This window comes from Pagrus major, chromosome 22 (genome assembly GCF_040436345.1).
Source record: "Pagrus major chromosome 22, Pma_NU_1.0".
NCBI lineage: Eukaryota > Metazoa > Chordata > Actinopteri > Spariformes > Sparidae > Pagrus > Pagrus major.
Genome location: NC_133236.1, coordinates 20,199,345 through 20,306,096, shown reverse-complemented (window position 1 = coordinate 20,306,096; position 106,752 = coordinate 20,199,345). Strand labels below are relative to the sequence as shown.

At 42.8% G+C, this 106,752-nt stretch overlaps 1 protein-coding gene across 4 annotated transcripts; it reads left to right on the top strand.

The window, feature by feature from the left end:
• Positions 1-769: 769 nt before the first annotated feature.
• nhsl1b (NHS-like 1b) lies at positions 770-106,059 on the top strand. Of its 4 annotated transcripts, none has more exons than XM_073492540.1 (9): positions 770-1,255; positions 84,680-84,832; positions 89,138-89,265; positions 91,298-91,496; positions 94,117-94,248; positions 96,097-99,402; positions 100,463-100,595; positions 102,613-102,651; positions 103,521-106,059. In XM_073492540.1, the coding sequence occupies exons 1-9, from the start codon at positions 937-939 to the stop codon at positions 104,194-104,196; spliced, it is 5,085 nt and encodes a 1,694-aa protein (XP_073348641.1). In that variant the 5' UTR covers positions 770-936; the 3' UTR covers positions 104,197-106,059. The 4 variants fall into 4 exon arrangements, with proteins under 4 accessions (XP_073348641.1, XP_073348642.1, XP_073348643.1 ...); XM_073492542.1 differs by lacking the exon at positions 770-1,255 and adding an exon at positions 80,745-80,921; XM_073492541.1 differs by lacking the exon at positions 102,613-102,651.
• Positions 106,060-106,752: the final 693 nt, after the last annotated feature.

Sequence of the window (106,752 nt, the reverse complement as noted above, 5' to 3'; positions counted from 1 at the left end):
GGGAAAACGGTGGAAATAAAATGTATGAATGCATGGCCCTTTAGGGCTTCCGTACAACAGGAAATATGTGAAAAGTTCTATTTCTCCTTTTTAATAAGGCTTGATCATATATTTAAATCTAGCTATTTCAGCTATCTGAAGTAAACAACAAATAAAGCAATCATTTGTATCATGTTGTTTTTGCTGTACAGTCATGGGTTGACTTAACTGAAGACAGTTTTAATGCCATCTTCCTTCGGTTTAATGAGAAGTTATATAGCTATTAAATGTGGAAAGACCCTTATCATATGAATGCATTCAGATTTAACTAACTTTCCCAGACCTATTAACGTGTACTTAATTTAGCACGGTATGCCAATTTAATTAATTAATTAATTAATTAACTTGATAAATTAAGAGGAACTGGAGTAAAAGTGAATGTAAATGACATAGTGGACCACAGTGCATGAATAAAACTGTGTTTTCAGCCTCACACTGATTTCTTCCAACTCCTCAGTTTGAGTCCCTCCGGTTCCAGTTGGAGGGACTCCGGTCCATGTTTTTCATCAGACCGCTCCACTGACTGCGAGAGGAGGCAGGTAAACCGTCCTCTGTGCGCGTGGCTCCGGGTCCAGTTGCCACAGGTGGTTGTAGTATTTCCCGGGTTTTTATGAGTACTTTCCCCTACTTTTCCTTGTGTTTTTTTCTTTTCTCTGCAGGCTGCGCTCTGTCTGGTTGAATTTGAATAGACTTTGGGAGGCAACGTCTCCAGTGTACAGCAGCACAAAGTCCCCCCATGCTTTGAAAAACACAAAATATGGCGGGATTGGAGGATCACAGTGCCTCGCAAATTAAATCAACCGCGGGAGGGAGACGCGTCTTGGATTTGTTTTAAAAGCTGTAAAGGTTTCACGAACAGTTCTCGGTCCCGCCTGGAGTTAATGCTATGAAATAAACATGCCCTTTCATCAGAGGAGCATCGAGCCGAGGCATGTGAGTAGGTTGTCGGCGAGGGATGGCAGGACACCGGTGGAGGAAAACGGGAGACGCAAACTCCGAAGACCCGTGTTGTTCTCGTGCTTGGATGAGGTCGGCTGTCACACGCTGACCAACATTATACACCAACTTTCAGACCTTTCTCGACATGCCAGCGACATCTTCCTGGGCATCGAGATGGAGGCAGGGATGGTGTTCAGGAGATCCTGCAGGATTCAGGGGAGGCTGCAGAGGCTGCAGGGGGACATCCGCAAGCTTGATCCCAAGAAGATCAAAATCCGTAAGTTGGATGTTGGACATGTTGAAGTTTGAAAGCTAAATATCTGTCCCCATATCATATATCCTCTGGTAATATTGTATTTAAACAAGAGGAGTGACTTTAAACTTTAAATTGAGACATTTAGTATGTATATTATGAATGAATGGCAGTTTTTCTGTGGTCTGACCTTGAATTAATCTCTATCTGGAGATCCCTGTTGGACTCTTTGCAGTGGAGAGATGGTGGTCATGTCCAAGGTGACTGTCACATTTTTGTCCATTGAAAACAACCAGTGACCAGAGTGACCAGTGTCTCCTCCAGCCTTATGTTAACAGGGGCGTTGGAGTCCTGTCAGAGATGATGGATCTCTCTCTCAACGCTCTCACCATCTGTGTTCAGGTCTTCAAAGGACACCGAGATCACAGGGGAGGGGATTACAACCCATTTCTTCTTGGTGTTTTATGCGTGTAAACAAAGTTGGTCAACACAAGATAAATGGAAAATCAATCTTCTCTTTACAGCAGCCTGCGCTTACTTAAGTTTTGTGATTTGTTTTGTAAACCTACCTCCTGTAGTCTCAGAGGTTATATATTAACTCAGACTTTGGCTGGCACTATGGCGACAGCTCAAAAAAAAATTGATTTATAGGTCCGCGTGCTCTGATACAGACTCTCTAGTAAAGCATTTGAGTAAGTACATATCCGCCACTATATACCACTGCTTCCTCTTTAATAGGTTGTCACTGAGTACTGTATGTAAACATAGTAGTTAAGGGATCGTGTTTCCCATTGATTCCCTGTATGGCTTCTTTGTTTGTCTAATTTCCTCAGAAATATGTCTCAAAATAAGATTTACAGGATGAGCCCGGATTCCTCTGAACACAAGCGGAGGAGGCAGTTTTAAAAAGTTCTGAGTCAGAGCTTTTGTTTCCCTTTTACTGTCCTTCTTCCTATCTATTCACCCTGTGTTGGGTCTGACCATGACTCACACACAGATTGAAAAACTGGTTGCAGCTAGGAAAAAGATAAGCCGAGCAGACAGTTCCCAGACACAAGCGAATGTGATGTATGATGAGCAATAGATTGAACGCAGACTGATGTAGGGGGTACCCCGCTACGTGACAGCTACCAGACACTTAACTAATCCCCAGTGTTATCGCATGGCATGACTCAACAGCTCCTAATATCTGTACCTGTTGAGGTGTTGATGCAGTCCTACAGTAGGTGGGGCTGGGAGTTGCTTTTTTAAAACTTTAGGCCGTCCACGCAGTCGTTCAGTGGAGGTGTGAGAGAGTAGTCTGGTATGCGGTGTGTTGCTCAGCCCCAAGGCCAGCGCTGGATGCACAGAAGCTCTGAATTCCGGTTCATGACTCTTTATCTTTCCACACAAACAAACACCTGTCTTTGAAATATGGCTCGCCAAGCGCCCTCCAGCATTTCTCCAGGAAGAGAGTCACGGATTTGAATATGTCATCATACAGAACAGCTGGTTGAGTTGGTTTTGAATGAATGAAAATGAGAATGTGTGATGCAGATACAAAGCATTCGTTGATGTGTCATGGTGTTGCGGAGCCTCCTATTATTCTGTAATAAACACACCTCGCTGCTTTTTATAGTTTTTTGATGAGACCAGGTATTTGAGCAGGCCTAAAGGAATGTGTTTCAGACTTATATCATCTTATAGCTTGCATGCAGCCATTCACTGTGACCCCTCGCTCTTTTGTCTTCAACTACTGTTGGTCCGACTCTAACCTCAGGTCGGAGATGGATCATGTTACTGGTGAGGGGCCCCTGTATGCTGGGGGACTCACCGAGGGAAGGGCGTAGCGAGCGTGTGTGGAGTCTGTTCTCGCTGTTTGTCTGCCTATGTGGTCAAATTATCAGGGCAGTTTGAACAGGGACATGATAGTCAAATGGGATCTTCTTCTCTGTGCATCTCATGCCACAGTTAATCCATTTGTGCTGAAGTGCCGGTCACCAGGTCGGAGGTCGTTCTCTCCGGACTCAGAGGGGAACACACGACACTCCAGAGTCAAGAGTTTAAACAAAGTCTTGTTTGGCTGGCTCTGGTTTCTGCTGCAGGCCGACAAGGGTCAGCTCAGCTATGGCTGGCTAATGGATGGCTACTGCCACACCCTGATCTATTAATGAAATTAAAATGACTGGGAGTATGAAAGGACACTTAAATCTGACACAAACGCTGGAACAAACAGCAAGTACTCTGTGTACACTCCCAAGGCGCACCATGGCAACGTCATGCTGTCTGTAAATATGAAAAGATGATTGGGAAGAAGGTTTATAGTTAACATTTGCAAATAAAACTACTTAAAAACAGACAGGGTTTGTGGAAAATGTTGCTATCAAGTAGTATAACACATGCTAAAGTTAAATAGCTTTCAACTCAACTCTGGATAACCCCGACATTGTGTCCATAGCAGTGAAAGGATTTAGGATCCTGAATAATTTATCTATGTCAGACTGCCCTGAATGCCCGTTGAATCATCCAGCTACAATGAAAACAGAAAAAAAACATCTATTTGCGTCATCCATTGTAGGCGCTCTCGTGTTATGAAAACAGCAAAATACTAAACATGCCTTGTCCACAATGTTGATATCTCTATTGCGATATGATTCAGGATTAGTGGAAATGATCATTTGGGCATTACAGTTTTAATTTTCACAGAGAAAACTGTTAAAGTCATGATGATGTGACATTTGCTGGGGTTTGTACCAAAGAATCATGTTTTTTTACTTTTAGAGAACAAGATTTGTACGACAGGGCATCTCCTGCACTACAGTGCTTCATTATAATGCTGCTCTGTCACACATTTTACCTTGCGATTAAGATATTGCACTTGGCCATGTTGTGATTTCGATAATATTTCGATTAACTGTCCTCCCCTACTTCTATGCATTAAGAACTCCCAAAAGAGGGGCTGGCGGAGGAGAGCAAGACGTGGTTGCAGTCAGGGATAAGAAGACAAAGTGAAGTCAGAGGAAAATGTTTTTCATATCTATTAAACCAAGAAAGATGTCTCACTGAGATTAAAAAAAAAACTTTTTTTCAAGAGAGTCCTGGCTAAGACCGGCAGCAGCACAGTTGCATAGTTGCAAAAATAAAAAAACAAACATATAACAATTAAAATGAAAACAAATAACAAATTGCTGAGAAAAAAAGTATCAAAACATTCATCCAGATTCAAAACAAGTCCTTTCGTTGTTTAGAAACGTTTTAAACGCATCCAGTGTGACCAGCTTCTGAAGACTCAGACAATTTTTCAACTGATTTCAGGCAGAGGGAGCCTCAAACTTAAATGTGTTTCTAGTTTGCCAGTGTGTTATTCATAATTTTATGTCATATTCTGATTTACAGTACGTGTGGGTTCTAGAGACAGTCACATGGATCGTATTGTTTGAAAGAATGCATCAAAACTCAAAGACCACTGCTTTTGATTGACGACCATATAGTAAATTCTTTTCCATGACAGCCTAAAATTGCACGGATTAAAGGACCTTTAACATGGGACTGACATGTCACAACTTTGATTTTTAGATGAAGTGTATTAAACTCTAAGTCTCCTTTGCCAAATATAGCACTGGGTTGAATAGGGAGTAAGCTATTTTAACGATGAAAGTAGGTCGAACTTGTGAAGGTTAATTGGAGTTAGAAGAGACTTCGGGTCTCCCTGTCAGATATCTTGATGCCCACCAGCTACCTGCTGCTTTGGGGCTCTGTCACACACACACACACACACACACACACACACTGAGCTGAAAAAAAAAAGCCAATCTGGATTGGACAAATGTTTCCAGCTGACCTGCTGATGTCCACAGTCAATCTTCCTTTGAAAGACACACATGCAGACTGTCCGTGCATTCCTCCGCATATCAGTTATTTATAGAGGTATGTCTTTGCCCACTGATCTTTCATCTGTAGCATGCTATCGTGTTTAGTGTGTGTTGCTGTGTTCAAGTGCTTCTCAAGGACCTGTGTGTGTGTGTGTGTGTGTGTGTGTGTGTGTGTGTGTGTGGTTTGTCTGTTGATGGACATTGGACCATGAGTGTTTGTGCATAAAGAGCGCTACCCAGTAGTGATGATAGTGAAACTAAACTGCTTGAATGGGATCCAAGTTGTGCCCCTTATCACACGGAAAAAGGATAACAAAGCACAGTCATGCCCAGATAAACTAATTGCTGTTTATCATTTTTTAACCGTCTTTTCCTGTTTGTCACACACACACACACACACGCACACACCTCAATTGCCCCCAGTCACTATTCACTCAGGCCTGCCATGGTTCCCTCCATTCATTGATAGAGAGCAGTCATTACGCAGCCAGAATCCACAAGTCAGTTCCCACAGGGTTTGTTCCAGCGAAAGGAGCCTGGCCTGGTTCTAGAGGTCGACCTTGTCCCATGAGGAACAAAAGAGACTAGGTTGGGAGGGATGGAGAAAGAGGGGAAAAGTGAGAGAAAAATAGGGAGAAAGAGTGGGAAAGGAGGGATATTATCATTGAACTGCATCTGACTTGGACTGTTTGAATGCGCGTATATATGCAGCCGCCCTCTCTCACGCCTCTGTGCAGACTGCCCAGGATGTAGACACAGCCCTGGCGAGGGCACAGAGGAGTGTTAGGGAGTGACGATGCAAAGGGAGTTACAGGGAGAGATGATGGATGAATGCTAGTGTTGTTCTGAAACCTCTCTTATGTTTTTGTTGTGTATATATAACACGCCCTTCCCTCACCAGTCTGTAAGTGTCACCATGAAACACTTGTTGATCATCACATGTAATGCTGCCTCCTCTTAGCGCTGTCCCACAGTTCTCCCACTTATTAAACTAAATCTGTCAGAGACGGATTTGCTCTTGATGGTATGAGACAGTAAAGTTAATAAGAAAATGGCTAAATTTAGCACTGTGTGTGTGTGCGTGGGACTCAGTGTGTCTAAGTCCTGGTTTGAGTGGTGGTGTTAAGCATGTGTGGAGCGCTAGGAAGTCAGTGAATATCAGCTCGCTCTATGACATACGCTAGTTTATTTTACCAATTTTTTCATGCCATGCCCATTTGTTTATCGCATTTCATGGTTATTTTTGCACATAGTAATTCTTTCAGCAAATCATAAGTTACGAGAGGCTTTTAATTTACTAACATAAAGTGCCGTAAATATAACTGAGTATTGATTATAACCAATGAAAGAAATCGCAGAAGCTGTAATTTCTTTGATAAATGTGAATTGTTTTTTTTTGTTTTACCATATCGTGCAGCCCTAATTGCCATACACAGCCTAAAGTCTCTGACAAGATTTAATCATGGCTGTCCACAAGCACACACACGTGCCACGTTCACACACTCAGAGGAGCCAGATGCCGGACTTGCAGGATGTCAAACCGGCAGTTGTGGATGCTCTAGTGTAATCCAGGGTTTAACCAGCCAGCGGGGAGATGAGCAAGATTTAATTCCCACTGTGGTGACCTCTGCTTGGAGGAGGATCCAGAGATGGAGCAGGAGACACCCCTCCATCTCCTGGAGTCGATGGAATTGTAGATGTAGTTGTAGATGCAAGCACATGTTCACTAACACACACTTTTTCATGTGCTTACAACTGATGACGCACTTTACTCATCACTTATTTCACTTCTTCATCACACAGTTGGTACAGCAGCTGTTAATGTGCCCTTTTCTCTCTTCTCTCTCCCGGCTTAAACAGCAGCAAAACTCCTTACGTTTTATATTGCAATTATTCTAGTGCCGTTAAGCAGTTTTCAACATATTAGTGTGGTATAACTGTCGGAATTTATGCACATTTGTTTGTATTTTACATTAGCTGCATTACAACAGATTTATTCCATTACTGTACATGTTGAAAAATGGTGTGCTTAAAGAGTGCAGTCCCAGAGTTCAAATTGAGGTTGTGGTCCAGATTTTACACAATTATTGTTTTGGTGAAACATATCACCGATATCCAGATGTTCAGGTCCAGTTGTATTTCCTCTGGAGAACCAAACAAGAGCTAAAGTGACAGCAGAGAGGAGGGGAAGTCTGTAGAGAACAGATGAGCCTGAACTCGGCTTTGACTGAAATTAAAAAATAACCACATTTGCCTTTTGAGGGATTGTATATTTCTCTACAACATCTGACAAAACACTTTCACGGCTCGTGTTGAGTGAGTGGACTGTTTCTGTGCGTCTGTGCACAGATGTGACATGAGGTTTCAGCATATTCCATTGTCAGCCACTCTCCCTTTTCGCCTCCCTCCTTCCTCTGTTTTAAAGTCTCTTCCTCTCTCGCCTCTCTCTTACTCCCCGTCCTATATTTCTCTCCCTTTCTCTCTTCCTGTTGTTTCATATGGCTTCCAGACCTTTCCTCTGTCATCCCTGTCCATCCTCTGCACTTTGATGTCAGCCCTCATACTGCTACGCTGACCACAACAAAGACGAGGCTCGTGCTTGCCCTTTATCTTTTTCTCGCTCTTTGTCTCCCTTATAAAATGTGTTTTGTCTCGTTCTATACATCTGTTTTGTTGTATCTCTTTCTTTCTTACTTTTTAAGCCTCCTCCATCTGTGCTTTTATATCACATCCTCTCTTTAAATGTGTTTTGATATTCCTGAATGTCAGGTTGGACCTTTTTGTTGCAGTTTTAATTATGTGTTCAGGTGCTCTGAGGATTGGTCGTAAACCTTTCTGATCCTTGCATTTGTACTCAATTAATATACTGTAATTACACAGCCTGGTGAGTGTGAATGAGCAGATTTACTTAATACTATAATGTATTATCATACAGATATCTCAAGTGCAGGCCACAGCAGAGAGGTTGTTGATATTTAATGTTTTTTATTGTCTGAAGCCGGGAGTGCTGAGTAGGGCAACAGAGTATTCATGAGAAATGGATGTCAGTTTCAGTCCATAAAAATCTATAATAGAGGCCTATTGCTGCACACAAAAAGAGCTTTAAATTGATGCACTTTGGCAGCTTTATTATTTTTCTAGAACTGGGTGGCAAACATTGACTGCAGCAGTTTTTTGCATTAACCTGGAGCACACTTGTTGAAACAATCGGGAATTGCTGTAGTTAATTTCAAGTTGCAAAATGATGAGATAAGTGCTGTAACGTTTGATTCACTCTGTGTTTAGAAAAAGTCGCCTAATGATCTTGCTAAAATCACTGCCTGATGTTCACACCGCTCCATTTTTACAGCCAGTTTGACATGTACTGTGTAATTTAGGTCAGGCCATCATTGAGATGCGCAATGATGCTCATTCCCAGCTGTTTTTCAAGCAGCTTTGTTCTGTGGTCTTTGTGATAGAGATTGTTTGCATCTGTTGTCCATTGCTACAGTGAGCCTCATGTCTTGTTTTTCGTTTTGTCACCATCTTAAAAATGTATTTTTATGAGCCTTTAATTTCAGATTTAGCCTATATCCTCTAGCTTAACCTCTGCTTATAGTTTGTTCAGGCTTTTCATGACAGTTATCCATTGAACCTACAACACAATGCTAGCTATTGATATACACCTTCACACAGAGCAACATCTTGGGAAAACCCCATGTTTGTGGTTGGTATAAATGGATTTAGCACATGGAGTCACAGGGATGCAACATGGGTGGTTAATGGTTATTGTAACTACAGTGTAACTGTACCATAACAAACCTGTCTGGGGCGTTTCATAAGGTGCATACATGGAATTTACATGGGGGACAAAGGGGTCCGGACCGCCCCCAAGGGAGAGTTGTCCACTTTTCAGAAGGACCAGATTTGAAAAAACGGCAACAGACTTTTACATTTCTTATGTCTGAACTGTAAAGCTTGGAATTTAAATGTCTTAAAACAACACACTTTTTTTTCCCTCCACTTTATTAGTTTTTAATTGCAAAAAGAAACATATATGGAAAAGTACAGGAAAACAGTGCACCTCAGAAGATGGTTGTCTGTTTGACACCCTGGGTTTAAAACTTTTTAGTGAAATAAGAGAATATATGTGCTTGGCAAAATACATTACTGATGAAGGGCTAATTAACCTACTAATTAAAGGATCAAAGGGCCACCAGATGAATAGGTCTGGCCTGTAGCATTGTAAACATAAACTTTGGAATAACATCATAACATGCATTGAAAACACTTGTGCTAATAATGGATACAAAACAATGGGTATTATACGTTTTTAAAGATTAAGTCATCCTTCATATACACCTCACAGTGGTTTGGTCCACTGCTTACCAACCCCACACCTTCCCACACATTAGCGCTTGGTGTGAGTGTCTACTATTTTCAACAGTGAGATGAAATAGCTGCCCCTTGTTAAGGTGTCAGAAGAAACAAAACTTACCCAACAACCACTTTTGATGGCAGCAAAATACAGGATTAAGCACATCCTGTCTAATATTACAGTCTAGCAGTGATGGGTACGGCAGGTGGACAGACAGACAGACAGGCAGGCAAACACACATCCATATAGTACATAATGACATATTGCAGCAGGTGGGAGCTCATCTTACAGGAACATAAAGGCTATTGTTATCCCGCATCTGCACTTTACTGCACTCAAGGCCTGGAAACACACTGTGCACACTCGTACACACACACACTCTCTGTGACTCCGTGACCGCCGCAGGAAAAATAAACAGGGATTTTCTGCCACATCTGTCACTTGTGCCACTTAACAAACGCTCACATGGAAACACGCAGACGCAGACGCCCATGCACACAAGCGCAGTGAGTGATAGCGCCTGCAACCATCCTCACCATTCACATTTGATATGTATCAATATAGACCTCCTGAATGTAGACCACAATGAGCCAGGGCTTCTTCTGAATCTGTTGTGAAAACTAAACGAAACAAGCAACAGTTGAATTTGAGATCAAGCTGATTATTTGCAACTCGTCATGGGAAGATGAGACATTAGGGTGGAGCTGTGGCTATATTTGTCTTGGCAGATAATTCCTTAAAAAACAGCTGGCCATTGGCTCTTTTCAGGCATATTTTTAGTCTTGCAAACAGACAGCTTGAATCTCGTCAGCTGAATAAGCAGGCTGAGTAACAAGTGTGATTGAGGTTTTGTCTTAGGCAAGCAGACAGTGTTTATTATCTGCGGGACATCATTTGTTTATTCTGTCATGTGCATTGTGCAACTTAGTTATGTCTCTGCCAATTATGTGATGGAAAAGTCCCAGATTTGAGTCAGTTGAGAGTGTCAGCAATGTTAGTGTAGATGGTGGTGGTGTGAGGAAGGGAATTATGTCCCTGTTGTGTGAGAGTTGTGCCCCAGGCACTCATTTAAGACAGAGTGGTCACCAGGACGGTCGGATAGTACCACCAGCATCATCTAAATGCTCTTTGAATTTCAATGTGTCTTGCCAGAGTCTTAATTTGACAGTTAATATCCAACAATCCAGTAATTGTGATAGTATTGACATGGATGTGATAGTATTGACATGGATGTATTGATGGACATCATAATTAACTATATTGCTAAAAATGTAAAGTTTTGGCAAGCTTGTTTCTGTTTCAAAAAGCTTATCTTCCTGTCTTGGTCACCGCCCTGCCCTCTGTGTGTTTCTGTCAGAGAATGGCAACACAATCTGTTGTCCTCAATTCCTGCCAACGGTCAAATGGTCCATTGTCAACATGTTGACCTGGGTTATTATATATACTGTGTATTCATACCCCACCCCCCTCCTACATAACTCCCACATACAATACACATGCTTGCATGAGGTATACAGTGTGGCTTTGGTTGTTTCTAGGGATGGAAAGTGTAAGCAATTAATTTGCCCTAACAATCAATAATCCGTTAATCATTAATAATGTATGAAATATGTTGCACGTTTTTCCATCAGACAACTGTTTCAACCACTGACTGAAAATCAAAGGATGATTGTTTTAGTCGAGTGTTTCCTCCTTGTCTTTCCTTCACTGTATTGCTGTTACACTTGATTCAGGTTAGGTAGGTACAGCCTTTATTACATTTTCATGAGTTGATGTGACCTCACAAAGACATTAGAGCATTTCAGCATATGTTACATTTTGTCAGGATAAATTGGGTGATTCCCAGAACGTTAAGTTTCTCTGTGTTTATTCTCATTCTGGCTCTTTGTTTGGTTTGGACATCTCAGTCTGCAGCTGGACACTTCGACACAGTCTGAAGAAACATGTTTTTGAGTTCACCAGACACACACACACACACGCACAGAAGGTTTCAGTCTATTTATTTACTGTGCTAATTCGTCCATTAATTGCTCAAAATTAATAGCCCATAATGTGATGCTTTTTTGGTCTCCCTGGAATGCTATACGCCGTGTGTGTGTGTGTCTGAGAAAGCATCTGTCCCTATGAAGTATGACATACTCCGCACAGGAATCCCCATTGACTACTGAATCTCTGTAGCAGCTCTAACTGTCTGCCTCATCCACAGAGACCTCATTGTGTGTGTTTTTGTGTGTATGTGCACGTACATGTGTGCTTGCCCCCCTTAAAGCTTCCATCCATCAGTTTTTCTCCTGATACACAGACTACCGCTGCTCAAGTACTGTTTACACGGCATGTTCCTGTCTGTGCTGCACAATCGCTGAGACGCATCCAAACCACTCGTTGTGTAATGTACTTCTCCTCTGCCCCATGATGAACTCACATGTACGGTGACATAAACACACATAATGTTGCAACGGTTATGGGAGTGCTTTAATAGTCGTGATGCATCCTAATAAACATGAAAGTTGCCTGAAGGGAAACATAGGTTGAAGGACTGGTTGCGGCTTGTGCACACACGCATCCACACTCAAGCAGAACAATAACTTGGATAAACAAGCAAACAAGTCAGTCGCCTTGAAGCGATACTGTGGGATCGTAATTATGCTTTGCAATACATCATCAGTTTATTGATCGAAACTCATACGAAAAAAAGGGCACTTGGTTTTACAGCCATGTCAACAGTTCTTAAAGTGACAACCAAAGAATTTTGGTTGACATTAAACGCAGGTAACAGGAACAAATCACAATTTGGTTAATTTCAAATAAAAGGCCAGTGAAAGTCGAAAGTTGTTCATAAGGCAGTAACAAAAAGTGCTGTAAGAAAAATGTGTTAATGTTGTATTCATTGTTTTCACAATATTTTGCAAAGTAAGGAAAGTCAGCCATTTTTGCTTTTACCTTTGCGAGACCACTTGATCTTGTGATCCCTCAAATCCGTCTTGCCAGGCTTTAAGCTTTGCACATGTGGCTGAATACACAGTGGTTGAAATTGTTTTTGCTCTTCTCTCGACGGACTTCAGTAAGAGAGTAAGAGCAAATTAACCATCAGGTTCTGCCTTTGATCTGATTGTTTGAAGTCTAGCCCGTGATCGACTATGATGGGAAGATGGTTCGTCCAATCACCTGCCCTTTTCCAAACAGTGTCTAGCGAGCCTTTCCGGGTAGCTCTGTGTAACAAGCCATCTGGTGCATCAAGAGTGGCAGATATTTACTTACTTTAAAAAACCTTGACAGTATGTTTATATAGGATATGATATACCTATTTAAGATAAAATGTCTGGGTAACTGAAGGGAAAAACAAGCCTCTAATTGTTCAAAATTAAGTGATTAAAGTGATAAAGCAAAGTTACATACAGCCTGAGGATGTGTTGGATATTTAAACACAGCAAAAATGAAAAAGGAATGTAAAAATAACACTGCAAAAAGGAAGAAAAGCTGAAGAAAAAGACACTCAGTGCCTCAGTACTGCAAACAAACATGTTGCATCATTTGCGATTAATAACAAATTGCAAGAGGGTGCGTCACAATTAACTGATATTTTTATTTATGTGGCTCAACTATTTATTAATATGCAGTAAACGTCGTCTAATAAGTTTACACACACCTAAACACTTGTGCTGTGATCCAACACATCTGCATTATAGTGTTCTCCCAAACATCCAGCTGTTTTGTGCAGATGCCCGTGTGCACAAGAAGCACGTGTGTGTGTTCGAAAGAACAAGAGAGCACATTTAGAGAGAACCCTCCCATGCCACACAGTGAGAGGGGATTTTCGGAGTCAGTGATGGGGATTATGAGGAATATGATTTCATACGGCTACAGAATGGTTAATCTCCTTAAGCCCTGCTGGAGTCTGCACACCCATTCCTGTTACTGCCCAGCAATGGAGGCAACAGGAGAATGTACGATGGGAAACAACCAGCGTTTGTGTGTTTGTACATGTGTCTTACCTGTACTCACACAGGTATCCACGTGAATATGGATATTGACATTTACTTGTTTTTATTATATCAGTGAGTCATTATAATCCAGGTTCCAGTGGAGCTGTGAGTAAGTGCTGCTCATGTATTATGGCCACAGTGCCATTTAGCTGCTGCTGTTGTTGGCCTGAGTTTTCTTCTGTTAAAGACGCTGAGGTTTGTTCAGATTATAAATATAAACCTGCCTTTATCCTGTCCAAAAACTTTCCCAAGACAAATGTGACTGTCCTGCTCTAAAAGTGCCTTGCTCAAGGTATTTTAACGGTTGTTTAGGGAGTAACAGTGTTGGGATTTGCATAGTTAAAACTTTTGGTCACAAACCTGCGTGTCTACTCTCGAGGCTGCTGCCAGCTTGTGTCCGGGTATATTGACTCAGCTGTGTTTTTGACCTTCTCGTTCTGTGTGTGTGTGTGTGTGTGTGTGTGTGTGTGTGTGTGTGGAAGGACACCGAGGGGGTGTGTTTGTGCGTGTGCTTGAGTGAGTGCAGCAAGCCATGACCATTATAGCTGTTTGATTAGGTGTGTTCCCTACCCCTAGGTGTTTTTTTCACAAAAGGTTTCAGATGCACAGAGATGGTTGGTTTAACAAAGCTTTCCGTGTGGGCGCTGCTCACTAATGTATGAATGTTTTCAGCAAGAGAGGGAAGTATAATTCCAGGTACAGTTTTATAATAGTTCAATCGATTCAATTTGATCCGTATAGATGAGTCTTTAACCACTGCACTGCACAGAGAATCTGTTAAAGGCGCTGAGACTGTTATGTGAAGTGACATTGTAGCAAAGTATGAAGTCAGATAAGGTAAAACCGAGCTGTAAAGTACAAAAACAGTTTTCAACTGAGGCTGCAACTAATGATTTCTTGATTAATCCCCTTATATAGTTTCCAAAATGATCCGATGATCAGTCCAACATTCAAAGTTTTGTGTATCATGTAAGGCAAAGTATATAATAATGATAATATAACAGAAAATCTCGACAATGGAGAAGCTGGAACGAGGGATATTTTGCCTCAAAAATGACAATCGATTATCAAAATGGACGAATGAATTTCCAGATTAGCTTTCGGTCGATGCAGTGATCAATTACTGTATAACCATTTCTACTTGCAACAAAATGTGGCGAAAGATGGAGAAAGATGTTGAGTCTCGTCCCCAGTTTGTCTAATACTAACACTTTGGGCTGCCGTCCAACCCGAGCTGCCAATGCAAAGCAGGGCTCCAGGGTGCAGCAATTTTGGTCGCTAAGAAATGTAATTAAAATGTGTTAATGGGTGCACTTAAGTTATATTGTGTTGCTTCTAAACAAAAATGTTAGGCACACTTGTGCAACCAGTGTAACAAGTTGAGTAGTGAGTAGTGCTCTCACAGCATTTGTACCAGTTGTAGGAATATCAGTCTTGTGCAGTGATGCTTGTGTATCAGGTTACTATTATTGTGCACCTGTCAGTGGTGTCATCTGGGCTGAAGTCGTTGGAGGGCAGTTTCACTCCTGTTGAATCCACTGCTGTTTGTGAAGGATCAGGTTCCCACCTCAGAGCGATGGGCTTTTTGTCTGTGTTCAGGGATTGTTTGTTTCAAGTTGCACTGTTTCCACTGTAATTGTATGGAGTGGTGGTGCTCAGGGTGTAATTTTAGTCCAGCTCCTCACTTGCTTTGCTTCACTTTATTCAAATTATGGTTGCAGAAGCTGTGGTGCTTCTTTTCAAACAGACACTGTGGGAAACTTAGCTGTTTGTGTGTACAGTATATGTACAGATAGACATGGATTTATTTAGGTGTGTATTGTGCATATTCCTGAATATTAGACCGGTCAGATGATTCAAACTATAAAAAACACTAAACATATTCTCTTATGACCTTTCACCTTTTTATAAACACTGTTTCTTCCTATTCTAAATGCACCAAACCATCATTAACTGTCTCTCTCTAACACACACATGCACACACACACACACACACTCAACATAGTTCCTTCGTTTGATCCGTCAACCTCAATGAGGCCCACAGAAGCTAACAAGGCGGCACCACATAAAAGACCCCCCCCCCCCCAAAGCGCCCTCAACCTAAAAAATGTGCCCCGACTGTCTGCTAGAGTCGAGCTGAATTCAATCCGTCAGCTGCGTCTCCTACTGTCGGGGCCTCACCTTCCACTCCACCCCCAACTCTTGGGACTGTTGGAAACACTTGGTGTAGAGGCCCAAAGGTCCTGGAAGAAGACGGGGTAGGAAAGCAGGTTAAGAAGCTCAGTGAGGGCTCTTGGCCATGGGGAGCAGAGGTCCTCTGGGCCCCTGATACCCTGGAGGTCTGGAGATGAGACTGAGGGTCTTTGTTGTGGGAAGACTGAGGCAGTGATGAGTGGTCTGGATGGAAATGTCAGATCCCCCAGGGCTGCGAGGGGAAAGAGAAATCCATCAATCTTTCTCTTTTATCAATCATTTATGAATAAGTCTGGTCTTTGTGCCGTGTCCTGCTATCTTTTCACCAGATTTACCATTTTGTCTTTTATGTTATCTCCTCTTCCAGTCTGTCTTTCCTTATTTTTCTCTTTCTCTTCAACTGCTGCTCATATACATTACATAAAAACAAGAAAACACAGCACTGTGACCTCCATCCTCCTCTCTACCTTTAACATTTTCACTCCAGCAACTGTGGAACAAATCTTGTGAGCAACGTTTAATGAAACTTGAGGGCACTCCGACAGATTCAAACTTTCACCACTGTTGAAAATATATACAGTTTGCTATTACATTTAAAGATACAGTTTACACTATTGTCAGAGAAAATTTTTAACCACATTTTTGTGCTTCTGCAAACACTGAGAGCAATTAAATATGGCAAAGAAAATCATGGATTTACCTTGGATCCTGTTCCCAGTTGGCAAAATAGTCAGATTCATTATGCTCTGGTGCTAATTAAGTAACTAATTGAATATTTACAGGCTTCCAGAGCAGTGTACTATATCAGCCATTATAACAGTGAAACAACATTTTGGCCTTCTCCATGGTTTTCATACAGAAAAGGTAGAGACTTTCCACTGAAATGTTCTCTTCTTTGCCTTTGAGTCAGTCCTACTGCGGTATTTAGCTCATTGCGTTTCCTCCCTCTCCGCCCCTTCTCTCCGTCTTTTCATGCATCTGTTCTCAAAGTGTTTTTTGGACCGATCTGTGTGCCGTTGAGGCTGACAAGTCAGACAAGGCTATACACAACAGAGTGAGGTAAAATAGAGGCTAATTCTCTTTGGCAGACCGGCGCAGTTACACACAGGCCGATATACACACACGGGTTCTTGGCCAGTGTGGAGCCCTCCCAGGAGCAAGCTGACCATTCTGCAACAGTCACAACTCAGTGGCTCAATAGAAAGAGAGGGAGCGGAAAGGAGAGGATAAGGTAGAGGAACTGAGAAGGTCAGAGGGGATTAAAAAAGTACCAAACTGAGTGTTGGTGACTGGAATAAAGAGTAGTTTTGGACTGTACTTACTCCAAATTTCTATAGACCTTTCTTCATCGAACATTATCAGCATTTCACCATCAGAGTATTGCAGTTTTTTGTCTTAAGTTGTGGTTTCCTTGATCCATTTATCTCTAACAGCGGACGCTTTGACACTGGCTGATGCTGCATCTCAACTGTTACTGTAAAAAGCAGGTATGAATAAGATGAGGGTGCTTTGAAAGTATCCCCAAATACTAGAATGTCTCTCAGTAGAGCGCATACCTCTGCCAAGGCTTAACCCAACCAACCACCTAAATTCACTTGATTTTTTTCAGCAAGATTCAGGCATTATTCCTTGAAGGAAAAAATTCCTGGATCTGTCCCTTTATCCGCACCAGTAGTTTATGGGGTCTATTCTGGGCTTAGACCCATCCTCCATCCAAGTTTCGTGGAAATCTGTTCAACAGTTCTTATGTTATCCTGCTGACAAACCAACTAACCAACAAACAAACGGACACAGTTGAAAACACAACTGTTATTCCTACACAGGAAAAAACACTAAAAGCGTCTTGATACTACATTCGTATCATTTTTAGCCGCTCTATTGTTGCACATTGCACAGCTGAAATTCAGAGAGGGGGCGAGGTCAGGAGGGGAAGGGGCAGGATGACTGTAGAGAGGGAGGACAGGAGAAGGGAGTTTATGGTAAACAGCCTCTAACAACATAACTGGGTGTCCTAATTGGGAAGGGAGGAGTGTGTGTGTGTGTGTGTGTGTGTGTGTGTGTGTGTGTGTGTGTCTGTTTGTGTGTGTGTGTGTTCGAGAGAGAGTGAAAGGTTCTCCAGGAAAACAGCTGTCTGCTTGGCTTCTAGAGGCTAGGGGGAATAGGTCAGAGGGAGCCCCCATAACCAGCTAAGCCGTCTAAACACACACACACACACCCTCTCGTCTCCTCACCATATGGGAACCCAACCCAGTGGGCCTTTCATGTGGTTGTGGGCTGGGGAAGGGATGGGAGGGGAGGCAATTTCAGGAGCGGGGATGTGACACACGAAGTCTGAGCAGTTCTCCTCTGCCACTCCTCCTGCTCGCCTCATCCCTTTGTTTCTGCTCAAGAATTGCACAAGTTGGGGTGCATTTTTCTGTTCAGGGGTTTGAAGCAACAGAGCGGTTTGTGGTTTGGGCTTCAACCCCAATAGTTCCCCGTTCTCTGCCAAAGTTTGGGCGGAGTGCTTGGGTGTAGTTGAGTAAGTTTTGCCATATGTGCGCTTAAGCAATTAAAGGTCGCACCCCAATATTTTCTGAAAGGCTTTCTTGCCCACTCATAAAAAACACTGATGTAATACAATTAGCATTGGCTAATAATGTAATCGGTCATGTAGCTTCTAAATATATATATATATGTATATAGAGTGAACGTAGCCCAAGAAAATGGCATCTACAAAGACTAAATTCTAGCTATCATACAGTACTGTGAGTCGTGTTGAAAATCAGGTTTTATAGTGATATGTGGTGCTGTCCCTCTCTCTCTCTCTCTCCTCTCGTTTAATCTCTTCCCCCCATCACCCAGCCGCACACAGAAGCCCATTGTATGAGCTCACGTCTACCAGCCACTCGTAGCATGGCGCAGACGGCTTGAAGCGTTGTCACACCATAAGTCAAACACACACACACATATACACATACCAGTTTGCTCTCTGTAGCTGGTTTTTCCTTGTAGGTCACTGGGACACTGTAAATGGAATCAGGTCACATTTTCATACACCCATGTAGAAAGATGAATGTAGAGTGTTATGTCTTTGTAGCAGAGTTCGTGTCAGGTTTCCAAACTTTGCATTACCCTTTTGTACATGAACATGTTAACCTTGATATGAATATCTTGTTTCGGCACAAAGATCATTATCTTTTCCCTCTGGTATGTGTGCGTGTTTATGGTTTTTCTCTTTTTATCTTGTGGCACCCTTGAGCAAATCTGGCAACTCTCTTCATTTCAGTTTATGAGTTTTTTACTCACTTGCTTTGTTTCCTGTTGATAGTTATGACAGAGACAACACTGATACTGATGGAGAAGAGCTCTGTATTGTGGTCAAAAAGAAGCAGCGATTAGTTCTGTTTTATGAGTAGCCTGTTTAATTATTCCATTGCACTGTTTGCATATTGTGTCAACATTGTCGAGGCCGAACATGGAGGTGATTAGTAACAATAAATCACAGAGGAGACTGGCAGAATTTTTTTATTAGTTAGGCTTGTGGCCATGATGTATTCTGTGTGATTGATTGCTTTATGGCACCAAATAGGAAGAGTAATTTCCTCTATTACATCTTTGGTAAAGCTTAGTTTCCTCGTAAAGCCAGATGGCAGAGCAAAATAAATTGCCTGATGGAATAATTACTCCCAAAATTTCTGCCGTCTTGAACAAAGTGTAAGGAAAACCCCCACCAGTCAAGATTCCAGTTTTTAACAGGAACTGACCGACACAGCTTACAAGAAACTTTGCTTTGAAAAACTCTTGCTTTGACAATCAATCATTTTCCAGAACATTTCAAACGTAAAATTGCCCTCTGGAGTTTACTTGTAAACAAACCAAAGTTATGTTTACAATCAGTGTTACTCACTCAAGAAATGTCATTACAGAAATGCCGAACTAGGTTTGAGGTTATTCAGAAACATTGTCTCCATTACAGTTTGTCCACCAGAAAGCACTGACAGTTTGATTTTTTACACTGTATAATGTTCTGCTTGAAAACAAACTAAACAAACCATCCCCCTGAAATTGATGGTCAACTAGGGAGAAGACGCTGTGATGGATATGTTGGAAACAACAGAAACTATCCAGTCTGATTGTACAGCGTTAGAGCGGTGCTTCTTCCCTCACAAAAGATCTTTGGCTGAGTACAAACTCTTGCGCTTTAACCAGACATCAGACAGATTTTATTTCTCGGCCTGCTGTCATGTTAATCATAGAATTGACATCGATTAGCGACAGGTGAGATGATCTGCAGCTGACGACCTTTGTCATTTTAACTGGTGAGTGACAGTCAGTGTGGGCTACAAACCGAAAACCCTCTTGCCTACATAAATGTTACGTAGACTGCTCTCAACAAATGATAGTGTTGGAGTTGAGTTAATCTGTGTATTTTGCCAACCTCAGTGTCAAGCCGGCTTTGATAAAGGAGAGCTGTAGTATAGTAGAGTACAGTAAGAAAAGGAGCTGACTTTTGTCACTGTGGATTCACTAAAATATGGCTGGATTGTCCCTGATACCACTCAGGACATCCTTACAATCAACAGGCATTGCTCTCAATGAAATGCATTGCAGTGTAATGTCGAATTCATTCATGGACACACTCACACACACTATCATTGCTCTTATCTTGTGTTGCCAAGACTTACATGTAGTATTTGACTAGAGCTGAACCCCCGGAGAGACAACACAGACACAGTTGCTGCTGCCTTTATGCGTGCCCTGCTACTGTGGGGTGGTGACATTTACTGATAGCACTCTGTTGCTGTCTTTTCTCTGCTGCAGCCCTTTTCTGACACTGTCCAGACACACATGCAGAAGTTCATAGGCACATACTGCTGTCTCATGGTGCAGTTACTACCAGAACTAGTGTCAGATATTAGGCCAATGGGTACTTGTTTTCATTGCATGTTTGGATTTTTCTGTCTGTGCTCATTCCTTCCTTAATCCCTTTGTTTGACTATGACGGAGGAATCATGGTATTCACGCATGATCAGATGTTTCTAAGCTCAATCGAACATCTTGATTGCTTCATTCTGTGGTCTCACTGGTGCCAGGCAGCTAAGCATGTCCTCCGTGTGTGTGTGTGTGTGTGTGTGTTTCTCTCTCTATGCAGATCTGTGTGTGCACCTCTACATCCTTAACTGTGTTTCTGTGTGTCTGATTAAAGGCCTTGTCGACTTTTCTCATGTTGCTAATGAGTGTGAATTTGGCATCGAATGTTGACGAGTGTGAGAAAAAGGTCTAGTCACACACACCCTCGGTGTGGAGACAGAGTTAGAATGCAAGGCAGCCCATGTGGCAGTGTTTTCACTCCGCCGTGTCAGTTCGGACCAAACCCATTCAACCACAGCAGCACAGCTTCACTGTGTGTGTGTGTGTGTTGGCATGTCAGCGTGTTCATATTCAAAACACATCCTTAATGATAGTTGGCCTATTCAGCATTTTTAGAGAGGGTTTGAGGTTGTTGTGTTGTTTACTCTTTGACTCTGATTCTTCTTCATTTAGCTGTTGGCTCTTTTTCCCTTCTGTGTTCATATTGATGTTTCTCATTTGGTTTGCGTGTGTCATGCAGCTATTGTGCTTTTTCTCCAAGGATTTTTTTTTGGTAGGGTTAAGTAAAGAGACATAGGAAACGAAGAGACAAAGGAGGAGAGGAAATGCATAAGGAATGTAAAAGGAGGAAATCGTCACTCTGTGGAAATGTTTCTAGGTGTTTGTGTGTGTGTTTGTGAGAGTACTGGTCCACAGTTTTGGTTAGCACTCTCAGATTTTTCACATGTACAAGATTGTTGACATGCACACTCCGGCAGACCGAAAAAAGTTTAAACGACATGTGAGAAAAGGAGGAATATGTGGTAATCAAAGATGAATGGAGGATTTGTAGGAAATGATGGATAGTGAGATCAACCAAGCCACTTTAAAGACTGCAGTTGTGCTGGGATTTTCCCAACATGCCCAGCTTTTGTAAAGCAGGGCTTTGCAGATAAGATTACAATAGTTTGCTGGTAATTTTGCTGGTATTGAAGTTATCCTCCTCTCTCTGTCCACACTTTGGACCATTAACCATGAACTAACCCTTTGTCAGAGATGCATTTCCCAGCATCCTGTGGGAGATGGCGCTGTCAACTACGTCCTCTTCCATTTCCTGCCCCTGTCCCCATCCTCCCTACAGCCCCAGACCCTTCACCACACACTCAGAACCTAAGAGGAAAAATGCTCTTAGTCAGACAGCTGTCACCTCCCTCAGATGGTTCCTTCTGATTGTTCCCTCGTCCAGGGCAGCGTCACCAGCCACAGGATGTGACACGTCTCACGCCGCTGTTTCCTGCTGAACTGGAAAAGTAGAACAGCAGTGATGAATTGGTCTGCGGAAAGGGATAGTCAAAAGGTTTCCGGAGCTTTGCAACTTATGATTAAGGCAAACAATGTAAGCAGCAGTGCTGAGAGTTGTTCACACACATAATTACCTTTTTCACTGACTTTAAACATACTGTCGGTCGGAGTTGATTTTACACAGACTAGCTTCAAATGATGTGCAGAAGACATGTGGTTACAGGAAACAGTGCAATTATTGTCCATCTCACTTATCAAGCCTGTTTCTCCTTCCCTATCTTTTTTGGTTCAGTTTGTGTTGTTTGTGAAAGCCATCCATAATCACATCAGAAGGAGAAAGCTCTTTGTCTGCTTGAGGACTGGAGAGGAGTGGATGGGGTTGATAATGACATGGAGGAAAACTAGAGAGACTTGGGAAGGATGATGCAGAGACAAAAATTCTCAGTTTTAGGGTGAAGATGAACCAATGTTGCAACCGTTAGTGAGCACTGTTGGCACTAGTCAACCCTTGTCAGCAGCTTTGTGGTCAGTGGAGCATATAGAATCGTTGGTGGAGCCCGTCGACGAGAGAAATCACTATGATCAGCTATAAATCTAAGTGAATCAGAAATGGAAAAATAAAGGGAAAGCGTCTTGAGCCTGTTGCTTTAAAATTCATGATTTCACCCATTCAGGGCAGTTTCTTAATTTTTGTTTTGCCTCTTCACCAGGGCCATTTGCAACTTTCTATCAGACATATTCTTGAGTAGAAGTGGCAATATTAACAAGAGGTTGTATAGTTTCCTTTTTTAAAGGATGAATACAGACTAGCACTATCTTGTGGTATGGAGACTTATTTCCTCTCCACAGGCACAGAACATGCAAGCTAGGTGGTCGGTGGCTGTAGTCTGGGCAATGTGTCCAAGTGCAGCTTTTTGGCCAAGACTCAGGTGAAATAAGGTAACAGTCAGCCTTGGTCACCACTGGTTCTTTGTTGGTTTGGTTTGTCTGGTCCCTTAAAGAGACTCACAGCACTTTCAGGGCCGCAAATTCTCCTAAACATACCTACCTAAAGACATTAAAATATGCATATGAAACTCAGTGATCAAAGTTGAGTGGACATTTAACTTTTACCCAAAATTGCATTTGTGTGTTTGCAACTAAAGCCTTATGCAGGCCGCGTTCTCCTTCACCACTCAAATCAAATTAAGCCTGACCATTCTTTAGGCTTGATTGCTCAGCAGCTAAGTCCTACAAAGAATCCATTTCAGAAGTGTGTATCAATGTGAGTGTGCGCTTGAATGAGTATGTGCCGATGACCCCCAACTTGAAAGGAGCCTGATGACCCGTTAGAAGAGCGTGCGGGCCATGCTGCATCGCCCCGGCAACAACTGCCACCGGCAGATAGCATCCGCATCACCGTAGCAACCTTGGGGTTGGGAGGTAAGGGGCCCCTTGAATGCACCACTCCCTCCTCACACACACCCCTCTTTTCTTTGTGACAGGTTTTCGATTGGCCAGCGTGTGTGTGGGCTCTGCACGCGTGCAGTGATGCGGTGCAGAGGTTGCCAAGTGTGATTGTGAGTGGGTGTGTGTGTGTGTGTCGGTGTGTGTAGTCTTTAAACTGATGTTAGCAGCGCCATGGTCCTTTTATGGGGCCAAACTTTGCGCTATGTTTAGAGCAGTGTCATGACCAGATAGCATCATGCCTGTTAAAGGGATCAGGATTTGGAGCCGGAAGCAGAAGAGGAACCCCTATGCAGGTAGGTGTGTTTGCGTGTTTTTTGGTGGGAACATGTGTCTAGGCAAATCATTTGCTTACTCTCACACATGTTCACAACTAACTCTCGAAGAAGGATGAAACAGCTGAGGGTGAGACAGGGAGCTAAATTAGAAAGAGAAATGTGTGAACAGTGCGAAGTGGGATAGAGAGGAGGGAGAGACAGAGATACAGAGCGTGTGAGAATCATCACATAGTGCAGTATGTAGACTGTGAGCGTGCTTTGTTCAGGCTGGTTTGGTAGGATGACCTGGTAAGGAGCAGCAGGACTCTGGAGTCTTGGACTGGGTTGAATGGAAACTGATGCAGAGACAGACGGACGGGCCACTTCAGGTGATTTTTTTCAAGCTTTCTTTATTGTTCTGTATTGGAGATAATAGGTCTTGGAATGTGTGGTAACAGGTACTACAGCGCTACTTCTTTGATCTAAACTATTGTGTCAAGACAAACTGGTCTAGTTGGCTGTCTCTAAGGTTGTGCATTGTCAGATGAGGATGAATTGTTTTAAAATCTGACGCACGGATGTTCAGATAGACTCTAATGATGATTGAGGGATCAACAGTTTCACAGTTGGTGTAGCCTTTAGTCTGATCTGGACTGGACAGTAGTAGTGCCACAGGATGACATTATTACGACAACACACCCTGACTATTTACCTTCCATCATTTAAATAATTTACCCTGTATTATTGTATTATTAATTAGGGGTTTTATATTTGGAAACACATGATACACTACACCTTCCCTCCAGCAGTAAACACACAACTCACTGTTGAGCTTGACGTACAGTTTGTTGCTCAACAGTTTAAACAACAAGAATTCATAAGATTAAACTTTTTAATTTAATTCATACATTATTTCATTAATTACATTTGAACCACATGCATTGAGGACGTATTTTCTGTTATGCTCTGATACACTTGTTTATTTGATACATCTAGCGTAAATTTGATGCAATTCAAGACAGTCCAGCATTAAATGCAACAAATATAAAACTTAAATAAAGCTGTGTCAGTGGGATGTTGATTATTGTTATTTCGGAGGGCTGTAATATGGGATGCTGTTGCTTTATATTGATAGGTTTCTAAGGATTTGTCCACCTACATCAAAAACAAGATGATGAGGCTAAAAAAACCCTTTGCAGTGCTATTGTATTGGATTAGATTTAATAATCTAACTTTGGCGTATCTTGTGGTTGAAATTCTGCTTTCACTATATAGAAACACTCTATAGGGAACAGTTTATATACATTAAAAAAAACCAAAAAACTCCCTGTTGTATTATATTTCACACTCTGACGTTATAACAGTACAGTAAGATATGTGGATAGTTTGACTGAGCAATAGTGACTGCTCATTCATCCTTTGTGCAGGTGGAGGAAAGGTTTTAATGATCATGCAGCAGTTTCTCCCTTTCTCTTCTCTACGCACACACGCACACACACACACACACACACACACACACACACACACACACACGCCCTCCACCTCCCCACTAACAACATATCCAAGGTGTGACTTTGCCTATTAGCAGTACTGCAGTAGTATTCATCAACACATTTCTCTCTCACTCGTCACACTCTTGCCAGTTTTTCTATTTTAACCCACATTATCAGTTGCTATGCATTTATTACCATCTCCCTCTCTCCAGCTGAGATTTTTATTTTTGTGTCTCAACATGCTTTTTTTTTTCTTTACCCCTTTCTTACATGAAGTTCCTTTTATCGAGCTTCCATTGTCTAATTTTCTGGTTGGTTTGGTCTTTTTTTTTTGTTGCTCTTTTTCTCCCTTGTGGAAAGATAAGTGCTATCATAGATTGTACACAGCTCATATTGAAAAACCAGATTCAAAACATGGTGTGTTTCTATGAATCTTGAATGGGATTTGAAAGGTTCACACTAAAATGAGCCTCAAATCAGATCATCCTTGAGATGCAGGCAAGCAAAGATTCAAACCAACCAAGAGACTGTGTTGTTATTACTAGTAGACTACTAGAAGAATTTGATCTGTTTTTAACTGGAGACCATATCAAGGAGTCTATGTCTGCAGTTGATCAACCTGTTTGTGCATACTGAATTAAGTTAGTGCGTGTTTATCGGCAGCATGCAGGATTCTTGTGAAAACTAGTAAAAGTACTCCTGTGTCACTCCTCCTTCACATGCTTGTTTACCTTTCCTTAACTTTCCCTTACCTCTTTCTGAACTGAGAAAAGACAACTTGTTGGTGATTAAACAGACAAATTGATTTGGGATTAGTCACACATCTTTTATGTATCTCTCTATCAGTCATCTGCATGCCCTCCTTCACCCTCTCCCTCTGTTCCTCCTCCTCACATCAGTTGTAATAACCTTGCTGAGAACTGACTCATACTGCGGTCGTGAACAGAATGTTTTGTTTGTCAGAAAGGTACAGCACCTCTTCTTCTTCTTCTTCTTCTTCTTCTCCTTATCTGTTCCTGTAGCTTGGTCGCTTTATTAAAAGGAAGATGTTGAACTTCCTTCATTTTCAAAGCTTTAGCTCTTTCTCAATTTTGCTTTTTTGAAAAGTGTCAGAAATCACTGCAGAACACATCGATGTGAGTATAACATGAACAGCAACACACAGCCTTTACTGTGACCTTGAGTCTGGCTGCCAGTAAACAAAAATGTCCACTCTCTCCACAGATATTATTCACAGGATATTTAAAGGCTTCTCGACTGTTTATTATCTAATGTTCTGACAGCTCTTGATAAGCTTCATAGATAATCATACATCTTCATTGATCTATTCAAGCTTCTTATTAAACGGTAGGATAAGCAGACATGTTGTGACATGGCACACAAACACAACTCTCCTGGGGGTTTATTTGCATATTATGATCTTGTTGTCGTGTCAGTTGATTTTATTGTTGCACAACATATGATACAGACATCAAAACTGCTTGCCTCCTGATCAGAGAGTTATTATAATTACTTACAAACTGGTTCTGTAACTGACCCTGAAGTGATGATAACGCTTAATGATTTGCATGTCAATTATGCTGCAAACAAAATATTTTAAAAAGCTTCTGAGGTACTTGAACAGACAATGTATCCTGTAAGTGAGACGACATAATATTGAGGTCATGGTGATGTCTTTAGATGACGTCTTGCCTTGGTGGATGAACCAATAATGGACACTCTGTTTCTGAATTAACTCAGACATATTAAGTAATTTCTGTACTGCAGTTTCTTGTTACAGCTGACACACTGATACTGATAAATCTGCAATAAGCTAAATGGGTCATCTAAAGTCTGCTTCTCTCTGCAAAATGTTTCTCCAGATTTCAGTTTGATTTGAGTATGTGGAGAGGTTGAAGACTTGACATTTCTGTTGTCCCTCCGGTGCAGCGATAGCACTGAGGACCTTGTGGTCGCTCTTCTGTTCTCTTACCGGCAGTGGTAAAATGAAATACCCACTGAAGTCAGAGAGGAAGACTGCCTGTCTTCCACTGAAAGCTGAAAAGCTACTTTTTCCGATGACACATTGAAACCCTAGCACTTACTTAAATCTAAAAACACGTATACTGTAAAATACTGAACCTGTTTTAGTAGTTTGATGACATCCTTGATCCTATCAAGTTCGAATCAGGACTCTTCATCGTGATATGAGACTATATTGTCTTATATTTTGTATTTTGATACTTTTGCTATGGCATAAGTGTTGTCTTCTCCTGGTTTTAAAGGTGGCAATTCATTAAAGTGATGTCATTTTCTAAACTTAACAGACTGTTCTACTTGTTCTAATACATTTCTTTACCCACCCTCCTTGCGTTAATATTTTGTGAAAGTACCAATAGTTGTCCCTACAATATGACTCATTATCTTGTGTAAAATGACAATGTATGTTTATAGTTTCATACAGTGGAATTGTTGTGGCTGTTACCTGTTGCTGTTGCTATTTGGGAATGTGACCTTGCTGGATTATCCGCTGATCAACACCTGAGCGTTTAAAGAAACACCTGTTGACAGTTCCGCACAGAGCGAATCTGATGAAGCAAGATGGAAACACGTAGTTCGCTCCTTGTTGTTATTAATGTACTTTTTAATAAAATAGTGTCAGTTGTGTCCTGGTGTGCTGGAAAACTGATTTTCTTTTGTTTTTGGGTGGTTTGCCCTGTACTGGCTGTACTCAGGAGAGAAGCTCTGCTGGGCATGGGGTATCTTCGGTTTATCGATATTGAGGTATTTAGTCAAATATATAGTGTGCTTTTGAGGAGAGTTTTTTTAAAAGTGATATCGTCCAGCCCTATTTTGAATGCATTTGTTGTAAGCCGTTTGTTTGCCAAATTAAACTATTGTACTCTAATGTTGCTCTCCTCTTCTCTCCACATGGATTTATTCTGGGACCTGACCTCTATCCTTTATGACCCTGCATCCACAACTCAACAGGTAAGTGCTTTTATTTGACACACTCAGCATTTAACACTGATATATAAAATAGTACAGTCCTCGCAAGGTCCAGATGTTTTTGATATAGTCACTTCACCTGCTCTCTTTTTTTCTTCATAACCACATCTAACTCTGTCTCTCTACTGTATGCAATTTACAGTTTAAACTCCACACAGACTGTCCTAGTCTATGATTTATAGATTTGTTTTTTAAGTGATACCCGAGGGAGGTGGAAGATGTACCTTTTAGGAGTGTGGTTAAATGAGGACAACTGTGTTGTGTGTTAAGAGTGCATTTTCCTTGTGTGAAGAAGTGTGTTTCTCATGTAGTGGAAATGGCCCAAGGGCTGACCTCTTGATATGAGAACGTGAAATAGTGCCCGGTGTACGTGTGAGATCATTAACCTCAGTGTTTTGTCAATGCTATACCATGCAGAGCCCACAGGCGCCGTTCTGTTTTCCTCTCTCTGTCTTTGTATAACTCTCACACACACATGAATCCACAGTCGTACACACTCGGAGCGCCTTTGGTAACCACCCACAGAGACTCCAGTTCCTTCAGCTCAGCCATAAAGTGTTTTCTCACTGTAGAGCGCCGACCTGCTCTCACACCCCTATGACCCATATCACTTCTCTTCACACTGGTCCTCTTTCTCTCTCACAAAACAGCCTGCAGCTTCAGCTGACTTGTCCCACCAGTCCGACCGACCACTTAGATCCCAAGATTTACAAGCCATTTTTATTATTCCAACAGGAAAAAAACTGTTTTTGTTAGGAAGGGGAACCTCCACTTCTGGGTCTTTCAAGGGTCTGGGAAGTGCACAAAGGGTCAGTGAGGTGTTGAGAGCATTCATCTCCACACAGTTTGTTGCTGTGAAAGTCAGTCTTCGTGTGCAGTCTATTTTATCCTGTACTGGGTGAATGCGAATCGATCAACATCACAGTAAATGTGCCATTGTTAGCCAAAAGGTGAATTTGGCAACATGTTGAATTGGCCATGAAAACAACAATTTTAGACACGATCATATGGATGAGGAATTATCATGATGTGCATTGAACAAAATCTTAGAAAATCTGTTTAAATGTTCATTTAATCTGAAAGTATCTGTAAAATATGGCCTTTAGAAAAGGAAGGTAGGAATTGTATTTACATGCCGGTTTTTGCTGTTGGCAATGGGTTGAGATTGAATTGACTGAAAAAAGTGTTTAAAACTTAAGATAAATCACCACAGTTCAGTTCAGTTTGGCTTGATTGAGTGTTGTGAAGATGATCATAAAGTTGATCAACAAGCCATAATTTTAAATGACCAATGAACACTTAAAAAGCAGTTTAACTGGAGCTGACAGCATGTAATTCATGTGTCAAGGAGCCACCTGGGTCAGCCACCTCGCTTCTTTATTTTCCAATTGTAAAAGCCAATATTCTATCATAGATATTTATATCTGTTGTATATCTGTGCGTGCAGATGTGCATGTGTGTATTCAGGTGTGTGTATAGACTCTCCTGGGCTTTCTTCCTTTGAAATGAGGTTAAGTGTGTATGTGTGTTCATGCGTGTGTACTGTAGTGCTGTCGGCTACATTCAGACTCATCCGTGTCTCTACATGTTATTAACTCTCCTATTCTCAACTCATTATATGAGCCTTTGGGCAAGAATTAAATGAACTGATGAGTGTTCGACTGTGGAGCGCTGAATATCTTTTTGAAGCTTTAGTTATCATCGCACCACAGAATAGAAACCAATAAATCTATAAGCCCATCAGCATTTCTCTATAGACATAAATATTTATGATTCAATGGACAAGGATCAAAGTTATTATTTAGCTAATCAGCACCATCATGGTTGTTAGTTTGATTTAATCTGATTAGGAGTTACACTCTGGCAAAAATAACCCTTTATTTATGTGCACCTCCAATGGTCCCATTTAACAACTTCTATCTAAGGCTGTCAAAAGTATTGATACTTGGATAATTTTTCGATACCACCTGTTTAAAACAATTTTATTTCCACATTTGATTGTATTGAAACTAAATACACTTTTAAAAAACAATTATTATGATTATTATTATTATTATTGTTATTATTATTATTATTTTTAATGTCTTGGTATGTTTTCAGTAAATTTTTTCAGCTCTGGCTGCTGGCTCCCCTCTGTACGGACACTTTTTCGGATCTGGGGTCAGGGTTTGGTTAAAGGCAGGCTTGCAAAGTGAAAGGGATGAATCAGAGGTGAAATTTGACCAAAAAGTTCAGAAAGTGTTTGGGAGCTACATCATATTTTTCAAAACTGTGCCCTGCCCACTTCAAAAACCTCTGAGGGGAAACTTAAATATGTTCATGTAGGATACCATGGGTCATTTTAATTAGTTGAATGAGCAAAATGGCTTTGAAAACCTGAAAACCTGACAACCTTTTATGTGACTGACTCAGATTCAGCGACAAAGTTATTAATCCATGCAATTATCTGACACTGAAGCAAAGCCAGTTGTGAGGCAACAGTCTTTCATGTGGGGAAATGTGTAGCCATGGCCTGGTGCTTTAATGATGGAGCGACTGTGTTGTCTAGACAAGTGGGAGGTGGAGGCATTGTCCCTAGAAACCCAGCGACAGAGAACATGTCACCCACAAATAACTATATTTACACTTTTGGCTGAACTGAAGCTGTACCCTTCACTTGGCTGAGCGAGTCATTGTTAGTGTACGGTTGACTGACTTTTATTAAGGTTCTGGAGACTGTTGAGGCTACTGGGCGCTGTATTATACAGGAGTTGTTTAAACATCAGTTGTCTCACTCTGCCATTGAAGGATTTTTGCTTGTACTAAATCATTTGTCAAAGTATATATATGATAGTACCTTCTTCTTGGCCATTTCTTGTCTTAACCTTTCTATCAGCAGCATTCAGGGATTTTGGTTTGTTAGCTGTTATTTTCAAGTGTTTGCATTAGATGCATTGATTCCTACATTGGACTGGTTGGGTCATCTTCTCCCCTCCAAGTTGTTTTTGGCAGTCAGCAGCATGTCACATGTAGCCAGGACTTAATGCTGAAGGGCTTTCCCCGGCTTTCAGAGAGCTTGAACCGTAACCTTAGGATGGTGGATTTTTCATGAGATTAGACTAGTGAAGTCTCAACACCGCCATCACGCTTAATCCGTGAAAATATTTACAGAGCAGTTCGTAGCTGGCTGAAAATGTTTTCATCACAAAGAGCTTGCAACTGATAACTCTAAAGGACCCTCATTTATCAGGTTTTAATTAGCTGGAATTAGCACATATTTCCTATCCGTGAACAGATTTGTGTTTGATTTTATGAAAAATGTACTTTATTATAAAATGAAATGATAATGCAGTATGAAATTAATGCACCTCAATTGCGGAAGTTAAGTTGTAACGACAGGGCCCCAGACTCATTTTTCTCACTGGTTGCACTGGTGTGCCTAACGTTTTTATTTAGGTGCACGAGCCCATAATTTAGGGGCACCCATTTATACATTTTCATTATATATGCAACAGAAATTACAATAACCTCAATTGTTAGGTTGCACTTGACAGATTTTTGGGCGCATGTGTGACCAAAATAGTCGCATCCTGGAGCCCTGTATGATGTTTTGTGTAGCGCTTGTGGGGTTTAAAAGATGTGGTATTTACCAGGCTGGGAGAGTCTAACAAAAGACGCCAGTGTGTGGCATTTTGGGAAGTGTAGTGTCCAGTGTTTGTATATTAGGCACTCAAATTTAGTAACACAGTAACTTCATCGTGACAACAGTCTCAGGAAGATAGTCTACTAGAAAAAAAAATGTGTTAAACACTGTCATTTCATTTATTTAAGAGTAACCTTTGTATTGTACAGAGAGACCAGCTTTAATGGAGGATTTCTTCCCAGGTATCTAAGAAACCTAAACCGATTTTAACACAGTTAGAGGCCCTGGAGGAAGAGAAGGTACCAGTGGAACTTGAGATACAATGAAAAATACACAATACCTGTTTTGGATGGGGCTGCATTTCATGTTTTCATTCTCCTTTGGTGGAAAAACAATATTCTGTTTTGGTTAGTAACTAAATATGTGTGTGCTCATATGATGAGTGTAAGGTGCGCAGTTTGAGCAGCGGAGAGTGAGTTCACAGATCAGCGTAAATTCATGTGGTTGTCTGCTGGCTACAGGAGGTGGTCACTTGACTAGATTTGAAGTGTGTACAGATCGACACGCACGCTAGTACAAGCACATACCTGCAAAGACAAGTATATGCAAACACATATACAGAGATCAGTGTGAAATGCACACCCAGACAGACAGACGCCTGTACACAGACATAGACACACACCTGTGAGCAGCTACACAGACACATGCATGCAGAAAGACAGGCATGAAGACTGAACACACACATACACACACACAGCGGGAAAGTCCCTGTGTTAGTGCGCTGTGGGTGGGTGGCCACGACCAGTGGCCTTTGGCTTTGAGTCCGAGGTAGGCTGAGAGTTTGTGTTTCACCCCCTCAACGCAGATACACAAAGACTGGCTGTGTCTGAGAAAAGAGAGATTAGACGAGGAGGAGTGAGGTCCACGGAAAGGGGGAGTAAGACAGAGAGAAATGTTGAAACGGTGATTTCTGGGATTCTTGAGTGAGATTTGAGATCAACAAACAAAGACAAGCGAGTTTGGGAGGGAAGATGAGCCTGAGACAAAGGGAGGTGGAGGGATGGAGAAAGACAGATGGGGAGAAGGAAAGAGGGAGAGAAATGGAGGGCGGCCAGATGGAACTCCGCTCTCAAACTTTTGACAGCTCGTGGGAGGAATTTCTTTGGGGAACTCTATTTCTGATTGGTGTGTGTGTTTGGATACGTGTGTGTTTTGACAGCCATGTCGTGTTACATGGTTAATCATAGCACGGCAAATACAAACTCCCTCTTTGTTTATATTACTCTGTGGGTGTGTTCCACTCAGACACTCTATTTTGAGTTGATCTATTGTGTGTGTGTGTGTGTTCGTCGTGCTCGTCCACCATTACACCCATGGTTTGTCTGTAATGTGCCTTGAAACCCCAGTGTGTAACGGCTGGAAGTCAGCGCTGCCAGCTGGTCTGGCCAGCAACTGCTGATCTGGATTCTGGATTCTGCTCTTAAATCCCTCCCTAACAGGTTGACTTGATTTGGGAGCTGTTCTTGGATCAGGAGTAAGGAGAGTAAGCCAGCGGCGCGGAAAGAGGTTGCAGACAAGAATCTCTGTGCGTGTGTGTGCATTGGTAAATGAAAGCTGGTCTCAGTCCAGCATTTAAAGAAGGCTTGTGCTGGGTTGATGTAGTGCTATGAGCCAGGATAAGAGGGATGAGCTCAGAATAACGAACAATTTTGCATGGTGTGTGTGTGTGTGTGTGTGTGTGTCAGACAGCTCACAGCTGTAGAGGGCAAAATGCCAGACCCAAAGTTGGCCCCTATTGTCACGGTAACGGTCGGCCTGCCGTCTGCTCAATCAGCATAATTGACTGTCTCTCACTCTCGCTGTCTTTTTGTCTTTCATTTTCTGTCTCAATCACTTTCTCTCTCTTTGTTGGTCAGTTTTCCTCTCCCTTTTCTTCTCTAACTGACTTTCTACTTTTATGTCCTCTTTTATCCCCTCCCCCTCCCTAAATCAGTGTCAATGCCAACGCTGAGTGTTTCTGGAAGAACTGCAGATACAGACTGCACACATACAGGCATGATGGGCCACACACACACACACACACACTCCAATGTACTACAAGGCTGCTGCTTCTGTTATTTCACACATCCTGGTTTTTATTAGAGTTTTCCTCTCACTTGTGTGCTCGTTAAACGGCTTTCTTCATGTAAACACATGGCGTTTAATACTCACACCTCTTAGCAGGCTGTAAATTTGCACACGCTGATTAAAAAAACACCTTTGCTTTCATCTTTTTTTTTAATATTCCACTGTTCATGCATTTTTTTTCTTTATTTGTTTGTGTATCTTTTTCTCACATTGTTTTGGACTCACACTCTGTGTCAGACACACACACGCTCTCACACAAAGAAAGAGGTTTCAGTAATAGACTGTGGCACCTGTAGTATGCAGGCCCCAGTGGGGTTTGGTGGGCGTGTTGCCAGATTGGACTCCTGGTGGGCTGCCAGATTGGCTGTCAGCACATTAGCTGAACTTTGTCTTCGCTTCTGTCTGACTGTTCACCCCTCTCCCCCGGGAGTCCAGCTTCATTTCGGCAAGAGATGAATCCTTAATGATGTAAAACCATGGCCTAGATGATTTGTATAAAAATAATGTTGGTTCCACATCTACGTTGGTATATTCTTTTATTGTCCACACGCACTTTTACCATTTTTACCAAATAGACATGTATTTTTAAATCTGGAGAACAAGATTGGTTGGCCTGGACATCTCTGCAGCTCTTCAGTACTTCATTATAATGCTGTTTTGTCACACATTTTACCTTTTATCAAAAGATTTGAGAGATTAGTAGTCACCCATATGGTTGGATATTAAACAGTGAATGGTAGGGCAGCAGGTCTTATAAATGGCAGTGACAGCCGAAGAGCAACTGACTCTGCTGGAGCATCACTGTGGGAGGTCCCTGTTGAATAGACACGCATGTGTTTTGTCAGCATGGAGCTTGCTGTTTTCACAACACTGCACATGGACATGACACAGCATCCACTTTTGAGAACACACTTAGAGAACAATACACACAAGCACACTCGCAGTCATATGTGCAGGGAAGACATATACGCACATGTTCCTTCATAAAGTATCTACAGGAAGTGGACTCTTATGTTCAAGGCAGTCATCTTAAAACTGAAGTGGAGTCAAAACATATACTTGTATTTCCGCATTGACACGTTTACAGTATTTGAGCTTGTCTTCATGTATGGGCATGTGCGTTGAAAGTGTACATTCTTCTTTCCTGACTGATGCTTCCCCACAAACAGCTGCTTGTCAGACTGCTGTCACCGCTGAGGTTTGGAAAAATAAACAAAAAACTCACGTGCACACACACACTTTCTCAGTCTTACCTGTGAGATTTAAAAACAGGTTCAGCCACATGTCAGAATAACACAAGCCCAGTTATAACACTGTTGCAATGACAAACATGCTGCCCAGCAGTTCATAATTACACTTGACTGGCAACAACTTGTGTCTGTCGATCTATACTCTCAAAGCTCATCATCAAATACTGAATACTAAAAATATTGATTATCTGCCCTTATTACATTTTGGACTTTGATGTGCATAGTGGATTTTCTTCCCTCTGTGTGTACACAGTGATTTATTGGCACGGTGATATGCAAGTTTGTCAAATGTTTGTCTTGTTTCCAGATTTCATACTGTGCCTTAGATAATCATTTCCCACTGGCCATATCTGTTCAGTATGAAGTGCTTTAGAGGCTGAGTAGCAGAAAGTAAAGGTTTCATTAATGTGGTTATGTAATCCTAAATATAAGTCTTCTCACTTCACTTCACTTGCAAATTTTCACACATCACCCACAGTCCTATTCTTCTATACGTCAAAATTCACCATCTGTACATGGTTTTATGAATACTGTAGTCTGCGTGAAAACTTCAATGCATATGCAAACCACATCTGGCATCAGGTCTGCAGGAAAAGCTCCTCCACTCAGGCATAACTGATCAGGAATGCACAGAGCCGACCGCACCCTTTCTCCCCTTCAACCACTGGACGCAGGCCTGTTGAGTGTATGTGCGTGTGTGTGAGTGTGTGAATGCCCTGCTCAGATTACCGGAGTTCATTTGTCTTGTAAGCTGTAGTGCCACTCCTTTCTCAAACTTTTTACTCTATTCATGCTACAGTATCACCTCATTCCTCTCTTCGCCTTTAGCTCTGTCTCGTTCTCTCGACACGAACTAACAAAGACAAGGTGTCTCAACTCATAAATCTACAGCATGAACACAGGGGAGTCTTATGAATGCTACACATATGATTATACTGGAAGAAGTGCTCTCTGCAGCCCTCATGCTGGACTCGGCTGTTTTAACAGATGTGGCTCAGACGCAGATACACAGCTTGTGTTTCCTCCTTGTCCTTTGTCTTGACGATGGTGCATTCGTTGGTGCAAAAATGCTGAAATACACTGTGTGTGCACCAAAACAATGTGACTGACTAATAGCCGTACTGAAGCTTGGAGTCAACTGCCACTTTAGGGTCAGGAGTGAAAGGTCAAAGGTCAATACCTGCCTCACTTTTCTCTTTGTCTCTGTGAATAAACTGCAGTCACACATGACTCTAGATACACACATGTATGTACACACACATTCTTAATTGCATATGTGTGAGAGTGGTGCTCTGAGCTAAGCTGGCAGCTTTTACAAGAGAATAATAGAATTAAGTAACACACACACACACACACACACACACACAGTGCTTTCTGCTGGAATAATAGATGTTGGGATAATGGAGCACATGGCCAGAGGAATGAGGGGATTTGTCTTCAAACCAAAGTGAATTGACAAGAGTTGACTCCAGGGGTCTGGACCAGCTTAGTTGCTCTCTAACAACTCCACACAAGAACCTCTGTATGTGTGTGTGTGTGTGTGTGTGTGTGTGTGTCCTCGCAGGGGGTGTTCCAGAGGCCAAATATAGTCCTTGAATGTTTGGAATAGCAGTGTTATCCCTGACTAAAGATTGCTATCTTTGCACACACACACACACACACCCATAAACAGGCTGTGAGATAGTGTTGTTTATTGATTGTAGTCTCATAGTTAAGTGTTAGGCATGTACATAAAACACACACACACACACACGCACACATTCACACTGACGCACAGTTTTCCAGCCCATTTAACTTCACAATGAGGACCCAAGGCTACACTGACCAGCAGGGAAGACTTTTACTCCGCAGAGGAATTTCAGTCTGATGGTGTCCCCATGTGGTCGGACATAGTAATTACACCTTTAACAAGGCAGTGTTTAAAGTCCAGCTGACATGAAATACCCTGTTTAACCCTTTCAGATCACATCCACTATCATATTGTGCACCTATTTACCAATAAAAAACAATCATGTCTTTTTCCCGTTAAACTAAATGTCAGGTGTGCTTAAAAAGCTTAAACCAGCCAGTTTTAACCAATAATATCATGCCATCCATCCATCAATCAATCTTCAACTTTAAGTGATGAGCGAGTAGCACAGAGCTTAAATAACTTTAATTAATAGTTATTTCACTGTAATGAACAATGAAATGCTCCACAAACCATTCTTTAAGCAATTCTTTATTGTGAAGTTGCAACTGATGTTTATAACACGTTGTAAATGGTTAGTAAATATTGTGTAGTTCATCTATAAAATTATCTGATATTTATAAACCATTACAATTCCTTAAAAAATGGTTGATAAAGCATTTCATCACTTCTTAACAGTTAGATATTAACTAAAGTTTAATTAACTGATTAACCATGTGTTAATGATGGTTGTTATAAAGTGTTACCGTTGATTGTGTTCTCAGTCATGTTAAGAAATAGTGAAAAATATTAATTGCATGTCAAAGGTGGCATCTTCCAGTGCCCTTACCCCAAAATATTGTTTTAACAGTCATGCATGACTGAGAAAATCAGCACATTTTAAAAAGTTCTGCATTTTTACTTGCAAAATTAATTTTAAAAAATGCAAAATATTTTTCACTTTAACAGATGAGAACAGATTAATTGTATGTTGTTATTTATCTGGAAAATTGATAAATTAAATACATGATAATTTCTTGTGATAACAATAACTCTGATTAAAGAGACTTCAAAGCTCCTGAGATGATTAGGGGCCTTCACAAACACTTTCCACCGCCACCAGAGGGCTGTTGCTGGACTACGGACGCTGCCCTGCCCTGTTCCACCCTGCCCTGCCCTCTGGAGGCCTGAAGTTGCCAGGCAGCTAACTTGATAGTGTGACATTTTATACTGTGACTCACATTTTCCCAAACTTCAGTATCTATTATCATGTGGATAAGTCAAGTTTGTTTCCTGTCATCTGCTTCCGCCTTAGGCTTAATGTTTGATCATGGTTGAGTTACATCAGAATGTGTTTTCTTCATTTGAACGGATGGAGTGTGTGTGTGCGTGTGTGTCTGAGTGTGTGTGTGTGTGTGTGTGGGTGTGGGTGTGTGCTCGTTCATCCATTGTTCTGAGAGATCAAACAATAATAATTAAGGTCAACCTCACCCCAACCTTCCCACCTCCCATCATTCTCAGTGGCAGTTTAAGTGCATCAAGCCACCATATGAGGTTAGTCTATGGACTCTAGTGACCCCACAGGCGCTCAGATGGCTAACTGAGTGAGTTAGCCACACACACATCACAACACAGTATATGCATATGGAAACCTGTGGTAAATTTCCCCCTGTCATGCCACACACCACACAACATATGCAAGCAATATACATCAATTTTATCCCCCATGCACAAATCATGTGGGTTTTTTTTGACATACCACATAAACTCACGTTGACATTAGGAGGCAGTGTCTCGTCTGTATTACTGTCAGTGTGAATGATGCATCACCTCTTTGCAAAGCCTCGTGGGAGTCTGAAGAGGTCGCTCCTTGCACTTAAGTTACCACAACACAATTTAATGTTGCTTTTTGTCTGCTGTGCAAATCTGTGACAGTGAAGGACAACTGTAGGACGACTTGAAAAAAATGTGAGGTTTCATACTTGAAATGGAAACATGTAAAGAAAATTAAAGACAACTTGACTCTTGTTTTTCAAGTTTAACAAACTTAAAAGCCTTTTTAACAACATAAAGAGGAATAAGAAGATAAATGGGGCAGTCAGACATGTTGCTAGTTGAGGTGAAGGCTAAGCTCTCAGGTTAAAAGGAGGTTAGGGTTCAGAGTTCGTACAGGTCAAACAGTAGTCAAGAGGTGACGGCAGATAAAACTGTCTTTAGTGTTGTGTGAAGATTAGAATAGGATACAGCGCACACTCAGGAAGGCAGTTTAAGAATGTGATCTTATCTCATTAATGTCTTTGCCAGTCCAGATCATTTTTGTCTTCGTGAACCTCGCCGTCCTCAGTCCTTGATCCTTTTTCCGTCTCCTGCAGCAGCCTCCTCATATGATAAACACCACTTCCCCTTATTTAAATACTGTGTGACAAAGTTACACCAGACTTTCAGGGCGCCCACGCACATCTGGATATCAAAAATAAGTACCAATAACATAGTTTCTTGTAGATATTATGCATGTTGTGATAACTGTGAGCAATAATTTCAATTCCATTCCAACACATTTCATCATCTATATAATTGTATAATCTTTTAGTCGATAAAATGTACAGAATATCATGAAAAATGCTCAAAAGTGATCAAATTGTTTCTTTTGTCCAACCCAACAGTCCAAAAACCCAAAGATTCTTCATTTACTGTCATAAATGTCAAAGAAAAGCAGTGAATCTTCACATTTAAGAGGCTGGAACCAGCAAATGTCTGACTTTTTTGTTTGAAAATGACTAAAACGATTAATTGATTATCAAAATCAGTTGTTGATTAATTTTCTTTCAATTGAACAATCAGTTAATCGATAAATTGTTGCAGCTCTGCTTCCCAGTAAGTGCTTTTGAAAACTGTTGCTTGACAGCTCACATTAACGAGCAGGTGTGCACAGTCAGAATTATTTTACTGATAAAAAAAAACACTCTTTATTCCCCAGTTTTAATGTATTAATAGAGATTTTGAGCCATCGGAAAAATACAGCTTTCAGACGAGCATTCTGAGTACCATGGAAGCACAGTTCTGCACAAATGCAGTGGAAAATGCCTTCAGTATGGACGCATTTTTGGGGTGAGAGAGAGGAGAAGATGGGCAGCAAAGGGCCACGGGTTGGAATCAAACCCAACCTCCGTTCGTGGGGCTCACGCTCTACAACGTGAGCTACCAGGGCGCCTCATAGTATGTACGCATTTGCTTGTATACACTGCACAAATGCATTTGTATGTGTGAGTAAGGGGAAGAGGCCCTCCTTACTCCTTCGGCAAGATTCCAACACCTCCTGTAGGCACCTAATATAGAACGTACAGTACACACATACACACATGGGTTGAACATACTTTCCTTGACTTACATTACTTCCCTGGAGGTGACCCTAATTTAAACCATAACTGATATCCTAAGGCTAATTTTAAAAAAGAGTACATTTTACAGTCATCTGAAACTGAGTTCTCCCAAATCAACAGGTCTGGCTTGGAATTTGTCTCTTAATGTGGCCTTTTGACAAAAACACACACAAACACCAGCTCCCATATAACTGTCACAGTAAATGTGGGGTGCCGTCTGGTAATAAATGCCTTCCTCTGTGGTGTAGCTGAACCCCTGTGTTTAACTGGCTCTGTGAATGTGTTACTGCTGAGAGACACACACGGTAAAACTGTACTTACTGGGATTTGGAACTTGGCAGATACACTCAGCCAAGACTTTTTTTTCCTCCTTTTTTTTAGTGGGGAATAAAGACAATTGTGGACTTGCAGACACACTAAATAGTACTTTTGTGTGTACTTTTGTGTGTTCTTTTGACGGCACTTTTCTGCATGTGTTTGCTTCACGTGTTGCATCCAGGTAGGCTTGTTTATCTGCTATATTTACCCTTCGTGTGACAGTGTCTGGTCAGTGTGTATCGATGTCAGGCCTCTGATGGCTGATTGGGTTACTTGGCAACCAGGTCGCTCTCATGCCACCTTCTCTTGTGTGTCACGCAAACCGGTGACGGCATGTTGAGCGTTTGTGTGTGTGTGTGTGTGCACCAAGGTGAAATTAATACTCTTCACCTTTGTGATGTTTATTTAGCAGGATATGTCATTTGGTTGGCGTAGCTAAGATCTCTTTCATTTTGAGTAAAATTACAGGATTTCGTTTTTCAGAGTTAGATGATTTATCTTAATCAGCGCTTTCAAAGGACTGTCTCATTCACTGTATCCACGTTGTCATCTGTAGTTTTTTGTTTCTTCTTACTTGTTTTCTTTCCCTCAAATTCATAATGCAGGGGTGTTTGAATCTAGTCTATCTTCTAAAGCCCTTTAATATGATCTGATTTCATGTAATTTAGCTTTAATTACGCCAGTAGCTTAAGTTTAGTCCATCTCTGTCTCGTCTTGTGTTTACTTCGCCTCCGTTCTCCTTTCTTTTCCAAATGGCTTTGCGACCTGTACAGCCTGTATAATCAGCAGCTTGTTTAGGGTCTGTATCATTTCTGCTAATCACTGCCACGTGCTTCTAATGATATAATCACATGATGACGCTCGCTGTCACATACTGATTCCTTGATGCTATGTGTTGCCTGGAACCTGCAGTGGCTGACTGGTGCTGAAATGATGCTGTTGCAGATTAAGTTGCTAAGATGACATCTACAAAAAAAAAAAATCTAGTAGAGCTCATACCTTCGTCAAGGCCCAACAGTCCCCTTTATTTCAGTCAAGCCTAATTCACCATCAAGGAAAACATTTAAATCTGCTCTGGATCTGGATTTTTATTCCATGTATTCATTCAGGTCCATTTTGTGTAATCCTGCTGACAAACCAACCAACAAACACACAAATGGACATGGGTGAAAACAAGGCCTCCAAACATTACTTGGCGGAGTTAATAAATATACATTCTCTTGTGTATTTACATCAGTAGCAGTGGTAAACATTTGAGGCATATAGACCCATAATTTGACTCGTGATCAGCTGAGAAACACACAAAGTTTCGATTTTCCATCAATAAATCAAACACTATTTATATATTTATAATAAGATTTTACCTCTACTTTATAAAGTAAAAAAAATCACGATTGCTTCTTTAAAGATGAAACATTTGATCGGGGTCTTTGTAGATGCATCATTAGACAACAGCTGAAAGCCGTCAAAGGCAATCTTGATTTTCTGACCAGAAGCAGCCAAGTCAAAGCTGTTAAGCGTCCACTTCTTCACTATCCATAATATTGATTATTGTCGCTGCTGTCTCTCCTCTGTGTGCAGCTTTAAGGGAATGAACACAAGGATCTTTATGAAATTGACGTGAGGTGGGGGTTGAACCAGGATGCTGACCTCTTATGATGACCCCTGACTTTTCAATCCCCTCAGGGAGTTAGGGTACTAAAACGGCTTTTCTTCCTGAAAAGAGGAAATCAATAAACTGGAGTGGTCCTGACTAAGTGTCTATATTTTGCCCTGTATTTATTGTAGATTGTCTTTTACACTGGCTTGTGGGTGTGAATCTGAAGCAAGGTTAATCATATCCTCATCATAGCCAGTTAGTATCTTGACCTGTGTTTCAATCACTTCCTTTCATTTCATATGTGAGGTGGTCACTTTTAACTGATGCCTTTACCGCTGCACAGTAGACAGTAATGTAGGTTAATTATTAAAATGCCTGTGGCGTTAGGTGTCATGCATCAATGAAGGCAAACCTCTTTAAATGTATATTTGTGTGCATGTGTGTTCCATAAGTTAAGCTGCGACATCAGTAGCAGGCAGTTGTCCCTTTTGTGTAAACAGCAAGTGCTGAGTTAGTAGATTTCCTCTCTAAAGGGAAAAAGAAAATGAGTTCAGGGACGTGTCAGAGCCATGGGGGTAGACGTCTAGGTTTACTACCACATCCTAACTACAAATGTAGGATCGGCTTTCAGCTGTGTAATGGATCCACAAAAGGAGATCCACAATAAGAAGTTATAGCGTCAAGTCAGTGCCTGAACAGAAGCTACTTCCTCTAACTTTCCAATCCTCAGGTCTAATCAAGGTTGTGCAAGTGGGGACAAGGTAGTGAAAGGGATTGATTAAGGAATGGGATTACTTTTATACAAACACAAAAATACACACATGCACACACTTGCACAGTGCTGCTTTAATGTCACACCTTGGTGGGCACATACTCCCTCTGTGGTTACACTTGGGTGGAAAAACTCCACCTCCCAAACACGCTTGTAGCGCCCGATAAAGGCTTTGTTTTTGTCCCTAAGGGCCCCTGTGTGCTATTTTAGCCTACCTCAACTATATGTTGGGCAGCTAAGTATGTGCTGTGTATTGTATTTTACTAAGGAATATACAACATTTGCATAAAAAACAATACCACATCAGTGCTTTCTTACATGTTTGCCGAATCAATCAGTGTTGGGTGGGTGTTTTCACCACCCTGTTATTAAACCTTGTTTGGGGTTGTCTTCAGTCACATAAAGTTTGTTGTTTAACCAGTTGCCTCCAGCACCTCGGGCAGAATATCAACCGCAGTAATGCTATGAGTGTGTCACACTCTTAACGTACAGTATATTTAAACACATAGCTTAGAACGGTTTTAAAAAGTAGTGTTTTCCTTGTGCAACTGGCATTAAAATGTCTTTTAGATGAAACACGACTTGCAATTGCTACTATCAGTAGCTGTGGTGAGGCTGGATTCAGAAGAAGCACCTGAGGGACTGAAGACGACAAGGATAACGAGGAAATTAAACAGAACTGGGGGGAAAAAAAGGTGCGAGGGCGGGAGGAAAGCTGCAAAGGAGGGAGGGAGGAGTGGTTGCCATGCCGGCAAACGGATGGAAGGGAGGGGCAAAGATCAGGGATCACAGAAAACCAAGAGAAAAAGGGAGGGAGGGAAAGAAGGGACGGGCTGACTCATATTTCAGCACCGTGGCTCCTGGGGTTGGGTGTAATCCTAACCTTACACTCACAACACACAGTCAACTCCTATAGGCAGTCATGCAATTGCACTCTTGAGGACCAACCAAGACCAAACTTCAGGGAACCCTCACCAGCACATAGGTCTTATAAGCCTGTCCATGCGTCACGCTGCTTGTGAGTGCAGCAGGTGTTGGCTTCCCTTCCTGATTCATACTCGTGCTGATCAGCTGATTGGAAATACAGATTCAGACGGCTGTCAACGCTGGGACTTTTTTCACAACATCAGCATACTTGGCATGCTTCTTCTTCATCTACCAGTGACGGTGATAGGCCGGGGAGTAGTGCGGTCAAAATAGCACGGAGCGGAAAGAGAAGTGGTTGACAAGAAGTTGGACGACATTCTCTGGAAACCCTAAGAGGCGGCGTCATCTTTGCATCTGCACACATAATAGAGGATCCCTATTTGGAGCTTGTGGCGGGAGGATTTCATATGTGTTTGTGCCAGTGTGTGAGTATGCATGTAACTTCATCAGGCTGGGAATAGACCCAGGGACGCTGAAACCTCTTTAACCTCCTGGTCTTCTCTGGCGCTGAGACGGTGCGTGTCAGCTGGTGCGTGTGCTAACAACTGGAGATAATAGCTCTCGAGGGCACGCACGGTTGTAAACAACAACCGTTGACTTGCCGTGATTGAAAAGTATCTTATGCAATTTGGAAACCTCTCTCCACCCTGTCAAGCACCAAGAAGGATTATTACAGCCTACATTTAGTGCACACAGATAAGCGTGCGTCTGCAGGAGGGGTGGTGATTTTCCAGCTTGCTGGATTGCTTAATTACCCCTTTGTGGTTGGGAATTGCGCCCAGAATCTTTAAGCACAAAGGAAGTGAAGAAAGGAAAAGAGATGATTGAAGTCTGACTTTTTGCTCCTGACAAAGAGATGAATTGAAGGAGAAAGCGGTTGGAAGTCGAAACTGTCCGGGTTACAGTCATGATGTGGAGCTGTGCAAAGACAGTGAAGGAAAACTGGGCTGAACTTCCACCTGGAACTCATTTAATTCTTAACATAGAATCTGAATAGTTTGAAGCATTTTAGCATGTGTGTCAAAAATGTTTGGAATGATCTCCATCTGAGGATTATTTATCCAGTTTAAAACTTGGTTTTTAAGACAGTCGGATCCTACACCTTCCCATCTTGGACTTGCTTTTCCCTGAATCAGGATGAGAGGGGACAGGAGGTCCTCTTCCTTTCGTAGGGAAAAACCTGCAGGCCTGTCCCGCGCTCTCAGCTGGCTCAGCGTGTCCACCCTTTCCCGCCAGAGCAGGCGCATCTTCCACAGCCAGAATGAGCTCCACGCCATCCACAACCGCCCAGCGTACTCGCACACTCACCTTCATGCCGTGGGCAGAGACAAAGAAGATGATGATAACTGGGTGTACCAGCCTCAGCACAAAATAGGTGAGAGGAGGAAGGACCGACAGCAATGAAGAGTTAATCTACGTCACTGCTTTATGATTCTGTTTGTTGTGTGTTTCTTTAGATGCACACCCACCAAACCATGCTGTATGTTTGTCTTGGCTGCATCACAGCTTGTTACAATGCTCAGAGCTCATTTGAATGGATTTGTGTTCTCGCTCTTGGCCAGGAAGTCAGTGAATGACTTGTTTACATGCACAAGCAAAGCAAGAAGTGGGTCACTGTCTTTTTATGGCCCCTTGTTCTCCGTGTCCACGTCCCTGGCACTTCCTGGTTGCTATAGGGAGCGAGCAGGAGGTTGGAGTGCGATCAGTGGGGCTGTTATGGGGTCAAAGGGTACTTTGTGTGTGTGCGATAGGTAAACAATGATGTGTCAGGCCGGAAATGAAAGGTGATGTCACACGCATGGTGATGTCACAGGCTGGTGGCGATGTGGGCGCAGGGTTTGGTGCCAGGGAGAGCATGTGTCTGTGCTGAGGCTTGCATAGCCCATCACTCAGACCAAGTGTTGATACTGTCGAGTAATTTATTTTCTTCAGTGACATTTCTAGTTTATATCTGGACATCATCTGAACTGAGGTAGGAATGTCATTTATACTTTGCTCGGTACCTCAGGGGTATTGTGTTTCCAGATTGGGCTCATTATTTATTGATCGGTAGATTAGTTGCGTGTGTGTGTACATGCATGTGTGTATATTTGGTCAGTGGTGTCAATAAGGCTTTAGGAACAATGGACGTAACTGTAGCCTAACCTTTACCTGAAAATGGAAAAAGACACCAATGCTGCACTTCAGTCTCAGAGTGCTCTTTATTAAGTCAGTCGTCATCTCCAGCAGCAGTGGCAGGTCTGTTTCAGCTGGACTCACATCAGCCTTCTTGATATTTAGGCAGACAGGACCTTCTTCAGGAACTTTCTACTTGGGTTTACTTTCTCGCTGCCATCCCTGGAACATTTATGAACAGAGGACAGATTTGAACGTGGTTGTACGCTTGAATGTTTTTCTGTTTGATAAGCAACTGAACCAAGAGGAAACACATCAAGTTTACCAACTTATTCATTGATTCTGACCAGAGAAAACAAACTAAAGTTTGGAAAAAGCCATTTGGCCAATTGCCATTTTCTTTTTACAGTTTCAGATTATCATTTTCGCTTTATTAGCCAGTATAACAATGATCTGACTCAGTCCAATTAGCTGCTACATTGCAGACTTCCATTGTCTGTAGCCTCCCAATGAGTGCAAAGCTGCTGAAGTAAGATTTTCTTCCTAACAGGGGAACCTGCAATATGTGAAATGAAGTAGTTCAGTCTCAACATATGCAACATTTTCAGGCTTAGTCTATTGTTGGTGTTGATTATTTAAAAAAATAAAAAAAATAAATGTGTTTTTAATGCATCTATTGTTGCTTTAAGCCAAAGTTAAGTGGTTCCTAAAGACACGTGGAGCTACCTAAGCACAAGTGGCCACTTTGCTGCCTCACAGGAATGTGGAGCTTGTTGCTGTTTTCGCTTATTGCATGTCTCAATCCATCCTAGTCACTCTGTCACCTCTGAACCTGCCCCGTCCTAAAACAGCTCAGGGCTGCACATGCTTAGCATGGTTTGAGGTCCTCACATTTTTCTCAAAGCCAAAGGGTAAGGGCTGCCGTCACCATTATGGAATAAGGGCACTAAAACCAAGGCTGTGCATGTTCACCACATTATGTTAGATGGTGTAAAGTTGGTGTCTAGGTAGATATTCTTATATGTTTGTTGCAGATCTCATCTCTGTTTGATCTATCATCCTTACTTATTGTGAATCTTTCTAGCTTTTTTAACCAATCTTATTTAAGTAATTCGCTTTTAATTTAATGGTCTGATTTGATTCCCATGAATTGTGTGTTAAGTATAGTCAGGAAGCAGATTCAAATTGGTGCATTTCAGTCTATGATAGTTGAGCATTTAGTTGTTAAATCATCAAGGAAGGAAGGCGGAGTGTTTATTGATTTTGTTATATTAGCTAACGCACGGCTTGGAGATGGAGAGAACACACAAGCGGATGAAGAAAGTAGGCGGAACAAGGCAAATAACACGTGTTATTTTATGTAGACTTGTTTTTCGGAGACTGATCCTCTCTCCGTCTTTGTTTTTTTCCAACACACACACACCCTCTTTTTTTCTTTCTTTGCCTCTCTCTGTCATACACACAGTCTATATCTTTTTATAGCTAATTCCAGGCCAGAGGCAGTGTCAGAGACAGGTCAAAATAAAATTATTCCATCCATAGCACACACACACACACACACGCACACGCACACGCACAAGCACACACACACACACACACACACACACACACACACAAGCATACACACATACTGTACATATGCACACTGCACACCACACAGAGGAAGCGATTCATAAGAATATCTCTCTAGTTTGAACCTGAAGTATTTATAACATCTGGATCTTGCTTCTACACGCTTGCCAGGCCCCATTACAAGACACATGGGCAGCCGCGCACCGTGCCTGTGTGTAAATATAGCCCTAAAATGAGTGCCTGTGGCTGCAAAGCCTGCAATTTTGGTGCAGCCTCCAGCTCGACTGGCTGGGTGTTTGCCTTGGTTGCCACAGTAACGGGTGTGCGAGTGAGGGCTTCCTGGTGTGGTTCAGCTTGACCTTCCTATTGGGGCAACTCTGAGCCAATCATGTGTAAGAGAGCAGTCTGTTACCCAAGCTGCTATTGGCTGTCATGGCATACTTAAATGACTTGAGGTGGATCAACATCACTGAGCTGTGACTGGGATCAGAAAATGATAAACACAAAACTAATTAAATATACCTTGTCATGTTGACAGTTTCCTAAAGCCAAATTTTTGGTGTTTGATATTCTTTATCAAGGTGTATTCCAGGAGTGAGAAAACTCAAGAAAAACTGGACTCAATGTCATTTTTCACCAGAAAGAATTACACTGGCAATTGAGGATTTAGTTTAGTTATTGTGCAGCTGGTGAACAGCGCTTGGTTTCCCAATTACATGATATATAGTAATAATATAAACTGATTTTGATAGTAGATTGTTTGTGCAGTAGGGCTGCCTCTTAATAGTTGATGATTCGAGTCATCAGTCGAGAAGATCCTGAGTCAACTCGTATTTTTTCACTTGAATCACTCCACTTTTGTTTTCAAGCTGGGTCACGAGGAGCAACTTCATGACAGGCTGCAAGCTTTGTTTGCAAACTGAGTTGCAAAATGACCACAAATGAGCAAGGCAAGGCAGCACGACTCCAGTCTGTTCCCTCTGCTCTGGTGATGACTGCCAGTTTAGTCGGCTAAACCACTTTTGAACCAGATGGTAGTAAAACCTCCTACACTGCAATCCTCTGTGACTGACTATTTGGCTGTCCGTGCTATCACCAGCACGGTCGGAGAGATGCTCTGTGGAGCGCTGGATTTTATAACCAAACTATGAGCAGGGCGTACAGTTTGACCTTTTCTGACTGTGTGGAAGTTTAATGTTTACACAGAAGACAAAGAAATGCATTAAAACATGAGTCTTACAGGTAAAACGTTAGACTCATGTACGTGATACTGATTGGAAGATAAAGACTATCTATCTAATCTTGAAGTTGAAAAGCCAGATTGATTGGATGAACAAAATTCTGAGTCTGGTACAGCCTTACTGTGCAGTGACTACAAAACATCCAGTATGCATACTGAAAGGATTAAAGTAAAATACTTGTACTGATTAATGGCATTGAAATTAACTAATACACAAATGAACAAAGAGGAAACTTGTTTACAAGCATTTAGTACTTTTTTAGCCTCTATATTTAAGTTTTCAGTAGATGGCAGCATGGATAGAGAAGAACAGAGGTCTGTGACTTGCAACAAAGGTTCTTGGCTAGAATATACTGGTTTGGTATGCATCTTAACCACCAGACCAGCAGGATGCCCCTAAGATTTAATGGCTTTTTTTGTTTTATGAGACGTTCCTGGAACTGGCCCACCACCGTACATAATTTGTGGTACTTTTTCCTGCTGTGAGCTCCTCCTCAGTTTTCTTTGTGCAAAGTCTTGTGGGACAACAGCACACACAAAAATCAAGAGGATTTAGTATGCATATTGACGTCTCACGTACTCAAAACCTGCTGAGATGTAGTATGTAATGTAGAATTAGGACACATTTATTTTCTGATGCCCAGCAGAGAAAAAGCACTGCCCATGATGCCTGAAGCCTGTAGGTGGCAACAGTGGTGAAGAAGAGGTGATGGATTTATCACTGATGCAGAGCTGTGAGGATTAGATGATTAATTGTTTCAGTCAATTTTCTGGTTCCAGTTTCTTAAATGTGATGATTTTCTGCTTTTCTTTCCCACTAAGATAGTAAATGAAGAGTCTTTGGGGTTTGAACTGTAGATTGGACAAGATAAGGAATTTGGAGACGCCACTTTGGGCTCTGGGAAATTGCTATGAGCATTTTTCACATTGTTTTGTGGCATTTTATACACTTTAAAATGATTAATCTGTCTCCTCTCCACTCTCTCTTCCCTGCTCTGTCACACACATACACAGACACACATTAACCTGATCAGTCTCCTCAGTCAAACCTATTGATCCTCCCACGTGACTGTACGTCTGAATCAATTCACGGGTGGGCATGATGGCTGTTCTGGAAAGCCCCTCAGCCCTCCTGAGCCTGAATCCCTGTCTGGCCTGTTAAGGATGTTGGCTTTACATGATTACTTTACTGCTTCTTAAAGTGTATGCTGTTTACATGCTGTGTACAGCAAGTCGCCACATGAAATGAACTTGATGACTCACTGAGATTTCCGTTGTTGGCAAGTAGGAGTGCACCATGTTAACATGCAAACTGGGAGATTGAGGGATTTAGTCGAATTTTCTGATGTGTTTTTATGTATCTACAGTATGTTACTGTGAATTTCTGCTTTTTTTTTATTGGACATTCATTTAGAAATTTAGGGCAACGACATATTGACCTAAATATTTACCATACCTTGGCATTCCAGTGTTGTGGCTGCTAGGACCAGAATTGGGTCTCACATTATAATTTTCCATTAATGAGCTGTTTATGAATGTTTGAAATCTGTGTGTGTGAGGTGTGTAGTGACATTTAAAAAGGGTTCAGAGGAGACCGAACTCTTGTGTAACACTCATTTTTTTAGGAGTTTTGGACCAAAATTTCAACACGCGCACACACACACACACACACACACACACACACACACACACACACACACACACACACACACACACACACACACACACACACACTCATCATCATTATGTAGTCCATGTGTAAATCCAGATTAGCAGATGATAATTCGCTGTAGGGGAGTGATGTGATGTATAAACCAGCAAGGCCTCATTAAATGACAGACATGGAAATCTGGTGATGTGGCCCACAGCCCAGGGCGCAAACACACTCCTACTGCGTGCAGATATATACAGTAACACACTTATTACACGCAAGAACGATATATTAAACTGTTTCTAATCACCTTATCTCTTTCTTTCTCTTCTATGTGCTGACAATGACATGGTGATTTTCAGGTAAGTCAAGTCTTTTGCTCTCTGATCCACATAACCTGCTTTTTATGTCCCTATCAGCTGATCCCAGATCAGACCTACTGTATGCCCGCCACACATCTCAGTCGAGTTTTAGCCTGCATTAAAATCGCATTACCTCGTATTTCCCCACTAAAATCCAAATCTCTGACGTGCACCACCCACCTTGTTTTGTGTCATATTGCATGTATCCTATTACCTTTGTATTATGGGATCTAATCCGCGAATGACTCGATGATGAAAAGCAGAGGTAGAGGATGATTTTAGTCTGTAAGGGGATAGAGGTCCAGAGGGCTTATGTTGATACCATGTACTGATGCTGTCCCAACACAATCCAGAGGTGAGAGATTATAATCCTCGTACACAGGAGCTGTGCTGATGTCATTTGAAAGGAGATGATCGTTTTTAGTCACTCAGTACTGATCAATCTGGTCAGATTTGTCCAGTTCCAGGTTCCTTCCTATCGCGTGTCTAACTGTTCGTGTCTGCAAGTGTCATGTTTGCTACAACAGGCTTAGTTCTTATCTGCGTGTGTTTTATCTTCTGACGCAGGGTTTCACGGCCGACAGAAACAACATGTCGTGTTTGTGCTGTACTGGACAGAAAGATGTGCAGGCACGCAGTTACCGACTGACGTTTAAGATAAGATGTTATCTGTAATGGGGCCTTTGACACGTTTCAACCTTTATGATAGTGTTTTATTCATAGACAAAGACTGTGTTTTGGAGAGGGACAACAGTGGTCAGTTGGAATGTCTCTGAATACAGTCTTTATGTGCTGTAGTTACAGTACAACTGCTATTTAACCAGAAGACCGTGTTGCCACGCAGTCCAGTGCTGAAATTCTTCCTGGAGAAAACTGTTTCTTCAGTCAATCAGACATCAGACATCACAACTTGAACAAAAGTACATAATATTTTAGACAACCTTTTATTCTGGGCCGAAAGACATCCTCCTTTCAAGTTTTATGGAAATCTGTTCAGTAGTTTTTGTGTAATCCTGCTGAAAAACCAACCAACCAACCAACCAACCAACCAACCAACCAACCAACCAACTAACTAACTGACACAGGCATGTTTCCATGTTTCATGTATGTCCTGATTTGTTTGATTAATTTGGCTGTGACCATTGCACTTTGTCATTTAGCAATACTGGGCTGAATACTTGGAGATTTTTGGGGGGATATTTCAACTTTTATTTCTAAATTTCCTGTGTTTTGTTTTGTCACTTGGCCTATATACTGTAACCTAAAAACACCTACATTTTCCTCAGTGAAGACATTAATACTTTACAGTTCAGTACCTGCCCTGGCCTCATGTGAAAGGGGGCCAACATGACGTGATTGTTTGAAAATAGAAAAGAAATTCCATCTCTCTGTTTTTATGGTTTCAGCTTTGTGAGAGAAGTGGTCAGGCAAACCTCGAGTGTTTCTTCAGAATAGAGGGTTTTATGGTGAAGGTTAAAGTGAAAGCCATTTTGAGAAAAGCAACATCCAATTAAGGTGGAGGTTTGATGAAGTCAGGATTTATTGTCTGGTTAGGTGGCTCTATTCAGGGATTTGTGTGTTTTTAACTGCTGATTATTTCCAGAGTTGTGTTTTTGTGGTATTTTCATTTCATACACTCTTGCAGAGGGGCTCACTTACACCATCGCACACTAGTGCTCACACACACGCCAATCAGGCCTTAATTGGTGACATCTGGTCGAGGCAGACGTGTCATAGCCTGCGAGCCGTTCTGCGGTGGGATTAACATGTTCGTAACACACACACATACACACTGTACATTCACTGTAGTATGTTTCAGTAACTAACTATGACTGGCTATCATATGTTATTAAAACCTAAAGGATTATAACCTAATGTGTAGAGTAGTTAGAACGTCCCCCCAAGCCTTTATGATGCTTTAGGATGACATATTTTGCAGTAATAGTTGTGAGTAAGCATTATAACTTCCAAGTTTAACTGTCACAATTGCACAATCCCTTTAAGCAGTAACCAACTGTGTTTTTGCAGTGTAAGAGAAAGCCATTACAGAACCTCATTGGAAATCAATGGCATGTTGTATTCAGCTATGGGATGAGGAATGAGCCAGACTTTGAGTTGACACATTCGCGCTCTGTTGTCGCTTCGCTCAGATTTTGTCACCTCGCAGCCCCCATTAAAGGAAGATTATGCTTCAGTGCTAATTGTGTATTGATTTGTCATTGGATATTATTTGATGAGGGTATTTACTTCTTGACTTTTCAAGGTTGGTTTATAAAATTCTCTTCCCTGTTTCTGTTTGACGTTTGTTCTCTGTCTCTTATAAATGATCTTTTTTGTTGATATAGTAATATTGTAAGGGCACTAAAGGGCACTCTTTTCTCAGTTTAGATGATCTACTGTAAGAATTGTTACTGTTTTAAGCAACGTAACCCCCAAAGCCAAATATATTTTGACGTGATATTGTTTTCACAGTTGGTGATTGAGTCAGTGTTTCTGTCTCCCATCCGTGTGATGCTGCTGGTGATTCAGAGCAACCAGGGTTGAGGGTTGGGGATGCATCGAGCTTGTAGCTGCTTCTGATAACAAACAGTTGAATTGTGGGGATTAAAGCGATTATATTTGATCAGCGCACAATGGATCGGCCTCAAGCCGGGGCCCCCTGCCTCCCTCTGAACTGCTGACTGCCCAGATTCTCTACAATCACAATCCTCGACGAGGCTCACGCTCTGTGTGCGTAATTTTGTTTTGATTTTTTTTGCCTGCCTTAATAAGAGCATTGATCTTATTTAAATTAATTTAAATACTAAATGCTTGTGTGTTAACTTTCATATATGCATTAAGGGACATTAATCATGGGCTGAGCAGCTTCAAGAGCTTTAGATTGACGCTGGGCTTCTGCCTCTTAACACTGATGGGGCGGAGAGATGAGGGGGGATTGTCAGTGCGGTGGAGAGACATTCAGAGATGCAGAGAGAGAGCGAGGGGGGAAGCAGAGTGTCGGGGGGTCGCAGAGCAGTTTCCTGCAGTGTGGAAGTTGGCTAGCTGCCACTCAGAGCGTGTGTGTGTGAGGGGAGAAAGAGAGAGAGGGAGGGAGATGGCGAGAGAGGCAACGGGAGAGAGGAGTGTGTGTGTCGGGATCCGTGCGTCTGTGTGTGAACGCTTCGACCGAGCGCTGTAGAGAAAAAGGGAGAGGGGGAGAGAGGAAAGGAGTGCAAGAAAGAGGAAGAGCGTGAAGAGGAAGAGCAGAGAAAGAGACCGGTGTTTGTTTCTCGTGGATAAATGGGGAAATAAGTGAGGAGCCATGTTCTGTCTGAAAGGTAAGTGTGTGTGTTTGCATCACGCCGGTGCGAGTGTGGGACGTCTCCTCCAGACTTTCTGAGACAAAGAAAAGTTGAACTCCATCTCTCTCCCATGTGTGTGGAAAGTAATCTCTGTCACAGCAGCTTCCACCACACAATATCCTTCCTCATGTGTTTTCCTTTAGTGAAGGGAACCCTCCTGTTTCTCTCTTTTATCATTTCTTCCTCTGTTCCTTTTTTTGTTGTCTGTGTCTGACTCGTTCAGGTTCACTGACTTTAATCCCACCTCTCCTTTTTTTTCTTTCTATCTGTTTGCTTTTTGATCACTCTGACTTCCTGGTTCTTCTCTGATTCATGTTTGACTTCAGTTGAAACAAAAGAGGCGCTATTGAAATCTCTCTGTGAAACTCGCTATTTGAGTTTATTTTAGCTGTATGATACGTGTGTGTTTGTGTTTCTGAGTGTGTGCTGTCCACAGTAACAGCTGGCAGAGCAGCAGTTGCTGGGCTGCTGTCCTGCAGAGCTGGGCCATGTGTTGGCTGTTACTGGACTGACCAGTTAAAGCGAGATGAGGGGGAAACTGGTTCCTCTTTAATAGGCAGCCTCATTTTGCATTTTGTCGTTTCTCATGCACTCTTTAGTAATTGCTTGTCTGTATAACAGTATACTTAATGCTCAGTGTATGACTGTGTACGACTCATCCAAACAATGACTTCACCGTCAGCCATGTATCAGTGATGAAGTCATGAAGTTGTCCAGGCCAGATATGATGTGTGAAACAAAGGTTTTGCTCCCATAGCTTTTAGCCTTCTTTATCAAAATGTGTAAGTTGATGCACAGTTGTTAAGAACATCATGATCATGTTGGCGTCTTTATCTATCATGGATCTGAATTTGAAGCCACGGCATTCTGTGCAAACTTACTCCCTTCTCTGATTTTTAATATCATGAACTTTGAAGAACATTAGTATGATAATTCACCAGTGTTTGTGCCAAAGTTTTGAAGAATAATAACCTCAACTTTAGCCTAGTTTAGTAAACGGTCAGCCTAGGTTGTAACAAACTCTTCAAATGCAGAAAATAACAGAAGATTTGGAAAGCATATGAGTTTCTAAGCTGAAAAATATGCAGGAACTCCCAGATGAAATAATACATGGAACGAAATGGTGCTCAGCTGCGTCTCAATAAATGATCCAAACTTCTCTTATCTCGGTAATGAGGAACCATTCCTCTCGTGAACTCACAGATTTTTTTTTTCTTTCTCTAGCCTGTAGATTTATGGCTTCCAGAAATGTGGTATTATAATCTGAACACTGCGACTTTTCGTGTTAATACCCCGGTTCATCAGCTGTACACAGTGATTTATGTTGTCAGTTAAACAGTTTCCACACTGTGTGACTCTGGTCAGATTTGATGGAGAGAAACAGATGTGGAAGTTGTGTTGGAGAGAGAAAAAAAAACAGTTTTGTTAGATGAAGTAATTGCCTGGTTTTACTTTGAATGTTTGACTCTGTGTGACCAACCAGACAATTGAATGGTAGCAGGATGGAATTTTCCTTCATGCATGCTCATAAGAATTCTTTCTTTATGTTTAAAAGTTGCCATACATTCATATACGCTGCAGTTAAAGAAAAAAACACCACTACTGGTTTAGGTTTCCAGCTTCAATTTATTTCAAACTGACCCAAATACTGTGCATTACATTAAACGCTGTGATCCGACCAGTAGATTACTCTACATTGGTTGCCAGTAACAAAATGCCTGCTTATGTTATGATTTAAACAAGCCCTCTGTTGCCAACTGTGGGGCAGATGTGACACATATTCAGCCCGTGTTCCTCCACATCCAGCTGTGGCTCACTCCCCCTCCTCTCCCGCAGTAAAGCCTTGCATTTCAGTGTAAGCCCTTTGCTAGCCGGCCAGACCACTTGGTGTGGCTTTTGGTATGTTACATAAGTCATTTCTGCACTTGAGCTCCACTCCAGTAGAATTTGTTAAGGAGACATTAGATGGGACTCAGTAGGGATTAGCTGGAATGATTTTGGAAAACTCGTTCTCACTCAAATTGGAGGTTTCCTGCAGCGCGAGGTGTATGGAAATGTAATATATTTCTGTTCATGTTAGTGAGTTTAAGCCCTGTCAAGCAAACATATTGCAGAGAACTCATCCCACCTCCTTGTCGTGAGGTCAATTAAGGTCTACTCAGGCCATGTCCAATCTGGAAGAACATGTCTTTGGCTGAGTTAAACTTGCTTCAGTGCTCCCTGGTTTGGTTTTCAACCACTTGGATGTGTGAGCATTATAGCGAATTCAGATGTTTTGGTCGTGGACAGCAGTTGAGGGGGAAGTGCAGATGTGTCGATCCTGGCAGACACAGATGCTACGTTAATGAAGTATGCACTTGGACTGTATCGAGTATTCCAGTTCGAATAAGTTCGGTCTAATCAAAGTTCACCCAAAAATGAAAATGTTGTTAATATCCACTCATCCTCATTCAGATGGAAAGTTGGGTGAATGTGACGGGTTAACTGCTTTTTTCTTATTTTATATCATTTTAAATGTAATATATTTGTGTTTTGGACTGTTGGTCAGACAGAACAAGGCATTTGAAGACGTTGGCTTCGACTTTCAGAGCTTACGGTGGGCATCTTTCACTAATTTATAAACCAAACAATTAATATCTTAAATGTGGGAAATGATCATCAGATTAATCTATAATGAAAATAAAAATCCAAATGTCTTATCTATAATATCTATAATTCCAGCCTGATGTGTTGAAATGTATCTCTGTGTTTATGTTGCTGAACGTTGAGAGAGTTACTGATTATGTAGAGATGTTTGCCAGCATCTGTGTAATTGACCTGCACATGTGTGTGAATTAAATTCCAGGAATGTGTGTGTGTGTGTGTTTGTGTGTGTCTCACACACTCTTGAGAAGACAGCAGGAGCCCTGTGTGTTTTTTTTCTCCAGGGCAGCCGTGTTAGTTTCGGCCTTCAGGGCAGTGACCCACATAGCTTTATGTCTACACCTATATTTAACCTCAACTCCGTCATGGCATTTCACTCAGGATTATCACCACCTATATGGTACCTACACTGACAGAACAGCTCGGTTATGGACAGAATTGATGAGTGGTTCTGATCTTAGGTTAATTAATCTGAAAAATGTATCTGTTATTAATGCAGAAACATTAGATTATTGCCCTATTTTGCTTTATTTTGACATCTTGACAACTTCCATGTAGTTTTTCTTTTATTGGATAGTGACAGGTGGAGAGGCAGACAGGATGTGGGGACCCTATGTGACTCAATAAGGCAATAACTTTTCCTCTTATTGGAAAAAAAAAATCCAAATCAGAGATACTTTTTGATTTTCAGGAATCCAAAAGTATAAGTAAGCATACAAGTATATAGGTAAACAAAGTTGTTGACAACCTTTATTTTAGCAACCCTCGTCAAAGTTCCTCCCTTGTTAACCCGGACAGTCCTTCAATAACCAACACACCTGTGTTGTGTGTCTATAAAGACTGTGACCCCTTGACCCAGTGCTGACCCTCTACCTTCCCTCTGGCCTTGTGGGTAGCGGTGTTGATGGATTTTCTCACACTCGTTGTGGCAGGCTGCTTATCTCCAGTGGAGGGGAAGAAAGGAGCGTGGAAGACAGGAGAGAGGTGTTGAAATGTAGACAGCAGAATACTTGTTTTCAGTCACTTCAAACGATGGTGAAGCGCTTGACAGAATCACCCACTAGATCGACAACATCAAACTTAAATCACAGTCAAAAACCACAACATGGCTGGATAATGGACCTGCTTTGCCTAAAAGGTGGAAACGATTAATTGAAATATTATCAAAATCACAATAGAGCAATATTCAAATTGTAGGAGCACCGCATAAGTAAATTATGCAAACTTGTATATTAGCATGAGACTTTAAGAGGAAACTTAGAATAACCACTGTAAACAAGTCTTCCAGAGGAGGAGGAGATTTCTGGTCTTGATAGGTAAACAATAGATGGTGATTTTCCAATTGCCTGTGAATGGACTCCAGTGAACCTTTTGTCTTCTCAAAAGAGTTTACAAAACAATGGCATTGTGTAAAGTTTAGAAATTAAGAAAGATGTTGGAGTGGGACTTTCTGTATTTTTAACATGAGACAGAGTTTCTGAGGAGGCGAGAGTTGAGCTGTGATGTTTCCAGGGACAGTGCTGGAAAAGTTTTTGTTGTGGGAGAAGTTTGAAAAGACAATGGCCGACTCCCTGTGGATGAGGGGATGACTTCCCCAGACAGAGGACTAACTCAGCGTGCAGGTGCTCCTCTCGCTCCATTCAGACCTATGTGTATCCATGGTTACCATTGTCCCGTCCCCAAAGCCTTCCGTTTTGGCTTCCCCCGCTCCCAAACACACACACACACACACACACACACACACACACACACACACACACACACACACACACAGTCTACGTGCACGTGAGAGTATTCACAGGCACACGGAAGAATTTATATGCATGTACAAACACTTGCATTGATACATACACAACATGCACTGTCCCGACTTGGACGCAGCATGGATGTTGCATTGTTTAAGAATTGTGGTGCACACACACACACACACATACACACACACACACCTCCTTACTAGTAATAATCTTCATTCATGGGCAGTGGGCTGTGAGAGTCTGACCATGCATGCTGGGTCTGGGCAAGACCTGAACATTCACCGCCAACTTAGTCACACAACATCCGTTCTGTATGTGTATATTCACACATGACTGTCCCCACCACAAACATACATGTTGCTGCTTGTAAAATGTCTATAATGTCTGTTTGTCACTGTAAACACCCACTGTTGTGATGTTGTTGTTATGTCTGCATGACTATACACCCCTGATGTTGTTCTCTGTGTCAACTCTATGACCAACCGTGTCTATGTGTTTATGGATTTAGGGCAACAACAGTGTTAAAGTGCAATTTAGGCCACAGTCAGAATCTTTTGGCTTGTCCAGTGGGGCTACGTGTCCACACACTGTTTTATATGTGTGGGTGTGTGTGCTGTGGTTTGTCCATTATGTCCTGTGTGTGTGCAGTGGTTTTGGTTTTGTAATCAGCTTGTGTGTTGGCTGACTCACAGCACTGTGGAAATGATAACCATCGGTAATGGCTGTTTTAGCCTCTGGCTATCTGCTGAGGCTTTGGCAGGATAACAACCGCACTCATACACACAGAGACATGCACACAGTCTCTCCCTGTTACCCCAAAGTTTAAATCGGTTTATGAGTGTACGAGGGCTGCAGCTAGTGATTATTGTCATTATTGATTAGTCTGCAGTCTATGAAATATTTAAAAATGTGAAATAAAATCCATCCCGTTTCCCAGAGTTAAGGTGACTTCTTAAAATGCCTTGCTTCTTCCGATTAACCAAAATCCAAATATGTTCAGAAAGAAAAAGAAGAAAAAGGAAAAAAAAAAAAACTGTGCAAGGCACATCCAAGGCATTGTATTGACGAAAAGGTTTATTTATATGGTTAATATATATGTTAATGAGCTTCTTCAGGTCGTTGGGTTGCTACTCAGGTCAATTTTTAACATGCATTCTCAATATTTTTAAGAATTTCAGTATGAAAAAAGGTAACCTTCCAAATATATTCACTTTACAGTGACATGAAAGAGAGAAAAGCAGTGTCCTCAGATTGGAGCTACTGAAACCAGAGATTTTTTGGGTATTTCTTCACAATTTTTACTTAAAAAAATGACCGAAATGATTATTTGATATCAAAATAGTTGCAGAATATTTTTCTGCTGATTAACTGAGTAACTGTTTCAGCTCTAAAGTGCGCTTGAGCTGTAAATGGAATCATCACTCTGCCACCACCAGAGGGAGACATTTGCCTCAATATTCTCATGTCGTTCTTGCCCACTTAAAATTTTTCTCTTTTCTTTTTGTTCCTGTTTTATTCATTTTAATGTCTGTATATTCATCGGTTAATGGGCCACCACCTGTAGTATCCAGTCTTCAGTTTTATCCTACCCCCTACTGGTCTTCATCCTATTAATCTATCTGGGCATATCAATAAGCTTAGCGTGCCTCACAGTCTGGCTGATTAAGGATCACACACACATACACACCCTAACCTGGCACCTGATGTTTTTTTTACCACTCGTGACTACCATCACCCTGTTTTTAATCTCTGTGTGTCTATGTTTGATGCTTATCTTTTTATCTGGTGTCCATCTGAGCCTCAGACTGTGCTCCTCTTTTCAACTGCAGTTACATTCATCAAAGCTTTGAAACTGGTGTACGTTTTGTCCGATGCAGAGACTTTCATCTGGATCTCTGTACTTGGTCACACCAGTCAGCTGAGGGTAAGCCTGAGGAAGCTGGTTGATATTTGCCCCACATTCAGCTTTCTTCACGCTAGAGTTTTGCGTCATCCGAGGAGTTAACCATCTGACACACAGCACGCCAATGTCCTCTTGAACTTCCACACATCTGAGCATTGGAGGTGATGTAGTTAATTATCTACAGCCTGGTGTCCATCTGTGTTGTGTGTGTCTGTCACATCGGAGGCTCGGGCTGGAGGATGGATAATCTGGGTTTACAGATTAGAACAGCAGCGTTGAGGAGCAGAGGAAAGACTAGAGGGAGGAGGAGCTGAGAGGAGAGGAGAGGCCGTGTGGACGCCACTGAGCAATGATGGTCTCGGATAGGTGGAGAAAGAGCGAAGAGGATGCTCCAAAACAAGACAAACTTGTCTGAACACTCTTTTTGAGGCACCGTTTTTCTGTAACCTCGTCTCTTTACCATTTGCAGTGGTCACCATCTTTCGCCATGAGCTTGTTTCTTGACTTTTCGTGGATCTTCTTTCACACAATTTGTGGTGATGCTTTGGGGTTCCTTTGGGCAAAGGAAAACATGCTTTAACCACAGGTATTTCCAACAAGGCACTGCCCTTTGTTTTTCAAGCCTTATTTTTGCATCTTTGGAGTATTTTTGAAAGTTCTTGTGGTCATTTCTTGGGGTCAGAATTTCTGTTTTTGCAAGCTTGCCAGAAATTCAACTGATAATCACAAAGGGTTTTTAATAACCTTTTGCTGCAATAGATTTGTGGAATATTTGTTTTGGAGTTAAATCTTGTAATCTGAAATTGTGCACAGCCTTTCTTTGTTAGGCAAATCAATGCAAGTCAATAGGACCCCCTGAGAGAGGGAGAGGAAGGACAAAAACAGCAGGAGGAGAGAGAGGAGGAGACAGAGGGGGGATTGGGTCCCCTGTGGGTTGCAAAAACCTCCAAACCTCCGTCCTATCTTCCCAGAAAGAGAGGGGGAGGCCTATTGAGAGTTTGGGAGCAAAGGGGGGAGGTCTCCCAAACACAGCCCTCCATCCCACCACCTCAAGTGCTTGTCCAAGGAGAGAGGGTCGCGCAAAAAGGAGGTGGAGTTGGGGGCTTTGGTCGTGCATAGAGCAGGGGAGGGTGGGTGTCGGGGGGTTTAGGTCTTAGCCTGGGATGATCACATACGTGCACTGCCTCTCCTCGGAGCCGGTGGTCAGCTGCTGGCACAGGGCCTGCTATGAGGACCCCCCTGGCGAGAAGCGAACTCTGTGCTCCTTCCAGCCCGCCAAGAAGATGGGGAACAGCCTCCAGCACCAGGCCTTCCCCAGCCCTAGACCAGAGGGCGGCCTTCGCAAACGTCTGCTTTCAGTGTCAAAGGTCCATCAGAGGCCGGACTCTCTCTGGACACCCAAACCGCTGCATGGACCAGACACCAAAGGCTCACCGGAGAAAATCTTCCTGGATGGCAAAGGTACAGACTAGAGAGCAGAGCATATTCACTGTCATGGAGTTTGTTAGCTGAAGTTTTGGAGTTGGAACAACTGTCAGAGATTTTAAGTGTTTATCTAGTTGTGTCTCTGTACTCCAAACTTTGTCTGTAGCTTTGTCCCTTCTCATTTTAACTACAGGACAGTATGATAGAGATTCTTGCCTTCAACTTTAAAGCTGGACTACCTAGGTAGCAGTCTCTGTGAGCCTCTTACTAAGGCTTAACAGACTTAATATGACACATTGCTGTTTTGCTACAGTAGTGGTGGTATTTGTGTTGGCTGGGAAACAGGCTCCTGCTTCAAAGAGAACTTAAGACACCTGAACTGTTTGCGGTAATTAATTATACGCTGTATGTCACAGTGCCAGAGAGTCACGACATACGCGATGGAAGCTTTTCCCAAGCTGGGCTTTGTCTCTTCTTATTAGGTGATTCCCATCCTCTTGTAACTGAGTCCCGTCTGTCTTTGTGCATGCAAATGTGCATCCTTGCGGAATCAATGCAAGATTGTGGCTCTTTGACCTCGGAGACCTTTGGCCTTTGGTGTGGTGGTGGGGTCCATCAGGCCGGATGACCCTCACAGAAAGGCTTTCGTGAATACTGTCACAAATGCCTGAATACGTGACCTACTGTGTAGCACGTTAGTTATTGTCTGTGACATATGTGTTACCGTATGTTTGTGGAGGGATTAATGGTGGGAATCTCTTGAGACCTCCTGAGATGATTCTATTCTGATTCAAAGGCCTACAATGTGAATATAAAGGGATTATTGCTGGGTTTTGCATCAAAATGTATGATTTGCAGACATGATTTATTTATTCTTTCAGTGTAATAACTTGCTAATTTTAAAACAAAGCATATTTGTAATGATCCGTAGATATAATAAATGTACGTCCATTATCTGTGTTCTCAAAATATTTAGTTTAGTAAGACACAACTTGCATACGGTACCCTTCAACTTCATAGAACCAGAAATGCTTCCACATGCTATCTTGCTAGCTGAGGGTTGCTAGTCAGATTTTATCCAGCTGTGTTTGCTCATGCTCAGGCATCTTGGCCAAAGCTCTGGAGGTATCCTAGCTTAGAACATAAACATAACGCACATGTATATGTCCATTACATTTCACTGTCCAGTTGGTTCAGCCACAAGGAACGTACAGCCGATCTCACAAAATCATTACCTGCGATCATTATATCAAGATTTGGGTTTTAGATTTCCAATTATTGTCTTGTCTGCATCGAGAACCTTTTTTTTCCTCGACCCCAGGATGGTATCTTTCAGTTCTGGTTTATTATATGCATATTTAATGACTTCCCTACTGTGCTCGGATGTGTGCTTGAGCAGGCATTTATTCACTTGTGCACTCATTAGGTGGATGGCTGTATAGCCCCTGTGTGTGCATATTTGTCCTAATGAGTGTAATCCAATGATGCATGCTTGCATCAAAACCATGCTTCACTCTCTTCTGGGACAGTAGGACATCATAACTCCCCTGGGTGGCCACCCCTGGGAACAAGACACAATAGCTAGCAGCTGGAGGTGATGGGCCGGGCCTGCAGGGAAGTGTAACAGAGATGACAATATCGGGGTGATGGAGCTGACGGGGTTACAGAGGTGACCCACTTTCACCTCTGCCACTACATAAAGTAGCCATCAGGGAGATGTGAGAGGGTGATGAAGAATCTGTTGGGTGATCATTGTTTAGTTGTGGGAATACTTACGGATATGATATTACAATATAAAATTGCTTACGTGTCCAGTGATTAACCAAAATTCATATGGCACACAACACAGTATAAAACACAGTATAAAAGAAGTTAACAGGAAAATCAGAGCTAAAGGAGCTACTTTTTCTTTGCTTAAAACTTTTCTAACTAGTTTTCTGTTTTAGTTGTTAGTTATTTAGTCCATCTAACCACTTTAATAAACTACTTCATAACGTCTTTCTGCCTCTACGGTTATCCAAAATGGAATCCCTCATTCCTGTGCGTTTACCGTAACAATATGCTGCCAGACGAGTGCGGCCCGTCCTCATGCCTGCTTTGGCTAACACGTCTTGACAGCTCAAGATGTCGCCACCATGGGTACAGTATTGTCTGGGCTCTGTAGGTTGAATCAACCTCCCAGTCACTCTGTATTCATGCACGGCTGAACAGACGACCCTCAAACACAAACACGCTCAAATTGGAGTTTGGCTAATTCGTCCTTTGTGTTTTTCTTTTCCTGTATGCATGCCTCACGTTTTTTTTTCCATTTTTCTCTTCCTTACTCTTTGATTCTTTACATAAATCTTTATTTTCATACAGAAGAATGGCAACGCTAACATTTTTTCTTTCAGTTGACTTCTCGCTCTACCCTCCTTGTATTTTATATCAGTGTAGTGGTGGAGCAGGTGTTCCTCCGGATCCCCCATAATCCCTCAGTGGGAAGGCAGGTTCAGCTATCGACCAATCAGCGCCAACAGCTCCCAAGGGAAACGCACCTGAGGGAGGTCAGGCTTGTAGAGTAACTAGATGAGGCCAAATGAAATGGATTGGCCGCATTTATAGGGGGAAGCACTCCTGAAAATCATTTAGGGTAATATAATTGTGGCGGTGGGACTCAGGAGGGCTTTGGTCTTGGTTTCAGCTTTTTGTCATTGTGTCCCCTTCAGTGTTTCATTCACATACACTACAATTCCCGTCTTTTCAAGGCAATAAAACACTGGGAAGTAGTTGAAGGTAAACTTTCCTGCATTAAAAATGTATGCAGTCATGATACTGTAGGCTGGATGTCAGATTAAAGGGTCCATGTGATAAAAAAGGAGAAAAAGAGCCTCCATTTATCTCTTCCTTACTCTAATCCTCAGAAGGTTTTGAAACAGGAGACAAAAGAAGAAACAAGCTTAAGGTTGCCCCAGTTTCTCCTCTCTTTATTCCTTCTTTCCCCTCTCTTAAATCAGTCAAGTTACTCTAAAGAAGTGGCAAAATCTAGTCTTGCTAATCGGCTGTCAACAAAACCTAATGAGTCATTTTTCTCATCCTGCACACAAAAAACATCCAGCCCAAACAGCTCTGGGATTTTAAGGGATTGAGGCGAAACCATTCATACCAATACAGTGAGATTTGCTGGTTGCCAATTCAGGGCTTACTGCTACACTCATGCACACTCAAACATAGATGAGTAAAGACAAATGCACCCTTAGTCCTGAGTGTGCATGAAAACCCCCCTATTAGCAGGTTGGAGGTGGCAGAACAATGGAGTAGAGAGCACGACACACAGCTTAATGAGATGGAGAAAAGAAGGGGATTTCTCTCTCTCTCTCTCACACACACACACACACACACTTTCGGGAATTGGGGGGTCACTGGGGTTGCTTGGGGTCGTTCAACTGTAAAATGGGTTAAGGCTCTGTTTCTCTTCAAAGCCGCTCTCTGCCTCGATCTCCCGCTCTCCCTCTTCCTCCCGTTCATTGATTAAGTCTTGAACCCTGTTTGCGTCTGTGTGTGAATGAGTGCATGTCTGCTCGTTTTTTCTTTTCCATTCATCCGTTCTGAATTTAAAAGCTACAGCGGTCCAGTCCACATCTTCTCTGGTCTACGTCTTTTTAGACATTTATTTAGTTAGGAGATAAAGGAGGTAATCAGTGGGTAATAGCTTGCTGTGTGTCTAACAGATGGAGACCTCTCAGCTTGTTAAAGGCCTAATAGGTAATGGCTGGCTAGTGATTGTATAAACAGGTGCTCTTCCATCATGTGTGACCAGTGGCTAATGAAGTCATCACTGACAAATATTGGGAGGTAATTGAGTTGTGGGGAGTTCTGTCTGTGCATGTGCATGTCGATGCCTTTAAGTTCATTTGTCCATAGATCCTCGGTGCTCTTTCTTTCATGTTTTAATCTTTGCTGCTTGGTGGAGTCAGCTTTAATCTGCGCAGGGCTGCGTTATCTATTAATTCATCTTTTTGTCAAAGAAATGTCAGAAAATAGTGACAAATGCTTTTTGTAATTTCCCAGACACCAAGGTGAAATTGCCTGTTTAATAACAACATGTTAAAAGTTGAATTGTCAATTACCTAATTGCTTCAGCTATACTAGCAACTCAGTTATTTTCCTGCACTTCACTTCTTGTTTATTTGATAAGCTTTCATAGGAAAAGCCTACCTGACAGCCGAGGTTTAAATATCTGTAATTCTTGCTTGTACCTACAAGATTTCTGAAATAAAATGTATTTGTTGGCGCTCAGTGAAATTCAGCAAGAAGCATTTTTTATGCATTGTTTCTTTTAGTTTGGAGATTTCTTTTTTTCTTTTTAATATTGTAATATGTGTAATGAAATTAAAAGACATCAGAATCACAATAATTGAAGCTTTTAATTGAAGTGTAATCCCAGTTTTGTCATTTAGATCACAAGCTGAACCTGGAGCTAGCGTGCATTTTGATTTTCCAGGGAGCTGGTTTTGTCTCTCAGTGTGCGTGTGTCGCTTGCTTGACAAATTGTTGTGATAGATAATCTGGTCAGATTAATAGTGTTGGTCTGAGCTCAGCTGGCTTTTAATTTGGGAAACTGGAGGCGATGGAGGAGGAGAGAGGAGAGGAGAGGAGTCAGAGAGAACAGAGTTTACTTAAGGGGGGATCAGGTGTGAGGAACCCTCACAGCACCATGTGTGTACAATTGAGTTTTACTTAATGGGTTAATTATCACATCAGGACATAACAGCCAGATAATCGGTTGAATCAACAGAGACATTTATCCATATATTGACCCAATGTGTCAAACACAGGGAGGTTTGAAACAGCAGAGGATTGGTTTGTTACAAAGCTGAATGATTAACTGATAGATTAATCAGTGATTTCTGATTTCTGATACATTGAAAATCTTTGGGTTGTGGACAAAACAAGACATTTTAGGACATCATCTCAGGCTTTGGGAAGCAGTGATCATTATTTTTCACAATTTTCTGACATTTTATAGACCAAGCAACATTTCAGTTATTCAAGAAAGCAATCGACAGATGAAAGATTTGCAATGACAATAATTGTTAGTTGCAGCCCTCATTTTGCTTTTGTTTTCTTTCGGGGTAGATTTTTCATATTAATTTCTAATTCTTGCACCTTTCTTTCTTCACTCACTCAATGAACTTTAACTCGAGTATGCTCGGTGTGTGGTTGTACCCCTGCTGCATACTGCTTGTTAACAAAGGGAGCCTCCTTGAGGTTGGGTCAGTGTATTGCACCAAATGGCAAAGGTTGCTGATATCATCCTGATACGACATGCAAGATTTTTAACTAGCATGTCTCTAGGATCTCTCTTCTCTCTTTTATGGTTCCTGGTTGCTCATTTTACCTGACTCAGGTTTCTCAGAGTGCACATAGTTTAACTGTACATTGGCATGTGACAACTGATGAGAAGCACATGATGAAAAGATCATAGCTGACGCTGCTGAGTTCAAATTAGAACAGGACCTCATGGTATGCATGTATGTGTGAGCGATACGAGGGTACTTGTGTGTGTAATTACAGAGGTCAAGTGTCACCTTTAAGGTGTAATGCAAGGAGCGTGTGTCAAAACAGGTCAATCTGGTGATTTATTTATTATTATTGGTGAGAAATTCTGCTGTGTGTGTGTGTGTGTGTGTGTGTGTGTGTGTGTGTCGGACATATACAGGCAGATAGGTCACAACCTTCTCGCCCTCTTTAGTATCATAAAGTTCATATTTTCATGCTGACAGACAAAAAGCAGTTTGTTTATGCGAGTCATGATGAGCTAAAACTCGCCCGCAGTGGAAAAACAATTCCATGAGTGCACGAGTTCGTCTTAACACTCTGCCACCAGACAGAAAGCAAATGGGATTCCAAGACTTAATCTGGCCTGTGTTTGCTCTAGCAACAGCTTTTGCCCTCTTCTTTAGCCCCAGTCGGTTCAACAGTGGTCATGTTGTTAGTAATTGAAAAATCTAATTGTGCCGTAGTGCAGGATAAGTGCGTTTAAGCACTGCGCCAACCTCAGTCACAGCTCATTTCTTTAATGAGCGCTGCTATTAGAGGGAGCTTTTTTCTACCTCATGCTGCTTCCAGTCTGGTCCTCTGAGGTTCCTGGCCCTGTTTGCCCTACTGACCAGCCTGCTCTCCATCTGCACACATGGTTACATTCCTGACTTCTAATGTGTGGTTCACAAAAAGTGCACAAAAGTACAGCTTCTTCTTCTTCGTCGTCGTCTTTAGCCCATGGAAAATTACATTAACAGCTTTCATTTATGTGGGTACCAGTGATGTACAGGATCATGGATGAAGCTTTGCAACTATTGGTAAAATTGGAGAAGAAATTTTCATAATTCATGTCATTCAGGTCATTTATCAAGCAGAGATCTCAAATATGATCATTTGCTGCTTGTCTTTCCTTTAAAGTAAAATAATCAGCAGCAAAAAAACACTGATAAATGCAGTTTTTGACGCACAGCTCCCAACTTTTTTTGTATGAAAAATGCTCAAAGTGACATCTTCAAATTGCATCTTTGTTCAAGCCAACAGTCCAGAGCCCCAAAACTTCAAAAGCAACAAATCGTAACATGTAAGAAGTAAATTTATATATATATGCTTAAAAAATGACTGAAACGACTAATCAGTTATCAAATAGTCGCCGATTCATTTTCTTTTGACTAATCACAAATGTAAAGATCAACAATACAAATTTACACGTAAACCAAAATGTAGGTTAAACATTTTAAAGTGTTAAAATACTGATAACTACAAAGATGAATCTGCTTGCTTTGGTCAGGACTTTGTTCCACCATCCAATCCGTCTCATCTTTTATCACTCCGGCTCTCATCAACCACAGACCCCCTCACTGCTCCACCGTGTACACCAGCCTCAGTCTCACTCTTCCTGCCTTCTCCTCAGCTCCAGGCCCCTTTATGTCCCAATCAGCTGGAGGTTCCATTAAGCCTCAGAAAGCAAAGCCAAGCCTCTGAAAAGCTCATGTCCCCCCGTAGAGACTGAATGTGGAAGGAGTGAGAGAAGCTGGGGAGGGGTGCAGAAAGTGATTTTAAGAGCCTCTTTAAATCTGTCTCGTTAATGAGTTGTCCTCTCCATGGCAACGTCTCTTTTTCGAGGGTTTTCCACTCCACATGCGTGGATGGATTAGGGTTAAAGACAAAAAAAGAGGGAAAAATGTAGAGAAAGGGAAACTCCAGCCCTTTTCTTTGCTTGTGAAACCACAGGAGAGGTGGTGACAGTTTTACTCTAATTTTGTTTGTTTATTGCAGGAGCCACATTCCCCGACTGTCGTTAACCTTTTTCAGAGAACTATCCAGGATGACATTGGAAGACAGTGTGTGTCAGTTGATGCACACTCTAACCACAAGGTGGCGTTATAATACAGAGAAGCAGAGGGACTCATTCATTGGGTGACACTGCAGCGTTGTTACACCTTTTAGTTTTAAAGTTTATCACTTGCGAATCATCAATTTTAACTGACTTTACAGCACACACAATAAAACACTTCTGTGTGTGAGACCACATTGATCGGATTATGGTAATTACCAAATAGAATTACTTTCCCGTGGATTAATTGCCTATCAGACTGAACACAGCCATTCATCCACACCAAAAAGAGACACACGAGGTGTCACAAGGAATTTAATTTGGAATAATGGCGGTCTTAAATTTTGGGAGTATTTGATCAGGGAGCTGGTCTCGTTTCCCTCGGGGCACATTAGGAGGGCGCACTGATTGCATCCAGGAGAGGTCTGTGCTCTCTATTAATGCCTCCATCCCTTTATTATTCCTCAGATGAGACAGAAGGGGAGGGAGGGTCGGAGAGATAGACAGGGAGAGGAGAGGGGGAGGCAAAGGGGTGATTTATTAAATAAGGAAGGGGGAGGAGGAGAGAGGGAGAGGAGGGGTTGAGTGGATTTTGGAGTCCTGCTTTTTTTTTCCCAGACGAGGTCTCAACATAGGATTATCAATTGAGAAACCCAGGCTTAGCAAGTCCATGTGCGCTCACACACACTTTTGCAAAATGCATCGCTGAGTCTGTTTGATAAGTCAGATGAAACCACCAATCACAGTGTCTCAGTCTCAGTGTGTGTGTGCGTACATATGTGTGTCTTTTACAGATGAAACTGATCCACATCATCCCATGAACACTAAGCCTGCCCTGAGACATATTTAACCCTGTCTGTCTTTACCCTGGGATTACATCTGTATTACTATGCATTATTACAGTATAACATTTATGTATCATGCGTCTGATGATGTTGATCAGACCATAAAAATGTTGAGGGTTGGAGCACTTCCTGGAGTCCGATTGAATTTCTTATATGTGCTCTTTAGAAAGGGATAAAATGCCTTTATTGTCATGACACGGACATTTTGGACCTTAAAAGAAACTTCTAAATAAAGACTTTGTCCAGTAACAGGAATCTTCTACTTAGACATGGTGTTGCAGCCAAGAGACAATGATGAACCCCTATTTGGAAAAATTGTACACATATAGTAAAGATAATAGTTTTGGTCTGATTACTGCTTGAACTCAGTTGGATTCAGCATTCATGATTTGGTGGCAGTGGTTAGTCTGGAGGCTAGTGCTGCTGTCTAGCCACAATAAGATGGTATCGGGCTTGATGTGTCATGCGTTTTCAAAGGTTTTTTTTATTCTTATCATTATCCCTCATAGTTATCTCTATATCTTTCTATACAAGGCTCCATTTTCTGCTCCATTTGTAGGCCTCAAACGCCTAGTATGTATTTTCTGCTACTAGGGGTAGTTAAATGATAAATGGGGTTGTTGTCCTCATTGTTAAGCAACCACCATTGCCGATGAAAATCTATCAGACGTGACTCAGTCGGAAATGCTGACAGATGAGTTAATGTATAACAGTTTGATCACGTTATACGTTTAGTCACACTGGCCTACTTCTTTCCACACCCTGTGACTCTGATCATCTGATGTTTCCCCGGAAGTTAAAGCGGCAGGGTGACCAAATAAAAATGCACCGTTACCTTGTAAAATTACAGATTTGTTTGAAGAATATTAATTTTTGAATCTTCAGTCATCTTGTGTGTTGTTGCGGATGTAACAAACCAGTTAACAGAGAAGGGATGTAAATTGGATCAATGTTACAGGCCTGATGAACAGTGCCAAGTCCGGTCATGCAGTGTAAATGTGTTGGTTGATCACAACAATCAATGGCAGCCACCAGACCTCGCATCCGACTTCACATCTAACCTCCTGATTGTGCTCCTGCCTCCAGGCTGATCGTCTTGCTCACTTCCTAAATGAATCGTCATTGGTCAATTGATGTATTTCTGATCGTTGATTGGATGGTTTGGTGTTGTGACTCCCCTCTTCCCCCTCTCCAGTTGACCTACTGTAGTTGCTCAGAACTGAGGTGCAATGTGGGAAGTGGGTCAAAAGGCGTAGTGTCAATTTTGCTCCAGCGGTGGACGAACTGTAGATAAACATGCATGCACACATTGTAGTTGATATGGCTCTAACCCACTTCCCATTGGGATCCCTGTGTCTGCCCGACACACATACAGCCACAAACACATGCACATTCAGCTTACCCCACTGTAATGCAGGCTAGCCCCAGGTGGCTTGTTGCTTTGTGCCCTTGAGCTACTGGAGGCACTTAACCTAAATTAGCTCAGTCTGTCTCTGTGCCTCTGTGTCGAAATCAGACAAGACCCTCTCGTCCTCAGTGTGAGATGAGCACTGGGGTCAGGGTAACAGCAGAGGCTCTGCTTTATACCCGAGCTACAGTGTAAAATAAGGAATATCTGCCACCTCTGCTTTCGTTTTTTTTCCACCATGCTGATGTATCAAGGCATCCTTTTTTACAGGCGATTGGAAATTAAACTTAAGCTGCCGTTTTCATGGTAAATCACTCTTGATTGGAGTGACAGCTAAATGCCTTCAGTGTAAAACGTGCAGTGAAATATCGATGCTACTAAATCATCTTGTTAAAGCAAATGAAGTAATATTCCAGCTGCTACCTATTGATTCCTGTCATGGTACCAGCTTGGACATTATTCACATCACACTTTTAATTAAGCCAGTTGTGAGGTTCATGTGTGGGGCTTGCAAGTCTAATATTTCAGAAACACACACACACACACACACACACGCACACACACACACAAACACAAACACTCAAAGTGAACGTGGCAAATGACCACAAGCACGACATTCCAGTGTGTCGTATCTGTGTGTTTGTGTCAGATTTATAGCATTTTGTGTGAAGTTAATTATAAAATTGGATTAATGATGGTGTGCTGCCATCACACACACACACACACACACACACACACACACACACACACACACACACACACACACACACACACACACAGGCCCTTAGGAGAGACGAGCAGACAGCCCTGGTGAGGAAATGTAGGTCAGTAAAAGCAGCATGGCAGCCAACATATGTTGTGTGTGATGGGATGGATGTGTGTGTGTGTATGTGCGTGTGCATAATAAGTTGTGTGTGGTTACATGCTTGTATGCATATTGACTATAGGCTCATGCACATGTGTTGTCTTATAACCTATATGTGCAGAAACAAAGACACAGTAAGGATAAAGGGTAGATGAATGCAATATAGTAAACTAGACTTCCTGAAAGGTGATGTATGATCAGGTCTGTTGTCTAAATGCAGTAGATTGTAGAATCAGCTGCAGGCACACATTCACACATGCACAATAACATTTACACCCATACCTAATAGCATGCAGAGTGATGTCAGCCTGCTGTAAGCCATTTGAATGCACAGGACCAGTGAGACACACAAACACACTCTGGCCTTGTGGTTATCGATGTGGCGGCTCCTCTTGAGGATCCGCTGGAGAGTGAGAAGGGCCAGGAGTCAATATGAGTGGAGACAGTTTGGCTGGATGCTAATGGCTCTTAATGTTGTCTGGGGGCTGCCAGGGGTCCGTCTTTATGGTACTCTACCAGTGGCTGGATGGACTTTTCCACTGGGAAATTATTTTATGATAGCATGTCAGACATGTATTACACCTGCAGAGCCAGAATTTAGAATAGCAATAGCTTTGTGTAGTAATTGAATGCTAAGAAAACTGCTGAATTGATTTTAAGCCAAGGTCAACACTGAATAACATACCTGTCTGCTGTGGCACAATACAGACATGGAGACATGGGATTTTAGACTAGAGTTGATAAAACAAAGGTAGATAGTTTGGAAAAAACAAGACATATACCAATTTTACACCAAAATTAGCATATGCGCTCATTTTAAATGCAGGTAAACTCTAAAAATAGGCTTTTACTTGAGTCTCCCTTTCATACTCAATTTTGACTAAATGCTGCTTGAACGGAGACGGATCGAAAAGTATTTCCACACTAACATCCAAATCTTCAACGCCTTTCAGATTAAGTTAGCGTGTCCACAAGGGTGTCATGAATGATTCAATTTCTGCCAATCAGAGCCAGAGCCGATAAATAGCTGTGACTATTAATGTCGAATTAATGCCAAGTGTACCCTTTTCCATCGAAGACATAAGCCAGATGTAAGTGAGTGTTATTAGGTTTTTTTGTCCATAGAGTCTACAGCCATGCTAGCAGCTCTTTGAGGCTATAATTTGGCACAGTGATGCTTTGCGCTAAATGCTAAATTATGCATTATTATCGGTAACACTGAATAAAAAGTAAAGCAGAGGTTAGGATTATGGTTAGCAGAGGCAGGTACTCTGTTATCAACCCAATTATTGGACAAATGTTGTTCTCGAGATGAGATGAGAAGTCAGAGATCACCAAACTTGTTACAGTTCATGCTGAGGGGAATCATGAATGCATGTTGTATAAAATATCATTAGAATCCATCCAATAATTGCAAAGAAAACAAAAAAGGTGGTCTCACTGCTCTGGGCACAAACGATGCTCGTACCAAATTTCATGGCAATCCATCCAATCCAGTATTTGAGAGATTTCAGTCAGGACCAAATTTGTGGACTGACTGACGGACAAAGCCATTGACTGTGGCTACAAAATGTCTTGGGCCACTCGATTGAAAATTCTTACGCCCATCAAATCACCTGAAAAACAAGCGATGAATGTTGTCCCACCAACCACTTTCCACTTTCAGACAGAGGTCTGTTTCAGTTTCATTTTATTGTCCTGCCAACCTTGTGGAGGGGGTGTTGACAGACCAGTGGGGTTAAATTGCATTAGATTTAAAGTTCTGTTGCCGGGGGGGAATCGACGGTTAGCTACAAATCCATCCTGATACGGACATAAAACGCCTCAAGTTAGCAACAAAACTGCCACCCTCTCTGAAGGCACCAAAAGCTCAGGCGTACAAATCAGCCTGCTCGTAAAAGTAACAGCATTTAAACTCCCTGCTCAACTGGCGTTAACATTTTAAGTGTGACCCGCCCTTTATTGTACTGAAGCTCACATTGGGCCATAAAACTTTGCTTGTTAAATGAATGTATAGGAAGGACTTATTTAACGGTTGCACGCCTCCTTGTCAGTTTGTGCTCTTCCAGCTTTTAGTTGACTTTGTCTTTTGTTTTTAGGCTTTTCTTGTTTTGCTACCATGCTGAGGCACAAAGTCATGCTCAGCAATGTTTTTCAGCACAGATTAGACTCTAACGCAGTCTCGTCTGTCCACATGCTCAAACAGAGGTACATGCATCTGCTATCTGTTCTCTCTGTCTTGTCTGTCTCTTTTATCCTGGCTTGAATTTCAAAGGGGGTCGGTAGGGAGCGCCCGGGTCAGACGCCAGGGGAGACAAAATTAGGCATGACCGCCAAGCCTGCTGGGCCTTTGTGTATGTGTTTATTCTGTATAATATCTGTTTTTATTGAGTCTCTACCTATGGATGTTTTGCATCCACACTCCATCTATCTCTCGCTTCTCACTTTATCTGTTCCTCTGCCCTCCACCCAAGACTTTTCTCTCACAGCTGCCTTTATCTCCTTTTTCTTTTGTCTCTCTAAACGCTGCCTTTTCTATCCTGCCTCGCATCGCTACTCAGCAAAATGGCTCCGCTGCTCCTACCGCATCAAAGTCTCTTTAAACATTTTGCGGACGCAAACTTTGCTTCTCTTTCTACGCGTCCTTTGTGCCAAGTTTTGCTTTTGATACCATCTCCATTTTTGTCTCCAGCATTAGTATTGTGCTTCCTTTTTTCAAAGACATTTCTCTGATTCACACACACGTCAAGCTGTGTGAGAACAGCTACAGGGTGTTTGAACAGAAAACAACAAATATACTTGTGTGTGTGTCACCACATCAAGGCTAGCATATGCACATGCATTTGCTTGTGAAAAAGAAAACACGCACAAAGATCAGAGGCTGATTATGTTAGTGACGGTGTGTACATGCTCAGGGCGACGTCTGCAGGGTTTCACCCGGACTTGAGGATTTTTCTCATGGATCACAAAGGAGGAGCAGCCTATAGAGGGAGGCCCCACTGCCTTTTCATTGAGAAGAATAAACCCTGCGTACTCACAGACACACTCACAGAATGCAGTGGTTTTCATTGCTAACTTGAATTCATGTAAAACCTCCCCAGTTTATGCTGTTTTTTGCTTTTTTCACAGGGACCTTTAACTGAATTGAAATCACACATTCCCCTGTTTTGCACCCAGCTACATTCCTTCTGCACACACTAAAACCGTTTCACAATAATGGCATGTTTCGAGCCACTACAGTAGGTTAAAGTATGTTTGCCCCCTTCATTCTGACCTCTTTTAACCCCACCATGTTCTGCATGTAATCATGCTAATGGGCTCATTCAAAACCACCAAAAACAAAGCCTTGTCTTGTCAATCCATTGACTTTCTGATGGTAAACAGGGAGGGCTTTGCCGTCTGCATTGACAACAGTCACTCAAACTGAGTCGCTGAATGACTGGAGTGTTGTTGGGTGATCTGTGTGTGTGAAGGCAAGTCGTTTGTATGTGCACTTTTCATTAATTGAGGGCAGTTATGGGATGCAAGATTGTCCGTGTGAATGTATAGGTTGTGCGTATATGTGTGTGTGTGTCTGTGTGTGTCTGTGTGTGAAGGAATCCCAGCTGCTTCAATAGAGTAGGTCAGACGGAAAGACCAGGGGGTGAGGGAAGGAAGGAGGAGGGAGGAGGGGGTTACCCAGTAACTGAACTGCTGAACAGACAGAAGAGCGAAAGACAGAGAGGAGAGACAGACAGGAGGGCTGAGAGAGAGACAGCGAGAGTTTGGTGTCAGAGAGGGGTCATTCAGGAAGTGCCGGAGCTTAGTGAACTTGTTTTTGTGTTGCGCGGGAACTTTACCTCGTGCTAAAATCATTAGTGCCAGAAAAACAGCTATCGCAGCTCGTTTACTCAGCCTTGCCTCTCTGTCACCTTGGTTTCAGTGTGTGTGTGTGTGTGTGTGTGTGCGTGTGTGTTATGTTCAAGAGAGAGTTGTGTTTATTCAGGAGTGAGTTTGAAGTTTAACTTTGCTTAACTGCCTTTTTAAAAGAGCGCTGTAGCTCTCTACAGCGCTCTTTTGTTTCCTTGTTATCCACGTTGACCTTTTTCATATCAACATCATCAAAACACTACTACTATTACATTTCACCAGTACTATATTCATGCCATATCCCAAATCTTTATTAGTGTGAATAAAACGACAGTTAATTGACAAGAAATGCTCAGTTTGTAAAGAAAATCCTGCATTTAAATATGGTGTTTGATCATCGTACTGTACTACTACGTCCGCTCGCTCCCCCTCACTCTTTCCTGATAGATTATTCATGCCTTACTCTATATCTGAGAGAAAAACTGAAGCGATCGGATTCCCATTGACCCCTGGTGCTCCGCTTTCATTCACAGAGATGTAGGGATGAAAGAAAAGGGGGAAGGGATGAGAGAGCGAGCATGTTGCTCTACATGCTATAAATTATAGATTTTCATTCACAGAAAAAGAGAGAAGGGGGAGGTGAAGGGAAATGTGGTGTAGAGTATTTATTTATTCATTTGTCAGGGTTTGTGGTACATTTCCTGTTTGAGACATCCGAGTACAAACTATTAAGTTTACTTTTCAATGGTTTTTACATTTTTTTCATCCCATGATGTGCAAATAGAAAACATTTGTTGCTTCTATTCTCTTTTTCACAGGGTTATAATCTAAATGTTTGGGTGTTTTGTCAGTGTCTTAGGCCAAATAGGCAATCTCACAACATCTTCTTGGTTACTTGAGATGCTTCTTTGTCATATTTTTTGGAGTAAGTATGTATATTATTAATTGAACGTTAACTGGAATTGAAATACTGATGTTGCACACATGTAATTGGGAATTTAGTGCCTTGCTCAGCTCTAGTAACAACTTAACTTCGTTATGTGTTCCACGATGCTGCATCCCCACAGATGCAACGCGTCCCAGTTTTTCTCACCTCACATTTTCCTGCTTATCTCCACCTTGCAGGTTTCCAAACTATTAAGGGGAAGGTGTACAAGGTCAGAGCGCAAGAAGAGAAAGCGAGAGACGGGGAAGAGGGGTAAAATCAATACAGTGTAGATTACATTAGCTGTCATGAAAGCGCTCATGTCTGAAAGAAAGACAGAAGAAGCAGAGTGTGGATGGAGAGAGAAAGAGAGGGAGAGAGATTTCATATTAGCGGATCAGGTAGAGTTGAGGGATTTTAGGGGGGTCAGCTTAGCTCTACCTTCTTAAGTCCAATTAAGAAAAACAAAAGCTGAGACCTGTCAGATGGAGGGGGAGGTGTGTGTGTCTGTGAGTGTGTGTAGATGTCAGATTCAGGCACTTTGGGAATTTGAACGGATGTTTGATAGACTCCGATATCGAACCAGAGAGGGAGGTGTGTGCTTTGGGGATTGATCAAACGATAGAGTCAGGGCTGGAGGGAATTGCACTTCAGTCTGGGATAGAAACAAACAAAAAAAATATAAACTAGACTGTGTATGTGAGAGATTTTGTGTATCTGCGCCAGGATGATGGGGAGATCCAAGTGAGGTGTGAAAACCGAACAGGGAAGATGACAAAAGGGGGAGCAATGACAGGAGGAAGAGCAGGAGCCCTTCATTAAGCTCTCCTTTATTATCACTCTGCCACATTCACCCTTGAGTCTTAATAACGTCTGGTGCAACAAGACATGTTAATTATTCACAGCACCCCCCATTTTCTCTCTTCCTTCCCTGAGGGTCACTGCCTTTTCTCGTGTACCTTCCGCTGGATGTTTAACAAGAAGAGATAATCACCGTCTTGCCACAGGCCCCAATACTAACGAACATGTGATGAGAGCTTGTGTCTGAATGCTAACGATTGCTTGATGGTCTCATCAGTTTTATTACCGGTATGAATAATTAAATGGCTACAATTACAACACGATTAAGCCAGAAAGTAAATAGAATGACTGTCGGTCATAAAAAAACAAGATATTTAAGAATGTCTCCTTTGAAATATGGGAACTTGTGACAGGGATTTTTATTTTATTGACAAGTTATTGATAAAGAAAATAGTCATGATCGTTGCCGTCCTAGGATGATTGCCAATATGTTATTTTAAGGATTACGTCTGGTTTGTAAAAAGGAAAGAAAAAAAGCCAACATCACCTCGGCTTTGGTAAACAAGATTTATTAATTGCATAACCGAGGGCTAATATGAGCAGGATAGCTTGCTAATCGTGTTCATAATAATCCCTGAGGTTTTACAGGCTAAATAAGCTATTCCTCTGAGGACCAAGCTTCATCCACTGAGTCTGCACGCTTCCTTCATATGAACAGATGAAAGATTGATATTGTCTGGATTGGGGTGTATGGGGGGGGGGCTTCCATTCTTCACTGGGAATGAGCGGAAGGATGTATGGACGTATGGCTGAATGGACGGATCGCTCTAATCCTAGACGTGGCCTAGATTAGAAGCCCTCCTTCGGCGGATAGAGTTGTTGACCTGTCTGTCACACTGTGCATGCATGCATCTGTGTGTGTGTGGACACTGTCCTGAGAACAATAGGCTCTTTAATGAGTGATGCTGCTTTGGCTCGCGTCTGCATAAATGATCCTAATACTGTACGCGTGCCAAACAGTACGAGATGGAAGCCAAACAGAGTCTACTGACAGAACGTGGAGACAGACTCTCAGGCCGACATGTTGACCTGAGTTAATCCTGAGTTTACCGTCACTGTTAATGGGTCCATATTGCTCCTAAAGTGGGTTAAAAACAGAGCTCAAATTTATGATTTTTTATTGTTGTTGTCAATTGTTTTACATTTATGGAACTGTTTAGTCTGTGGGATGTCAAAGAATAGTATAAAAATGAGAACATCATCATCATCATCAACATCAACCATTTTTTATTCAGGCAAAAAGGCTGGAATATTGCGCCGATATCCTGATATTAGTTAAAATTAGTAAATTAGTGTATTTATCCACTGTGTCTGTGTGGAAGCCAATGATAAGTCCTTACAGCAGTGTTTCATGAAAAGGAAAAATAATTTGACATTTATAGAGACACATTAGCCGCATTAAGACCTCTATAACTCAAGGACAAGAGCAGCCACACATAACTGTGAATAGACACTTAACAGCGTACAGTAGGGTGATGATAGTAAACAAATATACACACCGACAAATCAAAGCACACTTCAGAGTCGGGCTGAAAGCTTCGGATGACCATGGTCTGGGGGGAGAGTAGGGGAGGGGGAGGGATGAGAGGGGAAACCTTTTTACACACAAATTCAAGGATCATTTGCAGTCCCATTCAAGCTCTTGTTGCAGCCCTCCCTCCCTCACCCCCCTCCCTCCCCTCTTCAACCATTTGCACTGAAAAGAAATACGGTCGCAGAGGGAGGGCCAGCCCTGCCTTTCTGGGTGTGTGTGAGTGTGTGCGTAGGTGCGCGTATGCGTGGGTTTGAATGGGTGGCTGCCAGAGTGTGTGCGCGTGGTAGATTGTGAGCGGATTGGACAATGGGAGGATTGTATGTGATCTATATTCATGTGGCACAGATTCGGTGGCCATGTGCGCACACAGCAGGCTAAGAATGATCAGACGGAGGAAGAGGGGTTGATAGAAAACATCCAGAGAGAAGAGAAAAATTATTTATGTAGAGAAAACTAGCATTTTTTTCTGGTTTAGACAACAAAGTTAGCCAAAGAAGATGTTTTAACAAACCATAAAATGATACTAAATGAGATCAGACAACATAAGCTTCAGTTCTTGAGTGTGTCTTATTGTATCTAATGATGTTTCTGGTTTGCATGACACTCTACATGCAGGTGGAAGCTGCATCGTCCTGAGAGCTCCTTGTTAAAAGCTCAACATGTTACCTCTTTAAGGATGTGCAAGCTGCTCGTGTAGGGGTGGCTGATAGTTTAATTAGATGCACAGATATTCCCCGGATGAGTCTGTCATAGAGGTGAAGGCGGCAACACGCTGATCACTTTTGCGAAAGCGTAGCTGAGTAGAAAGTAAAGGAAAGAAGAAGGGAGCGATTGAATGAAATGAGATTCGCTCTTCACAGCAAAAAGGCATGAGTGTGCCCGTTCGTTCCAATAAAGCATGTTTAACTTTCAGCTATATTCTGAACCCCGCTGAGGAAAGAAGAACGAGAGAGTGTAGAGAGAGTAGGACAATGTGAGAGAGCGACTGATGATGAGAAATAAAGGGAGAGGCAGCCAGAACTCCTTGGTAACCAAAGCACAGAGGAACAGAGGGGCCGGTCCTACACCCCTCCTGCTGTGTGTGTGTGTGTGTGTATTAGTCTGTGTGTGTGTGTGTGTGTGTGTGTGTCTCCGAGGACTGGACCGCCTGAGGGAGGAGTGATGGTGCTGTTGATGGGGGGGAGTGGCGGACCGTGTGTGTGTGTGTTTAGAGAGGGGAGATAGGGGTAGAGGCTCATTGTCGGCGTAGTAGACGCTCACACTCACTCAAGCCGCCGTGTAGTGAGAATGTGAGTGGAGAACGGACACCAGCGCTCATTCGTCCCGTCTTTTTGGGGGGGTTGGTGCCTTGTAAGGACACTTTTTTTGGAAGAGACAGACGCACACTAAAGCGGAATAATGGTGTTTATCGGGACCTCGTTAAAATCTGTGATTAAATACTTCAAAAGGAAGGGTAAGATATGCTTACTCGTCTTCTATATTGGCCATTAATGTATCACATGAGTAGTTTGCACTGTTTTGCATAATTTTGACAGGACGTGCGAGTGTCTAACCTAATTTCAATAGCCAATTTAAATCTCTTCCTTGAAGGTTTTCTGTATCAAAGGTGGGCACACGTCAGCTTTAATGATCTGAGTACAATCTTAGTAAAACTACTGTTCACCTGTGGGCTTTTTACTTCTACTGCTGATCCCAGAGACAACCCTCTGTTGCACCCTGTTACCAGGTAACCACCGAGCCAAGACTTCACAGAGGCGACTACTACTAGCACTAAACGACCTGACGGTATTTGTAAAGGTGGCAGCTGGAAGCACTTAAAGTCAAAGCTTGGCTATTAGAAATAAATGGGCCTGAAGTTTCCCAAATGTTTATTTAGTTCTAAATCTTTCACCTGATTTGAGCTTGATATCAAAGGAAAACACACTAGGTCTTTTTTTTGCCATGCATAGATTATGGAGGATTAGTTAATGCTCCAAGACTATTATTTGATCAGTGGCTGTGTATTAAGCATGTGAGGTATAACAAAGACCCGCTTTATGCAGGGCAAGCTGCTTGTGTCCGATTTAATCTCAGGTGTATTTATAGCACGTGTGTGTGTTGCAGTAAAGGCTGAGGTGATATTGTTAATCATTAGCTCAGCGTTTTTGTACTCCTCACATCTTAACTTGCCATCTTGCACATGCTTGCACTTTGCTCCTGAAGAGACTGAGCCCCCCTGCAGTCCAGGGGATAGTGAGCTCCACGCTGTGCAGGGCTCATACGCTCAGCATAATCAAGAGTGCACAAAGGTTTTAGACATGAAAGTACTTGAAAATTATTTTTTTTATATACTTGACATTATCAAGAGGAACTGTAAGGGGTCATATTCCTTAAAATAAAGACTTTTAAAGCTTTTAAAAACTATGTGTTATATCTAAAAAACTGACCATACCCAAGTCTGTGCTGACCTTTATGAAACGAAAAGTTGTATAATACATGAAAGTCAATGCTGTATTGGCTGCTGGGTGATTGGGGGCCCAGTTCAGGAGTGCTACAATCACTGTTATTGATCCTTACAGCTAATACTTCTGATCCGTGTCCGTGTGTGTGCATACAGATGCATTTTCCAGGGGTTACTGTGATCAAGCCTTTAGTTCAGATGCACCATGGGGCCTTTTTGTGTAAGTTTTCAGGAGGCTGTTTGCTGCCAGTCTGTGTTTGTTATTGTGTGCAGGGAGAGCTGGGATGTCAATGGACAGAGGGATTAGTAGCCTTCTGAAAGACTTTCGCGCCACAGTCCGGTGTGTGTGAGACTGTGTGTGTGTGTGTGTGTGTCGAGGGGCTAGAGGGTATTGTGGCACTGAAAGGCCTGATGTGGAGACTGATGCAGAGGGACAATACAGGCTTTGTGTCCAGAGTCCCCATGTCCTTGGTCTCCTATAGCCTGGTCGAGGTCTATTCAAACCCCATGGTCAGAGACAAGGGTGGGGGTGGGATACCTGTGATGATGAGTGTGTGTGGGAGAGCAAGAAATTGAGAAAGGGGTCTCACAAGAAATGAACTATGTCAAATCCTTATTTAACCAGGCCAAAAGAGCTGGTATGTTGCTGCCTTGCTCATAGGTATGTTCTGAGTTGTTTTGGACTTTGAGGTCGAAACCAACGACCAGCTTGTTTTTTTAACCTTCACATTTCAAGTTTCGTCTGAGTTGTCGTCGTAACTGTGTGTGTTTCGGCTTCATGCATGTCATTGGTATGAACTCAAGGGAGATTTGCCTCGTGATGTGTTTGATTGATTATTCTGACCAGTGCAGACAGCATGTGTAACGACACGGGCAGACGTTTACGTACACGTACTATCTGGCAGTTTGCACTGTTGGACTCAGGCGTGCTGTCTATGTGTAATCCTAGCATGTAACACGTGTGTAGGTTTGAGGGTAGCAGCGAAATTAGAAAGAGGGTCCACACCAATTCACCATGGACATCCTAGTTCATGTCATGGGCTTTCTTGGAAAAAAATCATGTAAAAACTTCTTTTAAATTCATGGGAACTTGCACAATCCTATACCTGTACTCCAAATACTCTTTTACTTACTATTCTAATACTTCTATAGTTCTCAGTATATATTCTAACTTCTTTGACTAAATGTCTCTTTTGCTGACTACTCAGTTTACTTGTGGGATTTTCCTGTGTACATATTCTATGAGCATTGATGGAGGGAGCCTGAGGACAGACTGATTACCAACAACTGCTGCACTGTAGCTGTTGTGCATATGACAAACAGAGAACTTGACTAACAATGACCCCTCTCCTTTACTAGACCAGCAGTTAATGGCTGGTCAGTCCCTCTACAAGCTTCAGAGACAGACATTAAAAGGTCCTATTGGTCTCCAGCACCAACAGGACTTGACACACTTGCCAGTCTCCTATAAATCTATCCACAAAACTAAATAAACTTTGCTGTACTTTTATGCTGACGTAAAAGCAAAATGTGATGGGTCTTTAAAAAATGGTCAGTGTTGATGCCTATCAGAGGTTATCTGTATATCAAAGCAGTTACACACCGTCTCACACTTTCTTCAACGACCAATTTGCAGTCATAGGACCCCACCCTCCACCTCTACCTCGGAGGTCCTTTATCCTCCCCCAACACACACACACAAACACACTCACTATGCATCCTGCTATGGCTCATTAGCACCTGTGAAAAAGCACTCAAACACCGTCCACAAACTCCCAGCCCCTTTGCGTGTCCCGTCCCCTTCCTCTCCAGACATCTCTCTCAGTTCAGTCAGATGGACATGTTGTGATGGTCAGGACAGGGACAAACAGATAGCAGTCTTAACTAACATGTGGCTAAATGGAGGTAGTCCTACATCCACGGTCTCCAACTTTGGCTTGGATACGCTCACTTGGTAAGCCGAACTTTTGGGTGTTGTGTGTTTGTGTCAGTTGATATGGGTGTTTACAGCTCAGTTATTTTGCTAAAACTTGTATTCAGAGTGGTTGACAAATGCAGTATGTGACTAAGCTTCAACTGCTGGATAATCCACACTACATGACACCACCAGTTGCAGGGGAAACAAAGAAAAGCATCATTATGTTTTGTTTATGTCTTTGATGATGTCTGACTGAGAAAAATGCTCAAAAAACACAAAGAACAAGGAAAAAGAGAGGTTTTCACAGTGTCAGCTGTGTATGCCTACATGAAATTTAGCCATGTGTTAAATGAGTGCTCGGTGTTAGTGCCCGCAGTGTTGGTATGTTACCTCATGATTTCTCTAAGGACATGTTAGCTTGCCTAAAAGTTAGCTTTTTTAGGTTTTCTGTGGCATGTTTGAATTTCTGAGATGGACATCATTTGGGTAGTTTTTCCCTCCAATTTCCTCTTCATCCCTCCTCCCCCTCTGACTTGTGTGGCCTTCTGCGTGATGTCTCATATACGTGTCGTGTTGCTGGTGTGGAGTCTGACACCTCAATGCAAAGCACCACCTTCCACTTCCTTTTCTCCACCAAATATATACAAATCCCCTCAGTAGACAGTATACCATGGGGTTGATCTTAGAATAAGTCTTGATTATCTTTTGCTTTTTTAAGTTTGAAACACGACACTGTTCTTGAGGCTATTGTCTAGTAAAAGATCATTCAGGAGATCCACTAGGGTCAGTACAATTGTAAATATATAGCTGAAGATAAACGAAATTCCTTAACCTGAACTGTGTGTCTCTGCAGCCGTGTCTAACCTGGATGAGGAGAGCAAGTGGACGGTTCATTACACAGCCCCGTGGCACCAGCAGGAGAATGTCTTCCTACCAGGCAGCAGGCCGCCCTGCGTAGAAGACCTCCACCGCCAGGCCAAAGTCAACCTCAAGACTGCCCTGCGAGGTAAGGATCATTCAAATTGAACATAACATCTATCCTGGGTGATCCAGTCACAAGTGGAGTGCAGCGCTAAGTATGTCATTTCATACCTGGCATTAGAAGGCATCTCCACTCGTGTCTCGAGTGACCACTTGTGATCGGATCTCACTTGCCTGCCCCGTCTGCACATAGACACGAATACTACAGGGACAAACGGACAAACTTTTTTTATTTTGACATAAAAGAAGAAATAGCTTAGTGTAAAACATTTGCCGAATTTTACAAATAACCCAAATAATTAAGAATTGCTCATAGACAGTGTTTCACATAGTTTATAAAGTTTCTAATAACTCAACAAGTCACCAAATAACAAGATTTTTTAAAAGAGTCTGGGGACTTTTCTCCCTGGGTGACAAAGAGGTAGCCTATATTGTTTTTTGTTCACTGGATTTGTAAAATTTGACATGTTTGATTTCTCGCCATGCTAAATTTCAAGTACAGGGAGTTTAACTGATTAAATGACTGTGTCTGAGTGATACTCATAAATATCTCCAATGGGTCATTAACATCCATATCAGTTGAATAAAACAATATATTCACTCTGACGAATCTCACTAGTGGGAGTGTTGCTGGGCGTCATCATATTTGTCATGGCATCAAGGTAAAGATCAGCTGCGTTTGTCCACAACATTGTTAAAATGTCCCAACCTGTAATTTGCGCTCAGCCCAAAGTTTAGCCAACAACACAACAGTGTGAGATCTTCTTCCTGTTTGTCCAGTGTACTTAGAGAAACACAGACAGCCTTGTTGTCAAACAAACTCAAAGACTCACAACAGAGCGACAAATGCTTAATATTCTCACAACATTCCCACAACAGGAAGTGAGAAGACTAGTAAATCCTTGCACCTGTTAAGTTCCTGGGAAAGTTGTGTTTTCCACTCATGTCTCAGATAACAGTTTGAGAGGCAGGCGTGAGAAAAGGCTTAGAAGTGTGTGTCAATGGGTGTGTATGTGTGCTTACATGGGTGAGTGTGTTACTGTAAATGCTTGTTTACATGTCAGGGTGTCCTTGTGTACCTGCAGATAAAAAGGAGACTGATAAAGGGAGATAAGTGGGGAAGGGCTGGTTGTAATCTGATGCTTACGGTGTGTAAAACATGAGTCACCTACAATCTGGAGGTGTTCTTCGTCTTTCCCATTGTTTGACCCCTGTGCTGTATTTTACTTCCTGCAATATTGATGTTGCTAGGTACGCAAACACCACCTGGGAGGTTGCATAAATTCAGCAAACCCCCCTAATCCTGTCACCGTGCTATCATCCTGTCACCACCACCCAGCCCCAGGGGTCCTAACTGAAAGACAACAGGTGTCCACTGAGAGCACCTGTTCTGTCCATTTGAGTCTTGAAGAGTGTTTTAGCTCCTTGTTGACAATAGAGGTCACACACCCAGCCTCAAGGATATGGCTTTTTTAAACTTCCATAATATACATTTGTAATAGTTATAACTATTTCTACAAGATATATTATCATTTTAAGGTTATATCCTGAAGTTAAAGTCTTGCTCTCATGCACGTGTAACCAGTCACTAAATCCAGTGCCACCAGCATGAGCATAGCAAGGTACACAAGTCCAGCTTTCTGCTCTGCAAAGCAGAATAATCAATAACCAATCAGATGGCAGTGTGCATCCACACTCACATGGGTATCAGCTTCTGTTTTGTGGCTGGTCTTTTACAGGCGGACGGCAGTTACAGAAAACGTGCCAACAGGTCGAAATACATCAGCTGGGTTACGTAACATGTAGTTTTTGTCAATAAAATCCAGAGAATTATGCATTAGCTGTCCGGTCAGACAGAAAATCAAAGACAGTGTCATAATCATGATCTCTTCTCATCATAATCAGCTTCACGTGTAGCACTGACAGATAACTTAACTAGCTTAAGGAAGCTTTAATTTATATTTTTAAGCGACAACCCAAAACAATATGACAATGTGAAAGGTGTCGCTCGTCATTTGTGGCCTGAACTATCACCAGAATCTGCAGCTCCCTGCTGCTTAATGAAGCTTTTATAGAGAGTTGGAGCTCATGTTTTTTAGCTGAGAAGCTGAAACTTCACTGTTTTGGGTCACTCTCACTGCTCTCATGGTGTTGTTTTTGGCTGTTTTCAGTCAGCAATAAAGCTCTAAAAACCCACCAAACAGAAGAAAGACACAGGTGGTGACTAGCTGCAGCTCCCTCTGGAGTTGTTTGAGACCAAAATCAGAGTTCAGAGAAGGCAAATTTTGGACTTAGACACCACATGAACGATATTGTTGCTGTACAATGGCCGTTTGTATAACTCTTTGCCAACAAATTCACCATATCAACTAAAAAGATGTGCAAATTTTGTGTTATGTGGCCCACAAGTAGCCAAAAACGGTTTGTGAATTTGAAGGAAAACAGGCCTTGAAAGTTCACATGGGTCATTAAAGGTGCTGGAAGAATAGAAATTGAAGTTCTTTTGATATGTATTTTAAAATTTTTGTGATGTACATGAAGGTGTTATGGCAGGTGGAATGAAATGTTGCACAACAAATCTTAATATACAATATGTCGCTTGAACACCAAAGAAGACACGGTGAAGGTCATTGGGTCACTGCTAAGTGGTAGAGACATAACCAAAACCAGATAATATTTTAAATCATCATTATGATTTACTACAGGATACTCAGGCTCCAAATAGCTTTGGCTTTCCATATTTTACATTATTCTGCAGCTTCATTGACTGTCTTGCATCATCCATCTTTTGGTGCCTCTCTGTAGCACCAATGAGACACCACAATGTTTAGATAATTAGTATTTGCACATTGGATTTACATGCCACCGTACATCCTCGTATAGTTTTATAATTTTTTCCATCCTCAACGTCCTTCATTCTTTCTGCTCGTCTTCTTTCATGTCACTAACCGGTCCCCTCCCTTCAGTTCTGCCTAGCAACAAGCAGCGCCAAGCTCATCAGCGCTTATTTATTTTTATCAAACGTCCCCAATCACGCAACACCAATCATCTCAACAGCTCTGCTCCTCGTCATCATCCTCATTATCATCATGCTTTCTAAATCCCTTCTTCCACACCGCTGCCACATCAGCTTGTTGTTACAGTAGCTACCTTTGCCAACCCAATTAGGTTCCATTAACTGACAGTATTATACATGCACCAGTGTGTCTCTCCACAGAGACGGGCTGTAATTAGCAGTGGAGATAGATGGGCCATGAAAGGGATCAAAAGCAGCATCATTGAGGTGCTAGGAGTGATGTGCATGTGCTTTGGTACACATGTGATGTTCACCAAAATGGATTTTGATCGTGCATCACAAGCAAGATAAAAGATCAGGAAGGTTTTTACGTTGGTTTAGATCAGGGATAACACTAAACAATCGTTTAGTCTGTAGAATGTCTGTAAAAAAAATGCTCATCATAGTCCAAAACCCAAAGACACTTAATTTTTTTTAAGAAAAGCAGCAAATGTTTAACAATTTCTGCTTGAAAAATGACCTAAAGGATTAACCAGTTTTTAAAATAGCTGGCAACTATCTTCTTTCTAATTGGAAAAAGACGAAAAAAATCTATTTTAACAGAAATGTGTAAGCTTTCTTTATCCTTAAAGTGAGGGGCATCAGCTCACGCACACAAAACCCTTTACTATGTATGTTGTTAAGGCAGTAGACGTAGTATTATGTGAACTAACTATAATTAGCTCTTAAAAGACAAGACAAAGGACGCATTAGTAGATATTTGCAGAGGGAGAAAGAGAGAGATGATGTGCTAAATGCCCCCTGAGAGAGACGGAGAGAGAGGGGTGTGTGGTGGAGAGAGAGGGGGACAGTTCTGCCATCTGTGTGTGACAGACTGAAACTGATACCCCCTCCTCTCTTTACACATACACATTCATATATAAACTCTCTTCTTATCACGCATTGGCATACACACACGTACATCACAGCCCCATCACAGCAGGTGGCGGCGAGAGGAGGTGTGAGCGGCGCTTGGCAGCATCCAACAGGGCCGATGCTCACGTGACTGACAAACTGACACATATTACTACAATCCAAGTCTTTCTCTGTCTGTATGCAATATATGAATATTACATCCTTGAAGTGAAATGAAAATATATATCGTCTTAGGTATGGGATATTATATGTGACTGAGTATGTGATTCAGTAGATTTCAAACTATCAAGATATATATTTTGTATCATGATATCGTCTTAAAGATGCTGTGATATTGTTTAAAGGCTGTATCACCCAGCCCTGATAACACGTTTCTCTGTTTGTCCCTCCATCTTGCAGAATGCGACAAGTTGAGGAAAGATGGTTTCCGGAGCTCTCAGTACTACTCTCAGGGTCCCACCTTCTCTGACCCCGCACAGTCCACCAGCAGCCTGCAGGACGACGAGGATGACGACATTGATAAGAAGGTACACATACACATAAACACTGCACGCAAAAACACACACACAGCTGTCGAACTCACCTCTCGTGACTTTAACAGTGTCAGTCTGCCCTCTAGTGGTCAGACACAAAAGTGCATGTTTACTTGAGTTACTTCTCTTTCTCCTTTCGTGACTTTACTTTTTTTAACAACTTTACAAAAATACGATTATCACCGAACACATGGGCAGTAAAAGGTGTAGGTCATTAAAAAAAGATTTTTTAAAAATAAATAAACCATATATTGCCAATAAGTTCTTTTGCTCTGTTTGACATGTTGCTAATCAGTAACATCAGATTTGTTGTAGGTTACTAATGATACACAGAGCACAAGCACAACACTTACACTAAAATTATGTTAAAGTAAAGCTGAATTGATGTTTTCATCTAATTTTCTTACCTGTTGACATTTTTCATGCTGTAATTTCAGGAGGTGTGTGATGCATAGAGAGAGGCAGACATGGTGAAATATCAGACAAACACTATTATTAATTGCTCTTTTTACTGGCAAACTATTAGTGAAGTATAAATTGTTTTACAGCCAGCAACCTCTCCTCTCCTCCTCACATGAGGGCTCCTGAATGGGTCTTTCTCTGTTATTATCTGAGTCTCCTTTGTCCCCCAGAGCCCCTCAGTGGCAGCGTGTCATGCCTGCTTCGACCCCCCGTGACCTTCATGACATGCTGTTGTCTTTCCAAACCATTGACTCCCATCTCTCTGTCTTCTTTACGCACGATCAATCCAAACCAGTCCCCTCCTCCTCTCTGCCGTCCTCTCCCTGCCTATTTTCTGCCATTTGTTCCCCTCTCCTCCCCGGCCACTTCCTGTTGTCCTGAGGCCAGTGAGCCTAACATTGCCTGACAGCAGCCTCCAAAGGAGAAGCGGGGCTCCTGGTTGAGTCACAGTGATGCAAAATAACAAGCCATGCTGACCACCAAACTATTGCTCAGATCCTTTCTTTACGTCCCTCCTCTCTATTGCCTCTCCCAATTTGTCCATCCATCCATGTGAGGTTTGTAGGAAAGCACTAATAGCCATCCAGTCTGATGTTTGGGACTGTCAGGGTAAACAGTAGTGGACTCAGGGAATGGCAGCCGGATGTATTTGGTAGATTCTGGACAACTTTATTCCAATTTTTAATCTCTGATCAACAATATCACACCAAGGATTTCCTACCAGCTGCTGACGGAAAAGCTCAACCTGTTCCAGATGCAGCCAGGCGAATTTTGGGTGATGCAGTGAAAGTCTGCTCTTGGAACTGATCTATAATCAGAACAATTTTGGATCATTTCTGTTCTCTCTGCTTCAAATTCCTGTGATTCAAAACAACGATTTCAAAATCTCCTTTGAAATTGCTTTTCTATCGACTAACAGCTCAATTTCGAGCCTGCAGTTATACCTTTTTGTCTGTTGCCTCTCTGCAGTAAATTCTACCTCAGGATCGAGAGCCGTTAGCGTGTGAACACAGTTTAATGCATGAGTGATTTTCTCTCTTCCCTGCTGTCGCTCTCATGCTTTTATCCTGCCATCTCCAGCCGCTCCGTCAGTTGACTCTGATAGATGTTTGTGTGTTTGTGTGTGTGTGTGTTTAAGTGTTTCCATTTGGGTTTGATCGCTTGTGAAACATGTTTACAGCACCACAAGCTACTAAAGGTCACAGCAATGTATTATATTAAAGTCTGTTTGTGTGTGTCAGTCCATCCCATACAATCTGTCAGTTATACTTCTTGAGAATTAAGGTCTATTCGCACTCACATTTGCTTCTGACATTTTTTCTTGCTCTAAATTAATATGAATACATCTTTGTTTTCCTTTGCCTTTTTATTATATTTAATCTGTCTCACTTCTGTCTTATCTGTCTCTCTCTCTGCATCGACTCTCCTCTTCCTTCCTTCTCAATAATCTGTCACTGTTATTCTTTTTTCATTCCTTGTTTCTGTTATCTCTCTCTCTCCCTCCTCTCCTCTCTCTCACCTTTCCTGTCCCTTCATTAACCACTTCTTCCGCTTTCTCATCCAGTCCACAGCTTCATCGGCGGAGGACGACAAATCTCAGCTCTCCATGAGGAGCCAGACCCCCCTGGGTGAAGGAGGGGAGGGGTCCGAGGTTGACGGGCAGGTGGTATGGACCAGGGCCCCGGTCCTCCCCACCCCAGAGGAGAAGATGAGGCAGACAGCCAAGGCCGTGCCTACGGACATAGTCGCTATCAACGTCACAGGTATGACCTTGGCAACCGCAATCATTTGACCATTTTGTCCATCTCTTAACCACTAGTGAGTAGCGACCAATCCCCATCAGTCCTAGTAGTGAAAAACAAATCTCCAGGTCCTCTAGTTCCATATTGAAATGCAATGTAGAAAGATCAAACTACTATAAGTCATTCATCCCTGGTGTCTACTCTGTAACATTAACCTCTCACCAACAATCACACATTTTGTTTTGTTTGTCTTAAAGGAATTTTCTGACATTTTTGGGCATTTACTTGATTTATGTTTCACTAAGACTTATGAGAACATTAATATCCGTTTTATATATGTGAGTTTAACACAGGGTTGAACAAAGTCTTGAAAGTTTTGAAAATGCTTACTTTTATCTCTTAAGTTCTCAAGGTTAAGATTATGCAAATATTCAAATATACTCAGAAAAATGCTTGATTTTTAACATAATCAGGTGTTTTACTGAAACTCATGTAAACAAAAAATCTTTTCATGCGCTCCCGTTGTCGTATTTCCCGTTAGATCCTGGAGTCGATATTAGTGAGTATTAAATAATACTCAAATCAAAGTTGGTAAAATAAACAGTGACAATATAAATTGATTGCTGTGAGTGTAAAATAATTCTATAAACTTCATTTTTTGCAATTGCATTTATGGTGTCAACTTAGATGTGATGATAAAGGCATTGAGAGTTTGGAAACATCAACCTGAAATATCGTATGGTTTTATTGGTCTACTCATCTAATTCTCAGTAAGGCAGCAATAAAAAAAAACAAATGCGCCAAACAAGCAAAATGTCAGACTGTTCCTTTAATCAACCCTCTGCGGCTAAGTGGATACAGACAAATCAATTACTGTATCCACTCATCCACAGAGGAAAAAACTGTATGTGTCAGTCACGGATGTCTTCCTCTTCTACTGCATCTCTCTGTCTATTCTCTCCTTCCTTCGTGCTTCTTGGAGGCTGACCTTCACCTTCCTTTATGCGTGTGTGAGCGAGCGTTTGTGTGTGAAAATCGTTTGACAGCTTATCCAAGGGTCAAGGCTTTTCACCGACTTGATGTCGGATCACAGGGCGTTTGACAGATGAACACTCGTACACAGCAAAACGTGTCGACTCAATTCCCCTGTTAGCGTGTCACATTTTTCAGAGCGATCTGCCCCACACAAACATAAAGGTATCACGTCTCATTTAGCCAGTTCTGATGATGAATATACGAGCTTGTCTGATGTTTCACCTGTAAAACATGAACCCACATCAGTCAGATATCTTGTATGAGGTGTAAAAAAAAAGAACAACAACAGCACAAAATGGCAGCTCAGTATCAACATCTGCATTTTGCTGTTGTCAAGGCCAATATAACAGCGATCCTTTCATCCTTTACACACTAATGAGTTCTTAATGTGGTCCCAGTCCACACAAATCACTGCTGACTTCATCTCCTGTCACTTCAAATTACTGAGAAAGACGGAGCAAAACACACACAGAGACGCAAAGAGAGATCAGGGAATTTTTCTGTCGCTTTGAGGAGGAACGTGATAGACACTATCTGCCCTCATATCAGTCTCTTTTTCCCTAACGCCTGCAGGCTGTCAGTAGCTCGCCAAACAGCAAAAAAAAGAGGAGCGGCTCCTAGTGAGATATTGCTCCTCCTTCAGGGTAACTGGACAGAGATATTGAGAAGAATGAAAGACAGTGTGTGTGTGTGTGTGTGTGCTTGCTTCAACTCCTATCTGTCCTGTGCATGTGTGTTTTTGTGATCTCACATATCTTATATGTATGTTTACACTGAAGTTACTTATATACAGGGTTGGAAAATAACACAAACCACCAGCCAAAAAGGCATGTTTTTTTTAAGTGCGTCAGTGCTGGTAAATTTAAAAGCACTTTGGCCGGTGGATGAAAAAGTTGAAGGGTCGGGTCACCCAAATGACACAAAGATATTTTCTCACTTTCCTCTTGTAGTATAATGCGAAATATACACTTATGTACTCAAGTTGAGATATTTACCCTTGAGGTTTCTGCTTTCACCCCATAAATGGAAGTTAATATAATTTTCTTGTTGTGGTGCTTACACCAGTGAACAATTGCATTAAAGAATCAGTAGCAGCTCATATTTCTAGAAACATGTCCAAGTAGACCCCACTGGGTTCACTACAAATCAGGACTGTTTACGTTATGAGTTTATGTCTAAAGAAAATCAGCTGATTTATTATTATCAGTAACAGTCTTAAGTTTTCAGTGGAACTACTTTAAAGTCTCTGTGAAAACAGAGTTTTTTTCTGTCTATACATTTTCTAAATGTTTACTGCTGTGAGTATCACAAACAGGATCTGTGCACCTACTCTTCATTGTATTGGGTAGAAGACAGATATCTTAAAACCTGGGCAAATAAAACCAAAACTATCTGCATGGCTAGACACCACTAGAGGGAGGTGAGAACATATTTTTTTTATCATTTGGTTGAACTGACCTTGCCCTGTTGATGTTGCATGTTCAACTTAAAAAAATAAAATAAAAAAAGGCACCCCCTGCATGTCGTTGAGTTTGTTCCTTCCGACTAACCGACTTCTGTTTGCCTGTGTGTCCGCCTGCCTTGCTCTCGCCCTCCCGGCTACCAGGGGCAGTGTTTGACCGACAGGCGAGCATCCGGCGCTCCCTCATTAACACTGACACCGTGTCCCGCCGGCCCAAGAAGGTCAAACGCAGAAAGACTATATCAGGGCTGCCTGACAACATCAACCAGGAGCTAGGTATGGATCACTGTGGGGTGATTTGTTGCCCTCTACTGTCCACAGACCTGTACCAACACTCTGGACAAGCATCCCTCCTTCTTTCACTACTTCCTTTAACCTAACTTTCTATGGATTTATTGCTTTAATCAATAATAACTGAATGGATTGTGAATTAACTCATCCCACCAGTATTGTTCTGAGTACATCTTAATAGGAGGGAGAAAATGACACATGCAAGTCCACAGTGTTGGATCAAGGCCCTGCAGTTGTTCAGTCTTTCCCTGTTTTCAGTTCTACATACCATGTGTCCTCATTTGCTCTCCTCCACCCTGTGTCACTGTATCCACAGCCAGGAACCAGTTATGAAATCCTTTTCAGTAGTTTTGTGGTTTTAATTTAGCCCTTTTTCCTTCTCTGGTAAATTTTGCCTGCACAGAATCTCATTTTTTATTTCCCTATTGGAAAATCATGCCACATAGGAGAAGTTAAGTGCAGGGTTTGCCATTCTTAAACACGAATTGTCCCATAATCCCTTGGGGTCAACTTTCTGCAGTCCTTTTTTCTGTGAATTGTTTGTGTGTCTGTGTCTGTGTAATCCAGGAGCCATATTGATAATCTCAATATGTGTGTCTTACTTACCAGCATGTACTGATCATAAGACAATAGGCACCTGATCATGGACACCTAAAATCTACCTCAACCCTCTTCATTTTCATTTTCAGAATCTATAATGCTCAAACCATCTAAACAGATACCAGCTAAAAAACAAACATGAAGGTTCAGAGGTCTTCTATCGTTAGTTACTCAGCTGAGCCGGGTGTTAAGCGAGCATTAAGCTTACTAAGATGACACTGTGCTGTGCTGACGGCTCCACATGGCTGTATTTATTTACACGTCTCTGAGCTGTAGGATGGCAGCAGTGTTTAAGGAGAATGTCATTTCTCTGATAAGATCACCAAGGCAGATAGGAAAAGAGCTTTAAAGTCTGGTTAGTGCCCAGCTGACGACAGCCGCTGAATGTCATGATTACTGGGCCGGGGTAATTGTCCCAGTGCTTCATCCCTCCCTCTCCTTGCACTAGAGCTGCCTGCAAAAGTAGACCTGCAGCTTAATCTATCGCAGCAGCAGCAGCAGCCAAGCTGTCACTCCAGCTTTTAGCAAAGGAGGAAGAGAGTGTATGTGTGGTTTAGAGAGAACGAGACGGGGGGAGAGAGAGAGAGAGAAGAAAGGACACGCGAGTGTGTATGTTTTGGGATACGAACATCAACAGGAGAGCCACCACAGATGGGAGACACACTAGACATCCTCTCTGGTTTTACAACTCATTCTTCAATTTGTTTGTTTACGAGCCGGTATGTTCGGTGTGTGTGCGTCTTTGTGATCTGCATCTCTGTGTGTCCTTGTCTCTATGTCTACCTGCAAATCCTGTTTGTTCTGTCCTGTATGATGGTGCGGGATCATGTCAATGTGTATGTGTGCACATGTGTCTTTGTGTATGTTTGGGTCCATGTATGTGTTTCTTGGCTGCCTCATACCTCACCAGCTGTCTGTCCTGGAACCCAGCGGACTATTTGCTTTTCTATCAGACTGAGTCAGAGCCCGAACAGGAGAGGAAGCATCTCTCTGCTTTCCCTCACATCATTTCCCCCATATCCTTTCCCCCTTAATGAAGACCAGAAGTTATTAACGCACGAGACATGGTTACAGCAAATCAAATTAATTAGCTGCCCTGTGACCACAGATAGTATGACAGTCCAGTTGAAGGAGCAGAACGTATTGTGGCCGAGGATAGCAGAGCAAAAAGAGAAAACACGAGATGTAATGCATGATTATGTGTTTATCTTATTTTCTTTCTCCCTTTCACAGCAGCAAAAGGATACGCCGGAGATCTCCGGCCACATTCCATGTTCCTACCAGGACACTACTCCACCTTGAGCAGAGTTGGGAGCGTCAACTCGACGCTCCGACGTTCACAGACCAGAGATTCCAGCTGCCAGACGGAAGAAGTGAAGATTGTACCGCCGTCCATGAGAAGAATCCGTGCTCAGCGAGGACAAGGAATCGCTGCTCAAATGGCCGGCATTTCTGCTTCCTCTTCAACAGGAAGTATATCCATCTCGAGTAGTGACAGCTCTGGGATCTTGATGATGCCGCATCACTTCAACGGAGATCCTTCCCGTTTTCACAGTCTGCCCCGACAAGGCGCCAGGGTGTCGCTCAGTGCTGACCCCATCTATAGCAGCACCCCCATCAAGTCGGAGGAGCAGACTACTCCTCAGAGGCAGATTGGAAAGCTACAGGTTGACGATACAGTGGTGCACATGAGAAACATCCCGAGGACGGGCACACTGCCCAGGCCCAAGTCTCAGGAACTGAGGGGGACACAGTCCAGTGATTGGGGTGGTGGTCCAGCATGTGTGGTCTCCCCACATGCTGCCTACTCCACCTCAATCATCCCTAACGCCACCCTATCCAGCTCCTCTGAGGTCATTACCCTAAACACCATCGGTCAGCTCTCCCACTCCCCAGCCTCAGCTTACCCCACAGCGCGGCCGCTCAGTCTGGCTTCCTCTACCAACACCGACTCCCTGATCTCCAGTCCAGCAGCCTTTACCCACAGCTCCACCTGCCCAGCTTTGGCCACCTCTACCCCCACCCGTACCCAACAGGATGGTGGTCAGGTAGTCACAGGTCCTGCCAGCGAGTCAGGGCACTCGGACAGCAGTGTACACAGCCACAGCACCTTGGCCCCCACGCCGCCATCCTGCCTGCCGGAGGAGCAGTGGATCTACGACACGCCGGAAAACGTTGTGGTTCCACACCGCACTCTGACCTCCAGCTGCTCCACTCCTATTAACCAGCTGTATAGCAGCCTGGACCACTCCTCCAGGACCACTACTGACTCCAGCTCCCTCCATTCCCAAGACAACGATGGGTACTACACCTCCATGCACATGGACTCAGGCCTTCGCTCTCGCAGCCACGGCAGTGGGCATGGTGCAGCAGCTGGGAGAGCCACCCGGCACAGCATGTACGAGTGTCGGGAGATGGCCAATGAGGAAGACTCTGGAAGCTTGTATAGCGACCGCTCTCTGTCCCGCAGCATCTCCCTTCGCAAGTCCAAGAAGCCTCCACTGCCCCCGGCTCGTACAGACTCTCTTAGACGCAAACCTGGACCGAAAAAGCCCCTTGGAGGCGTAAGCGCCATCAGTGGCGGTAACGAGCCAAACGGCGCCATGCTTAATGAGACTCTTATTGCCAGCTTGCAGCAGAGCCTACAGATGGGGCTGAGAGGAGGGAAAGGAAAAGGGGCCTCGCCGTCTTCACCCTCTCACAGCCCAAGCAGCGACTACGATGACCCTTGGGTGCTACGGCCACGCAGTCAGAGCAGCATCAGCGCAGGTAGCTCTGCAGCGTCACTAGCGGCTAACGCCAATGGTGGCAATGTGTCTAACGTGTACTCGCTCTGCCATGTGACGCCTGCTCACAGTGAGACCAGCAGCTTGCGCTCGGACTATGCTGACTCCTGGGGATACTACATGGACTTCCCTCATAACCATAGCGATCAGAGGGCACAGACTCCTCCAGCCCACGCCACAGATAACATGTCGGCTGGTCCTCACCCAGGAGAGTTACAGAATGGAGGCGACATTCACAGCAACGGCCAGGCACCTCGAGCTCAAGGCCAGGAGGGAGGGGTAGCAGTGAAGCCCAAAATGTCCACCTCTTCACCAGACAGGGTGCACAGACTGACCTCCCCGTCTAGCGGCTACTCCAGCCAGTCCAACACCCCCACAGCCGGAACCCCGGTGCCCTCCTTCATGAGGTCCATGTCTCCCTCCGGCAGCCGGCCCAAGCCCAAAGTGCCTGAGAGAAAGTCATCTCTCCTCTCCTCCGTATCCATGTCCTCCTCTTCCACCTCCCTCTCCTCCAACACCTCCGACTCACTTAAAAGCATTGGACCTCCTCCTCCACCTCCTCCACCCCTGCCCCTCTCTTCCTCCTCGGCTCCCAACACCCCTCTCGGCCCACCTCCACCCTTCCCTCCCCCTCTACCCCCAACGACCACTGCAGGCACTCCTTCGGGAGCTCCCCCGTTACCAACCACTCCACAGGGTCCAACTCTGAGCCCACCCCCTGCCTGCTCCATCTCCCCAGAATTCCCCCCTCCTCCATCCCCTGAGATGCTAATCCCCCCCAGTTCATCCTTCAATGGGAGCTTCAGTCCTCCCCCTCCACCTCCCCCTCCTGTCCCCTCCATGGGGCCACCGCCACCTCCTCCACTGCCTTCTCTCACCCCACCTTCCTCCTCTCCATCTTTTGTGAAGGCAGTTAAAGATTCTCCTAAACCAGCTCTTTCCGAGAGCCCCACAAAGTCATCTAAGCCCCTGATCACCCCGTTTGCACTGCAGAGCGTTCAGCTCCGCTCTGTTAAACGGCCAGAGAAGGAGATTAACGGCAAATCAGACCACACAAACGCTCAGGAAACCGGGATGGACCTCCTTCACGGTCTAAAGCCCCAGACCCTGCAGAAGTCTCTCTCCATGGAGACTCCCACTGTGTTACCCCTTTCAAACTGCTCCCCAGAGGAAGATTCACGTAACTCCTCGCCATCACCTGTGTCAAAGCTTTTAAATGAATTGTCTTTGGACTGCAGCATCACAGATTACACACCAGATAGTGCTGTTGAAAATGGAAAACCTGAGGATCAATGTTACTTTCTCTTAAATGGAAAAGAAAGTCCCAGTCCCCCACAGAGCTCCCAAAGCTCTCCTGTCAAACAGAAGCCTCCGGCAGTCTCAAAGAAACCCAAATTTATCCCCCAACAAGTTACTGAACAGGTTCCATCTCAGCTTGAGGATACGACCAGGTTGTCTCGAATGGAAGACCAAGTAGATGCACCGAAAAGACAGATAAAGAAAGAGGTGAAAGAGAGTAAAAGTGAGCAACAGGAGGAAGAGGAAACTTCAGAGTGCTCAGAGCCTCTCGAAGAGAGCAGTGAAACATCGACAGACAGCCGGGACGAGTCCCAGATCTCTGCTTCTGCCTGCCAGGAGACAAGTCTTGACCAAGGGTTGTATACCAGTGGAGAAGCTCTTGAAGAGGAAGAGGAGGAGGGAGATGGGACAAGTAGCACGACTGGATCCATCAGCTCCAAGGAGGACGACGCTGGTGAGTCTCACTGAAATGAGTTTGTTTAAGGTGTTTTGTAATTCATTGTTAAAGTAGAAATTTTCAGGATTTGCGAAGAGAGAGGAAGTTTCAGATTGTGCCAGTCAAAACCTTCATTAAAGTATTAAATAAGCCCATTACCACAATCCTGTATGGTTGGTATGCCTGCTAGCTGTGTGGCCAGCTCCTCGGGCAGCTGTGAAATTCATTTTGTCCTGTGAAGCAAAGAATCCAAACTTGAAACCACAAGCTTTTAAAAGCTTTAAAACTGTGAAAATAGCGCAGGAGAGACGGCTTATCTCTGGGACAGCACTGCTGCAGCCTCTTGAATCCCTCCTCTCTCACTTTCTCTTCTACTCATTCTTCTATATTTCATATGCAGAGATCTCTCCCTCCTGGTAACTGTCCCTTGGTCTTTTTTCCCGCATTGCTATTTTTCACCTCAGCCCCCACTGTCTACTCCACTCCTCTCCACCATCCATCCTTGTTTCCAAATATCCATTTTTGCCTCTCTGCCTTTTACTCCTCTTTACTGTTAATCTCTCATCGTCAGTCAGCCCCGCTGTCTCTCTCTGCATCTCTCTCTCTCTGTCCTGCTCCCTTCTTCTCTCTCCGAGGTAAGGGAGGGGGCAAGTGTCCCAGGGGAGATGTATTTGTGGTTGGAGGGAGAGAGGGGGAGGGGCTGCATCGTATCAGAGGGGAGGGGAACAGATCGGGTAAGGGGATGAAGGGGAGGATGGGGAGAGCGTAAAGTGAGACTGCCTGCAGCGGCTCAGGCAGTCGAAGTGCAGACGTGAGCGCGGAGGTTGAGAGGAGGAGGAGGAGGAGGAGGAGAAAAGAGGCTAAACTAGAGGAGAAGAAAAGAGAGGAAATCTCGAGACAAAACGAGAATGTAAGAAGACAGTCGGGCACCTCCTCCGTAGCACTTCAGATTTTATAGGCAGCCAGGTTAATGCGACGGGATAGTGGATCCTTGAGTGTGTGCATGCGTGTGTTGCACTGAGTGAAGTGTGTGTGTTTACTCTCCCGTAACTGTGTGTATGTAACTTCTCTTTCTCAGGTGAGGTGTTCGACTCCAGTACGGCTGAATCGTCTCCGGCCCCGTCAGCCAACGGGGCATCCGATGAGAACATGGTGACCCCGACTCCATCGCGGACTCGGACCACTGAGGACCTGTTTGCCGCCATTCACAGGTACCACGATGCATTTGTCTCCCGTCACTCCTGAATGTACTGTTACTCCAACTCCTCTACTCCTCACCTGCTACAACTCCTTATGTATAATTTATTCCACTGATCTAGTTTTCTTTTCCTCTTGTACTCCGTCATTTCATTTTCTGTTTGTTTTTCTCTCCATCTTCCCCCTCACTCTCTGTCAGCATCTCATTCCCTCGTTCTCACCCCCTCGTAAACCACAACGTATCACCCTGAACTCTAAGCTCCTTCTCCCCCTTCATCCTTCAACCCATAATTTCTCTTTTTCCATCTCCATCTCCATCCTCCCCCCTCCTCCTCCTCCTCTTCCTGCCCTCCACCTCTCAGTCATAACTTTACACAGCACTGCTGTCCCATCTGCAGGCATACACATCTGTCAAATAGCAGGTCTCTGGAGTCTCCCAGCCCAGGAGCGAGTGCCTTTTTCTGTTCTTGGTCAGCGAAGGGACTGATTAAGGAAGCAGAATGAGTCAGTCGTCAAATGTTTATCGAGGCATCCGTGTTAGTGTACTAACATTAGCGTTGCTCATTCTCACGCCGAGAAAAAAGACGGTTGCTTCATCCATTATTTAAATACTCGACACCCTCAGGTCCTAATCTAGGTTAGAGGCCACCAGAGAGATTTCTCTCTCGTACACACACTCTGCCGTCTCTGACATATATTGCATACGTGCTCCCGTGCTTCAAAGGAAGCACACACATAAATTTCTCATGCAGCCCGCCAGTTTGTGTTTCACGGTCACGTGCAGTAGCAGTCGGAGTTCTCTTGAGCATCACAGGATTCCATTTCACGGGATTTTATTTCTGCCGGCGACAGATTGTCGATGTATTTATGGTGCACACGTCACATGCACAAGTGCAATTTATTGTGCCGTTTAATTAGATGTGAAGATTGTGTAAGCATGTGTGTGTAAATCTCGCAATGGAACTGTGTTTGTTTACCACTTCCTTTACTGGTCTCCATTGCACCTCCTTAGTATGGAGCATATGGGCATTTTTTTTTAGAGATTTTAGACAAGTGGGAAGTGGTGACGAACTCCAAGTGAGATGAATCAACAACTGTGGAGGGAAAGGAATTCATCCACATAATTACATGCATAGATTTAATTAATTTGGGGGGGGGAAAAGCAGGGCTCTTAACATCAAAGCTGTCATTAAATCAAAATCCATTCGAGAAATTCTTAAGTTGGATACTTGAAAAAAAAAAAAAGGGTATGTTTTTGTTCGACTTTTTTGCACCAGAGCCGTCTCTTCATCTCTCCTTCTCACCTGTCCCGTACCTTTGATTTTCACTCTGTCATCTCACTTCCTACACTCTCCGTCTAATCGCTCTCTCCTTCTGGGAAAACAGAGAATGATGAAAAAACCTTGAATGAAATGCCTTCACAGCTGCAGCAGAAAATACAACTTGTCCGAAGGGAGATCCTCCGAGCCAAATGTAATACAGCCAAGAGAGAGAGAAATCGATCCGGGAGCCCGAGCCGGGTCTTAAATTGCAGCCTTGTTTACCTCCATATAACTGAGATTGGTTATCACTGCCTTTCCAGTGTGGCTGTATGTTTGTGAATTTAACAAAAGCCGTTGAGGCGTCGTGGTTGACTGAATTCAGGTGTGAGTGTGTAGGCACGTGTGATTGTGTGTGAGAAAAGTCTTATGTAATGCCGATGGGCTAATGTGGCGAGGGAGCTGGCTGGGGACGACGCAGGATGGAGGTTGAATTTAGGGCACAGACACACATTTTGTGAAACAGAAAGCCGACAGAGGATCTCTCACAAACCATTTGTATCCTCTAGTTCTCCCTCTCATTTGACCTTCACAGGTATATTATCTACAGGTTAGGAAAAATATGTCTTTCTGTAGACCTAATCTGAGGATTAAGGATTTTGTTTTGTGCATCCTTCTTTCCCCTCTTTACTTTTAGCCTCAAATTGCTGTTTTATCACCCAATCTGTATTTTTCATGCCTTTAATCATCTCCTCTCTCCCTCCCTGTGCAGAGGGGGCATGCAGTGGGTGGGTGCATCCTCTCTAGAGAGGTGCGAAGTGGCAAGTAGCCCCTTCCCTTTAATTAGCAAGCCTTGTTTCTGCAATCGCGGTGATGCTACCTTTGGATTAGCAGCAGTAATCCCGCCGCAGTGCAACCCGCTGGACCTCAGATTAATAAGGCTGTTTCCCTGCGAGCCCTAATCCCCTGTATTCTGCCAGTTGCAGCTTTATTGCTACGCTTTGATGCAGGGGTTATAGACAGTGTAGGCTGAGACTCTGATACCCCCTGCTGAATGGAGGCTGAATTGTCCTTGTGTGATTAAAACCGCTTTGGGCACTTTTCCCAGTTTGTGTTTTTGATTAATTTCATCGTGCCATGTCTGAGCTTTCCCGCAGAGTTGCAGCGTCCGCAGCCTCTCTTGTTAAAACTCATTGGATCGCTTTAAATAAAAATTTCCTTCCCTGCCTTCTTACAAGCACATACGCCACTCACTGCTCCTAATTTTTTTACTTGTTTAAGATTCGTGCTGTGACGCATGATTGCTGGGGGCAGTGCTGACATATGGCAAATTTGGGACAAAGATTTGAGGCGTGTTGGACAAGTATTTTAAGTGTAATCCTTTTTTTTAGCTGCTACACAAACAAGACCTTTTGTCTGTCCTCGCCAACTACACAGAAACATTAACAAGGCTGCTTCCTATATGCTGCAGCCCAATTTTAATTTAAATAATTGGATTTAATGTCAATGTTTCCTGATAAAACTGCCCCCAATGCTTGCATTTCTTCTTGTTGCTCTTCCAGTTCAACATTTAACTGTCTTTAAATTATTTTACAAATTTGTTAACCTTGCTTTCACTCACTCACTCCGCAGAATTTCTACAAACATGTCATTAATCTGGTTATCCACATCTCATTCTAGGTCAAAGCGCAAGGTCCTGGGTCGCAAGGAGTCTGATGAGGACAAGAACCGGGCTGGGAGCAGCCCACAGTCTCCACCTGTCACCCCCACAGCCATGTCCCCAGGGTCGACGTCTTCCTTGCCCCGCCAGTCAGGCTCCATCCAGCGAAACCTCCGCAAGTCCTGCACCAGCAGCGACACTTTCAAAGCCCTGCTCCTGAAGAAGGGCAGCCGCTCAGAGACCAGTTTCAGGATGTCGGCAGCTGAGATGCTTCGCTCCACTGACCCTCGCTTCCAGAGAACGCGCTCCGACTCAGAGCTGGACCCCCTTGCTGCTTCACCCTCCTCACCGACGGCGCCACACAGCCCCCTAACCTCCCCTGCCCGTGGTAAGAGGGCGACAGAAGAGTGGAATCGCTACGAGACCTTTTCTCTGTCCTCGCCGACTTCATCGTCCTTCTCGATGAGCGGGTCAAAATATGGGCGCTCACGCACGCCGCCCTCTGCCGCCAGCAGCAAGTACAATGCGCGCAGCCGAATCCTCAGCAGCCCAATGACTGTAATCTGTGAGCGCGAGGGCGAGCTGGCTGAGAACGAGTATGGAGACACTGCAGAGAGTCTGTCTGGACCAGCGGCCCAGACTCTCCCTATGCTCAAAGACTCCAATGGCACTTTATCTGACGAGAGCAGAAGTTAAAGAGCAGTGACGGTCCCTCAGATACAGGGAGCTGGACTCACTCATCATAAGCAGGGAACAGGAAGAGGAGCCGATAGAAGGCCCTCCAGAGACACCTCTCTGAGCCCCACCCCCTCAGCGCTGCCTCTGAGGGAGTGGACATGTCTGGTCCTGATGTGAGGTCAGAGGTCACCCCATCATGGACCGGGCTGAACTTAGTCTGAAGTGGAGAACTGGTTCAAGACTCCCATTCTCACTCTCTCCTTCGTTTGGTGACTCACCCTTTGTGTTAAAAGAATAGTGTTTCTTTTACGCCTGGTGTTCTTAGTTTGTTTTACATTTGTTTTGCTGTTTGTTTTACTTCATCTTGTCCTTAACACGCAGGAACCCTTTAGTTTCTTGGAATGACGAGGTTAAGATGGCAAACTAAGGTGAATTGAAGGAACCGAAAAGTCACAGGTTGTTTTGCTGCTGTGGTGCTGCGTAGCTAGGCAGTAGGAAAGAGTGGTAACGTAAAGGTGTGCTAGACGCTCGCCTGGGAATCTTCTCAGCTTCTGCGTTGCTCCTGTTGGCTCTGGAAAGTGTTTGAGAGCACCATGGTTTGCAAACTTCATACAGCCCGTAATATTTGTGGAAAGATCTCAAGGGTGAGGTTGAACAGACAGCTGGTACAACTTTCAACTATGGTTATCGCCAGGTTTTTGCTTTCTGCTCTTAGGTCAGCGGTTTAGTTTGCAGAGCTGGTGTGTTCAGTGGTCCAGAGGAAGTGCAGAGGGTTCAGTGCTGCCACCTAGTGATGGACAGGAAGTGAACTACAAAGGTTCAACCAAAACAGAAAATTTACTCATAAAACGTCTATTAAATGAATTTTAGCTTGAGATTTTGCACTGTGCATAGATGTTTTTCTTCGTTTGTGACTTTAAAAAGTATGTTTTAAAGACTGTTTTAATAAACAAGTGATGTCATGACCTCTGTTTGGGAGTTAGGTATGAATCTTTAATTGTAAAGCCAGAAATGACATTAGTAGAAGAAGCTAATTTCTGGGTCTTTTTAGTGACGGTGTTGGTTACCAAAGAGCTGAAAAATTAATCTGGACGTGAACACAATCAGAGAGTGCGACTGCTTGTCTGACACCCATGCATCCGGTCTGTTGCTAAGTTTGCTGAGACCTTCTAGAAGCTTTTAGGGCTTAAATGATTTCTTAAAAAAGCTATTGACTTTTATCTTTTTGCAGTTATATATGGTTCTGTATATACAAACATAGAGAAAGGAGTTTTAAGTAACATTTTGACTTATTTTCAAAGACTTTGTACATTTTTAGAGCCCTGTGTTTGCTGGAAGGGAGTGGTTTCCTTTTTTTGTAGATTATTTATTTTCACATAGCAGGGCTGCAGTACGATGTCACGATCAGGGTCGACCAGCAAAGGTGATGGAGTTAGTCCAAGGGCCACATTTACTACGCTGTTCCCACCAGGCCATTTCTTTCTTTTAAAAAGGTGCTTCACAGTTAGAGAAATGCAATAATGTTAATATTTCTGCTTAAGCCTTCTACTGCCCTTAATCTCGAGTCATGCAAAGCTCACGCTGGTGCTCGCAGCTGAGTAAATGTGGTCTCTTTAGAGTCATAAACTGAGGTGACAGGCGTGAGACTTCCTAACCCCCTAACAGCCATAGCGCCCTGTGGTTTAATCACCTGTGACCAAAGTGTGTCTCCCAGCTCCCGCCCGGCCATGATCGAGCACCCGGGCTCGTCTCATGACGGGAAGCGTCTTAATCACGGAGAGCTCGTGAAAAGACGAGAGTGCAGAAGAAGTAGTGGAGCTGAAGGCAGGCTGCTAACGCTCTTGTGTATGTCTGTGTAATAAAAACAAGGTGATATTTAAAGAGCAGGTCTCTGTGTCATTTTTTTTCTCTGCATGTCTGTGTGTGTGATTCACGGCCATCTGCCAGCCCGACTCCCCCAAATCACCGCCTCATTAGCGCCGTCGCCATGGCACTCGCACTCGTCCGTCATCTGGAAAGCTCCAGAGGCCATCGTTCACCCTTCCTCCCCCCTTCCACCCGCAGGGTCATCAGTTATGTCCCCTTCTGGACATCTTATTAGGACACACTGAATCACAGGCTCAGCCTATAATAGACCTTTTTCACTGACTTCAGAGCGCTTACAGCTCTATCCCACGTCTCAAGACTGAAAGCCACAGCCTCTCAACATTCCCCGCAGGTCCTCGCAGCCTTTCCCACACCTCGACACATCGAGCATTCGCTCACAAGGGCGCAGAAACACTGACCGCCTCTGAGTATTTACAATGAAGTCCCTCCACCTCGCATTGAGCAGAGTCACCTGCCCTCTGATGCTGCACCATCTGGCTGTCAGACGCAAATCAATACAAACTCCTCCCAGACATAATCACACTATTGACACTTCAGTTCTTTCCATCTCCTGTTATATTGAAGACCCTCCCTGTAGTATCCGGAACAGAGGAGGTGACAAATGAAACGCATCGACTTTATTCACCTGATGTGTGTTTTTAGTGCTTGAGGAGTCTTTACTGATCACTCAGCCTGTTCAACAGGCTG

Coding starts and splice junctions, on each gene's coding strand:
- nhsl1b (XM_073492540.1), top strand. CDS start 937: ATGCCCTTTCATCAGAGGAGCATCGAGCCGAGGCATGTGAGTAGGTTG. Junction 100,596..102,612: donor CTGTTTGCCGCCATTCACAG/GTACCACGATGC, acceptor CTCCCTGTGCAG/AGGGGGCATGCAGTGGGTGG. Junction 102,652..103,520: donor GGTGCATCCTCTCTAGAGAG/GTGCGAAGTGGC, acceptor ATCTCATTCTAG/GTCAAAGCGCAAGGTCCTGG.